This window comes from Chelonia mydas, chromosome 1, assembly GCF_015237465.2.
Source record: "Chelonia mydas isolate rCheMyd1 chromosome 1, rCheMyd1.pri.v2, whole genome shotgun sequence".
NCBI classification, from domain to species: domain Eukaryota; kingdom Metazoa; phylum Chordata; order Testudines; family Cheloniidae; genus Chelonia; species Chelonia mydas.
Genome location: NC_057849.1, coordinates 157,535,781 through 157,679,959, shown reverse-complemented (window position 1 = coordinate 157,679,959; position 144,179 = coordinate 157,535,781). Strand labels below are relative to the sequence as shown.

The 144,179-nt window shown below is 43.0% G+C and overlaps 1 protein-coding gene and 1 long non-coding RNA gene across 5 annotated transcripts; both read right to left on the bottom strand.

The window, feature by feature from the left end:
* Positions 1–46,615: 46,615 nt before the first annotated feature.
* On the bottom strand, positions 46,616–112,275 carry LOC122464082. Of its 4 annotated transcripts, XR_006287947.1 has the most exons (6): positions 110,765–112,275; positions 74,750–74,939; positions 52,608–52,730; positions 52,108–52,241; positions 49,440–49,488; positions 46,616–47,610 (listed from the first exon to the last, which is right to left on the bottom strand). It is a non-coding gene; the product is annotated as an uncharacterized LOC122464082 (long non-coding RNA). The 4 variants fall into 4 exon arrangements; XR_006287944.1 differs by having other exon boundaries at positions 46,616–49,488; XR_006287945.1 differs by lacking the exon at positions 52,608–52,730 and having other exon boundaries at positions 46,616–49,488.
* A 7,518-nt stretch (positions 112,276–119,793) lies between these two features.
* Positions 119,794–142,271, bottom strand: PSMG1 (proteasome assembly chaperone 1). The gene is made up of 7 exons (XM_037903876.2): positions 141,857–142,271; positions 139,402–139,511; positions 136,078–136,229; positions 135,418–135,480; positions 131,250–131,448; positions 130,489–130,625; positions 119,794–120,331 (listed from the first exon to the last, which is right to left on the bottom strand). Exons 1-7 carry the CDS (start codon positions 141,988–141,990, stop codon positions 120,257–120,259), a joined length of 870 nt encoding a protein of 289 aa, XP_037759804.1. The 5' UTR covers positions 141,991–142,271; the 3' UTR covers positions 119,794–120,256.
* Between the last annotated feature and the right edge of the window lie 1,908 nt (positions 142,272–144,179).

Genomic DNA, 144,179 nt, shown 5'->3' with positions numbered 1-144,179 from the left:
TGAATAGTACAATATGGACAAATAAAGAAATATAGGCTATAGGAGGAGAGAGAAGGACTTATTACACAAGGAGAAGACTCAGTCTAACGAGCTCGTAGTAGTAGCAGCAATGGTGATGGACAAGCTTCCCAGAAGGGAATGCTGCATATCTGTGTTTACATATTGATTGTTTTAACCATCGTTCAGTTCCAGGAATCACAGACTATAAAAATGATCTATCTTTGTGGTTTGGCACCCATTGCGGGCTTCAGTGCAGGCACCACTGCTAATTGCCAACATCTGCAAATTATTATGTGGGTTTTTTTTAAAAAAAAAAAAAGCCTCAGGCTGCAATACCTACGTCACTAGCTGGTTGCACCTACTACTGAGTAACAGGGTGGAATTTGGAAGCTGGTGCTTAGCCAACGCAGGTCACTGGGTTTACCAGTAAACATATTTTTTATAATATTTCTTCTCATAGCTACTGTGTTGTACAACAAATTGTAGCTAAATAAAACTCAGAGAAAACAACTTGTAGTTTCATGTTAAGGGTTAACATTACCCTAAAAAGACTGTCATCGCTTCAGAACATATTGGTGAATGAAGAGCATCCAGATCATTTAAAAAATAAAACTTTCCGTGATAATGTACAGAGCCAGAGACAATTAATACAGTGGTATCGTTATTGAATCTGTCCAAGAAGGAAAACACTCCATACAGGTAGTTTTGTGATCATATGTAGAAGCAATACAGAACAGTTTGTCAAAGGACAGTGTCCTCCTTGCTGAAACGTTTGGCAATAATCTGTATGTAGCAAGTCAGCCACAAGGGCTTACCACATGCTTGCATAAGTTAGGCAGATCTCATGACTGACACACAATAGAGCAAATGTTTTACAAGGGAACCATCCTTACCCAACATCTGTCTGGTAAATGAGTGAGAAACCATCATCTTGAACAATTAAGCCACAGCTGCTAGGCAACTAAGACAAGTAGCTGGAAATGCATCACATGACATTAAGTCATAGGAGAAAACAGGTCAAAGCCTAGCAGCTCTAGAATACTCTCTTTCTTGCTTCTAAAAGGCAAAAGCTTGTAGTTAAGCTGGGTTGTGATGAAGCTCTCAGCCATGGCTCTAACTTGTACCCACTATTTGCCAATCAATTTACAAGGTAAGTAGTACAAGTTTCATTGAAAGGGCTCCTGCATGAGTGTCAGTAACCAACAGTTACACAAAAGTAAAGGTCATTGGTATACTTCATCTGTGTGTGGATTTGGCCTGGAAAACACTCAGGCTCTAATATGAAATGTGTTAGAGGTATGGAAATCAGAGTATTAGACACCATTCCTTTTTAATTTTCCAACTATATTAAAAAGGCAGTGAGACAATATTTATTCTGTGTTACTTTGCTGTGGACGAAGGTAGATAAGGCTGAAATACATTATTCATTCTCAACACACTGCCATGTTCAAGAAAATCATTATCACTTAAGGCAAGACTGATTGTTAAATGCATTTGTATCAAGCTGCACAAGATAAATTGCCTTGCATTTGTTGTATAGCCAGTACAGGACCAGCTATGAGAAAACAGACATATAAGCCCAGATTTTCAGGCCGGCCTCAACCCAACCTTCCTCTTTGTACCTTGTATACAATTTACACACACATCAGTTTATTGAAATACAGGAAGGCAGCTGGCAGAGAGAGACAAACATTCCCAAAATCATGGAAGTCTGTGAATTAAAGATTTGCTTACTCCTTCTAGGATTAAGTTAACAGGCAGTTAAGAAGATGAACAATGTCAACTAGCAGTAATTCCTCTATATATTTAAGCTTGCCATTTGTTAGTACAATTAGCCATATCCTAAAGTTTCTCATTCTTGGACTCTGTGGTCTCCATTGACAAAGAGCTAAGACATCAATCTGAAGCAGGGAAATTGTTCACTGTGTTACTGAAAGTCTTTCAAATAAAATACGCTACTCTTGGCTGCTGCGGCACGGGCGGGGGTGATCTTTCATTTCTCTGTGAATTCCGTTCACCCTTGATGAGTAAGAACAGGGCTTGGGCAAGGCAACAGACGACAAACTGAGGTAAATGTGGGAAAAGTGATAAAAAGTAGCTTCATAGTCAGAATTTACTGGCCATAATCATGTGTCAAGGGTCTTTTTTTCATCAGGCTGTAAGCAGGATTTCACTACAGGTGGGGGCAACAATGTGACCATTCTAGCCTTGTTTATTTTACTAAGGAGTGGCTACTAGCTGGAAACAGACAACTAAAAGAACCCTGTACAGCAGTGGTTCTCAAACTAGGGCCGCCGCTTGTTCAGGGAAAGCCCCTGGCGGGCCGGCCTGGTTTGTTTACCTGCCGCGTCCGCAGGTTCGGCCGATCGCGGCTCCCACTGGCCGCGGTTCACTGCTCCAGGCCAAAAGGGGGCTGTGGGAAGTGACGCGGGCCAAGGGACGTGCTGACCGCCCTTCCCGCAGCCCCCATTGGCTTGGAGAGGCGAACCGCGGCCAGTGGGAGCCACGATCGGCCGAACCTGCGGACGCGGCAGGTAAACAAACCAGCCCGGCCCGCCAGGGGCTTTCCCTGAACAAGCGGCGGCCCTAGTTTGAGAACCACTGCTGTACACAGAAGGAAGAGGTCAAAGGTTAATTATACCCCCTAAAGGGGTATGAGTAATGGAATTTGTGCCTGAACACCTAGATAGTTTAAAGAAAAGCTGCCTAGAGAAGCGTGAACATAAAATATCACTTTGTCCATTACTCAGGGTGTCCTTCTTGGAAACAGATGACATCATCTTCCTTACATCAAGGATGGGATCTCTTTGCCTGGCAGTCTTTCACCCCAGCCCTCAGGATAAAAGTTGAAAGGACTTGGGAAATCCCATTTGCCCTAATGCCACAACTTGCTTTTCTTGGAACAAAAGTCAAATGCTCACCAAAAGTTGGACAAGCTAGAAAGAAATTAATGGAGAGAAGAAAAACAAAAACAAAAAGCAGGAATACAAAACTATGCACCTACATGGAAATGTTCCCTGTTCTGTATCAGGTGCAGTAATAATTGACATGTATATTACAAACAGGCCAGGCCTGCAAAATATTTTGCTACCAGTTTCCCTCCATACAAATTCAAAATAAATTACTGACTCCTGGTGACCCACTTTTCCTCTCCCCACACTCCCATTCCAAAAAGAAAATAACAGGCTCATGTGAATGATCCACAAAATTTCAGGTTTGATAACTAAATAGGATGATCATGTGTCTCTGAAAACTGGAATGGTCCTGTTTTCAGGGCCTGTCCCTGTTGGTCTTACCAAAAGAAGAGTTTATTTTGGCTTTTGCCAATCTCACCTGACTGTCCACCTGAAAGAGCCAGAGGCTGGCAGAGCTGGCAAAACTGATACCATGCTGGGTGAGCATGCATGCACTAGGGTTGCCAGACATCCGGTTTTCGACCCGGGTGCCTCTAGTCAGCACTGCTGACTGGGCCATCAAAAGTCCAGTCGACAGCACAGCAGGGCTCAGGCTGGCTTCCTGCGCACCCTGGCTACACACAGCTCCCCAGAAGCAGCTGGCATGTCCGGTCCTTAGGCACAGGGGCAATCAGGGACGCTCCATGTGCTGCCCCCACCCCTAGCGCCGGCTCCACAGCTCCCATTGGCCAGGAACCACAGCCAATGGAAGCTACAGGGGTGGTGCCTGGGGGCGCAGGCAGCACACACCATGCAAAGCCACTTGGCCTCCCCTGCACCAAGGGGCTTCTTGGAGCGGCACGGAGCCAGGGCAGGCAGAGAGTCTGCCTTAGCTCTGCTGTGCCTCTGACCGGGAGTCACCTGAGGTAAGCACTGCCCAGCTGAAGCCCAAACCCCCACATGCATCCCACTCCCCTGCCCTGCTCAGAACCCCCTCCTGCACCCAAACTCCCTCCCAGAGCCTGCACCCCAGAGCCCAACACCTTGCCCCAGCCCTGAGCCCCTTCCAGCACCTCAAACACCACATCCCTGGCCACACCTGAGAGCCCACATCCCCAGCCAGAGCCTGAACCCCCCCCCCCCCGCATCCAACCCCCTGCCCCACCCCGAGCCTGCTCCCTCACTCCTAACCCCTTGGTCCCAGCCAAGAGCCCCCTCATGCACTCCTCATCCCCAGCCACACCCCAGAGCCTACACCCCCATCTGGAGCCCTCACCCCAACCCCCTGCCCCAGCCCAGATTCACATCCCAAACCCTGAACCCCTCATTTTTGGCCCCACTCTGGAGTCCACATGCCCAGCTGGAGCCCTTACCCCATTCTGCACCCCAACCCCCTGCCCCAGCCCAGTGAAAGTGAGTGAGGGTGGGGGAGAGAGAGTGACAGAGGGATGGAGGCTGGAGTGAGTGTGGGGAGGGACCTCAGAGAAGGGGTGGGGCAGGTCCTCAGAGAAGGGCCAGGGTAGGGGGCAGGGCAGGGTGTTCAGTTTTGTGCAATTAGAAAGTGGGCAACCCTAGCACACACTACAGATCTGTCATACACTAATGTTGCTACCCTACCCCTATGAAAGCTTGCAGTAAGCAATCCCTCCCTCTCACAGAGTCAGATCTGGGGGCCTGATTCACCTCTAATGTAGACCTGTATAAATCAGGAGTACATCCACTGAAGTCTGGTATAAAACTGGTGTCAGTGAGTGGAGACTCAGGCCTGAGACTCTGGGCACAGAGACAAGCAGTTCAGCTGGCCTGCTACAATATGTGGGCAGCTACTGACCCAGATAAAGAGGAAGCACCCAGGCTTCTGCACTCCTCCTCTGCAACATTGCTGATGACTGAGCGGTAACCTCAGCAGATCTGTGTTTTCCTATCAGCCCAGAACGCTAGACGCGTTCCGTGAGTGAGCTCACAACACCTGTGCCCTGGCATCATCTCAGTAAACTAAAGGTGCTGAGTCTGTGTTTGGATGACACCCAACGAAGCTAGAGGTGCTGAATCAGTGACATCACAGAGCCCTGTCTCTTGGCATCACACCACCAAGCTAGAGGTGCTGCGCAGGGGTTAACGTGAGGAGCACGTGTAAGCACAGTGCACTCTCCACAGCTAGTAGCAGGAGGAGACTTCCCCCTCCTCTCCCTCTACTGAACTTGGGGGAGTGGATGGATTTGTGATGGCTTCAGACTTTCCACCCAAAAGAACAACTCAGAGGATAATGTTCTTTGGCTTTTTAAGTAGGGTACCACATAATTCAACTGTCAGCCCTCCTGGTCAGTGTGTCTATGAAGCCTTTAGGATGAGTGTGCAGCTTGAACATAGCGAAGGAGACAAGGAGACAGGCAGCAGCTAATCTGTATAGGACCCTCAAGGTGAGGATGGGTACATAGATAAATGGACAGACAGATTTAACCTGGTAGTGAAAAAAATGTATGAGCACACAAATAGCTAGGGAACGCATATACACGTTCAGTAGAGGATCATGACTCTTAAAAAACAAAAAAAAAATAAGCTCAGAATGGCTTATCACGTTTTTGCCCATCTTCTAGAGACACCCCATCCCATCCTTTCAATTGGACACAAGTTTACTACATCCCTTATTATTGATTTCAGTAAATGTGACACAAAAATAGCTGTGCGGTCATCGTTTCCAGATCATACTGTATTTTTCTCCCCTTCACCAGTGTCATATTATAACAGACTAGCTAGTCAGGAAAAATGCCTTAAATGTGTGATCACATTGTCCTGTACCCTGACATCTTCTTTGGGTGACTATTCCTTCTGTATAATTGGTCACAGGTACCATAATTAAATGTAAAATACACAAGATCAAAAAGCTCTGAAAAATTCTCAGTGGGATTCATTCCATTTTGCTCTTCTCTTTTATCTTCCATTGAAGACTCCAGAGTGCAAGGAAAAAGGCACCTTTAAAAAGTACTCTTCACTCTTTTGGCTTCTCTTCTCTTCCTCCATCACTCTTACTGACCCGCAACTCTTGATTCCAACTCAACCACACCCACGCAGTCACATTATGAATTGCAGATAAAGATGCAGCAGACCTATTGTGAATGGGGCAGGCTTATTTGTTATGAACTCTGGTGATGTGGCAGTTCTTAGGTTTTCTTGGACCTTCCAAGTGAATTTAATGACTGAATGAAGCTTACGTGATTGGAGGGACGTCAATTGCAACTGAGAAAAAGTTCAGGTGGGATTGTATTTTTCCCTGAACAAGGCCTGTCTTGACCATGCTGAGCTAAATCAGGAGATTACAGGCTTGAATTCCATAGACTTGAGCTTTGCAATGTGATAACCTTTGTGCTTTGAAGTCACCTTAACACCCACATGCAGAAGAGTCCATGTTCTAGGTTCCTCATCTCAGTATTAACCACACATTGAATGCGAAGGCTGCTCACTCCTGCCATTTATTCTCCATCCCTGACAGAAGGGCTCTTGGACTGGGCGTACAATAAAATGTTTATAGGGTCACAACAGGTTACTATAATGTTTGCAGCTAAAATCATAGACTCAGACTTTCAGGCCAGAAGGGACCATCATGATCATCTAGTCTGACCTCCTGCGCATTGCAAGGCACAGAACCTCACCCACCCACTCCTGTAATAGGCCTATAACCTCTGGCTGAGTTACTGAAGGGGGCAAATCTTGATTTAAAAGATGTTAAGTTACAGAGAATCCACCAGTTACTCTAGTTCAAACAAGCAATTGACCTGTGACCCATATTGCGGAGGAAGGCAAAAAGCAAACAAACCCCAGTGTCTCTGCCAATCTGACCTGGGAAAAAATTCCTTCCCAACCCCAAATATGGTGATCAGTTAGACCCAGAGTATGTGGGCAAGACCCACCAGCCCGGCACCTGTAGGAACTCAGAGCCCTCCCCGTCTAGCGTCCCATCAGGACTAGATTTTCCTTCGCTTTTTTAATTTCTAGTTAGCAAATAGTTAAATCTCAGGCAAGCAGTTCACAGGAGGTGTCCTCTGGAATCACAGATAATTCCATCCACTGGGAGTGGTTCCCAAACAATCTAGTTTACCCAATATCTGTCACCTCACTTTAGGAGTTTAGTAGGACTGGATCATTTCCAAGCAGGAAGTTTTGTCCATAAGTGGGTTAAGAGGAGGGCGGGGTTGAGACGGGCCACTGCTGAACACAAAAACAGACATCACCTACCCAGCAGTTATAATAACTGGGCATTGTCACTGGCAGTCTACAACAGGAGAATTGCACTGTAATAAGGATTTAACCAGCACTTGGAATTGGGACCAGGTCACTCACTTCCAGCATGTAGCTGTTGCCTAGATACTGTGGTGAATGGCGTTCTGCACAACAGACAAAGACTAGACAGATCACGATAAACCCTTTTGTAATAAAAAAGGCCTGTCATCAATACTTTGGTAATCAGGGCATTTTTTTCCCCACTTAAATCCACGCAGCCTCACACTGATGTCTAGGGGCCTGCACAGCTGCAAAGCCAGGGCAGAATCTGGCCCATCGAGTGCCCATAAGAATGTTTTTTACCATGTAAAAAACGTTAAGGTCAGATCCTCTAGTGCCATACATCCATTGTGTGACATCCCGGACATATTCCGGCCAAAAGCCATTTTAACCTGCCCAAGGAGGATCACCACCACAGTGCAAGGAGAATCCTTTAGTCAGTGGCATAGACCAGACAAAAAGGGTTTTACACCCCTCAACGTCTCTGCCACAAGCATTACAGTGGAAAGGAAACATAGCCAGAAGAAAATGAACCAGGCCAGGATGCCCTGAGCTATGCTGATCCTCAGCTGTAAATTTGGATCCCTGTGGCCATCGCAGCCAGGCATAAGTTAGATCAGCCCTCACACTGCTCCTTACACAGGGCAAGAGGACTGGCATGCATAGAGCAGTAACAGGACCAGGGGAGTGGAAAGAGGAGCTTTAAAAAAGCACACAACCTAGCTTGTACTCTGTGTAGTTTAGCTGCACTCCAGGATCTGGCCTTCTATCTGTGCTTACTTGCACATGCAAAGTTAACAGTCTAGGTAGATATTTGCATGCAGGTTACCTAAGAAGCACACATCTTGCAGGAACTCTGTGCACAGTTGTAGGCAAGTGTACACTTGTGCACTTTTTCTGCATGCAAGAAAGCCTTTGTTTTCAGAAATATGGCCCTTAATGGTCTCTGCAGTTTGGCGCTGCTATGCAATAACCACGCACACCAGTAGTAAACCAAATGAAAAAAGCAGTCTCACAGGAATCTAAAAACATTTGTTTCTAACCTTGGACAACGTAGGAAAAGAATGAGTCCGTAGCTCAGATTCAATTTGGTGAGTTTGGATCCACTCAGATGGATCAAAAACAAAGTGTCCGCTGCCAATATGGCATCAGCACTCCTAGCATCCTCTAGCTCCTTTCACATTCCTTACTGCTGTCTGGGCTGGCTGCCTCCTGTCTCTTCAACCCCAGCATTGGTTCTCCACCTACCTCTCCCACCTCATAGAGGCCTCAGAGTCCTTCCACTGATCCAACCTGCTGACTGGCTGTCTCCCTCCACCCCATTGCTAGTACCAGACTTCTTTCACCCAGTCCCTCCGCGCAATACAGCAACTTCCACCCTGCAGCCCTTTCCCTGCCCCAGAGGATCCCAGCGCTACCTGGCTCCCTTCCGCACCTGCTTTCCATCCCAGTGGTATGTGTCAGGATTGGTGTCTGTCACTAACACATGGCCATTCTCCATTATTGATGAATCCCACCCCAGAGTTTCATCAGATCCAGAATATCAAGTTATGGATAAGTTAACACGACTGGCGGGTTGCAAATTGGAGAATCACAGATCATTCACTTGGATTTCCTTAACCAGAACAGGCCTGATTCTCTCTCCTCCATTTCAGCCTGACAGCAACATAACACCATCACAGTCGACGGATGCAGGCAGTGCAATGGAGCAAATCTGCCGTGGGTGTCAATTGGCACAGCTCCATGGAGGTCAGTGAAGCCACTGACTTCAAAGGAGCTATGAGGACTTACACCAGCCAAGGTGTAAGTACAAACAAATGTTGGCAGACGGTCAGCGAGCATCACAACAGCCCAGTCAGCCCAGCGCTCACTAGCAGCTCTGCCAGCCAAGCCGCTGGAGGGTGGGAAGGAGCATCCCCCCACAGCAGTGTCCTCCAATAGCAGTGGAGACATTATGGCTACAAAGGCCAGGCACAGGTATAATGCCTGCAAACGTGCTACAGGGAGCATGACTGCGGGTTGCCCTTTCTACAGTTCCCCCCCCCCGCCCAAAAAAAAAAAAAAAAAGTACAGCTTGGTCTCTCACAAGCATGGTGATCTTTGCACATGTGAGTGTGGCAGGGACCATGACAATGCCACCCACTCAGGCAAGTCCCCTCTGGAGCACTGGATACTTTCAGCATCCCTAGCGGTCAGAGAGCACTGGTAGCTTTATTATAGCTGTCTCGTGTGTTGGACAATTACAGTTTGATCTTTAAAAGCACCTTCCCGCCTGACACAACTTGGTCTCATGATTAATTAGACAGGTGCAAGCCAGACATCAAGTACAGCAACATACCATCTCTGACAGGGACAGCCCTATGAATGTGCCAAGCACCTGGCTCAGTAGTTCTCAAACTTTTGTCCTAGCGACCCCTTTCACACAGCAAGCCTCTGAATGCGACCCCCCTTATAAATTAAAAACAACACTTTTTTTTATATATACACATTTAACACTATTATAAATGCTAGAGGTGAAGCGGGTTTGGGGTGGAGGCTGACAGCTCGTGACCCCCCACGTAATAACCTCACGACCCCCTGAGAGGTCACGACCCCCAGTTTGAGAACCCCTGGTCTAGCTGCAAAGGGCCTTCCCTTTGTGGGGCCCCTCTTTGTTAGCTTTGCTTTTCAACATGAGCTCTTCTGCCTCCACCGTGGGTGGCGGGAGGGAAGGGGTGAACTTGGGGCCTCTACTCTCTCGAGCTCCTGGGATACTCAGAGTATATCCAGAGCCAGGAGAATCAGGCTGGGAGACAACTGAAAATATATTAGAAAGCACACTGCTTGCTGGTGCAGTTAGCCAGTCAGAGGCTGCACGCTAGCTCCCCAATGTCAGTGTGCAGTGAAGAGGAGCAGTAGCACATTTCTCCTCAACTAGCACAAAGAGCAGTTACACCCTGGGGCTCCCAGTGCTGGGGCAGGGTGAATATGAGCATAAGTAGGCACAGGGGACAAAGTGTTGGACTTCTTTGAGGAAGATCAGTGCTGGGGTTCAAATACGTGGGCACTGTCATCTCAAACTTGTTTACTATTGCAATTTTCTCCTGCAGCTTTTCTCAAATGTCTTTTTCCTTTTACATTATGTGATTCCATTTTAACTGCTGCAGATTTTCCCAGAAACAACTATTAGTACAGGATGACTGCCAGTTTTTTATCACAGGTAGAATCATAGTAGATTAGGATTAGAAGAGACCTCAGGAGGCCATCTAGTTCAACCCCCGCTCAAAGCAGGACCAACCCCAACTAAATCACCCCAGCCAGGGCTTTGTCAAGCCAGGCCTTAAAAACCTCTATGAATGGAGATTCCACCACCACCCTAGGTAACCCATTCCAGTGCTTCACCACCCTCCTATTGAAATTGTTTTTCCTAATATCCAACCTAGACCTCCCCCACTGCAACTTGAGACTATTACTCCTCGTTCTGTCATCTGCCACCATTGAGAACAGCCTCTTTGGAACCCCCCTTCAGGTAGCTGAAGACTGCTATCAAATCCCCCCTCACTCTTCTTTTCTGCAGACTAAATAAGACCAGTTCCCTCACCCTCACCTCATAGGTCATGTGCCCCAGGCCCCTAATCATTTTCATTGCCCTCTGCCAGACTCTCTCCAATTTGTCCACATCCTTTCTGTAGTGAGGGGCCCAAAACTGGACGCAATACTCAAGATGCAGCCTCACCAGTGCTGAAGAGAGGGGAACAATCACTTCCCTCGATCTGCTGGCAATGCTGCTACTTATACAGCCCAATATGCCGTTAGCCTTCTTGGCAACAAGGGCACACTGCTGACTCATATCCAGCTTCTCGTCCAGTGAAATCCCCAGGTCCTTTTCCGCAGAACTGCTGCTTAGCCAGTCGGTCCCCAGCCTGTAGCAATGCATGGGATTCTTCCGTCCTAAGTTTGGGACTCCACACTCGTCCTTGTTGAACCTCATCAGATTTCTTTTGGCCCAATCCTCCAATTTGTCTAGGTCACTCTGGACCACACCCTCCAGCATATCTACCTCTCCCCCCAGCTTAGTGTCATCCCTTGCTAGCTGTAACTCCAATTGTGTTTTGGCCTTCCTGATTACACCCCTGCATGCTTGAGCAATATTTTTATACTCCTCCCTGGTCATCTGTCCAAGTTTCCATTTCTTGTAAACTTCGTTTTTGTGTTTAAGCTCATCGAAGATTTCTCTGTTAAGCAAAGCTGGTCGCTTGCCATGTTTGTTATTCTTTCTGCACATCGAGATGGTTTGTTCCTACGCTCTCAATAAGGCTTCTTTAAAATACAGCCAGCTCTCCTGGACTCCTTTCCCCCTCAAATTAGCCTCCCAGGGGATTTTGCCCAACAGTTCCCTCAGGGAGTCAAAAGTCTGCTTTTCTGAAGTCCAGGGTCCATACTCTGCTGCTCTCCTTTCTTCCTTTTGTCAGGATCCTGACCTCGCCCATCTCCCGATCACTGCTGCCCAAGTTGCCATACACTTCTACTTCCCCTACCAATTCTTCTCTGTTTGTGAACAGCAGGTCAAGAGGAACACAGCCCCTAGTTGGTTCTTTCAGCACTTGCACCAGGAAGTTGACCTAAACACTCTCCAAAAACTTCCTGGAACTTCCAGCAGATGTCAGGGTTATTGACGTCCCCCATGAAAACCAGGGCCTGTGATTTGGAAACTTCTGTTAGTTGTCCAAAGAAGGCCTCGTCTACCTCCTCCTCCTGGTCTGATGATCTATAGCAGATGCCCACCACAACATCACCCTTGTTGCTCTCGCCTCTAAACTTAACCCAAAGACTCTCAACAGGCTTTTCTCCAGTTTCATACTGGAGCTCTGAGCAATCATACTGCTCTCTTACATACAGTGCAACTCCTCCACCTTTTCTCCCTAGCCTGTCCTTCCTGAACAGTTTATACCCATCCATGACAGTGCTCCAGTCACGTGAGTTACCCCACCAAGTCTCTGTTATTCCAGTCACATCTTGCTAGCTAATGAGCAGGACCCACCACACCACACATGGAGAAGAGATATAAAACAGCAAAATCAATTCTTCGGAAATAAGGTGTTAGTTTTTATTTTCTTACATTGTGCGGCTCCGTGTCCAAAGCGATAAATGTTTATGGAAGAAGGTACTGGCTTTATAAATATCACTGCACCTTCCTTCTTGTTTCTATTTCAGGCATAAATAGTTATTGAAGGCAAATCACAGCTCTGTGTAGGTGTGTCAGAATTGATTCAGCAGAGAAATATGCATGGCTGAAGACACAACATCCCTACGGAAACAGAAGAAATGTTGTACCCTGTCTACCCAATTTATGGAAATCTCTCCTTTGATGTTTACATGACCGTATAACACAATCCAGCTAGTTGCTGTAACCGGTTTACCTCAAATCACTTGCCTAACATTAATCATGTACACTCAGTGTGCATGCGTGTGTGTGTATATGCATATGCATGCACATGTGCATACACCCCCCCACACACACACACACCATATAGATGATAATCATGCACATATCGATGATAATCATGCACATATCTATGCACACTCAATATTGGGGCAGATGCTCATCTGGTGTAAATTTTCACAGGTCCATTACTATCAATAGAGTTATGACAAATTACTCCAGAGGAGGGTCTACCCCATTACACACACACAGTGGAAATTCTGAATGTGCAGTCCTTAACTCTTCACAGACCATCAGCCGTTGAAAGTGATGATTTGTGGATTTCAGACTTAGAAAACCTATGTCCACAATATCACAAAATACTAACGATGTCCACATGGGTATTACACTACCAAATCAATGTATGATTTTTATAAATGTATATGATTAACTCAATAAAAACAAACCACATTCAGATTGCATATATTCACTCTTCTGCCACAGAGCTCTGATAGCATAAAATAAAATCTGAGTCAGTGTAGCATAGTATAATGCACATTTCTAGAATATGTTAAAAACCCTATTTTCAGTAGAATCTTATATAGCCAAATACTCATTATTTCCCCCAGCCTCCCAAAAAATAAAATCCCAGTATCTAAATCAGGGTTATGATTACCCTCAAATGGCATCATTTACATTAAAAAAGTATCCTGCAAATTCAAAACTCCATTTACACAAATAAATTATGAGTCTCCCATTCTATTCAGATAAACGTGGCTTTACATTATTGCTCAACATGTTTATGGCATTTAATGAATACTGGCCTTTATTTATAAAATATTATGCCTTGGAATGACATCCAAAGATTTAATAGCCATTTTAATTGCTGTTTTTGACTTCATAAGGAGCAATCTAGAAGAAACACTGGATTTTTACAGGGCAATGATCTAATGTGCTGTGTATACTGCACCAAAGTATTCCTATTGTTTATTTCTCTGTTTTTGGTTCTCTCTGCTCTTGCTTATGCAAAGACTCCAGGGGGAATATTACTAAATTATTCTTGAGTGAACATGGGCTTTTGTGAAAGGGCACTGTATAAAAAACACACACTTTTAGTTCAAACCTCATTAAGAAATGTGCACCGTAGACATTGTCAATTTTGGAATAGGGAGTTGCAAAAGAAAGGAAACATTTCTACTTTTCCCATTACCAGAATGAAATCCAGCAGGTCCATATATGAAAAGATTCAAAGCCCTTCACACTAGAGATTTGGCAGAAACTTACAGTTTGACATTATCTTAAAAGGTAGTAAATGCAGTTTCTAGCATTTCTAAGCTATCCTAATAGCAGTTGTATTATGAGGCCTCTCAAACATCTTATAAATATAATGGAAAATTTGGTTTTAGTCTTATTGGTCCTCCAGAAAAAATGTACATGGTACATAATGTGATATCTCTTATTTGGAGTAAAAGGTCTATTTGTCTATTATAGGTATTTATTTGCAAAAAGAAAAGGAGTACTTGTGGCACCTTAGAGACTAACCAATTTATCTGAGCATAAGCTTATGCTCACGAAAGCTAATGCTCAAATAAATTGGTTAGTCTCTAAGGTGCCACAAGTACTCCTTTTCTTTTTGCGAATACAGACTAACACGGCTGTTACTCTGAAACCAGGTATTTATTTGTGCATATCAAGGAGAGAATACATCTTCTTAGACCGTTACTAAAGACAAAACAGAGCTGTAAAGGTCAAAATTTGTATACAATCACTACTAAATGGTTTGTCCAGCTGCAAATTTTGGATTGGGTCTGACCACCCCCAAGATTTGAGGGATGTTTGAATCTGGGGATTTGATTGGGATCCATCTCCAATATTTACATCTTTTGGTAAATGTGCTTAACACATTAAAGCCTGGATGGGTGGAGCATGAGGACACTGCAACTGGGACATGCTTCCCAGATCAGGTAGACAGAGATGCACTAGCTCTGCTTAAGATAGCACACTTATGGAGGGGATGGTATGCTGAGATGGCCTTCAATGGCAGGTGGCCCATCTGCCACTGCTAGCAGCAAATATCCCCAATGGCTGGTGATGGGACACTAGAGGAGGAGGGTTCTGAGTTACTATAGAGAATTCTTTTCCCACTTGTCTGGCTGGCGGGTCTTGCCCACATGCTCAGGGTCCAACTAACTGCCATATTTGGGGTTGGGAAGGAATTTTCCCCCAGGTCAGATTGGCAGAGACCCTGGGGGTTTTCGCCTTCTTCTGCAGCATAGGGCACAGTTAATTGCTTGTTTGAACTAGAGTAAATGGTGGATTCCCTGCAACTCGAAGTCTTCAAATCAAGATTTGCCCCCTTCAGTAACTCAGCCAGAGACTAGGGGGGTCTATTACAGGAGTGGGTGGATGAGGCTCTGTGGCCTGCAATGTGCAGGAGGTCAGACTAGGTGATCATGATGGTTCCTTCTGGCCTGAAAGTTTAGGAGTCTAAAAATAGCAGAGGAGCCAGGGGTAGCATGGGTGGCAGCTTGTGCTAGCCACCTGAGTACATACCCAGGGATCCAGCCAGATTTGTACTCAGGCAGCTGGCCCCAGCTGCTCCCTGTGCTACCCCTGGCTACATGGCTACTTTTAGCGTGCATGTGTCTGTCGACCTGTGCTGGGCACAGGGTGATCAGATGTCCCGATTTCATAGGGACAGTCCTGATTTTGGGGGCTTTTTCTTATATAGGCACCTCCCCACCCCCGTCCCGATTTTTTACACTTGCTATCTGGTCACCCTAGCTGGAAAGCACACTGCAGTGTAGACATACCCAGAGAGTCATTTCAAATCAAAACAAAATGGACAAATTACATAAAGGAGTACAACAAAGAGAAACACAGTCCAGATGTTAGATAAACCGTCACTTTAAAAAAAAAAAAAAAACACACAACTTTTTTCAAGGAACATTTTGTAGGCAACCTTGTTGGGTGTCCCAACAGAGAGGCCAAACGCTGAATGGGCCTTGGGGACTGAACTGCCATTAATGGCCATCAGAGGCCAAGGCTCAGGCAAACTAATGGTTTTACTAGACCACACACTCACACTTTATGCTTTGGAAGACCCATCACAAGCCAAAAATGTTAACTGCTTCAAGATTCAGCAAGGACTATAACCCATCTATACTCAACCCTTCCCCTTATTTAAAATTCCAGATTAATAAGCACCTCCGAAGAATGGGGGGAATTTTACTTTGACTCACAGGGCGATTATTATTGTTTATAAGACACACCTACTAATTTTATACTGAATACAGGCACACATGAATCACGGGCATGTGACAAACTTGGACACAATGAATGTAGCACATAGCGAATCTTGAAAATTGCAAAGAAATTTATTGTTAATTATTCATTTCCACCCCTGGGTATGTGATTAAACTGTTATTCAAAACTAAAAGAGGATACTGGAAAGGTTTACAATAGTTCCCTTTTTAAAGGGGTAACCTATAAAGAAGTGGAATGTTTTGAAGCCACTGAATACAGTAACTCCTCACTTAACAATGTAGTTACGTTCCTGAAAAATGCAACTTTAAGTGAAACGATGTTAAATGAATCCAATTTTCCCATAAGATTTAATGTAAATGCGGGGGGTTAGGTTCCAAGGAAATTTTTGGGGGGCAGACAAAAGGCATTATATACTGTACTGTACTGTGGTTGCGAAGTGTCCCTGGCTTACCCCACACAGGCACAGCCTGCTGCAGGCAAGGACACTAGGAAGCACCTTCGCAACAGCAGTGGCAGCTTATCCAGAGAAGAACAGGCGCTGACTTTGCCAGGGGATGCTCCAGGCCCGCCTCTTCCCGTCCCTGCTCCACTCCAGGCCCACCTCTTCCCACCCCCACTCCACCTCCTCTCCGGAGACACGGTGCTTCCCTGCTCCGCCCCTCCCTACCAGAAAGTGCTAAGTGCTGCCAAACAGCTGTTTGGCAGTGGGGGAAGCACTGGGAGGGAGGGGGAGGAGGCGGAGAAGAGGAACTTGTGCAATGCTCCCTTGTAAAGTCGCTGCTCTTCCACATGCAGTGGACAGAGCAGGCAGCCAAAACGACGTTATAAGGGAACATTGCACAACTTTAAACGAGCATGTTCCCTAATTGAGCAGCAACGTAACTTTGAAACAACATTAAGCGGGAGGACATTAAGTAGGAGGAGTTACTGTACTTAGGATCCAGACACTGCCCTCAATCAATGCATGCAAATACTTATGAAATCAGTAGGAGTTTGACAGCAGATGAAAACATATAAGGGCCTTACGCTGTTAAAAAAAAAAAAAAAAAAAAAAGCAAAAAACAAACCAACCAAGCAGTAAAAGTAAGCTTCACCTGACATTTTGTATCATGTTTTTCATCCAGCATGATCTCAGTGCACACTTCAAGCTGCTTCAGAACTACACAAACATGCACAGGAATCCCTGAAAATGCAGCCACATATGATGTGAAATATAATAGAATCATAGAATCATAGAATATCAGGGTTGGAAGGGATCTCAGGAGGTCATCTAGTCCAACCCCCTGCTCAAAGCAGGACCAATCCCCAATCAAATCATCCCAGCCAGGGCTTTGTCAAGCCTGACCTTAAAAACTTCCAAGGCAGGAGATTCTACCACCTCCCTAGGTAACGCATTCCAGTGCTTCACCACCCTCCTAGTGAAAAAGTTTTTCCTAATATCCAACCTAAACCTCCCCCACTGCAACTTGAGACCATTACTCCTTGTCCTGTCCTCTTCTACCACTGAGAATAGTCTAGAACCATCCTCTCTGGAACCACCTCTCAGGTAGTTGAAAGCAGCTATCAAATCCCCCCTCATTCTTCTCTTCCGCAGACTAAACAATCCCAGTTCCCTCAGCCTCTCCTCATAAGTCATGTGTTCCAGACCCCTCATCATTTTTGTTGCCCTTCGCTGGACTCTCTCCAATTTATCCACATCCTTCTTGTAGTGTGGGGTCCAAAACTGGACACAGTACTCCAGATGAGGCCTCACCAATGTCGAATAGAGGGGAACGATCACGTCCCTCGATCTGCTCGCTATGCCCCTACTTATACATCCCAAAATGCCATTGGCCTTCTTGGCAACAAGGGCACACTGCTGACTCATATCCAGCTTCTTGTCCACTATCACCCCTAGGTCCTTTTCCGCAGAACTGCTGCCTAGCCATTCGGTCCCTAGTCTGTAGCTGTGAATTGGGTTCTTCCGTCCTAAGTGCAGGACCCTGCACTTATCCTTATTGAACCGCATCAGGTTTCTTTTGGCCCAATCCTCCAATTTATCTAGGTCCCTCTGTATCCTATCCCTGCCCTCCAGCGTATCTACCACTCCTCCCAGTTTAGTATCATCCGCAAATTTGCTGAGAGTGCAATCCACACCATCCTCCAGATCATTTATGAAGATATTGAACAAAACCAGCCCCAGGACTGACCCCTGGGGCACTCCACTTGACACCGGCTGCCAACTAGACATGGAGCCATTGATCACTACCCGTTGAGCCCGACAATCTAGCCAACTTTCTACCCGCCTTATAGTGCATTCATCCAACCCATACTTCTTTAACTTGCTGACAAGAATACTGTGGGAGACCATGTCAAAAGCTTTGCTAAAGTCAAGAAACAGACCTGATTCTCATTCTTACTCACCACTCTGGCAGCGTAAAGGTGCCTTAAAGTGTGTGTGAATGCTTACCCTAACTGTAGGAGGTAGATAACCAAAAAGTTGAAAGCAGAAAGCCAATGGGAATTTGGCCAGGACATCAGGGCTAATACTAACAATACTGTCAACTCCCAGCACTCAACAATCATGAGATTTTTATTTTATTTTTTTAAATAAAAGAGGGTGTTTTTCTTTGCCTTCTGGATGCACCTGGCCACAATTCTGAGCTTTTCTTTGCAACCGTGAGATCTAGAAATTTACTTATTCTTCTTAATGAAAGCCAAGATTCTCCCATAATCACTTGACTCTAGGAGCCGGGGCTACAAGGAAAACATTAAATATCATGAGACTTACAATAGAATTGTGAGAGTTGGCAACACTTATTCCCTTGCCAGAAATAGCACAAGAATACAATTGGCCTCTCTTATTTTTCCTCCAAAAGATGGGCACTCCCCACAGCAGCTCCGCTCTCTCCGCTACGACACTGGTTCAGCATTGCCTCAAATGGAACAGTGTCTCCAGCACTATTTGCAGCACCCTGAATTTTCCTTGAAGGTGCATCTTCGAGGTATTCACCAGGCCTTTCCCTGCTTAGCCTATGAAAGCCAGTGAGATCACAGCCCACAGTAGTATGGTCACCTGCAAATTATGATTATCGTAGTACCTAAAGACAGACCAAGAATGAGGCCCCATTGTATTAGGCACTGTACAGACACAGTAGTAGATGGTCCCTGCCCTGAAGAGCTGACAAGCTAAATAGACACGACAGACACAGGGGAGGGTGCCAGGCTATAACGTACAAGCAGAGAGAACAATGTGATGTTAGGGCTATGTCTATTTAATTTTTGGGGTGAGATTTTGTTGAGAGGGAATGGCCTAAACAGTGAGACAAAGGAAGGGAGAGGCAACATTGAAGGGATGGGGTGAGGAGACAAGGCAGAGGACAAAAAGAAGGGAGGAGAAATGGGGAGCATAGAAGGCAGATGGAGTTGAGGTGAAGAAACTATCGGGGGGTTGGAGCAAACAGCCAATCAGCATAGAGCAGAGAAAATCCAGAGTCAGAACTAGGATGTCATCTGTCTTGGGTCCTTGCTGAAGCTGCTCCTCTGTCTGCTCCCACCAGCTCCAGTATCTTTGGTCCTTGGTGTTGGCTCATCCCTAGAATTTCTTTCTTCCAAGCCCATGTGGCTCAGGGGAGAGGGCGTCCCAGTGTCCCTGAAGGGGAAGAGGGTTATTCCTGCACACTTCTAGGCCCTGCACATTCCTAGGAAGTGCATGGGAAGGGGGGAGTGGTAGTCCTAGCTTGGACCCATCTAATGAAACTGTTATCCTCAATAAGGGAATTGCTTTTACAAATGGTGAATGACTAATATTTAAAAGGAAGAAAATAAGGGGGATAACGTATGGTTAAGTACAATGGAACCTGTCACCGCCCAGTGGCGACACTTCATCTCAAGCAATGTAAAACAGTTTATTTGTTGCTTTATCTCCATTAAATGTCCACTCGTTGGCCACTGAGTGGCCTGAGGAGGGGTTCATTTCAAGCAGATTTCTGTTATTTGGAACTCATCAGCATGGAGGTGGCAATGCTGTTTGTCCCCCATGGGGAACAGAGGCAGTGGCAGTTAGCTCTAGTACAACCAGTCACTATTTTTCAAATAAAGCAGGTTTTTCATCAAAAAGAGGTGTCCTTTCTTCAGATATCTTTTCTTTTCAACAAAAAAGTCGATTGTCAAAAACTGAAAAATGGCATGCTCTTTTTTAAAAAATTATTTTTTAAACCCAGTTTTTTTGAGAAAAAAGAATCCATTCCAATAACCATTTTGATAACGCTTTTGATCAAATTAAGAATATTAGCGATATGAAAAAATGGGTCCGTTCTGAACACTCCAGAAACACAAAAACATTGAAAAATTTTCCCATGAAAATAATGGTTTCCACCCACTCTAATGACCAGCCATTCTTTGTTTATGGAGCAAGAAAGAAAGAAAAGCTACCAATACTGGATCTGTCTAATTCTGTGGGTTGGAGGGCTAGAGAAAGAAGGTATTGCTGCCAGATGCTCTTCTCATGGTCCCCACGCTATCCTGCTTCTCTGGGGGTAGGAAGGAGAAGGAATAAGCAGTGGCTGCCTGATTTTCCTAACTCCAAATTCACCACCAGTCAATTTTCTTCTTAAATCTTTAGTAAAAAGATATCGATGTTTGTTGAGGCACTGGATGAGGATGAAGTATCGGGTTCACTGTATTTTATAACTGGTATTTTAAAGAGAAATGTTTTAATTTGGCTTTATTTTAAAGTCAGTTTGTTGGTATGGAAAAGGGCCCATTGAATTAGAAGCAGGTTTATTTCTATAGAAGCAAAGAACATCCCTGCTGAAAATGCCTCCTTTAACACACCTGAAAACAAACATCCGATCACCAGCCATTCGACCCTCTCTATTCTCTGGCATCTGGCAACAGGAGCAGGAGACAACACAGTTAATGGCATACAGGCAGACTCAGAACAGCATGTAATGCATATTGACTGGGTATGATTCATTTTACAGGCTATGAACCACGCTAGACAGAAGGAGGAACCGGATTGGTTCACCAGATTTTGGAGTCATGAGGACAGCCAAAACAACAGGTCATGGGTCAACCAGACACGCTCCTCTTGTTTTTATAAAAACAGTGACACATACCACACATTACTTTGGTAATTACAGGCACCTGGCCATCACACAATGCATCCATGATAACCACACACCTCGGCCAGTGTTGTGTTAGTCAATTTATCCCCCCACCAGTAGATTGTCCAACTGCAGGATTAAAAGATTAACGTTTTAAAGAGCTAAATACTGAACTGGATTCTGATCTCTGAGTGACTCCAAATGCAGAGCCCCTGGATGTTTGAGGGGGAGAGCAGGAGGGACATACTACTCTAACAAATATCTGAAGGGTGTAACCACACAGGATTGACAGCAATTAGTTAGAGTTGTAGGAGGCGTAAATTTAAGAGCAGTAGGATGGCATTAAGAACAGGAAAATTTGAGATGAACATCAGGGAAAACATTCTGAAAGGGAGCTTGAATTAATAGTAGAACAGTCTCCTAGGAAAAACAGTGGAAGTCCCCATGCTTGGGATATTTAACATTAGACAGGACGAATGTACAATAGGGAACTCACAGTGGCAGGAATGTAGAGTGTATGAGTCTTTTCCATCCCTAATTTCTAGGAGGCAGGTTCTCAGTAAATCAGCAGCACTCCACTTACATCAATTGATATACACCAGCTGAGGATCTGCCCTATGATTCGCTATATTGCGACTGCCTGAGGGGCGGGGGGGGCAAAATACCATGTTCAGCTGTGCCAAATCAGAATGGCAGGAAACAGATTTTTTTTAATTCCATGCCAGGCTGAGTAATTAAATAAATAAATAATAAATAAATAGAGCGGACATCAGTTCCTCAACAGACATTCAGCTACCTCTGCATGTAAATATATATTGTCAAAACATTTCTTATAAGGCATTCCCTACTTGTATGCCTTTTATTCTGAGATACCCTCCCCTTCTCCTTCCCCTGGGCTCTTATCTCCTTGCACATGTTCTGCCTCACAAGAAATAACCATAACAAACTGTGATTTATAGCCAACTTGGAAAATGTGATGACGTCCAGGGTTCCATTTGAATTCCTTTATGCTTGCAAAGTTTAGACACTGTCCTAAAAGCTGCCAAAGCATTCTTAGCAGGAAGTCAGCAGAAGAGGAAAGATAAGGGTATTGCTGGGGCTTGGATACATTCCTTGCCATATGTTTTGTTTTCTTCCCTTTCATGCTTTAATATTCAACTAGAAAAGAATCTTCCCTAACTTAAGCTTCCTGTTCTTCCCCTCCACTTCCCCCAAAACAAAAAACAAAACCAAGCAGTCTCAAATATGTTTTCTTAACCAAAGCTAGGCCAGGGGTAGGTAGGTGTTCAGGGAGCACCAGGAGTGATGATTCAATATAGAATTTTTTAAATAGTCATTTAAAGAAAACTTGTACATGATTTGGAACTATTAAGCTGCACACACGGTTAGGTTATACCATCATGTGATACTGCTACCATTAATCTCGTGCTCAGTTCCCCCCACCTTTCTCTCCTACTTGCTGTTCTGCTGACTCGTTATATCATGTCTTGAATTAGATTGTAAGGTTTTTGGGGTAGGGACTAAAACTGTTTGGGAATTTTTTTGTCAAATCCTTATTTCAGCCAAACCAAAACTGTAAAACAGAGTCTGCTTTGACAAATTTCCCCGAGTGGAACAGGTCAAGAAAAAAATTTGATACTTTGAAACAAAAAGTTATTGTGAACTGGACATTTGCACATTTTGTTTTGAAAATGTAAACTAAATTGACTGGGGGAAAAAAGTGGTTTTTTGGGGAAAAAAAAGGTTGAAACTGGAATGAAACATTTCATTTTAGAAATTGCAAAATGTTTTGATTGACCAGAAACCAAAAGGGTTTTCAGTTGGTGACTATTTTTGAGATTTCGGCCTTTTGTCCCAACTCATGATGGAAAAACATTTTCAACTCTCAGAACTATTCCCAGGATGTGAAAACTATTTCCTGACCAGCTCTAGAAGATCCACCAATGAACTTGTACTGCACAGTGGGGCCCCTCTCCTGGTTGTGTGCCACTGTAGTTATAAAATACTTGAGACACAAGGTGGGTGAGGTCATATCTTTTACTGGACCAACTTCTGTTGGTGAAAGAGATGCTTTTGAGCTACACAGAGCTCTTCTTCAGGATCTCATCTCTTTCACCAACAGAAGTAGGTCCAATAACAGATATTACCTCAGCCACCTTGTCTCCCTAATATCCTGGGATCAACACAGCTACACCACCACTGCAAAATAAAATATTTATCTAAGAATCATCTTGGGCCAGATAGCCCCGTGCAGTGAGGCTTCTTTCCACTGCACCACTTGCCTAAATTGGCCCAGAAGCTGGTATAACTAGACCAGGAAGAATCTCCCAAGCAAGAGAGTGATCTTCCAATGGCACAGAGATGATATATGGGGCGCATATGCCACATCCCCTTCTTTATTACAGGCTTGGCAAGGGAAAAGGGCATGATCAGAGGAAAGACGACGTGGACAGGATGCCCCTGTGCATCATAGGGGCATAGGACTGGAATGGACATCCTAGCTCATATAGTCCATCCCCCATTATCGCAGACAACCCCGTCATATAATCCCCTCATAAACATATCATGTTCGTTCTTAAAGCTAATTAAGTTGTTTGCCCCCCCAATACTCATATTTAGATGCTGTTCTAGACCCTCATCCCTCTGATGGTTAGAAGCCTTTTCATTGCCAGTCTCAATATATATTATTCTTGTGCCAACATTTTCCTTTGACTTAATTAGCTCTTCTCCCTCCATGGTAGTTACATCTCTGCTGTATTTAGAGAGGGCAATCATGTCCCCTCTCAACCGTCCTTTTGCTAGGGTAACCAAGCCACACTCTTTTAGACTCCTCTTTTAGACCCCAGTCCCACAACCTGCGCAGTGCGGAGTTCAGCCGTAGCCATGGATTTGGACCATTGAGAACAACAAAGTCAGCCACCAGCGAAGGGAAAGTTTTAATGTCTTAAATTTGCTCTTTTCCCCGTTGCCAGCTGAATAAAACTTGCAAAACCTGACTCTGGTTACCACTAAAGTTGCCTTTCCTTTTCACACCTACATTTGGTGGCACAAATAATTTCTGTCACTCTCTTGTGCCCTAGTATGTGTGGCCTCATTTTTGTTCCTGCCATGATTCCTGGATGCAATCTAGGCCATTTAGATGTCCAAATACCTTACTGAGAAACCCAAGTGACAGTAAACTCACCTGCAATTATCTAAGCTCACAATTGTGTAGGTACAAAAAGGGAGGCTCAGTGAAGATCTTACTGATAATTTGGCCTACAGAAACTAGTGCACTCAGGCTGCTAACTTATACTTACACTTGTACATATTGTGCAAAGCATGTTGATATGTTCCTCTCACTTACATAACAATCTTTCTGCCCCCACACAGCCATCAAGTACAGTAGGTTACTTGTAGAGCACGGTCAATACTGCCAAAAGAGATGAGGAGTATCCACTCAAACAAACAGCCCTAATTTGCCACAACCCTTTAATTAACTTTCCACAAACTGTTGCATGAGCACATTTGTCTTCATAAAACTGTCTGCAGAAACTGAAAGCATTGCAAACGCCCACCACAAATATGTATTTGTACAAATGTCATTGGTGGAAGTGTTCACATAGCTGTCCTTAAAGTTTGTTGCAGGTGTGACAAAATCACACCACAGGAACCATGAATACTCAGACAATAGTCATGCTGCAGAGCAGAGCTGAGCAAATACTTGATCTTTTGGTTCAGCGGCTGAAATGATTCCCCCCCCCCCCCCGCCCCAAATGGTTAATTTTAAACTGAAACTAGTTTTTGTGTGTGTTTTTCCTCACAGAATTTGTTCAGGTCACATGATATTTTCAAACAAAACAGTTTGTTTCCAAATGAAATGTCAAAACGATTCATGTAGAAAATGTCAAAATGAAATATTTTGACTTTGACAAAAGAATTTCACATTTTATTTTCAAGCAAAATTAGTCGCCAAATTCAACCTGACTTCAAGAATAGTTTCAGTCACCCCAAACCAGCAACTTACTCGTTCTTTGAAAAAGTTTCACCCAGATATTTTGAATAATGGGGTCAGCAACCCATACGCTGAAATGCATTCACAAATATATTCAGCTAACAAATAAATTGGTCCGAACTGAAGCCTGCTCCTGGATAATTTGTGAACAAGAAAGGGGTTAAATATGTCACATAAATTACTTGCTAAAAATAGACCCCCCAGCTTTAGTCATTTGCATTTGTCTCTGTGCTGCTAGTAACATTGGCACGAAAGACAGCAGAAGCTTTTGTTTATTCTTCCTGCTTCTAGTCCTCCAGATGTTCAAGTCAAGCTCATTTTCTTTAAAGTTTTATTTACATATTTGATGAAATCTCAGCCGAATGCCTAAACTGACTAGAGTTACTGTCATACTGTAAGATGACCATCTAGGTCCTGAGAGTTCTAAACATGCCCAGCACATCTTTCCAGCCATCAAGTACATAAATAACTCATTCTATTCAGTAATGTTTTGCCAAAGAAGAGGCTCCCACAAAAATGTCCTCCCACTCCCAACCAGTGGTAACCACCACCTACCAGAATACAACTGCTTGCAGAGGAGGATCTAAATCATTTGTTTTCCTAGTTAAACAGTGCTTAAATCAGAACCAACAAGGAAGGCAGCACCATTTAGCAAACAAGCTTATCTTAAATGGATTTGCTGGAAACGCTTTTACTTGATTTCTGAAAAAAACAGATGGAGTATATATCACGAATAGCACATGGTTCAACTTGTGTCATTGGAATTGGGGCTGGGGTTCGACATTTGCAGGGAGAAGCAGAGTTCTATCCTCCCGTGTGATTTGCTTTTAAATACCTTCTCTTTTGTGCAATCCAGTTTATTCCAAAGATGAAAATGAGCCCTTCAAATATATTGTCAGAGCCCCAGGAATAAGACAGTTCAGGGGAGGAGGGGATGATTTAACAGTTCCCAAAGAGTGAGTGATCTCCATTAGCTCCATAAGAAACAGAGATTTCACCCCAACATTTTCTATGAAAGCAAGCACCAGCACAATGCAATCCTGTCACGTTAACCCTTGAGTTTCTAGCAAATCAGTGGAAATTGCATCAGCTGTAGACTTCTTCCCAACAGGAGAGAGTTGAGGCTTTTTCTGTGGGTGAGAGATGGGAATGGAGAGTAGACGTTTACAGATTGCAGGTGGAATGGATAGCAGAAAAAGGACAGCCCGAGAACTGGAACCCTGGATCAAAGACTTAATAGGTTATTACTATACAGCATTCAACCCTGCTTGATGGACATATGTGTCATCACCACAATACATTGTGCTTTTGAATGGCTCTCAGCTGCCACTAGTTCTCTCTTCTATAGTTCCCTTAAATAGAAATATATTAGTCCCCAGCTCTATGGTACAATGATTATACCCCAGTGGCAGGGCCGGATTAACTCTCCTGTGGGCTGGGGCTATTAGATTTTGTGGGAGCCCTGTATACAAGTCTTTTTTCTGGGAGGGAGTTTGGTGCAGGAGGGGGCTGCGGCAGGGGATTGCGGTGCAGGAGCAGGTGTGGGGTCTGGGAGGGAGTTTCGGTGCAGGGGATTGGAGTGGAGGAGGGGGTGCAAGGCGCAGGCTCCGGGTGGGAGGCGCTTACCATAGTCAGCTCCCAGCCGGTGGCACAGCAGGGCTCAAGCTGCCTGCCAGCCTGCCATATTCCCATGCTGGTCCCGGAAGCGGCTGGCTGCTAGCACGTCTGTGCAGCCCCTGAGGGGAGGGAGGCAGCAGGTCTCCATGCACTGCCTGTGCCCACAAGTGCCACCCCCATTGCTCCCATTGGCCGGGAACTGGCCAATGGGAGCTGTGGGGACAGTGCTTGGGGCGAGGGCAGCGCGCAGAGCCACCTCCCCCCTGTCAGGGGCCCCAGAGACATGCTAGCAGCCAGCTGCTTCTGGGAGCAGCATTGGGCCACAGCATGCAGGCAGCCTGCCTGAGCGCCCCTTTCAGCGGCCCAGAGATTGCTGCTTGGGATTTATTTTTGCAGGGTCCCGGGCTGCAGCCCCTAAAGCCTGTGCCTTAATCCGGCCCTGCCCAGTGGAATGGTAGGGAAAATTAACTGTGCATTTCAAGCCTGTTAGGAACATGTTGAAATGTTTCCAGTGAGGGAAAGGGTAACTTTCACTGGAAATCTGAAGGAAATTATTCTTTATTAGTAGTATGACAATAGAGCCTAGAGGTTTCAACCAAGAGAGGCAACGCTGAAGCCTCCCTCCCCCAGGCCCGCAGAGTTAATGACTGCTGGTCTGCCATTACCTTTGCTGTTACCAAGTGCTTTCTACTGCCCACTTCTGTAGCACCTCGCAAGCTAATGGAGTCCTCCACAGTTGTCCCATGATTTCCTACAGGGTGTTGTCCACTTAGTGTGGTTAATAAACAAGGTGTCAATAGCGGCTGCAATTCAAACAGCTGAATCTTACATGCTGTTTACTGGGCTTGTGAAATGGAAATAATACTTCTTTTGTCTGTTCTTCAGAATGGAAGCCCTTTGGAGCAGCGACTGCCTGTTGCTACATACCTGTGCAATGCCAAGCACAAGGACCCCTTGAGCGCCGCGGGATTGCGGGACACAGCTCACGGTTGATGTGAGCACTACACGATCATTGCTTAACCAGGCACTTCCATGACATTCTCCCACTGGATGTGGAGCCATGCTCATTTTACATCTAGTGGCCCTGCACTAGTGAGGACTTTGTGACTGTAGGAATGGCCTGCTTATCTGTGTGCTCTCTTTTAGTTTAATTAGATCTGTTCCCTGCAATTCATTTGCAGCCTGTTACACAAAAACATCACAGGCTGAGGACTGCCCCAGATGGTTTTCACACTGGTCCACAGTTTATCTTGCTGGAGGATGGCCGGTTTCTCAGTTCTAGAATGCTACCACATCGCCCTTTCATCGGGGCAGCAACAGAGCAGCTGAACGGTTTAAAAGAATTGGGGGCATATTTTGTCTCAGGGGTCTCAATGCTGCTGAGTGAACTCTATTTCAGCACTCCAGGGTAGTTTCTGAATCAATGCCTGACACCTTGCCAACATCGCAAATGACTGGCCAGAAGTTTCCTTTAGCAGTGACTCAATTAGCAGTCTCAGAGCTAGGATGAGATGGGCAGCTCCTGGTGTAAGCCACACATCCATCGCCAACAAGAGTTTGTCGCAAGATATGCTGATGTTCATCCCCATCTCAGACCCTTTAAATCCAAGGCCATATGGGGGCCCTTGGCAGAGCCCCAGTCTGGGGCTTGTGTTGTCCACAGCTTTTCAGATTGGAAAAAGTGTGAAAACCTTACGACATTCTGTCTGTTTCTAATAATTTTTAATTGAATCTCATCAAAATGTTTCTGCAATGTCAGATCACATTTTGTCTGGTGAGTCAGACTGATATGCCGGCTAGCTGCTACGCTGGGTGGGGACAGAACGACTAGCTACCCTCAGAACTTTGTATTTATGGGGCCTGATTCTCTCCTGCCTTTCACCTCACATCATCACCACCACCTGTGCAAAGCAGTTGTAAAATATTACCTTTCCGACATGGGAGCATCTACACCAACTACATAGAGGTGCAAGAGCCTATACAAGGTGCAGAGTAGAGGAGAAGCAGGTTCATGATTGATAAAGGTGCAGCCTCCTGCAATTTGTTTGAATATATTTGTCGGATATTCACTCTGAAATTCCAGTGCAGTATACGAGGGAGCCAGAGCCAACTCCCATTGAAGTCAGTGTGAGCTGACCTCAAGGGGGGCTAGATCAGGCTTGTATTGCTATATTTCTATTGACACGTGCATGTATTTGGACCTTAATAGGAACTTAAAATACATTCTAGAATGTACTTAAAATGAAGCCATTGGTGTTAAGAAGAATTCTTGCTGGATCTCACTGAAACTTTCATAGCACCATATCTAAAAATAAAGAACAGTCCTCAAGGGAAAGTTCTTTTCTCGAAAAGAAAAGATCAAATAAACCACACTTACTTACCAGCTACTACATAGAGTGATTCTCACTTCTTAAAATACCAGAGTACATGCCTAATTAGATAATAAATGACATCAATAATTATTCCAGATAATGAGACAGAGGAAGGGAGAACAGAGAATTCCACACACGAACATGGCTTGATTTCTCTGGAAAGTTTACTACATTCTTCCACTTATGTCATGTCCTAGTAGAAAGTAAACATGACTATACGTAGCCCTAAGGCAATATAAAAAGACTGGATTCTTTTTAAATAGACTTACAGTTAACTTACTCTACCAAGAAGCATTTTCCATAAAGTGCTTTGAAGGTTGTTACTTATGATTTGTCTATAATACAGCAAACTGAAAGAAGCAAAAATACAGTGTTTACTTCCTGCTTCCCCCAGAAGAAACTATTGATAACCACACACTTCATTAACATAAGCAACTTTTCCTGCCTCTTCTCAACAAATTTCCTCAGTGCTTTGAGGCTTCTGGAAGTTTGTTTGGCTTATATCTTTGTAAACACAACTAGACCAAATATTCTTCTCTTACGCAATTCACTTTTCCTTTTCTTCTACTTATGGCATGTGGAACACACTTGGGCTGATATTCACGCCTGGGCAGAGGGCCTGAACAGGCCTATGTCCCACTTAATTCCTCCAAACTGGGCTTGCTTGGGACTGAAGTGAAACTTAATGGTGCATAGACTTTGTTTTGGCCCTTTGCCCAGGGGTGAATAGAACCCTTTGTGAGTATATACAAAGAAAGCACCCTGAGGTCCTGTCTACACTAGGAAATGGTTTGCCACTGTAACTAGCAGAAACACAGTTTATACCAGCAAAGACTTCTTTGGCAGCATAGCTTACACCAGGTCCCCAAACAAGATAAGTAATACCAGTAAAAGCACTGTTTTGGCTGTCATAACTGCATCTACAGTCAGGATTTTGCTAGCATAGCTTTGATGGTTACACATATGATATTTTTCTCACACACACATATCTATGCTGGCAAAACTTTTAAGTGTAGATCAGGCCTTAGTAATACTAATTTTTGCTACGTGGTAAATATATGTACACCTTTATCTAGCCCAAAAGGTGAACAAAGCTTCCACTTAGTCAACCTTCCTCAAAGTTAAAGGGAGGCCCATCAATGCCAATATTGTCAGCCCCCAAAATTGACCTAGTCTGAAAGTTGCCCCATAGGGCAGTTACTAACCTAAAGATTCTAGTTGCGTGTGTGTACATGTATGCATATATGAGAACGCTCTGGGTGGGAATGTTAAGCCCATCTTTGCATCAGCACAAAAGAAAACAAGAGCAAATGAACATCTGAGTTACTATGCTATTCAGTGAAAGAAAATTGATGCACATGTTGTGATAAAAGATAACACAATGTACTTTGATTTTGTTCCAATGAGATGCACGAGTTTGTTCTTTGTCTTTGGATTTCATGCCGCAGCAAAGACTTGTTTAAAAAAAAAACAACTGAAATTCTTAAAGGTAGATCTGATGAGATGCATCAGTTGTTGGATTGTGTGCAGTAAATGAGAAAAAACAGATATGTCACTACTTGGGATGCTCTCTACTACAGCAGGGGAAATACAGAATCTGGAGGTCAGATATGGCAAGTAAGAAGGAAATAATTTGCAACTATTGTTTTCAAATGTATTAAAATATAGACATTACAAATACAAAAATATTCTGCTGGTCATTTGTAATCAATTTTTCTGTCTTTCCAATTTTTCCATTCTGCATTAAAGTGGGATCTACGGGGCCACATCTTGAAACAGCATTATAAACTGTCCTTTACTTGGGCTGTTTACTTTTTCACATGCAATATACTGAGTTGCATCGTTTGTGTGGGCTACCACCTGTGCATGCCACTGCTAGCATTTGTGCCCACAAAACCCATTTCCTCTGCATTTGGCATGTGCAAGTGGGTTTGCAAATTCTGTTAATTCCTAGTGATTGCTTTAAAAACAGCAAACCACAAAACAGGGAAGACAAGACTTTCTGACATTTTTAAAGATAAAAGACAACAAACAAGTTTTGTTTGTTTTTTTAAAACCCACAATAGTACACAACCCAAGCAGAAACCAGCTAAGGCCTTCTTTATACCTCAAAGAAGCATAAAAAAGGGCACAGATCCAGTTCTTCCTCCCCCCACAAAATGAAGGCCATGTTCTGAAGATTTGGTCGCCAAAGGCCACATCTTTATACCTTCCCATAAAAATGGAACTCTGCTGAAAGATCCTTTAAAAAACCAGTTTGAAATAAGAGCTAGGAGTGGCGAGCACTTCTAATCCTATTCTCATACATTGTTGCTATCTATCATTTTCCTTAACACCAGATAAATAAATGCCATTTTGAGCCCAATAGTGTTCCTTTCACCCCCTCAGTGGAACGCCTGCATCAGGCTCAGATAAAGCAATTCTCTGTGTTTTGCATAGCTTCAGTCACTCTTGTACTACAAAGCTCTAATTATATGTAGCAATAATCATAAAATATGTAATAATAAGAAGGATGTTGGTAAATTGGAGAGGGCTCAGAAAGGAGCCACAAGAATGATTTAAGGATTAGAAATCATGCCTTATAGTGATAGACAGACTCAAAGAGCTCAATCTAGGTTACCGAATGAGCAGGGGCAGGAGTGAGTTGATTACAGTCTATAGGTATCTACATGGAGAACAAATATTTAATAATTGGCTCTTCAATCTATCAGAGAAAGGTACAGCATGATCCAACGGCTGGAAGTTGAAGCTAGAAAAAAATAGACTGGAAATAAGGCACAATTTTTTTTTTATGGTGACAGTAATTAACCATTAGAACAATTTACCAAGGGTCATGGTGGAGTCTCCATCACTAACAATTCTTAAACCAAAACTGGATGTTTTTTCTAAAAGATCTGTGCGAGGAATTATTTTGGGGAAGTTCTATGGCCTGTGTTGTACAGGAGGTCAGACTAGATGACCACGATGATCCCTTCCGGCCTTGGAATCTAGTAATCCATCTGGTTTTAAGATTATTTCCCCCTTCCTCCTCACTCCCCTCCCCCGAGTCAGCAAAAACTAAAATTCCTGAGGTGCTAGGATTACTTGTAAGGGATTCTTCTCCCACAGTATTCCTTTCTGTCCTTGTGACATCTATCAGATGAAACCATGGTCTGCTAGGAGGACATTACATGACATTCTAAAGCATCGTATCATTCCTTCTTTGAGTTTTGGACAATATTTCTGTTACATAATAATGTAAAAAAAATCCCCTTGAATCATTTCACTTTATCTACTAGGATTTTCTGCTCTGTTTGTTCTTCTTTCATGATTAATTGCTCTTTACTGTTCAGACAACCCAGTTCACAGGAATTGACCCCTATGTTCTACTGAACTCACCTCTGCCCACTCTTTCCTGCCCTGTTACTGAAGTAAGGCACAGAAGATGCACTTGGCTTGATATACTGTCCACCTGTCCGTCTCTTTTTCCTGTTTTCACTCTGCCTTACTACAGGACTCCACATTGCACCCCTGACCTCAAAATCAAAGAGGCGAGGCAAGGCCAGCAGGTGAGTGATGCATTGGTTTCAGCAAAGGGGCACTTTCCAGGCTAAACTTCAACAATAAGTTAAGCAGGGGAGGGTTATATGTCCCTCTCCATCAAGTCATCTCTCATTCACATATTGCATGCTAATCATAGACACACCCTCTCTGCATCCCTACCCCTACTAAACTATCCCCTCTTCCAGCTATCTCTAGTCAATGCGTTCCCTCCTCCCCCATCCCAAGGACAATTTCCCACACCTCAAGTTTGTTAGCCTAACAGTTTGGTATTCAAATCATTGTATTCAAAAGCTGAAGTCTTTGAATGGTAATGTCAATGAGTTCTTGAAGCCCTACATGTGTACTTATGAACACACTTCACCTCAGGTCCCATGGAAACAGTTCCTTACAGCATCGGAATGAATCCTCCTATGTGAGTTTATAGCAGGGAACAACAAACAATTTAACTCTCCTGTACATTCAGAATGTATTCTTACTCCACATCTCACATATATATCATGTCATGTCTAGACACAGTCCCAAGGCACAAAGCTTGGATCCAAATTCAGATCCAAACTCAACAAGAAATGGATTCAGACTAAAACCCTTGCCGTGTCCCACCTCAGAGACAACATGAAGTCCACTAGGGACTTGGCTATTGGTGTTGATTTTACGTGGAAGGCATTCAGCTACTACGGTGACGGGCAGTAGTATAAAAGAGAGAGAGAGACCGAGGCAGATATGCATCTATTTCCAGGTATGAGATAAGAAGTATGTGTGGCGGTGTCCTATACCTGGATGCTTCAGAGCAAGGCAGATATGACCTCCTTAATTCCCCTCCCCAAAAAATGTGCCTGGAGAATTCTGAAATACATTATATGGTCTGCTAGGGGCCTTCCTTCCTGGCCCCAATTTACAGCTAGGCACCCTCTGGCTGTGCATAAAGACTGTACTTCAAATACTGTTTAAATATGAATATACCTAGAGCAGTAAATACCAGTTATTCCACCTATTTTGTTCCTTTGCACTGCTCACTACTGCATCTTGGAAATGCCACCTTGAATTTCACTGCAATAACATTTGGGTGGGGCCTGGGGAGGGGAGGGGAGGGGAGGCTCTTCTAGTATGATACTTCAACCAACCACTGTCTTATGTGGACAGAACACAGCAGCCTCCAGAAAAAAACAGCTTTTCCTATTCTATAGAAAAAAATTTACACTCTGTCCTACATTGCTTTAGGATGTCTGGCATATTTCTGGCCTCTCTCTGTAGTTCCAATTCGACACTTAAGTATGAGCATAAAATGTAAGCACTTTGATAGGATGACTCTTTTGACCTCAATGGGACTACTCTCAGCTTAAAGTAATTCACATGCTTAAGACAACGCAGAACTGGGGCCTATATTTGCAGAGCTACATGTCCTAACTGTTCCTTTAAAATAATGTATGTGTGATACTGGGCAGGCTGACTGACAGAAGAATGGTCTGCAGCAGAGTGTGTTAGCACACAAATATTGAGTTTTCTTATATCTGATTGACACACCACCTCTTCACATCTTCTGTCGGTTGAGATCATGGTCATGTAAATTTTAAAAAAAACCAACAACAAAACCTAGAATGCTTTCAAAAAAATGTCCTGATTCAAAATCAGTGGAAACAATTAATATACCAGTGTTGTCACTGGATGTTTCCCTTTGAAATAAACCAAAACCATCTAAATCACAAAGCCAGGTCTAGGATAGAAAAGTCGTAGTGATCATTAAAATACTTGAGAATTCCTGCCTTCCTCTGTAAGTGACAACCTTCCTTTAGAACATCCAGGAAGAAAACAAAGATTCAAAGAAAGGTAGCAGTGTTTCATCTCATACAAACACCCACCCAAATGGAAACAAGTAGCTGTCATAACGTGTCTCATTACACACTCACTGTGACCACTTCAGCTGATATGTTGCTGCCATAGAAAACAGGTATGCAAAGTACTTTACAAGATTGCACAACCTGGACTGAGCAAGTAGCTATAAACCTCAGAGAAACAGCTGGGGGGACTTTTAATATCAAATTTGCATACAGGTCAGAAAGAACCAACTGTAACTTGTCCCTAATTTTGAAATCTCATTAGTATCTCCGCTGATTCATTTGTTCTGTTACTTATTTAGAAAGTAACAAGCTGCATGCTGAAACTTTGCATCCAAACATTATAAGCACAGAGAAGTACTGTTTTGATTAACAGCATTATAAATATTTTCCAGCAAGAAGAAAACTTTCACAACACGACATATTCTGCAAGATGATCACAGCAGAATATGTATTATATTAATCACATGTTCCTATGATGGCTTCATGGCTTACGGGGTTAGTAACTGGATACAGAGCTTTTCAACTACTAAGTCACTGCTTAAAACTCAGCCCAGATGACTATTTACAGATATGAGTTGATGATCTCCATCTAGTTTCCAGCAGAAAGAAAACATTCAAACCACAAAAATCACCAACAGCTTCTCGTTCCTCTGTGGTCAGTTACAATGAGCTCTTTGAAGAGGGACTGTCTTTTAGTCCTCTTTGTACCGCACCTAGTACCATGCGGTCCTGGCACGTGCTTGGGGCTCCTATGCAAACAGCTATACTAATGATACTCATAAAGTATGGACATGGAAATGATTTCTTATTATAATAGGTCTGAGTTTCAGCCCATAGTTCAAAGGTCTCAGAAAGTTATGAGCAATTGGAAACAGTTAGCTCTGTCATGTAAGTACACGAACATGGAGACGTTTCTATAACGACGTTAGCAAGAGCTCTGCAAGGTATTCTGTTTATCTGGCTGGAACTACATGTTGATTGAATAAAACTAATATTTTGATAAAAGAAGTTAGTTCAGATTCTGTAACCTCTGTGTAACCCCCAGACCTTTGTAGGACATAATAGGCCTCGTTGTCAAAAAGTCAGACATGCCCCTGTATTCCTAACTTATACCTGTAAATATTGCCATTGTACGTGCAACTCTAGTACAGGTGTGCACACATCACAAGTTAGACACATAATTGCTCTTGGCGTGGAAAAGTGCAGTAAGTGCACAGTTTTGCGCATACAATTGGGCACAAAGGGAGCAGATCAGATGATACGGATCTTCAGCGTGTGTCATATGTCCCCCTCCAGGCCCAAGCCACAGAGGTGGTGACAGTCTGTCACAGGCTCGAGCTAGAGACTTTGTCTCTTTCACTCAAGCTATAGAGAGTCTCATGCTTTCAGGTCTGGAGACTCTGGCCCTGTCCAAAGTGGCAACCACTACAGAGGCAACACATTCTCGCATCCTTTGCTGGCCAGTACAGCTAATCAGCACACAGGGAAGGCAGAACGATGGCTCAGCCTCATTAACAGTGACTAACACCCAAGGGGGTACTAGAGTGGAGGAATCCTCAGGGTCAAACAAATGCAAAGACTGCAGGTGTGTCCAGGCTGCACAGGGGAAGCCTGGCGGATGTGGGCATAGGAAATCTGCCATGAATAAGGAAAATTATTAGACACAGAGACAGACAGACAGCCCACCCTCAGGAAAATGGGCAATTATTGACAGACATGTAGGATGAGAAGGGACCTTGAGTCATCAAGCCCAGCCCCCTGATCTCAGGCAGGACCAAGTAACCCTCCACCTTCCCTGGCCAGTGTTTAACATTCTCTTAAAAACCTCCAGTGAGGGGGACTCCTCAGCCTCCCAGAGAATCCTATTCCAGAGCTTAACGATGCTTATAGTCAAGAAGTTTGTCCTAACATCCAACTTAACTCTCCCTTGCAGCAAGTTAAGCCCATTACTGCTTGTCCTACCTCCAGTGGACAGAGAGAACAAGGGATCACAGTCTTCTTTATAACAGCCCTTTATCTCTCTGAAGAGGTGTCAGGTCCTCCCTCAGTCTTCTCAAGTCTAAACATGTCCAGTTTGTTTCGATTTGCCTCCTAGGTTAGGTTTTCTAACCCTACCATTTCTGTTGCTCTCCTCTGGACTTTCTCCAATTTGTCCCCACCTTTTCTGAAGCGTGGCACCCAGAAATGGCCATAGTCCTCCAGCTGAGGCCTCATCAGTGCCGAGTAGAGCAAGACAGTTACCTCCCGTGTCTTATGTATGACACTCCTGTTAATGCCCCCCCAAATGATATTAGCCTTTTTCACAACTGCATCACATCCCTGACTCATTCAATTTGTGACCCACTATAAACTCCAGGTCCTGGTCAGCAGTACTACCACCTAGCCAGTTATTCAGGAAAGAGGAAGAGATTTCAGATACGACAGATCTACAGGCTAGCGGTGGGATTTGTCCCAGCGAATGAATCTAAGACAATACATTTATAATGAGATTAGCATTGCACAAGTAAAAATCACTGTTGCATAGTTAAGAACTTTAAAGGTTGCTTTTCCTGTTCCCCATAGGTTCTACTTCCAGTCACCACTTCTTTTTAGACCTTCAGTTTGTTTGCGTTGGTTGTCATGGAGAGATAGAATTACAAAGACTTACTGGAGAAAAGTCATTTCAGCGACCAATAGAGCAAAGATAAACAGAGCCCAGTAGGAAAATTAATTCTTTTTCTTGCAATCCAAAGACAGAGAGACCGATTGCTATAGGATTTCTGAATTAATTTATCTGTGCACAATGTATTTACAACATCATGGTAACCCCACTCCTTATAAATTTGTTGCTGTTTTAAATTAAATGTTATGGTTAGATGGAGTGCAAACACGTAACATTAACAAATTAATAAAGCACCCAGTGTACCAGGTGACATTTACCTAATAAAGTAGTTGTCTCCATTAAATTACACTGAGCAGAAGAAGAATGCGACTACGTGAGGAGGCTGGATGCATACATTGGAAAAGAAAAAGTGGGCCAATTTCTGGTTTTAGCTCTTCTGAAAGCACAATTGGGCCCAGCATGTTTAACATGGAAGCCAGGCGAGGAGAACTTTTCCATAATGAGTACAGAGAAAGAGGATCTAGAGAATGCCCGGCAGCTGGACCTGGTTTTGGGAAGGAGCTACTGAGCCTGGTGAACTGTAGAATCTGGGAAATGGGGGCTTTAATTTGAGTTAACATTGAACTATTATTTCAATACACCAGAACCCCAAGGAGGGGATGACTCAAAGGACAAATCTATATGCTACTATTGGGGACCCCAGGAGAGGGAAACTGAAGCAGCTGCAAGGTATGATACTGGATTAGGCTAGGGCCTGCCATGACAACCACTAAAGAATTCCCCTGGTGTAAAGCTGCGGGGAGGGACTACTGCACCAGTCTCTCCCAACCCCAAGCTAAGAAGAAGCAAAAGGGCGTGACACAGTGGTGCTTCTCTGCACCAGTCTTCCTTCCATGGGCGTAAGATGGAACAGTCAAGGGCTGCACCAACTCTCACCAGGCTGAGGCAGACCAACCCTCAGGATTGGGGATCTTTAACCCACACCCTCCCCTCTCTCCTGTGCAAACAAAGGCTGAGGCCCAATGTGTCTGAGATGCCTTTTCACCCCAGTAATTAAAAAATGACTTTGGCAATGCTCTAGGTAGTCTGGCTTTCTATTATATCTTGTACATTAACATTATGTTGTTGTTTAAATCAAGGCACACTCTCGCCCACCTGAATTTCCTTTTTCACAATAGCAATAGAAACCTGGACTTCCCAAATCCAACTCTTCCCACAACATACTTTTGGATTTCCCATAAACCAGAATGAGAATAGGATGTTTGACACCTTTTGGATGTTAACAAAAACGGAGCTGCTCACATGGTGATAGGGCCCCATCCCACTGAAACCAATAGTAATTTGTCCTTTAACTCCAGTGGCAATTGGATTGAGTGTTCAAAGTGCACCAGAAGTGTCTGGAAAGTGTTCTTTGTTTTCCATAATACTATCCTGTCTTACCATGGAAAAGTTCTGATGTGTCAGTTATTTGCTCTCTTTTTTAATCTTCCCTTTTGAGTCATTCATTTTCAATAGTTTAAAAGAAAACACGTTACATATTCCTAAAGATACCGTATGGAAAAACACATTTCCCCATTTCAAAGTGACATTCTGAAAGTGAGCAATATGCCCTGTGAGAACTAACAGGAACTTCCTACTCTTTTCAGTTATGAAAACATACTAATTATGGGTACCACTGAGCAAAATGCTGGGACTTTCTCATTTTTTAAGCTTGAAAACCATAGGGTCTGAGTTTGCTATCAGAATCAAGCTTTCATCCACTACTCAGAAGTTTTACACAGCTGTAACTCCATTGTCATCAGTGGATTTACTCCTGATTTATAACTGGGTGAGATCCAAATTAGGCCCAGAATGAATCTTGACACTTCAACCCTGGGAACCTTCTTCTACAGGCTTCAGTAGCAGTTCCTAACATGAAACCTAACATGAATAAAGAAACTAGTTACCTGATTGTGAGATGGGGAATCAGATGTATTGAATTCATATGGACTGCACTAAGCATGCTCAGAAAGAACTGGGGCATCCTCAGAGTCTAGGGGTAGGGCTTTCAGAGGTAAACTGGTCACACTTCCATCCTTTACCACACTTAAAGGGAAACAAATGTTTCTTGCATACGCCTGATAAGAGCGTTGACAGTTATTTGCAGGCTCTTGACAGTCACTCACTTTTGTCACTCTAATTCTATTCATAGCCTGTTTGTGGATACAGGTTAACCTTCTGGGATCTCTCCTTCACCTCTGTGCTGCATCATCAGCATTTGGTGCCTAAATACTATGGTTATGCATTACAGATGCAATAGATTACACAGATTAGCTTTATGTTTGTCTGTCACTTGGTGTCTTTGGTTAGCAGGGTCATACTTTTATAGATTATAGACTGCATACAACCTCCTAATAAATACATTGTGGAAGGCCATTTGTTCATGAGTTTAAAAATTCTTCTTGGCAATAAACCTGTCTTGTTAGACTCAATACTGTCCAAGCACCATAATTCCCTTTTCTTCAGTGCTCAGATAAATTTTCTTGGCACATAAATGAAATACTTAACATTTCTGTTGGACTTTGTGTATTCAGAAGTACTGTAGAGCAAAGCTGGGGAAACAGGATTTTTCTGTTTATTGGCAATTTTAAAATCATTTCAAGTAAAACCAAAAATGAACATTTTAAGTGAATCAAAGAGTCAAAAAAAAACAAACAACAAAACACATTTTAGGTCAAATTAAGAGTCTCATTTCCCTTTTGAATAATTTATAGTTCTGAATTTTTTAAATAAAATTAAAGAAAATTTTAAAGTGAAAAGTCATTTCAAACCAAAAATCAAAATCAAAACATTGCAAAAGTGTCTAAATGAAACATTTTGTGAATTCACATCAGTTTCACTGAATCGTTCATATTGAATAAATAAACACAAAATTTGGAAAAATCAAAATGTTTCAGTGTCAACAAATCTTCACTTTTTGCTGAAAAAAAAACTTTTGGTTGAAAAACATCACCCAGCTCTACTGTACAGATAGACATTTATTAAATTCTCCCCACACTCCTAGCAGGTAAGTGAGTAAACAATATTCCAATTTTTCTGATGTGAAAACTGATACCAAACGTTAAGTGACATGTTTAAGGCCACAAAGTGCATCAGTAGCAGAACTGAGATTAGAACTCAGGGCCTCCCAACTCCCCCCCGCCACCCTTTTTTCATTCAGCTGCTTTTCAAATCAGTGGATGTGACAAAGCCCAAGGAAAGCCAATTTTTTTTTTTAATCATACAGGAAATATGAGATGCAGATGAGATTGTATTTTGTAGTGCTGTTTTCCTGCCCATATAACTCTTGATTCCTATTTAGATCAGATTCTTTCAATGAGGTCTATTTGTGAATAAACACAATGAGAACCCAGCCAGGAGAGTACCAACTGCTGCACTTACGTTTAATAATGAACTATATCATCAATAATTTACAGGGCCAGCTCCTAAGCTGCTGTGAATTGATGCATCTCCATTTACTCCAATGGTGTATGATGATATACACCAGCTGACAATGTGGCCATCAAAGACAAACAACTGGATAAGTAGTAGTTTTAGCCTGTCTAATTGCATGGGAGTGGTAGGAATGAGGACACTCTAATCCCCTTTTGTCTGAGTCAACCTTTATGCAAACTGGCAAAAAGCAGGGTTCCATTTCCAGTCAACTTCATCATACTGCTAGATTTTGCAATCCTTCTGCAGCAGGTGAGTACAGAATATTTGAGGCAAGTAAAATATGCCTAAGAGCCATGAAAAAAAGTTTCATACAGAGTGCAATACAAATGTTTTCTAGCTCTCTTGAGCTCTGAACACCAAGCAGTTTGGAAAGCCTGAACAGACCACGCTTTGACAGGCTTCTGATTTTCTCTTTGTGTGAGCTTTGACTCGCCAGCGTAGCATACCCAGAGCTCATATTTAATTCAGAAACTTAGACGTAAACTCAAGAGAGAGTCATTTTTCTTCATAGAGTCAAACAAGAAATAACCACGCCTCTTCCTCTCCCCCTCCTCATTCAAGAGAAAACAAACCTGCCTACAGGTCAGATGCAAATCCAGGACAAGTTGCTGCAGCACATGTGAAAAGAGGGCAAAGCTACAGAGATTAATCCAAGTACAATGCGAGGCTTTTAAGGAACATGGCAAGAATTTTGGTGTTTCAACACATAGCGGTTAGTGCTGCTCTGCCAGCTACAAATTTACCGGCACTAGGTTTATTGCATCAGGCGCTGAAGTGTGTTCTTTAGGGCATTGGTTCAAACTGTTACTTTTCTAATCTACACATTACTCCACAAAGTGATCACATCACTTGCCCCCAAAGTATTTAACACCTAATTCAGACTAATCCAACAAAGTAGGCAAAAAAATCAGGAATGAGAAAGTGCAGAGAAGACCTGGGCAAAGTTTTTGGGACCAGCACTTTATTCAGCAAAATATAAAGTGTCTGTCAACCTGAAACTAGTCACAAATTTAACAGCCAGAGGAGGAGGAGGAGGAGGAGGAGATAATGGTGCAGCTTTCTCCTCATCCTCTGCCCCAATAACCTTTAGCCCAGTAGGAGGGCACTCACCAGAGATATAGAACACCCAGGTTCAAATCCTCGCTCTGGAACAGACCTTTCGATTTCACCAAAAATTCACAACAGTTTCAGACTCAGTTCAACCCAAATCAAATTGTTTCTCCAATTTTTCAGAACTGCCAACACAAAAAGCACACACAAAAATCCAACAAGTAACCCCACCTAGCTCTAGCACAGAGACATTGTGAGGAAAAGATCAGCCTGGGAACGGGGCCTAGGTCAGAAGTGACTAAAAGTCTTCTTCACTGGATAATTGTTCGGTGGCTTTTATTAAATGGGCAGATGGTCTCATCCAGTTCCAAGTAGGCAACTATCCACCCCAGAAGATGGGACTACGTGGCCATCCGAGCAGAGAGGTAGAGGACTGAATGGGCACAGAAAAACTGTTCTCGTCTCCCTGGAGGTACTCTCTCCAGGTCAGGTTTGACATACATTAGCAGTACAGAATGGGGAAACTTGCACTGCTGTGCAGTGATTAAAGCAAGTGAATGGAAATGGGGCTCTATTCCCGACTCCGGTGTTGATTCGCTGTGTGACCACAGACAAGTCCTTTAAACTAGCTGGGCGAGAGCATTGTTCCCTCACCTCTGAGAGAGGGATAACCACCACCACTTCCATTAAGCACTTTGAGATTCTCAGGAAAAGGAGCTATAAGCACACTGCCTGTTCTTTACCAGTTGCAGGAATAAATAGTGGGCATCAGTCTCCAGGGGTGTGAATCCAGCACCTTCCACAAGCATTATATTCAGTCAGTAAAATGGGGGAGGGGGATACAGAGCAGTGGCAGAGGAGAGAGAGACAGAGACAGAGACAGAGAATGATTCTCTCTACAAAAGAAAACTAGGAAAGTTACAGAATACAATGCGGATGCACTTAGGACTGAAGACACTGAGCAGGAAAAGAGGAAATTTACAATAAAAGGGAGAAACTATAAGGGATGAGTTTGTCTTGGCAGTAAAGAACTATAGGGGTAAAGGGCCAAATTGTGGTTGGTCCCTGTAGGCTGTGCTGGGAGAGAGGGAGTAAAGAGTACAGTCCCTCACCCACCCCATCCTCTCAACACAGGTAGGGCATAGTCACCTGAACACAAGCATCACTTTTGGTTAGCACATCTAAATGCCCTACGAGCGATGGGGAGGGGAGGGAGCAAGCAGGGCTGCAGCCCACCCTCATGCACATCCACCAGCTGAGCTCCAGCAGCAGAGGGGACCCTCTCTGAAAGTGACGCTTTGGCTACGCTCTCCAGGAGAAGCATTGTGCACAATTGCTCCTGGAACTCTCCCTGGAGCAATGAGCTCCGCACTACCTCCAAAGCAGGGCTGTGGCTTAATGCTACCATTTAGCTCAGAAGGAAAGTGAAACATAAATTATTAACTAAGGGATTTTTTTAAATGGTTTATAAAACTAGCTATATATAGTGTGGGTAAAAGGACTATGAAGGAACGTGTAGGACCCTGATGAAGGAGGTAAGAGTTCAGATAGCAGAAGGTAGGGGAACAACTGAAATATTCAACAATTGTTGCAGTCTTCAGCACACAGGTAGAGGAAGCAGCAGGAGACCTGGTGAGATAAATGCTAGAGTGGATCTGGGAATAGCAGGAATCAGAATGAAATAAGATACAAGTGAAAACATACTTTGCTGATTTACAAACATTAAAATCAGTGGAGTCAGATGACAGGTTATTAAGGAATGGGATGAGGAGGATCACAACCATTTGTCAGCAGTTACCTTTGAGAAGTTATGGAGAGCAGGTGAGGTAATAGAGTTGGAGAAGGATAAATTTAATATAAGCCCAGAGACCAGAGGGGAGAAAGTATGATATGAGAAATCACAGGCCAATTATCCTAAAATTAATACGAGCTAAATAGTAAGAAGCATTTTGAAGAAAACAAACAGCATGTTCAGCACCCTGGTGCTTATCTTTATCTGATCCCTTACTTCTCTAGCTTCCACACACCCGCCCCCCCTTCCCCCCCGCCTCCCCCCCCACTCCGTTTTGCCTTCACATTAATTTTAAGATTCTGGTTCTCATTCTAAATCTTTCCATGCTACTGGCCCACCCCATCTGCAATCCCTAATAATTGAAGATGAGCATATATTACACAACAAATTTAGCCAATGATACCATCTGTTTCTGATAATTAAATATTCAGCGGCACATCAGTTTCCAAACATGATTTCATTATTCAAAAGTTACACATTTTTTATTTGCCAATTTTTGTGCGTGGTTGTTCATAAACGGTTCTGTATGAGTATTTTTATTTGCTAGATCAGTTGTGTTAGTCAGAATTGGTCACATAAGTCACATTGTATTGTTTCTATTTCCTGATTGGATGAAAGTGCAAACAATTTGGGTGCAAATATTCACATGTGAAATACATTCTTGTTTCTACAAATACTTGTACCTGCAACTTTGAAATACTCTTTCCATGAATGTTCATGCCAGTAAAAGGTGATTGTACTAATGTTCACAGGGAGCAAATGTAAAAGGGATGCAAGCATGGCTAAGCAAATTCAGTGAAACATTTGTGCAAATACTCATGGATTTTTTTTCCCCCCAGTATTTACCCAGCTCTATCATCATCCCTTATCTTTCTTCCTCTCTGCTCTGAAACCAGTTTTCTTCCAGCATTTTCTTTCCTGAGCGGTTTCTTTCTATGTTGGTTTTCTTTTTTCCCCCCCTTTGCCCATAAACAGTTTCCACTTTCAATTCATTCCTCTAATTTATTTTTTCTTGACAATCGTTTAGCCAAAACTTTCTTTGTTCCTTACCCTACTCTTACTTATAGCTTAATCTTTTCCTTAGAATGTTTGTTCAAGATTGAAAAGAAAAAAAGACCAAACTTTTTTATTGTAACATTTTAAAATAATATTTATAAAAGATGTTGACCAAATCCTCTCTAAAATGTAACCCCAACAATACATAGTAGAGAGCAGGGGTTATTAAAAAGCAAAATCATATCAACACAACAACTTTTTAAAATGTAATCTACCACATTTATTAAACAGGCGAGTATAATGGATATACAGTAACATACCTAGACTTCCATAAGGAATTCAACATGGTTGTACATGAGTTCCTCAGACTGAAATTAAAATGAGATATGAGAGAGGGAGAGAATACACTATCTGAAAACAAACCGCGTAGTTGTTAAATGGTACTATGTAGATCTGTAGAGAGGTATTGAGCAGAGTTCTCTAAGAGTCAGTGGTGGGTCCAAAATTATTTAATCCCTTATCTATAGGAAAAAATGAGAGAGTACATTGAGAAAATCTGCCCACTATGCAAGGTAGGAAGAGTAGCTAGCAACATACTGTAGGAGGCAGACTTAAAATACAGCAAAATAGAGAAAAATTGGAGAAAGGAGCAGAAAAACTCCCGTGTCAGGACTTGGTTTACTTGCTTAGTCTAAATAAGACAAGTCATTTTAGAGGAGAAAATGTGTCTTATGTAGGCTTGTTAGTCTGCAGGTAAATTCACACTATATAAATATTTACTAACAGAAAAAAACAACTAAAATGGAGGTTAGTCCAGATGAGATTTGATCCAGATCAATGCAGAGGTAGTTCACACTAATGAAAGAATCCAGCGTGCATATGTATTAAATGAGGGAGGATGCTGGTCAGAAACACTACCACCTTAAGAGAGGTATGGATAGAATAGCGGGCAATAAATTGAACACAGACATATATTATAATACTGCTGCACAACACAAAATGTGACCCTAGAATGCATAAACACAGGCATTTGTACCTAGAAGCAGGGGGTTCTTTATTCTGTTATGCAACATTAGTGGGTTGCAGCTGGAGTACAGCCTTCAGTTTGGACACCCTACTATAAAAATGTCAATACACTGAAAACAATCCAGTAAAGGACACCCAGAAATGATAAAATACAACATGAGAAGTTAACAGAACAGAATTTGTACCGCCGGGAAAAAGAGAACTAAGAAAAAAGGAGGCCACATTATGCAGTCCTCAAATCAAGCAAAATCCCCATTGCTCAGTTAAGGAGCAGAGAAGTTGGTTCAGTGGCAGTGCAGAGACCAGAAGTACTAATGGTCTAAACTGAAGAAAGGAAACCTTTAGGATAAGTGCTATGACGAGGCTCTTCATAAACAGTGAAGTCAATTAGACAAGGGAAGAAGCTGCTAAGAGAGGCTGTGGAATAAGCATCACTGGAGATATTTCGTTGTGATGGGCAAACCCCCAAAAGTTCAGTTCAGATAAGCCATTAAGACCGAATGCTTATCCAAATCTCTTCACAGTCAGATTTCATTTCTCCCTCTCTACTTTTCTACTTTCAACCTTTCTTCCTCCCTCCTTTCATTCCTAGCCCCACAGCACCCTTCTGCAGAATTTAAGACATGCTGAGACTCCAAAGACAAATTTCAGATCAAGTAGAAAGCCTTTCGGGATTGAGGATAAGAGGTGTATTTTTCAGATTATTTTCAACTCTAAAAATAGATTCAGGTACATACAGGCTAATACTCTGTTGGCTATTAGGTTACAGCACCTGCACCTACCTAGCTTGTGTTGTAAACTCACTACATCTTTAAGAGTTCAATCTTCCTAGAATTAACCTGGGGAAGAGATCTTCAACTAACCCGTTAGCAAAATTCACTGAGCCAAAGCAAATTCCTCAAGTAAAGCATCCACTCTCCACCAATTGAGAAGCAGAGATTTTGCCCAGATATCGTTTTTTCTCTAGGGTAGCAGAGATTGCTGTGAGCTAAGACACCCTTTTAAAACGTTGCTGTTAAGCTTTACAATCTGACAAAGAAAGTGATTCTTAAGTTGTAAAGCTCATCACATTCTCCTATTAAATAGTGAGAAATGTCCTACATACCCACCTCCTTTGCACTATAGCCCTTTGTGGTATTGGAAGTAATGAAAACAAACAGCTCATATTTTCACTGGTTCTGAACTTTTCATTTTGTAGTAATTTTTTTTTTAAACAAGATGTAAACACAACGAAATACCATTCATTTAGGGTATAGATTCTAACTCTTAAATAAAATTGGAGAATCATGACAAACATTGGACAATTTTTTGAAACTGTTTATTAAGGCAATGTTATGTTAAATGTTAACGTACTACAATGTATATTACTTATTCAGGATCAGTTTAATATACAAAGAACCTGGCTAAAGATTCTGGCTTGCTGGCTGAGGAGCCCTCGTCCTCTGAGGACACTCAAAAGGGTGGCCAAACTCCTAAATATCTATTGTCTTTTTGGTGCTTTTCTTGTGTACAGACTTGGTATGAAAACTTTTCAGTTACAAGAACACTCCAGATTTTACTATACCACCAAGAACATTCCATATTTTATTACTATTTCATAGGCAGAAGTGACATTTTCCCCAGTAATGTGTAATAAAGAGTCTAGCTGCTAACAATAAAAAATAAATTAGTCATTCTGTTTAAAACATAGATCTTTTACTGGAGCATTGAGTAAGCAGATCAGGAGATCTCTAGACATCTGGCATTTTGTAATATGATGAATTTCTTTAACACTTTCCTCCTAAAACCGTCCAATTCTTGGACACTACCACCACATGTGCAAGTATGTTCCCCTCTCCTCTCAACCCCATTAATAGAGCACCCCCCTAGTAGCAAATATATGATGGATCTTAACTGGAGTCAAATGCAATCTGTACAATAAATTAACAAAAAAAAAAATTATGAGCTACACAAATTGAAGATGAACTTCCCCCTTCCCATAACCAGACCCACTCATTCAGATCTTTTTTCCTCCCCAAATCTCTCCCCCATCATTTCACCTGGATTATTTTCTTGTCAACATCTTTTTCGAACAAAATTTGTATTTATATATAATCTTAGAAATTAAGTCTTTTGTTCCAGCTGGCTCTTGGGTAAGGACAATACCATAGGCTTACAGAACTCATATAAAGTTAGTTATTAGATGTGTTTTTAATGTATTGTTCCTGTTTACTGTTCTCTGTAGAGATGCCTGGTTTGGAATCAGCTGTGTGATTAGCTAGTTGAATGAAAGAATATATCCAGCTAGGTCATATATGTGCCTTTGTGCAGTTCACTCAAATTGCGAGACAGATTTTCCATTGTATCTACCTCTATATGTGTGGTCAGGTCATCTAGCAGTCTCTGGACAGAGAGGGAGTAAGAGGCAGGAATGAATATGGTCTTTAACTTCAGCATTAGTCTCCCTTCTCTTCGAATATCCAACTATTTTTCTAAAACCAGAAAAGTACTGACAAATCCAGAATAGTTTACATAATATTCAAAGAGTGTAAAATAACCATCTTCCACCACAATGACTTTTTATTTTCAAAATTAAAACAGATGCCATTTAAAAAAAAATTTAAAGAACAAAACCACAAATAAATCTTCAGGTCTGATCACTCTCCCGGTTACACTGGTTTAACAGTGCAGTCAATGGAATTATACTGGTGCAAAGCCTGTAACAGAGTGAAGAATCAGGCCCTTTATTTCAAAGGGAAAAGAAGAGGGTGGGGAGGACTTTCCAAGTTATATGTTATATAAAGGGAATGTCTGCTTTGCTAATGAAAGGTGTGAGCTGCAGAACGAATGCCCTTCAGATAAAATGTATGATGAGTCTTCCTGGAATGCCCCACCCTGGTGTTATACTGTCAGAAAACTGAATGGCAAGTGAGAGCATGCATGATATAGTCTTTTTCATTCATGTGAAACACCATCAAGGTAACTTTATGAGCCAAGTAGTACTCTGGTAGCCCCACTGAAGCAGAAAATATAGCTACTCATGCACAAGAAAAAAAAAAAAACTTCATTGTGAAATAGCTCAGGTTGCCACACACCTGACACAACTGACAACCAAAAAAGCAAGGAAAAGAAAGTTAAGCTAACAGTCCATATCCTCTACTACTTCACTCACAGGCGTGCACCTTACTTCAGCTACTGACCACTACTCACCACAAGCTTGACTCTTCCCTCCCAGGAATGCTAGCCCACACGCCTCATATTTTGCAATACGTGTCACTTTACAGAGAGCACTGTCTGTCAGACGAGAGTAAAATAAAAGGTAGTGAAGTATTCACAGGAAAATAGCATGCCTCACTTTCGTGGCATCTGCATGTATAAGAAACTTTTTCATAATTTTGAGGCTCTGAGGACCATGCTAAATGAATTGTGTGTGAACACGGTGTGAAATTTCACTCCCCACCCCACTCTAAAAAAACATTTTGCCAATTTTGACCAGCCCTAATTAAAATGTACATATTCTGAGTTTCTCGTATTTAGGGGCTTAAGTGGAGGGTGTCTTTTAATTATATTTTAAAGACAACATATTTTTATCTGTACTTGAACATTCTTACTGAAATCATGTTTGTGAATCTAATACCATCTATATTTACAGCACATTTCTCTCATACACCAATATTCAGATGTAAGCTAATAAGAGTGTACACACACACACACAGTTGCTTGGATTTACCTAAATCGGTTTAAAATAATACTGTTAAATTGGTGTGACTTCTGTGTTTAAAGAAGGCCTTGCGTTAATGCATTCAGTTATCTCAAAGATGACATACTGTGATGTCTCCCCCCAAAAGTTTAACTTCTCATCCACAAGTGTGTCTGCGGTGACCACATCTATTGAGTACCAGTAGCACCTGTCATGGACTTAATCTCATCAAGTACTTTTACAGAGTTAAAATTTAACCAAGCTTCTTCTATCAACAGCAGCAAATATCCGTAAGATTCTGTATTTCTCTCTTACAGTCAGATAAACAAACTGCTTAGTCAATAAAAAGAAAAGTCCAGTTTATAGTTCTTAGCAGAACTGTTAAGTAGTTGTGGATTTAACAGCTTTCAGGATCAGCTAGTACAGTACTTAAAAGAGAGACCACAAAAAGCCTCATTTTCCTAATCCACCATCACTTTTACCACTTGCATTTAAAAGTAATACCACTTCCGTGCAGTATTTGGAAACTTACCAAGTGTCAATCCATTCACCTTTCTGTACTTTTCATTGTCTGTTTCCTTCTGAAAAAAAAAAAATCAATAAAAATTAGTCACCAAAAAAAGCAATACGGCTTCATGTTATTTCCTGAAAGGTCAGTAATGAGACTTTGGACAGTCCAGCATTTTTATTTTGTATTCTATCACTTTTTATTTCTCCTCTTTTATTCTCTGGCAGGTGCCGGGGGCTCTAGTCAGTGCTCAGGCACAACTAGGACCACTGTATGGTTAGCTCTGGAGTTCACCAGGCCTGGGGATGGTCCCCAGGGTCTTATCCACAGAAGTAAATTCTGTCCTCCCTGCTTGTGAGTGCCTCTCTTTACACATGCAGTGTCATTTACAGGCACAAATCACGTGAACACGAAGCGAATGATTCACATATACAAGTTTCCCTATTTGCACACACTAAGACCTGTTTGTTTCAGGCCAGTGGAGGACTCTGCATGTGCTCAGAAGCACTTAAATACTGTTAATGCCATTATTTATTGTTATTCCCCTATGAGAATCTACACAGAACAATTTAGGTACCACAGTGCCTAGCACAATGAGATCCTGGTCCCTCACTGGGGCTCCTAAATACTACAGTAATACAAATAATATTAGTAACCATAGCGCTTTCCCTTTGCTTCTATTCTTTCAGCACTTTGCGTTTTTCATTCTTACAAATGAGGAAACCCACCCTATTACGCTGTGATGCTGTATGGTGATATCATACCATAGGGTTGTACATGGTGACCTCGCTTATGATACTGCATCAAGTCACCATCATTCCCTATATGTCACCTTATGCATGGTGACATCAATGCATTTCTTGAGCATAGTGACAAAATGAACAGAGAACAAAGAATGACATTTCCTTTATTTTATTTACCATTCTTTTAACCAGGTAATCTCCAGCTCAGACTACTAGCATCCACCCCTCTCCCCCACACACCTCCCCCCCAAAAAAATCACTATTCTCCTGCCTTATTCCTAGCAGCATATATCTCAGTTCCCAGCCATCTTTACCTTTGAGTTAGTTATCCTTTATTCTTCCTTTAGTAAAGCTCACCACACATCCACAAAAGTCCTAATTAACAGTTAATCTGTGGAACTCATTGCCAGAGGATGTTGTGATAGTCAAAAGTATAACTAGGTTAAAAAAAAAAAACTAGTAAAATGCAAGGAGGATACATCCAGCAATGGCTATTAGCCAAGATGGCCAGGGATACAGCCCCATGGTCAGGATGACCCTAAACCTCTGACTGCCAGACGGGGAAGAGCAGGGTGGATCTCTCCAAAGGCCCTGTTCTGTACACTCCTGCTGAAGCTCTGGTATGGGCCACCATTGGAGACAGGATACTGGGCCAGATGAACCATTGGTCTGACCCAGCATTGCAGTTCTTATGTTCTAATACACAAAAGTACACAGCAGACATGGCTGTACAGTGGCTGGCTTTTTGTTTACTGCCCCCATGATTTAAAGAAAGCTGGTGAGTTTTAGGATTCAGCTCTCTGAATAAGCTTACCCCACCAAGAAATCATTCTGACACCTGTATGATCAGGTCTCCCAGATCTAGAATAGAGACCATAGTCCTCAAGGTTATGGCATTCTACGTGTTATGACCACAGTCTTTAATGGCACTGAAGATCCTCTAGCCACAAACAGCATTACATCTCTTCAGCACCTCACAGCAAGGAACCCTATACACCAGCAGACTAGCATCAGGTGGGGGAGCCTTTAAAAGCTGCTTCGCAATTGAGTGCCAGCTACTGCCAAGCTCCTTCCCTCACTTTCACAAAATTTAACAGGGACAAGAGCCAGAGACTCTATGGAGTCCACTAAGGCCTTTGGCCCAGATCCTCAACAGGTGTTAGGCACCTAACTCCCATTGAAACCAAGCTACTTTACGTGAAAAGTGCTCAGATGGGCAACAGTACAAATCCCTAGGAAACACAATGTATAAGCACAACATGCCTCCCTGATGTAAGGAGTTCCACACTGCTAGTGCAAGTGATGTCTCTGAAATAAAAGCTACAGATATAAATAAATCAGCAATTCTGGGGGGAAATTTTAAAGGCACAAAGGGCAGCTAGGCACCCAGATCCCATTGGCTTTCAACTCTATTCCTTACCGAAATGTAGCATATTTCAAGTATATACCGACAGGCTTGCAATGTACTAGCATGTTAATTCTTTGCTCTTATGGAAAAAGTTTGATTCAGGATTCATAACAGAATGTACTCAAAAGCAACAAATCCAAGGATGCAAGAAAGATACACAAGCTGCTTATGAAAATCATTTTATTGTGAAAAGTGTTAAAGGCATCTTTAAATTGCTCCTTCCTGGCAGGGTGCACTAGTAATTTGCTTCCAACCACCACATTTCAGGTCAGGCTACTGTAATTTTTGCAATCACTTTTTAAACATTTTTTTTTATTTACATGGTGTCTCACACTTTGTTTTGAATTCTGTGCGCACCCGTAAGTGGCTGTCTGGATCCTTTTCCAACTTGGCTTCTGCAGCAAAGTGTGGAACATACAGTATTTAACTTCATGAGACTGCAATTATTAAAGGACCACTGCCACACGCTGGCAAACTCTGAAATATATGTTCTCCTGAAGCCTTACTAACCTCTATTTCTTTGCCCCTCTTTACTGCTTACCAAAGTATTTGTGTGGAAACAGAAGGTCTCTGTTTTCAAAGCTGATTTCTCTTTCTGCCTGATTCATTCAGCAACGTTGTACTAGCCCGTTTGTGACGTCAGCATTCATCATCCCAAAAGCAGCTGTAGTGTCACTAAAACGAGAGTGACTAAGTCAGGCAAAAAGAGGGCTGGTTATGTAAAACCAAACCTAAATGGTTATACCATGAATATCTTCATAATAAGTCAGCAGTGAGCAGAAAAATAATACAGAACAACTGTGAATGTAATGGGATTTGGATGTTATAAAGATCCACTGGTGTGCAGCTGTGGTTCTTCAATGACTCATTAGCTTCTGAAAAAGTTCCCTTGCCATTTCATGAGGACGGTAAAAGTTCAGGGATAGTTAGCTACAGAAACCTCCTCAAGGAGCTTCACTTTGTCTCAGTGGTACCCTTTCTGATTAGGTGATTAAACGGGTCTTGAAGAAATAGGTGATTAAACGGGTCTTGCAGTCTCACCTTTGTTAGTATGAGAAATGTCATCTGACTAACTCCAGCTTGGATTTACACCACTCGGACGTTGGAGCAGAGCACCCTCTGTGTTCTCTGTCATCAGTGACACTCTGGCATAAAATTTCTTATCTAAAGAGAAAGGTCTCATCTCAGTCATTCTGCTCTCCTACTAGACTCTGAATGACCAGTGATATCAAGGTTCAAGCCATAGATGTGAAAGTGAATTTTGGTATCAGCTTTAACAGCTTTTGGGCAGATTTTTACACTCATGGTTTATATAATTTGTTTTACTTGATTACAGGACCTCAAGGGTCCTTCTTCAATGGCATTACTTTGCTTTTCTATCTTTCCCTGCTACCTACTAGCTCCCCCCAGTGCTCCCCCCACACACACCCCACTTTTTTTTTTTTAAGTGTAAATACTCATTAGCCTTTGTCTTGATTACACACTCCCCCAGAGCTATCTTTTGGGTTTCCTCCATGCTGCAGTAAGGGCCTGATCCAAAGCTAATTGATGTCAATGGGAAGGCTAGTGACCTGGATCCGGTTTTAACTATGCTTGTTTGGCACCTACTTTTGAACAGTATTAAATTCATTTTTAGTTTTTTTGAGGTAACCAAGAATAATTTCATTCTCAGATCTAGGTTTGAAGTAGCCATCATTCTTTATCATGTTTGGGTCCTGTTTAGGTCAGAAGTCAAAAAAACTTCATCAACTCCAGGCTGTATCTTATTGTGAAACACCAACCCTACAAATGGGGGTGAGGGGTTAAATACTGATGAAAAAGCAGTGTGGAAGATTGCTTCCCCAAATCCTCTAAAATCTGCCACTGATCTCAAAGTTTTAGTTAGTGGTATAATTAGCATCTCTTCTACTACCACCATGTATTTAAGAATGTTAACAACAGATGACAAATGGTGCAAAAGTGTCAGAATTTTTAAATGAATTAATTTCAGCTGTTCATGATCACTTTGTCCTCACTGTCTGCAAATACAGTAAAATAGTTTACAAACAGGAATGTTCACCAAGACAGCTAATTACAAGCAGGAAATGAAAAATACGTGGAAAATAATTTTTTATAAATTTATAGTCAGGAGTGCTGGCACCAGAAACCTGGTTGTGAGAGTTGTGCTCATCCAATCAGGTAAAAGAATCAGACCATGGGTCCTGGATACCTAAGCAAAACAGTTCAACTCTTTGAAATTCAAACATCCACAATGAAGTCCTTCCAAATAAGCTACAGCCCAAAACTTTATATGGTGCATAATTCTGAACAAATGAATTAGAGAAAACAGTGATCTGTTTGAGGACGACTTACAAATAATTCATTTGGTTCCACCTCATCTCAGTTACGTTCTCTGCAGTAGGGTTGGAACAAAACCATAAATTGTGCCCAAGAGGGCTCATAAACATACAAATGCTGCTGCTGTTGTAGAAGTACCTGAACACATTAGGTTTTTTCCAGCATATTCCTCCCCCTCTGCATCCATTTCCCTAGTTTTCTGTTTAGTGCAATATGGCCTTTTCTGACTAACCCTCTTAAGGCTTGCTTGTTCTTGTTCCTGGTTCATATGCAAACCCATGAAATAACGTCCACAAAGTCAGAGTCCTCCTGTTCACAAAAGATGTCACTTTCAAAGCAAAAGGAAATTGCTGCCCGCCTCTAGTTGTTCTTGGAGACTGAAGAATGCTTTATTTATAAACCCTGCAGATATATCTCAACATTTATCATCCCTGAATATTACCTGAAACCATAGGATTTGAGTGCCTTTAGGCACTGATTTTCTCATGGGTAACACATTTACCTAAATAAGAAATGCAACATATTTAGAAAGTTGCAAATCTAGACTCAGTGGACCGATTCTTTGGCACCTGGCACTTTGTGGAGACATTACACCTGTGCAAAGTGAGTCCAAAGTGCTACCATATCAGAATGATTGGATTCTACATGCACTGTGCGGAGGTGAGAAGGAAGGATGGTGAGAGCGTTAGGGAAAAAGCTTAGGATTTGGGAGGCAAGGTGCAATTTCCTACTCAATGGCCAGCTTCCTGTGTGACTTTGGGCAAGCCACAGTCTTGGTGCCTCAATTCCCTGTCTGTATAAGGGGAATAACAGCACTACCTTACCCCAGAGGGTGTTGTGAGGATAACTACACTAATGATTGTGAGGTGTTCAGATACTATGGTGACGAAGGCCTATGAGTGTAAGTTGCTACACGAGCTGCAAGACAGTGGAAAACTGGGGCCTCAAAAATATTGTGTTTTGCATCTGTGCTTATTTTAAAAGCTGCTGTTAAAAAGGATCCTGTAGTACCTGGCAAATTACAAGCTTGCATTTTTATTCAAGGAGTCAGAACACCAAAGATCCACTCCTCAATAGAGACCCTCTCATGAGCTTGTGTCTCGCTGGGTTTGTTGGTAAGTCTCCCTGGGTTCAAGCCAGGACATGGTGTATCATGGATGGGGAAGTGCCTGCCAAAGCTAGAAGGAGCAGGATTTTTACTGTTAATCTCTAAAGCCTTGTGATGGAGCGTTCCTTGCAGCTGAGAACCTGGTGCTTGTGCTGTCATTCCAAGCTCTCCTTTCATTTGTGTTTTTCACCCAATATTTACAGCAACTCGCCCTCCACAGTTCTTCCCTGAACACAACCCATCAAGTCACTGCTCATGCGCTCTTTGGGCAGGACTTTTAGGCCAGAGCTCCACTAGAAACATATGGATAGCAGTGTGTCAGTTAGGGCTACGACTTTCTCCAACATTTCTCCACTGGCAAAAGCCTATTATGCAGTTATACTGGCATAAAAGTGCTTTTGGCATTATTTCACTTGCCGGAATGGTAGAAGCTATACCCCCAGAAGCACATTTTTGCCAGTCTAAGCTGCATACACAAGGATGGTATTGGTGATGTAGCTACAGTAGTGAAACTTAAATATAGACAAGGCCTAAGAACTTCAGCTCCCACTAGGAGTTGGTAGAAATCAATGGAATTTGTGCTCCTAAATCTTGTAAGCATTTCTGAAAGTCCCTCCTGGAAGCATTATAGAAATTACATTTCTCTCTCTCTGCCACATTTATAAAAGCCATCAAGCAATTCCTCGCTGAAGATTAAAAAAAAAATCAAAAAGGGAAAAATGGTAATTTGTGGGAAGAGTAGGACAGGTTCCTTTTTTCTTCTGTGTCAGGCTGAAGTCCTACAGCGCACAGCCTGCTGTATGTTTTGTTAAATCCAGTTTTACTTTTATTGTAACTTCTGGAAGATTGCAGACCTCTTATACTAAGCAGCTACTATTTTGAGAAGCTTAAATTATTTTTGAAAGGATTTTACGAGATGATATTTTCTTTTTTCCATGTCAATGGCACAGCCGCTCTTTACGGAGCTTGGCGTATGCACCAATGAGTTCTTCGATGGCTGCCGAGTCCAACGCGCAAGTGACAGTCCCATCCACTGGGAGGGCACACCTATGCACTAGCAATGCTCTGAATCCAAGCAGCAGACTCTGTCCTCCTCGGACACCGGCCATCACAAAGCTCGATCCAGTCCGCCTTGCAATGCCTTGCTCCATCTACAAGCGGACTCCGCCAACCAGAGCAGCATTCTGTACTCCTTTCCCAAGCATCCACAGAGATTCTAAACAGGGTACTAAGTCATCCTTGCAAGCATCCCAAAACCTGCGCAGCAGCCTGCCTCTTTCTAGACCATTCATGAGCTTCAGAGTACAGCAAACTCTTAGGGATCCTGTAATCTGGCATTCGCTTGACATGTCCAAGCCACCTGAGTCTCTTATTAATCAACGTTCCCATGAAACACATACTAGCGCAATTTAAACATTTCCACATTTGTCACCCTGTCTTGCCATCTTATTGGAAGAATTTTACACAAGCATCGGCTATGCAAGCAGTTTAGTCTTTTGATATGTTTGAGGCAAGTGGTTCATGTTTCTGAACCATATAGAAAAGAGTGGATAAAAATCACATCTCATAAATACGGATTTTCACTTTAGTTGACAAATTTATTATTGTTCCAGGCTCTGTCTTGCAAAAGAGCCAAGTTCCTGGCTGCTTTACTGACTGTACTTGCTAGTTCAGCATCAAGATCTACATTGCTGATAACAGAGCCAAGGTAGAAAAATTGGTCAACAACATCCAGTTGAATACTCTAAGGTGATATCTGGAATTGGTTCCGAAGAGCCTTGGTGCATGGTAACAGTCTTCAAGCTTATTGCTAGCCCAAAGATTTTGCATGAATCAGAACTGGCTAATATGTTGTAGGGCATCAAGACAGTGAGCCACAAGGGCCACATCATCCGCAAACAGATCCCTTATGATGATCTCCTTCACCTTTGTCTTAGCTCTGAACCTTGCAATGTGAAGCAAACCACCATGATGTCTAGTGCTAAGATAGACACCATCTTGAACATCACAGAACACATATTGAAGCAGGAATGAGAAATTTTAAACAATGTAGGATCCAGTACACAACCCTGCTTCACTCTATTGTTGATGTTAAAGGAATCAGAGACTCTTGGTTCTCATACGTTGCAGTTGCGTTCATGCTGTCGTGTAAAGATTTCACTGGGTTTAGCAATATGGGTGAACACCTAGCTTCTTCAGAACAATGTAAAGCCCTGTCAATTGTGTCAAAGCTTTTGTGAAATCTATAAAAGCCACATACAATGAAATGTTTCCCTCTGCACTGCAATTTTCTTACAGAAAGGACCATATCTAAGGTGGACCTTCCCAAGCAGAAGCCACACTGGCTCTCAGGATAGATTCTCCCAGCTAGAGTTTGAAGTCTAGGTAAAAATACAGTTTAAGATTTTTCCCCCCCACAACATTAAGAAATCTCTCTCTGTGGTTATTACAATCACTTCTGTCTTTGTTTTTATAGAGTTAGATGAAACAAGCATCCTTAAAATCTTGCGGAACAGTTTTTGTTCCAACAGAATAGCAATACCTCGTGCAATCTTTGCATCAAGTCTTTGCATATTTTGTAGAGTTCAGCCGGTAAACAGTCAGATCCTGAATCTTTGTTGTTGGGAAACTTTTTGATGCGTTGTTCAAGTTCCTCTAGTGTAGGTTCACTGGAGTGATAACTTCAAACCCAGGCAATTTGCCTAACATACTTGGTCTACTACAGATTCCCCTGAGTGTATCATTCCATAGTGTTCAATCCACCTCTCCAGTTGCTTTCCTTTATCAGTTATGATATTGCCATCCTAGAGCTTTCAGCAGAGCTGTCTTGTTCTTTAATCAGCCCAATGGCCTTTCTAATGCCCCCATACAACCTTCTACTGTCACCTGCACCATCCACCCGCTGGATGCGGTCAGATACCCAGCCAAAAATTCTTCACCGCACCTCCTGGAAACTATTTGAACAATCTTACAAGCTTCTCTTAGGTTATTGATGGAATCGGTAGTAGGTGATCAGGGCAGATCTTTTCCTCTCAATGAGTGACAGCAGTATGTCCAAACGGTCTATGAACGGTCGTCAACATTTTTTCCTAGTACTCTTTCCAAAAAAAGAACCTCTCGATTGACATATTGTAGATACTTGTCTTCAAGACTTCCCATGCATCTGAAGCAGTTTAATTCATTCCAGCTGTCTTTGCTACTTCATTAAAAAGCCGTTTCTTAACAGGATCATTGATTTGGCACAAGACAATATGAGGTTGTACAGCAGGTTTATTACATTGGATCTTCTTTGCTGCAAAATGAAATTTCAAGCTGACAAGAGTGTCGTCTGTGTCACAGTCTGCCCTTTGGAAGGATCATGTATTCAAGAGATCTTTCAAGTATGTATGTCTTGTCTGTGCCAAGTCCAGCTAATGCCAGTGCTTGGACCTCAGATGTCTCCACAATGTTTTTCTGATGTTACCAGTAAAGAATGCATTGGTCACCAATAAGCCTTGCCTGGCACAGAGCTCAAGAACTCTCACCCTTCCCAGGTCAGATCTCAGCATTGGACCCCATTCTTGCATTGAAGTCTCCAAGTACTAGGATGGGTTCTTTCTGTGGAATCCGGACAATCAGTTCTTCCAGCTGTTGGTAAAAGCTATCCTTCTCTTCGTCACTAGCCTGCAGAGTTGGAGCACAGACACTGACAAGGTTGATGAATCCCTTCTGTAGACTAACTCAAAGTGTCATGATACGCATGAACACTGCAATTGGAGCTTCACACGATGACATACAATTATTTCTGATAGCAAAACCTATAATCGTACTCTCCCCTTACGCCTTCAGGTTTCTCATGCCAGTAAATAGTGTAGTCTGTCCCCCTTACAAAGCCTGTGTCTGAGAGGCAAGTTTCCGAAAGAGCATGCAATCTGAAGCATGCAAGCTCGTTACTCACCACAGCCATTTTCCTCAAATCCAAATTCAGATCAAAGTCGTATCCAAGGGTCCAAATATTCCACAAGCAATTCTGTTTATTAAAAACAGTTGAGCCAGGATGTAAAACAATGAGGCAGGGCTTGTTTGACCTACCTTTTCTAGGGCCACCCTCACATGAGGTAATCAGGCCATCCCGAAACAGGGCTGCTTGGAAATCTCGGTACCTGCCCCAGGGCCCTTATGCCTCTCATAGATCCCTACGACCATCTTGCCAAGACCTGCAGCGCACACAGCTAGACAAAGTTATGGAGGAGCAGACGCTGCCATAGACCTGTCATCGTCCCCCTTTAGACCACTGAGCCAGAATCCAAAGGCCAGAGTGAGTCTGAATGTTCAATGGCACAGAGGTCGTAGCTTCTGCCAGAGAGCAACTTAGATATGTAGGTGAGACATAATTAGGCCTCTTAAATAAGCTTTTAGAGCTTCTCAGCAAAATTAATGGGTGTGCGTATGCACGCACACACTTCATTTATTTCAGAGTGCCATTTAATCTTCTATGCCAATTTATTGATAAAGTATTTATCATGTAGCATCTGGTTGATAAAGGTCCAATTTCCTCTATTAGCGCAGACTGAATTCATAATACAATTGCAGTCCAGGTGCTAATGAATGATGCTCGTAAGCATCCATTGCTCAAGCCAGTGAAATATTCATTCAACGAAGGTACTGCATACTTGCTGATCCCTTTAATTTCATTAAGAGCTACAGGGGCTCAGCACCTCTGTAAATCAGCCTAAAAGTGTATTGGTTCTATAACCAGTTCATTCTCTTAAGCATTTTCTTCACGATGAAGAAAACAGTAATATACTTGAGAAGAGTTGGGTTTTTGATTATTTGGATGATGCTAGTGGAAGAGAATTCTTCAGATGCATTAATGCTCCAATTATGTAAGATTTAAGTATCTGCTGAAATCTTTAGACTTTGTCACAAATCAAAACGATCTGATTCGAGCTTATCCTAGAGAATTTCAGTTTTCTTGTTTCCTAACATCCATAAATTTGTGAACCCTGTTGATTCCAGAATAGTTTTTCCAAAGCAGAATCTAATAAAGCATGTTAATGTAATGATCCTTAACCTAGGTCATCAGCAGGATATGAACCTCAGAGCTTTAGCACTGAAGCACAGACCTTTACTAGCTTAGATAAAGGAGTTACTCCCTTAACAGCCAGCTAATAGGCAGTTATCTCCCTGTAGTGGCAGGTCCACATAGAGGATATGACATACACTGTCGAAGCATATTACATGATTGTTATTATTTGAATATTAAATTCTAGGTTAGTTTATCCCGATACTATATTTAATGATAAATACTCCATCGTTTGATAGGACACCTCAATTTGAGATGACCCACTATCCTAGGCTGTTGTAGTTTCGACTCGTTACCTGAAAAGTTTCAGCTTGCTAACTATGAAAATTCATAAACTTTAAAGCAACTGATGTTCTTACAGTTTGACTCATTTCATTCATCATATTGAGACTAAAAAGGAAAAGCCAAATCTGAAGACCATAGCTGCATTGTTCCTTACTGTATGTACGACTGTGTAAGAAATTATTCCCCAAATTGCGCTATTACATTGAATTGCTTGACAAATGTATAGTAATAGCAAGACACTAAAATAAAACATAATTGGACAAATTTAGCATTTGCTTTCCAGCTCCATTCTGTGTGCTTCATTCCTTATACTTAATGTTGCAGTCACACTATTTTTACATAGCATTGCCCTCTTTAAATAACAGTAAGTGAAGGGCCAATGGAGCTTTTAAGTTTTATGATCTGGATCCGTTTGGCTCGATGCTCTCAACCTAGAACTCAGCTGCCCTAATTTGTGGATGAAAATTTAATTCCAAAGCTTCAGAGTCCCATTCCTTCTCTCTAACTTCAGAGATCAATCAATTTTTTTTTTTAAACAAGAGGAGCAAATTCTACTCAGCTTGCACAAAAGAATTAAATGCTCAGACATTTCAAATGACTATTGTTTTACTTAAAACTTGGCTTACTCCTTAGCTCTCAATGAGATCTAGAAAACAAGCAGATTGAACAAAATCACAGCCATTACTGAGTCTGCCAGAGCAAAATTTCTCACTGGAATATGGGTGGGGGAAGAGGTTTTTTAGGCTCATTCACCTGCCAAAGCAAACATTTTCTTCACACAATGCCAGTTTAGCCTGCGGAAGCCACACTACAAGATGCACTTGAGGCCAAGAGCTTAGCAAGATTCAATAAAAGGGTTACCTAGTTATTTAGATGGATAAGATCATCCCCAGTTACAATACTAAAATTTTGAAAAGCTTTAGAGGGGACACAAACTGTAAAGCTTCAGCTCATAAGCCAGCCTCTAATTCTTAGGGGTGAGGAGGAAAAACTTCCCCTGGGGGCAGGCTATCCCATAACTGCCTGAAGCAGGATTCCTCTTTCTGAATCATCTGGTACTGGCCAGTCACCCTGGTCTGACTCAGTGTGGCAATTCCTATTGTGTGCAGATGTAACAACGAACACAGCTGAACTATCCGTCTTCAGTCTTTCAACAAACAAGTTGCCTCTGGGCCAAGACGAAGGTTGTGGGGGGGAGGAAAAGAAGATAATTGGTTTCAGAAAAAGCTCTGAGCAATGGAAAAGGGGGCATTGCAGTGGAACTTTGCCTCACCTGTTGTGTGTTACCTGTGCCCACTAAAATAGTGAGAAAAATTTTCCTAGCTGAAAGAAATGAAAACGTAAACAAGCTTCAGCTGAAATAATCTTCCTTGCCTGTCTTGGCTGGCTGCATCATATCGCCCTGTAAATCCCTCCACCAGCTTCATCGCATCTTCCACAGGGAGTTTAAGTGGCTCAGCCTTTCGTTCTGGGCTCTGTTCAGCATCACCCTTGCCTAGGCCTCTGCCTTCATTTCATTCCTTTCTATTATGAGGTTTCTTGGTCCATCCTTGGAAGTGTCAAACTGGCCAGTGTCAGAGCAGAATGCTGGAATAAAGGGACCCCTGGTCTGACTTGGCAGTTCCTATGGTAGTCAGGCAATGAATCCTGCTCAGCTCTTCCACGGTGCAGGTCTCATTTCCATCTTCCCACCATGCTGTCTCCTACACCTTTCTACATTCACATCCTTCTTTAATACCCACTTCTTCTACAAAGCTAACACTAATACCTATCTATTATTAAAATACAAAAAAAAAAACACAAAAACACAAGGCCTTACATTAGCACCATTCTCGGAGTTTCCCAGTGCATGTGTGCGTCTGATCTTTGCCTACGCATTCAGGATTGCAAGTTCCTTGGAGCAGGGACCATTTTTCCCCTTATTTGTACAACACCAAACAAACACAGTGTCATCACTTACTGAAATAAAAGCAAGAAAAAAATGTATTTGCTTAAACAGCTCATCCTCTCATTGTGCATGATGGGTTTTTCACCCTGTCCATCTGTCATAAATATAAAAGGAAGGGAAACCACCTTTCTGTATACAGTGCTATAAAATCCCTCCTGGCCAGAGGCAAAACCCTTTCACCTGTAAAGGGTTAAGAAGCTAAGATAACCTCTCTGGCACCTGACCCAAAATGACCAATGAGGGGACAAGATACTTTCAAACCTGGAGGGGTGGGAACAAAGGGTTCTGGCTGTCTGTGTGATGCTTTTTCCAGGAGCAGATCAGGAATGCAGCCTTACAACTCCTGTTAAGTTAGTAAGTAATCTAGCTAAAATTCGTTAGATTTCCTTTTGTTTAATGGCTGGTAAAATAGCTGTGCTGGATATGAATGTATATTCCCGCTTTTGTGTCTTTTTGTAACTTAAGGTTTTGCCTAGAGGGATTCTCTATGTTTTGAATCTGATTACCCTGTAAGGTATTTACCATCCTGATTTTACAGAGGTGATTCTCTTACCTTTTCTTTAATTAAAATTCTTCTTTTAAGAACCTGATTGATTTTTCATTGTTCTTAAGATCCAAGGGTTTGGGTCTGTGTTCACCTGTACAAATTGGTGAGGATTCTTATCAAGCCTTCCCCAGGAAAGGGGGTGTAGGGCTTGGGGGGATATTTTGGGGGAAGACGTCTGCAAGTGGGCTTTTTCCCTGTTCTTTGTTTAAAATGCTTGGTGGTGGCAGCATACAGTTCAAGGACAAGGCAAAATTTGTACCTTGGGGAAGGTTTTAACCTAAGCTGGTAAATATAAGCTTAGGGGGTCTTTCATGAAGGTCCCCACATCTGTACCCTAGAGTACAGAGTGGGGAAGGAACCTTGACACCATCTAAGAGCTCTAAGAAGAGATATCCCCATAGCTGGTCTCAGCTCAGATTACTTTGCCATAGACGGTCAGACTCTCTCTTCTAATCTCATCAAAAAAGTCTATCTTGTCCCTGGCCTATACTTCTTAATTTCTCTCATTTACTTCTGCAAAGCATTTTGCAATGCCATTTGTGTGAAAGTCATGAAAGTATGCAAAGTAAAGTCGTATTGCATATAGTTTCCCCCTCCCCCAAGCATTAAAATTTCATTGAGAACAACAGGAGCCCTGTGCATGCAGGAAAGGTAGATACTGGAGCTGAAATCCAGATCCAAATGCAGAATTTTCCTCAAGACTCCCCAGATCTTCTGGGAGGAGGCAGGGGGGAAGAGACATTTACATGTGATTGTTTCCTTCTGGGCTTTATTTCATTAGTAACTTTTAATTTCTGTGTGCTATAAAGTAGCAGAAGATCCCTAGATGAATTCAGTCAGGCTGCCTCTCTTTCCATCTCAAAATGTTGTTATACAATATCCTGATGGTCCTTCTGTTTTTACTAGAGCGTACATGATTCACAATTCATCTAGGAATAGATCACTTGGCTTTACTTCTCAGTCTGAATTCCATAGCAGACCTCCTCCAACGCAAATAGAGATACTCGCACAGATCTGTATTTATGAAACCATAAGTATGCATAAACCAAAATAAGCAGAGAGACATAAGTGTATTAACCCACCAGCAGTATTTGCACATTATATGTTTAATATGGCTGTTGCTTATATTTGGAAGTTTTCAGTAGAAAAGATTACTGCACACTGCTACAAGTCTAACCTTTGCAAATCAAATAAAAAATATGGTGGAATTTAGAGAGGTTTGGCAGACTGGAAAAAAAACATCTAAAGTTTTGACTTGTTCCCTGGTATGAGAACTTGGCATTTTGAAGAGACAAAAAAAAAAAAAATCAAGAAAATCCTGGAATAGAACTGAGGGTTTAAAGAAAGCACAGCTGAAAGTTTTAAGATTTAAATGCTGTGAATAGGAAATTAGTCTCCAAAAGGAGCTATACGCTTTTTTTTAAAGTCATGTAAACTTATTTTCTGATTATAAAGTCCTGAACTGAAAAGCCATGGATCCTGGTTGGAGAATCATCAATGAATGCCTTTTAACGTTCTCCCTCATTACTAACTGAAGCAACACTGCAAGAGTTTACGAAGTAGTTGAACTCACACAGCTATGTGCCAGCAGTGCTTCAACATGCTTAGCTGCAGCCCACACGCTAAATGGAAACCAGACTGGAAGCTCTCCAGCCCCACAGGGCTTGCCTTCCAGAGGGTCTGCAATTAATTAAGACCGAAGGGGAGCTCTGAATAACCCTCTTGTGGAGCAAAATACACACAGTCAAAACCCAACTGACAAACACAACAAAACTGACTTCATGGTTTCTTATGAGAAAACCATTAAATGGTTTGAGAAATGAAGAAACACTTTGTTCAAGTCACTAGTGTGAATGCAATATATTCAGATTACAAAGCTGTATCACCCGGTTATAAATATCATATTGCTTTATCCCTGGGTAACCAGGTGTATAAAAGCCAGTAATAACACATTAGGTTTTAAGTTAGCATACAGTACCTACTATTATATTTTCACAGAGTTCACTTATTCTTTTTTGTAAGGGCTCAGATATTAGAAAATCTTTCCAATTCAGCAGGCACCAAGGAAAATCTCATCACCTGATACACTGCTATGGTGCGCTGAGTTCTTTACTCATGTTATTCTGTTACGTAAATGGGTATTTTTAAATGAATGCAAAAGTTTAACAAAGGAACGTGTCCCCTTTGCACTGATGAAATGCCCTCTCTCTTCCAGAGTCAGAAGAGCACGCTGAAGGGGGAAATAAATCAAATCACAGGTTGGTTAAACATTCCAGCATCAAGACAGAAAATGTGCCACATTTGGGGTTTAAGAAGAGTGAAATTTAAAAATCTTCCCTCAAGCTAGAAAAATCTAGCTAGGAGAATCTCAGTCCTAACTCGGAGTGAAATTCTATGGCCTGTGTTACACAGGAAATCAGACTACATGGTCTTAATGGTCTCTTCTGGCCTTCAAGTCTTCAACGTATAACATACTTACTGTGACACGGCATTTTAGATTGCTTCTCAGTCAGAGCTTGCAAGAGGGTCAGATGAATGTAAGCCTGTCTATTATGCACAGTCCATGCCTGTTGATAAAGGACTCTGAAAAGGCTGATTTGAGAGTTACTATGGTGCTCATGAAAGTGATACTGTTAATGCTGGCTGGAGCAAACAGGATGCAAGCAGCACATAAAGGCCTGGCCCAAAGTCCATGACAGTCAGTGAAAAGCCTTAGGAATCTCAGTGGGTTTGGGTCTCCTACTGTGTAACCTCTCTTAGATCCTGATCCAAAGCCCACTGAAGTCAGCTAGAGTTGTTTGGATCAGGCCCTCAGCTCTGTCAATGTGCTCTGACCCATTCTGCAGCTACCTTGAGATGAGACAATGAATTTAGTTGTTACTTGTGACCTAATGCAGGATTTGAACAGAGGACTCTACAGGGGAAAGACTGCCACTGACAAGAAATGTTGCTGGCCCAATCTAAGCAGCCTGAATTAGTACCATTGCTAACGTTCAACATGCAGGAAATGTAAAACTATATTATATGAAAGCATAAACAGCACAGTAATTTTCCATGCAGTTCTCAAACCAAATAAATTCTTGTGAACATACTGTACCTTCTTTGGGATCTCAAAACAACTGTACCTTATTTTCCTTCGTATTTGGACAGTAGCTATGATGGACTTTTCCATATTCAGCTCCATCCTCCTCGAAATCTGTGTGTCAGGCATATTAAATCTTTCACAAATTCTACCAAATAACTGCCTCACTTCCAGAACAAATAAATTAAAAAAAAAAAAAAAAAAAAAAAAAAAGGCTCTTGCAGCCTAAAGGAAAACTAAAGCCTTGTCTCACAGTTGCTATCCCTCCGCAACTCTGAGATCTAGCTTGCCTGGGAGATGAAAGTGCAAATTCAGTATTAGGTTCTGTGGGTTGCATGCAAAATAACCAGCCATAGCTTAACAAATATTGTATAAGCCACCCTGGGAAGGTTTGCACTTGTCTTCACTTTCAAAGGCTCTTCTTGGTCCATTACCACCATACCTATCATCTCTCATTTGGCATCGAGCTTTCAGTGCTCACCTCTGATCAGCCTAAGATGCCGGCCTCCACTGCCCACTTGTTAATTTTTTCAAGCTAGTACCTTCATGCTTCCTCCCGTCTTGCCCTTCACACTCGGGAGGCACTCCCCATAAACATCCACAAAGCTACCTCATTATCCCCCTTCAAATTCCCCCTTAAAAAAAAATCTCTCCTTCCCCATGACAAAATGTAACTCTTCTGTCAGCTGTTGTCAGCAGCTAAAAGAGCTGGCTTCAGTTTTCGAGGGGGTCACTGTAAAGACTAACACAGGCTCAAGCCTTCACCCAGAAACCTGGGAAATGATAGATGGCACCCTGGGTGGGCAGTACCGCCTCACTCACAAGCACAGAGTCCAGAGATTTAAAACAGAAGTTGACTGGAGGGGAGGGGGCAGATAGGACAAACAGAACAAACTTGGAAAAGCCAGCAACCAACAAATTAACGATATTAGGTAAGACTCCCACCCTATGAAAGTGTCTTAATTAACTATAGCCCCAACCTCAGTCCTACTGGTACTTGAGTGACTAACACATTCTAACCACTTCCTTGCTCCCCCAATCACAACTGGTTGTTCTGGGTTTCTGGAGTCCAAGGATTCTGGCAGGTCAAGTGGTGACTGGGGACTCTGCTGTCTGATCCAGCTGAAGTGATTTCAGCTTTAATTGCTGGGTAGGGAGGCCCACACCAAAATCCCTGCCATAGGTGCTGGAACTAGCGGTCTGGGGGTTGCTGCTGAAGTGGTTCCCATTATATACAGGGATTACAGTTTGGTTCAGTGGCTCTCAGCACCCCCATTGTACCAATTGTTCCAGCACCCCTGATCCCTGGTGCTGTCTCCACAGCTTCAGTCCAAGCCAACTCAGCTCCTCGCTGTCCATGGTTTTCATAGAATCAGTGAATATCAGGGTTGGAAGGGACCTCAGGAGGTCATCTAGTCCAACCCCCTGCTCAAAGCAGGACCAATCCCCAATTTTTGCCCCATATCCCTAAATGCCCCCCCTCAAGGATTGAACTCACAACCCTGGGTTTAGCAGGCCAAAGCTCAAACCACTGAGCTATCCCTCCCCCCCCAAAGCTGTCAGGAAGCTGTCCTTCCTGAACAGCTTATATCCATCCATGACAGTACTCCAGTCATGTGAGTTATCCTACCAAATCTCTGTTATTCCAATCACATCATAATTCCTTGACTGTGCCAGAACTTCCAGTTCTCCCTGCTTGCTTCCCAGGCTTCGTGCATTTGCATATAGGCACTTGAAGTAACCTGCTGATTGCCCCTCTTTCTCAGTATGAGGCAGGAGCCCTCCCCTCTCACGCGCTCCTGCTCGTGCCTCCTCCTGGTATCCCACTTCCGCACTTACCTCAGGGCTTTGGTCTCCTTCCCCCGGTGAACCTCATTTAAAGCCCTCCTCACTAGGTTAGCCAGCCTGCTTGCGAAGATGCTCTTCCCTCTCTTCGTTAGGTGGAACCCGTCTCTGCCTAGCACTCCTTCTTGGAACACCATCCCATGGTCAAAGAATCCAAAGCCTTCTCTCCGACACCACCTGCATAGCCATTCGTTGACTTCCATGATTCGACGGTCTCTACCCAGGCCATTTTATAGCTGGCTTGGCTGGGCTCAGCTACTTAGAGAGGGATCGGTGATGTTCAGGACCCTAAAGTGAATCTTTACCACCGGAATGGCACTCCCAGTGCCAGCAGTCTTCTTCCCCCCACCATCCTGCCCTTCTCTACTTTTAACTCTGTCCAGGCTCCCTTACCCAACCGGGCCGGACTGCAATCTCAGTCAGGGTGACCCCAGGCACATTAGGTGTTCCTTTCTTGTCCCTTCATTTCATTTCATTGCCCGCAAACTCAAAACGTAACTGTATTTTAACCAAGATGCCCACAGCATCGCAGAACAAATGCACATGAGGCCTGGTCCATTCAGGTTGTCTACACTAGAAGCACTACAGCTGTGCCACTGTAGTGTTTCCAAGGGAATCTTCCGACGCTGTAGTAAATCCACCCCCTTAGGAGGTGGTAGCCGAGTCACTGGAAGAATTCTTCCATCAACCTCGTGCTGTCTGCGCTGGGGCTCAAGTGGGCTTAACAATGTCTGAGGGGTGTGAATTTTTCATACCCCTGAATGATGTAGCTGGGTTGACCTGACTTTCCAGTATAGGCCAGCCCCTTGCTCTGCAACCAATGCCATCAGATAGCACTGTCCCCTGTGGAGTGCTCAAGCAACTCTGGGCTGCTCTTTTCCCATTTCACCAACGGATGTCCACAGTAAGGTCTACTCCCTATGGCTTCAGGCCATAGGATCCACACAAATCTTAGTAATGGTTAGGCTGCTGATGAGCTGCCTGTTGTGCTGACCAATTGTCTCATTGTTTCTTTGTACTCCCTGCCTGTATCCTTGGGACAGGGGCTATCCTTTTGTGTTGTGACTGTACAGCGCCTAGCACAATGGAGTCCTGTTTTGTGACGAGGGCTCCTAGATGTTATAATAATAATAATGGAGTAGTTAACCTCCAAGAAGAAAGGTAAGGCCTAACTCTTCACGATGCCCTGCCCACCTTACAAAACCACAACAATCTCCATCTATCTGTGTACTGAAAAGACAGTACGTTCTTAGCATCCCACATTGTCAGTCTATACAATGTGACCAGATGCTCAGATACCATAGTGATGAGTTAAGTGTCTCAGAGGGATTTGTTATTTTCCTTCCCAAATGTACATTTGGGGCAGGGTCTGGCTTAGCATCGGTCTCGTACAGTACTGAGTTCCCTGTTGATGTTTTACGAATACCGCTACTGATAATTATGCTTCTGCAAGTATCGACGAGTCACTAGTAAAGACGACTTTTTGCACATGTGAATACACGGGGCAAAATCCTCACTGGCAAGACACTGATTTCAATGATTACTCCTCCATTCCATGGGTGACTGCTAACTGACCTAATGCAACATCAATCGCTAAGTCAGAAAGTCAAAAGCAAAATATGTTGTATGTCAGCTTCTTCATTTCTTTACCACCTTTCCCCCCTCACATTGTCCAAGTGCATTGCATCAGTCTCCATCATCAGGACTGCTTCTTCCTAGTTGGCAGATACAAGTACGTGGAAAGCATCTTAACGTGAGCTTCTCCTCCTCACTACAATAAAGGTAGTGAAGAAATGTGCGCAAGCCTCTGGTCATTGAGAAGCCATGACTAAAAGGTTAACCAGAGCAGAAGTCCAAGCACCTCATAGCAGGAAGTTATTAGGATCCTCTCATATCAGAGGATTTCAAAACACTTTGCTCAGTACAATCAGCATCTCCTCCAGAGCTCATGTTCGCACCTTTTTCAATTTCCTCTGCTTTTACGCACTATTTCTACGGCATCGTCCTAACCTGGTGTCGCGGTGTATGCTTTTTACTAGATAGTTCCATCTGACTTTTGGCCTTCCATACGTTTACAGGCATGTATACTAAACATCAATGAAATTAATCTCACATTTCAGGTGGTGGAGCAATCATTTCTGGGATCAGGAAGTTTTTGCCTCCCCCCATTCAGCACTGTACTATGTGCAGGGTCAGAGCTAGTCTTTACAAAGCTCATAACCACAGGCCTCTCTTACTTTGGAACCCTTGAAATGTCAGAGTTAATTACAACTTTCATTTTTAAGAAATTAGATCCTAACACCACTCCTTGCAAAGAGATCCTTGAAAATCTAAAGTGATCAATTGCTAGGTTTGAAAAAGTTTGCCACCGATTTTCCTAAGGAACAGGGTTATTCATAGTCTCCACCCACCCTCCCTCCCTCTTCAGTCACTTGTGGGAAAGAGACTCAAACAGCCTGCTTTCCCTAGCATATCACTGTGATTGTGCAACGAGCTGCCTTAGATAACTCCCTCTACCCCCATCCAATCCTGCCCTAGCCAGCCTGGCTCTTGGTCACATGATTAGTCACAACCTCCCCCCATCCCAGGACAATATCCTCTATCAGTCCCTCTGGATTATATACCCTAGAATTCCCACCCTTAAAAGGCAGATGCCTCATAACTAGAGCTGGTTGAAAATAGTAAGCAATTTCCAAAAAGCAATTTGGAAAAAAAGTTGTACAGAATTTGTTTAGTGAAAAACTGAAAAAAATTTAGTTTGAGAATTTTAGATCCATTTTAGGACCTCTCATTTTCACTCCTTTTTGCAGGCGGATGTATCCCCTTCTGCAACACGTGAGCAAGTGGCACTACCACACTGCTCCCAATACTAAACACCTGCTATTCAAAGCCCCAAAGTGCCTTTTTTTCCCCTGGCTTTATAGGTAAATCAAACATGAATCTCATTCAAAGATTTCTCCCTAAACCTCACTGTTTGTAGGATTTCTCGCAGATCTCCCATGTCTCTGCCCCTGACTCCACCCAGCCAGAGGCTCATAACCACCTCGCTTATATGCTAGTGCATAAAAACTTACTCCGCATTTCTATGCGGTGATACAACTCTTACTTGCAGGGCGAGTTCAATAGGAGAGGTAGGATCACAACATCTGCCATACTTATGTGCTCATAACTTTAAAGAAAAAACTACTGACCTGATTTTCTTCCAACTTGGCTGCAGATCTCAATGATCTTTGCAAAATAAGCCAAGAGTGATATTTTTGCCTTTGGAGTCTCAACTATACATGTGCAAAGTTTCCTGACTGAATATTTCCCTCTGCCCTCCCCCATATAGAACAAGAACAACTGACCTGATTCCGCTCATGTTTTCCAGAACGCTTAACCTTTGGCCTGACACACAAGCAAGGAAAATTTCAGCCCAAAATGAACTAGTATGACAGAGTTATGAGCAACTGGAGGAAAAGAAAGGAAGATTAGAATGGAAGATAGATCTCATCCTTAATGATAATATGAATTAGCCACACTTTCTGTAACTCAGACTTTTGCTTATCAGATTCTTTACAGCAACTCCAGCCATCTGGCCTTCTTCAGGAAGACAAAAATATCAGTCTGTTTAAAAAGTATAATTGTGTTTTCACATGGAATACTATGCGGCTTACTGCAGCTCCTTGTCTCCATAGACCAAGTAAATGAAACTGAGAAAGAAAGAGAAAGTGAGAAATCTTGTAAGTGGAACAGCGAGGGAGGGGGAAGCCACCTGACTCTCCTCTGATGTTCTGACTCAATGCTTTGATGTTAGGCAGTTAGAGAGGGCAGCACTAGTCAAGAGACCTTTGGAAAAAGAACGGAATCACGCTCAGATGAGTAATTATACACACATTCATTAATGAAGGCTAAACCAACACAAGAATGGATTAGTACCTAAATAATTTTGTTGGAGAAAAGTGGGGCACATATTGGCCTCAAACTTTCAAAAGGCACGAGTGATTTTGGGTGCCCAATTTGAGACACTGTAAGGGGGCCCATTTTCAGGGGTGAGTGCTCAGCACTCTCTGGTAAATCAGGGTCTTTTAAAGGTGTCTCAAATTGGGCATCCAAAAGTCACTTGCAAACTTGGTATGGTGCACAGGCAAAGTTTTAGTAAACAGGTTCTCCCAATTGAGTTCTGCATGGTGCCTCCCTCAACTATTTTTAAAAATTAAAGACAGCGCACTCACCCACGCATCACTCTGTCCAAACTATGCCAAGTCCCTTAATGCCCGTGGTGAATAAATGCTGTTTATCGCTGTCTATGATGTAATGGTCTATTATAGAGATTTCAAAGCGATTACCACTTTGTGAAAGAATGTTTCCAACAACAAGACATTTATTGGAATTCTGGTTAAAGGGGATTTCCAGTGTTTATGGAGGATAGAAAGAAATCCGTCACGTCTCTTTAAACAAAAGCTCTAGCATTTTGTTAGCGTACGCTAAGGTCCACTCCTGAACTCACGAGAAAAGCAAAAGTAAGATGGCTTTGTTCATTTGAAATGAAGCTACAACACAGTAGCATTAAGGAAAGAAATCCTCAGCCCCAACTCATGTTAAAAGAGAGGAGGAAGTAATGGATGGGGCCAGCTGCTTCTGCCGTGGGCAATGAGACTTTGCACTGTAAAAGGATCCATTGCTCATGCTCCCATTCAAAGGGGACATTGGCTGCCCCTCTGCATAGACTCGTGCAATGGGTGTCACTTGCACAAAGTACAAAGGTGTAGACATTTCCCCTTATAGGGTTTTCCCACAGGTTAGTCCCCTTGTCATACATAAAACACATAGATCCTGCTACTTTGGGTCTTTGCAGATCATTCCAGAGAACTTTCGGATTTGCCCCTAAGATGCCTAGGAAACATTTAGTTAAGAATATATATAAATTGAAAGGCTTCCAGAAAAAAAAATCTGCCACGATTTCAGAATTCCCATTCAGTGTGTAGGGCTTTTACCCCGTCTCAGTACAGGCTGCCACTTGAACGATATTCCCCAAGAGAAACCCACTCAGATCACATATCACAGTACAACTGAAAGAACTAGCTTGGAAAATTTCAGATTCCCCATGCTTTCTAATAGCAAAACTGCCACAGAAGTTAGATGGGCAGTGGGGCTTGAGACTCAGGAAACCTGGGTTTGAATCCTGGCTCTGCCACTAATCGCAGACAAGTCATTTCATCACTCTGTGGCCTCCTTCCCCTCCCTTCGTCCATTTAGATTATAAAAACTCATCAGAACAGAAAGCACCTTTTGTACAGTGCCTGCTACAATGGCGCCCTGATCTCCATTAAGGGGGTTTCATTCATTTAACATAGGCCTGTTTTTATGAGAAAGAAAGGACCACTTGTAAAACTCAATATGTAACAATTTGATAATAAGACGGTATTGTAAGAAATCCAAGGGGAATCACTTATTTTCTAGGACATTGCATGTGATCAGAAAATGCAACCTGGACTATGGCATAAAAATGAATTCACTACATGTCCCCCTTTCTCTGTCAAGCATGCTTATACACAGTATAATCACAGCATTTAGGGCTGGATCTTACTGTGCTTCCATATACAAAACTCCCATCCACTTCAACAGGAGGGACGCATGCACAAGGACCAGAGATTATAAAGCGAGAGGAGCTTTCCCAGGTTAGATTGGCAAGCCTAGAACTCTTTCATCTTGCGAAAAGGAGGACTTGTGGCACCTTAGAGACTAGCAAATTTATTTGAGCATAAGCTTTCGTGAGCTACAGCTCACTTCATTGGATGCATTCAGTGGAAAATACAGTGGGGAGATTTATATACACAGAGAACATGAAACAATGGGTGTTACCATACACACTGTAACCAGAGTGATCACTTAAGGTGAGCTATTACCAGCAGGAGGGCTGGGGGGGGGGGGGGAATCCTTTTGTAGTGATAATCAAGGTGGGCCATTCCCAGCAGTTGACAAGAACATCTGAGGAACAGTGTGTGTGGGGGGGGGGGGAAATAAACATGGGGAAATAGTTTTACTTTGTGTAATGACCCATCCACTCCCAGTCTTTATTCAAGCCTATGTTAATTGTATCCAGTTTGCAAATTAATTCCAATTCAGCAGTCTCTCCTTGGAGTCTGTTTTTGAAGTTTTTTTGTTGAGGAATTGCCACTTTTAGGTCTGTAATCGAGTGACCAGAGAGATTGAAGTGTTCTCCGACTGGTTTTTGAATGTTATAATTCTTGACGTCTGATTTGTGTCCATTTATTCTTTTATGTAGAGACTGTCCAGTTTGGCCAATGTACACCCCCCCCCCCCCCGTTTCTCAGACGTTCTTGTCCACTGTTGGAAATGGCCCACCTTGATTATCACTACAAAAGGATTTCCCCCCCGCTCTCCTGCTGGTAATAGCTCACCTTAAGTGATCACTCTGGTTACAGTGAGTATGGTAACACCCATTGTTTCACGTTCTCTGTGTATATAAATCTCCCCACTGTATTTTCCACTGCATGCATCCGATGAAGTGAGCTGTAGCTCACGAAAGCTTATGCTCAAATAAATTGGTTAGTCTCTAAGGTGCCACAAGTACTCCTTTTCTTTTTGCGAATACAGACTAACACGGCTGCTCCTCTGAAACGTTTCATCTTGCGATTACTCATCACTGGGGGACAGTAACCTGTAGCATGGACTGCAGTGAATGTGCAGCTTACAAGCAAGAAAGAGATGGAAGTTAAAAGCAAAAGAAGTGTCCAACACTGTAGAAAAGTGCCTAGTAAAAGAACTCACAAGCCTACTTATTTTGGCCATAGTTTTGCATGGGAATTCAACACAATGTACTGATGTCTCTTTAGCAATAGGCTTTCGTGGAACATACATTCAGTTCTGCACATTGCATAACCTGTTCTAGTTAAAGTTAAACCCACATTTAGAGGGTGACAAATTAAAACGTTAATATGTAATTCTTTTAAAGCAACTGACCTCATTCTTCCTTTGTCTTCTGTTGTGCAATCAAGTTCTGATCAAAGTGCGCTGATGAACACAGTTCCTTCCAAGGAACAAAGCTTACAGATTCACATCCTATTTCTGAGGCTTCTAGATATCTCAACCACAGGGACTGTAGTGTTTTGTGGTCTGTCTGTAATTGGCTTTCACAAGAAGCATAAGCATCCTAAGAAAAGCAACCAGAAGACAGGTTGTAAACAACACTCAACAATTAATATACAGTAAGTGAGAATGGTGCCTACAGTATACATACAAGCATATCTATAGCATTCTTATTAAAACAGGAAGCAATGTGATCTAGTGATTAGAGCACGGAGCAGGATTCAGGAGACCTGGGTTCCTGGCTCTGACACTGGCCTGCTTGGCCTTGGGCAAGTCACTTCACCCAGACTCGGTTTCCCCATTTGTAAAATGGGGATGATGACACTGAAAAGCCATTTAAGCTCTACTGATGAAAAGCACCCTATAAGAGCCAGGTATAATCATCACCCGTGCCAGCCAGGGACAAACGAGGTTTGTATTTTACAGATTAAATCAAATCCATTTTGGTAATGCACCTAGAGCACAGAGTTTGAGTCTGGAGGTGAACTCTGTACAAGTTATCCTCTGAATAAAATATCTATTCCTTTTTCTTAATGATATAATCTAGGACACAAGATGTGAAAAAACTGGTTAAGCTACTATCAAAACTTCTCATTCCTTACTTTCTAAAAGGAAAAATATTTTTCCTATCTATACCACTATATATTTTAATTGACTCCTTCTAGCATCAAAAATCTGTTACTAAACGGAACATAGTATAAAAAGAATATAATGCTACTGGTTCAAATTCAGCTCAGGTCATATGACCGGTAGTTGTTGCCATCGGATGATTGGTTGATGACTTATGTGAAATGAGTTTGGTGGCCTCCATCAAGTTCCCAGTGGACGTGTGTACACATGACAAAAATAATCAACACTAATTAGCAACATCAGTGGCAAACTGAGCAGAGAAGCCAAGAAAACAGAGCTGGCTGCACATCTTCCATGGCCAGAGCTGGTCACGGGTAAAGTAGCAGAGACAAATTTGCAGTGCCATTGTCCAATGCTATCTTCATAGGCAGAGCACTGCAGTCTCCAGGGAGGTCAAGCTGGCACCTTTCAGGAGCGGGAAATTCACATAAAATATAATGGCAGCCAAGTTAGTCTTTTTATACGATTCAATCATCTGCTAATCCAAAATCAAATCTGCCTGCTCCAGCCTCCATCAAATAATACTGGTCATTTCCCAGAGCTACTACAGCCCCATAATTGAGATATCTGAGTTACCTCATCTCTCTCAATTCTAGAGCCAAATATTTGAAAACAAGTGAGAGGAAAGTTGTTGTCTGTAAATATTGCATAAGCCTATCAGTGGAGCTCATGTTTCTATTATCTGAATGCACCGCCTGCTTGTGCTGTGTGTGAACTGAACCACTGAAGTAGAAAAGGGACTATTGTATGTCAGTTAGCCCATAAGAAAAAAAAGTGAAGGATCAGAGGTTATCACAAGAGGAAATCTGGGCTAAGCACTCTAGGTTTTCCCCCTTTCTCTGCAGGAAGGAGCATGATCCCAGAGCTCCATGAAGTCTTGTTTAACCTTTGACCTTATCAACCAACACTCAACAAGCACTTAGATCAATTTTCTCCCATGTTACCGGAGGAAGAGAGGCAGAGAAGCTGCCTCCTCTAACTTCATGTAACATTCTAAGATCTAGGTAGTTTTTTTCACATTTCTTTTTGTTTTTCAGCCTGATTCTGTTTAAGAGAGACGTCTACATGTTTGTAGCTCAGATTTTTATTGTGATTCTATTAAATCAGCATCAATAAAATGAATTGCACTGAGCAAGCCCATAAACTCAAACTTAGAAATGCATGGTGAATCCGGTTCATCTACTCAGAAATACATGCTGTTTCTTTGTGCAGGGATAAAAAAGTGTCCAAATGATCAAACACATTCATTACAATTCTGTTATTTTGTAAGTTTGGGACCAAAGAATTCTCATTCCCTCCAGGAGAATATTCTGCCAGATGTTCTGCTGTGGATGGTATAATTCACAGGGTTTGATAATCATTACATTTACAGTAAGAAACTTGCTAAAAAAAAAGTTGCACCAGGGAGGGACTAGTGAACAGTGGCAGACTGTTTCATGCCTTCCTTTGCTTTATAGTGATGGGTAAATGCATTTTCTCCCACGTACCATCCTAATATTGTTCTGCAGATGGAAAAGAAATGTTTACCTTCTTTTTACTTATTACCTATAAAGAAAATACAGACCACAATGGAAAGATTTATATTACTGTAGAGATGGTGGGTGAAATCCCATCCCCATTAACTTTAAAATGGTGCCAGGATTTCACCCAGCATTTCAGAGCTAGCTCGCGTTGTGGGAGGCATAAGGATGGCCCATGCCGCTGTGGGAACTCACGAGGAATTCCAGCGGATTCAGCAGTTGCTCTTTATAGCATTTTCTGGTAGAGGGAATCCTGGAGAAGCAGCTCTGCACCCTTTCATGGCTATAACCTGCACCCTCCAACCCCACCTATGCCAGTACTGCTACAGTGGCCAAGGGTCCTCACCCTGTCTCCCTGCCCCCTTTGGATAGGCTAGTACTGTCTGCTAACACTAATATTCAGAAGAATGAGAGTAATCCTGAATAGCACTGACTTCCCTGCATTCAGCAGGGATTGTGATGGAAATAAAAATTAAATGCTTAAGCAATCAGAGGCTCATGAGCTAGTTTTCAGGTACGCTGGGGATTGGGACAAGGGAAGGGAATTAGCAGGAGATGTAGATCCAGTCAAGAAATTCGTTCACCAGTCCTTTAGTCTCTGAAGCAAAAGCCTTAGCCTACTCCGGTTCAAATCACTGGACGTTTCCCCGTTCACTTCAATAGGAGCGGAATCCGGTCCAGATGATTAAGTGGCTGAGATGGAGAAGTTATTTTCATTGTGCACTAGCCATACTCATCAACAGGCTACTTTTGCCCACAGGAATAGCAAGACTAACTGCAGCAAGCGACAGGTACAAATAGAAATGTTTGTTTCACACATGGGAGCATTCCTGGGACATCACTCAACTCAGAGGCAGCAGCTAATTGATTGTTACAGATACACTCATGAAGAGAATCTAAAGATGCCTTGACAGTTGTCTGGCTTTTAAAAGCCTTGGAAATTAAAGAGGTGGTTATTGTATTAGACTCATTTTCCTAGACATGCACAAGAGAAACAATGTACCCTGCTCTTGATACATGGTGTCTAGAGAAAGCTTGCTGACTGCAGTTTTCCATAGTCTGTAATTGGATAACACGAACAGGTGAATGGGATCCATGACTAACCTATATACATCAATGGTTTGGGCGTCAAAATGAAGGTTATACAAGGCAAGCCGAGAGAGGCAAGCCAGAAAAAAAAAAATTGGAAACCAAGGGTCAAATTCTGCTTGCAGTCACACCAGTGAAAGGTGTAACTGGCAGCAAGAGCTAGCCAAAAGTGAGTGTTAAGAATTAAAGAAACAAAAACATATATGATTCAAAGGTCTGAATAAAAATAAGCTTGCCATAAAGGAGGTTGACCAATATATTCTGGCTAGCATAATATGTTATTAATATGTATTATGTACATCATATGTACATTAGTATGCATTAAGCACAAATAGTATGGCAGTTATACAGGCTAAATTGGGCTATCCCTTTACTATAATATTGCTCTCTTATGTTAAGTATCCCATAACACCTTACATTAGCTGAAGCAAGCATTTGGCATAAGCAAATAGGAAACTTGTAAAAAAAAAAAAAAAAAAAAAAATTAAGATCTATTCCTTCTACGTCTTAGTACAAGCTAGGGGAGGTACCTTAATGGACCAGTACCTGGAATGCTAGTATCCAAGACAAAGACAAGGAAGGAAGAGAACAATGAGTTAGGAAATTGGGACAAAACTGATGTGTTCGATTTTAGTGACGTGTAAATAGACATGTAACTTGCAAAATCATCATGTAAATACCACCACATGAAACGTGCAACTTCGGGAGCGCATTTTCGGTGTAAGGCAAGTGTAACATCACTGCATGAGATGGCTTCCCAGAGACTGGTATCATATAGTACAGGAAAGAAGGTTACTGCAATAAACCTGACTGACATTGATGGTTCATTATACTCAAATAACCAATGTATCAGCAACAAGGACAATGGTTAAAAATACAGCTCTGCACTTTTTAAGATACATATGGTTTGATTCTGTGAGTAACACAGACAATGGTAAAAAGAAAAGGAGTACTTGTGGCACCTTAGAGACTAACCAATTTATTTGAGCATAAGCTTTCGTGAGCTACAGCTCACTTCATCGGATGCATACTATGGAAAGTGTAGAAGATCTTTTATATACACACAAAGCATGAAAAAATACCTCCTCCCACCCCACTCTCCTGCAGGTAATAGCTTATCTAAAGTGACCACTCTCCTTACAATGTGTATGATAATCAAGGTGGGCCATTTCCAGCACAAATCCAGGGTTTAACAAGAACGTCCGGAGGTGGGGGGGTAGGTTACCTTGCATAATGACTTAGCCACTCCCAGTCTCTATTCAAGCCTAAGTTAATTGTCTCCAATTTGCAAATGAATTCCAATTCAACAGTTTCTCGCTGGAGTCTGGATTTGAAGTTTTTTTGTTGTAATATAGCAACTTTCATGTCTATAATCGCGTGACCAGAGAGATTGAAGTGTTCTCCGACTGATTTATGAATGTTATAATTCTTGACATCTGATTTGTGTCCATTTATTCTTTTACGTAGAGACTGTCCAGTTTGACCAATGTACATGGCAGAGGGGCATTGCTGGCACATGATGGCATATATCACATTGGTGGATGTGCAGGTGAACGAGCCTCTGATAGTGTGGCTGATGTTATTAGGCCCTGTGATGGTGTCCCCGAATAGATATGTGGGCACAGTTGGCGACGGGCTTTGTTGCAAGGATAGGTTCCTGGGTTAGTGGTTCTGTTGTGTGGCATGTGGTTGCTGGTGAGTATTTGCTTCAGGTTGGGGGGCTGTCTGTAGGCAAGGACTGGCCTGTCTCCCGAGATTTGTGAGAGTGTTGGGTCATCCTTCAGGATAGGTTGTAGATCCTTAATAATGCGTTGGAGGGGTTTTAGTTGGGGGCTGAAGGTGACGGCTAGTGGCGTTCTGTTATTTTCTTTGTTAGGCCTGTCCTGTAGTAGGTGACTTCTGGGAACTCTTCTGGCTCTATCAATCTGTTTCTTCACTTCCGCAGGTGGGTATTGTAGTTGTAAGAATGCTTGATAGAGACCTTGTAGGTGTTTGTCTCTGTCTGAGGGGTTGGAGCAAATGCGGTTGTATTGCAGAGCTGGGCTGTAGACGATGGATCGTGTGGTGTGGTCAGGGTGAAAGCTGGAGGCATGTAGGTAGGAATAGCGGTCAGTAGGTTTCCGGTATAGGGTGGTGTTTATGTGACCATTGTTTATTAGCACTGTAGTGTCCAGGAAGTGGATCTCTTGTGTGGACTGGACCAGGCTGAGGTTGATGGTGGGATGGAAATTGTTGAAATCATGGTGGAATTCCTCAAGGGCTTCTTTTCCATGGGTCCAGATGATGAAGATGTCATCAATATAGCGCAAGTAGAGTAGGGGCGTTAGAACAACGCTTCCTCAGCTCTCGTCCCCTAACGCCCCTACTCTACTTGCGCTATATTGATGACATCTTCATCATCTGGACCCATGGAAAAGAAGCCCTTGAAGAATTCCACCATGATTCCCCCCCCTCCCCCCCGACGTTCTTGTTAAACCCTGGATTTGTGCTGGAAATGGCCCACCTTGATTATCACACACATTGTAAGGAGAGTGATCACTTTAGATAAGCTATTACCTGCAGGAGAGTGGGATAGGAGGAGGTATTTTTTCATCCTTTGTGTGTATATAAAAAGATCTTCTACACTTTCCACAGTATGCATCCGATGAAGTGAGCTGTAGCTCACGAAAGCTTATGCTCAAATAAATTGGTTAGTCTCTAAGGTGCCACAAGTACTCCTTTTCTTTTTGTGAATACAGACTAACACAGCTGTTACTCTGAAACAGACAATGGTGTGAAGTTTAAAATTTGTCAGGATCAAGACCCTGATCCTGCAACCACTTACACAAGTCCTTTACTGAAGTGGGTAGTCTCATTCACGCTACACTTTTCTTCTCAATCACTTTGCCTCTCATCACACATCCAATGCCTATACAGCTTGAGATCCCCTCAGGGCAGGGATTTTGTCTTCTCATCTTTATATAGAGTGCCTAGAACACTTCGGATGGAATCCGAAGACCCATCACCCAGCATGAGTAGAGAGCTGTGCATTGCACTTCCCTGTAAGGAACTTGGAAGGAAGTGGGAGAAGGAAGCTGCCCCAAAACAACATTGCCTTGAGAGAGAGAACTGGAGAATGCATGTAGCACTGGAACCCCTGCCCTTTCCATGGTTTACTTCCATTCATCTCTGCAGAGGTGGCACTCAACCCCTGCATACCCAGGGATGCTGGAACAATTTTTTTAGCAGGGGTGTTGAAAGCCATTGCATAAAACTGTATACCTTCTATATGGTTGAAGCCATGCATTCGGCTCCTATTGTTACATGAAACCAGGGGTGCTGCCATACCTCCAGCACCCCTAGGTCAAGCACCCCTGTGCATACCCCTCCCATCACTGATTTAACAGAACTATGCTGGTTTCACTCCTACGGGGTGCGGGGAAAGAAGGGGGAGCTCTGTCACTAAGTGCTGGATTTACCCCTTTCAGAGTTATATCACTAAAACAATAAGAAATTTTATGAAAGGTTGTACAGTTACACTTTAGCCATTTGTAAAGACAAACCACTTCAGAAATCAGTCCACAAAACCAAAGGCAAGGTGGTTTCATCTTTCAAGACCAGCATTTCACAGATATGTTGCCAAATAGTCCTGGAGAAGCATCTTACCTGCCCCAGCATCAGAATGCATCCATTACCTCAGTTTCCCTTTGAAAGCCGGTAGCATGATTTGCAATTTAGCCCTCTGGACAAGCCAAAAAGAGTACTCACCTCCTGGGGTAAATAGAGTGTGGGGGGGGGGGGAAGAACCCCCACCCTACAATTCATTCTTGGCACTATACAGGCTATAGCCTTCACCCTGCAGTGCAGCGCTCCAGGAGTCACTGTTGACCCTCTTCAGGGCAAACAGATCAATATTGCTTTGCCCCTCAGCGCAGGGATCACAAGATTCTTCACCCAAGTTTCACAGGGATTTCCAAAACCACCTCTGTAGGTGGCACTGTAGGGGGGCCCTCCCTCTATGGCAGCTGTCCCTGGTACTCTAAGCTATGTCAGTCCTCCACCCAAAAAGGAATATTACCCTTATAGTAACTGGAGTTCTTGGAGATGTGGGGTCTCTACGGGTATGCACTCTGCATGTGCTCCATGTGCCTAGGACCAGAAATTCTTCTATAGCAGTGTGCATTGGTCTGCACCTGTGCCCTTACACCTCCTTGTGCTGCAAACCAAGGGCATCACTAGCGACACAGACCAACCACCTTTCCAGTTCCTACTCTACCACAAATCACGTGAGGGTCCAAGCAGTGTGGAAGGAGGATGAGTCACATAACATCTACAGGACCACACATCTCAAAGAACCTCCTTGGACTATGAAGGAAGGAAGGTTACTTACCTTTAAGTGCTGGTCCCAATGGGCAATGGGTTTAATAGGCAGCAGGTTTAAAAACAAACCAAAGGAAATATTTCTTTGCACAATGCACAGTCAGCCTGTGGAACTCTTTGCCAGAGGATGTTGTGAAGGTCAAGACTAACAGGGTACAAAAAAGTAGTAGATAAATTCATGGAGGATAGGTCCATCAATGGCTATTAGCCAGGATGGACAGGGATGGTGTCCCTAGCCTCTGTTTGCCAGAAGCTGGGAATGGGCAACAGGGGATGGATCACTTGATGATTGCTTGTTCTGTTCATTCCCTCTGAGGCACCTGGCACTGGCCACTGTGGGAAGACAGGATACTGGGCTAGATGGACCTTTGGTCTGACCCAATGGGGCCATTGTTATGATGTTCTTCTTGCGGGTATTATAAGGAGGTGGGTGGGAAAGAGCTCTGTACTACAGTTTGGAGGATTGCTGACCTGAAAGAAGCATCCTGCACAGAGGTTTGAATCAACAAATAGTGCCTGGTACATGTGTGGATGGAACTCCAGGTTGCTACTATACATATCTCAGGAGTAGGACCCCTGCAGGAATGCCATTGGGGCCACCTGTGTGCTTGTCAAATGAGCCCCGAAGGATGAGCTCCAACCCTTTTATAAAACGGTGTAGGATGCAACTAGAAATCCATTTGAAAGTCTCTGGAGGATACTGCCTCCCTGCTATGGAGGTGAAGCCTTCAACTCCATGTTCCATCAGGGGATGGAAGAGACACGGCAACTTTCTAAAGGCCTGTGTCCTACCTGGCTAGAAAACCAGAGCGCTATGCACATCTAGGGAGTGGAACTTCACGTCTTCCTTAGTCTTGTGAGCCGTCGGGTAAAATGCAGATAAGAAGACGGTCTGATTTAAATAAAAAACCAATATCAGAGAACACCTTGGGAATGAATTTGGGATGCAGTCTCAGGGATACTTTGTCTCTGTGAAAGATGGATCTGCCCTACGGCCCAAGTTTGCCTTACAGCCAAGGTACTATCAATGTAGATATCCTTCCTCATGGCTAAGTGCAATAGGGAGCAGGAGGCCAAGGGCTTAAGTGGTGGTTTCAGTAAGGCAGAGAGCACCAGGTTGAGATCCCAGGCTGGCACCAGCCTTGACACACATGGGAAGGTTCTCACTATGACCTTTAAAGAATTTTACTGCTGTGGCGTGGACGAAAATTGAGCCAGTTGTCCATCAGGCAATGGAATGTATTAGCTGCTAAACACACTCACAATTAACTGAGAGGCTTGAAAATTTCAACAAGAGGAAATAGTCCAGGATCAAGGGAATTCTAGCCCCCTCTGGATGCTCATGACATCACAGGGAAAAGTGCTTCTATCTGGCAGCATAACTCCTCCTTGTAGAGGGCTTCCTGCAATTAAGGATGGCTTGGACCGCCTTCAAGCAGGATTTCACTAAGTCTAATGCCCATCCAAAAAACCAGGCTCTCAGATTGAGGGTGCCAGGTTGGGATATTTGATTATGCCTGTTCTGTGACAGTAGGTTTGGAGATGTCTGGTAGCAAATGCATGGATGGGCGGCCATCTGTAGAGCCAGCAGGAACCAGAACTGTGTTGGTCATCAAGGAACCATTGATATTATTGTCACCTAACCCATCTTGATCTTTGAGGATGCGCGGTAGGAGGGAAGCCATACATCAAAAAGTCTGACCATTTCACTAGGAAGCCACCCACTCTGGAGCAGCATCCGTGCGTGTCCCAAGAGCAGCGTGCCAGGTGCTTGCTGTTTGCATGAGTGACAGAGGAGGTCCCAAGATGGGAATCCCCACTGATAAATATCTTCTGGATCACTGACAAATGGCGCTTCCATTCACAGCCCTTGTGAAAATGCTTGCTGAGGCTGTTTGCTTGAGAGTTAAATTAGCCCCAGTATGTGCACTGCAAAGAGGGTGATCTGATGTTGGATGCACCAATTGCAAAGTTTTATCATCTCCTTGCAGAGAGGTGCAGACCTTGCTCCCCTCTATTTGTTTAGATAAACAGTGGACATGTTATGTGACCTGACCTGGACAGGAGGGATCAGTTGAAAGGCAAGAATTGTTCGCATGTTCTGTGTATGGCTCGAAACTCAAGGAGATGGATGTGGAGCATAGACTGCTGTGGAGTCCAGGAAACCTGAGTTACGTGTTTATTCAGTGTGCTCCCCAGCCTAGAAGGGATCTGTGACAAGGGTTCTTGTGGGCATGATGGGTACAAAGGGAACCCCACACAAACTTTGTCTCTCTTCTCCCATCAGGGGAGAGATGCCCAGATGTTAGGTGGAAGTGAGACTCTCTTGTCCAAAGAGTCCATGTTTAGGATGAAGGCCTTCCTCAGCCAGGCCTGGAGGCTGCTCAGGTTAAGTCTGGTGAAGGAGGGGGGTCACATACGTGCACAATACCATGTGGCCTAGGACCACCAAGCAGGACCAGAATGTCATTTGAGGCTGAGTCTAAGGTGGATGCCGAGTTCTTTCATCGCTAGGAATCTGTGCTGTGGCAACCGGGCCCTGGCCACCCTTGAGTCCAGGACTGCTCCTGTAAACTGTATAGTCACTGGGAGGAAGGGGGAGGGGTAAAGTGGACTTTCCTGGGTTTACTTGAAGACTTAAGGAGCGGCAAAGGTTGAGCAGCATGGTGAATGTATCAAGAAGTGTAGGGAGCAATTGACCAGAAAAGGTAAACAGTAGTTCTGATGGCACAGGAGTGTTGTGACTATAACAATGACCCCTCTGTAAAAGGCCTTGGCGCTATGGAAAGACTAGAGGGGAGCACTCTGTACTGGAAGTGCTCTAAACAAACCCACCATAAAATGCAGAGATGTCCTATGCACCAGGTGGATCTCTGTATGAAAATAAACATCCTCTAAATCAAGAGCTGCAAACCAGTCATTGACATTCAGGGAGGGGATTAGAACTAGGGGTCACCAAATGAAATTAATAGGCAGCAGATTTAAAAAACAAAAGAAAGTATTTTTTCCACACAATGCACAGACAACGTGTGGAACTCCTTGTCAGATGATGTTGAAGGCCGACACTATAACAGGGTTCAAAAAAAGAACTAGATAAGTTCCTGGAGACCAATGGCTATTAGCCAACATGGACAGGGATGGTCCCCTAGCCTCTGTTTGCCAGAAGCAGGGAATGGGTGAGGGGATGGATCACTTGATGATTGCCTGTTCTGTTCATTCCCTCTGGGGCACCTGACATTGGCCACTGTCGGAAGACAGGATACTGGTCTGACCCAATATGGCCGTTCTTATGTTATTATAGAGGCTACAGTAATCATCCTGAATCTTGAGTGGCAGAAGACGACATTCAACTACCTGAGATCCAGGATGGGTCTCCAGTCCATCTTTTTGTGGGGATTAGGAAATATTTGGAGTAAAATGCCTTCTCCCTGTGTTGAGGAGGTACCTGCTCTTAATCCCCCAAGCCAAATCAGGGAGTCTACTTCCTGTTCGAGAATCTTGTGAGAGGGGTCCCTAGGGAAAAAGAGGGACATGGAAGGGCTTGGGGGAAGAGAGAGACAGGAACTCTGTCATGTAGCCAATGACGTGCAAGACTCAGTCTGAAGTTAGACCTTGCTGCATTGGAAGGAAAAAGACCAGGCAGCCATGAAGGGGGACTGGTTGTACTGGGACTGGTTGACAGCTCTTCAACATCCCATCAAAATGCCTTCTTGTTAGGCAGTTGGGTCTAGAGAGGGGGATGATGGTGGGACAGGGTATCTGCCACATTGTACCCTCTAGCACTTTTTGTGGGGTTCATAGGGTCTCTGATGGTAGAATGGCTGTGGGGCTGACCAATACTCTGAGACACCACAACATAGGTATTTTCTGTGAGATGAGACACCAGGATGCATATTTCCAAGGATAAGAGGGTGGCACGAGTGTGAGAACTGACTTGGTCTTTTAACTGAAATGGTTGTTACCCTTGATGACGAGATCCTCTATCGTCACCCAGACTTCCTTGGGAAACCTCATTGACTGCATCCAGGAAGCCCATCTCATGACCATCGAGGTCACCATAGAGTGAAATGCCATGTCCGCAGCATCAAGTGATGCCTGAAGGGATGACCTGACTATTCATTTCCCTTTGTCAAGGACAGCCTGGGATTTGGGCCTACATTCCTAGGGTAATTTATTGGTGATCTCCAACAGCTTGCTCTAGTTAATAAAGTCATACTTTGAGAGCAAATGCCTGTTAGTTTGCAATACAAAATACAGCTGAGGAAATTCTTTCTGCCAGAGATTCAATCTCATGACATCCTTGTTTGAGGGATTAGATCTCAGTTGGTGTAGTCTGTTCTCTTCCATGATCACTTGTACCACCAGACATTTTGGGTTTGGGTGAGAATAAATATTTTGCCTCCTTAGGGATAATGAAATCTTTCTTTCCAGCCTTCTTGGGGGTGGGGTAAGGTCACAGATAGTGGGTGTGCAACATATGTCCTGAGCAGCTTCCAAAACAGCCTCATTAATAGGGAGCAGCTGACTGGAGAACATCCAGGAGCTTGTGTAGGATCTTGAACCTCCTCCAGCAGGATCTGGAGGGTGTCAGCCATCCCTCTTAGCAGACTTGGTACTGGCTGTAATCATCCAGAGGGGTAGGGGAAGCTGGCACCACTGCCTCATCTGTGTCAGTGGCTCCAGTAGTACCAGGTGTCTGGTGGCTCCTGACTGACTTGTTCCTTTTCAGACCCTCTCCCTATCTAGTTCAGCATAGTCCCACAGACTCCTTGTCATCCATGCTCTCTTCTCTGTTCTCAAACAAACCCTCCCTTCACCCAGAAAGATCGTTAATAGCCACAGCTCCTTCCCTGGCTCACTTAATAGGTCTACACTGCAGCAGGGAGGTGCTTCCCTTCTCGAGCAGGCAGATGGGTTAACTCTGCTCGAGCTAGCATGTTAAAAACATCAGGGTAGCCAGGGGTAGCAGCTCAGGCCAGCTGCCCGAGTACAAATTCACCTGGATATTTTTGTAACGTATTTTAGCAGCTAGCTCAAGCCACCACCTGTGCTACCATAACTACACTGCTATTTTTAGCTTGCTGGGTCAAGCAGAGCTGGGGCACATCTGTCTACTCAGACTGGGAAATGTGCTACCAGACGCAATGTAGTCATACCCTTAGTGGTAAGCGCCACACCAGATCTTGCCTCAGTACTTGTCTCCCCCACACGGAATATGGAACTTGCCTTATATAGTCAGTGTTGCAGATTCTTGACATTTTAATCACAAGTTCCATGATATTTTGGGGTTTTTCTTAAGGCCCCAGCTCCTGGTGTCATAAGATCACTTGACACACCAATTTCTTTTAAATGCATTTCTATCCCTCATGCTTACAGGAAAAAAGCTTAAAAATATGACCACAAAAGCCTGAAAGCAAATAAAAAGAACTCATAATGATCTACTTAATGTAGTATGTTACTGCAGTTTGTTGGATCATTTCAGAGGAATAAGCTTTTTTAAAAAAATATGATTACTACTTTTTTTTCCCCCCAGTGCTGTAAGACTGATGAAAGGCTGCATATAAATACAAAATATTTGTCTAAACTACTACCACAAAGCAATAACTGTATTATCAGGCGCTAGGTTAATTAAGCACGATTCAAAAAAAATACTGAAAAGCACATTTTAGATCATCCTAACAACGAAACCCTAAGCAATTTTCTGTATGTATGTGAGCACTAGCACGCAATGTGCACAGTAGCAGCATTCTATAAAATAAGAATTGTTTTATTGTGCCAGTCGTTACTCCCCATAGAGGGGGCTATAATGAAATTATGTACAGTAATTTAGGGAACTATTTTCAGCAAGTGCTTGATGAGAAAAGGCATATGTGGAGAAAGGAATATAGCCTAAATGTTGTGCTGTCTTGGAGATTTCCCCCCACCCTTCTCTCTGCTCATACCCAGACGACCAGTAAAGAGCTTGTTCATTATTTAGCCCTGGACAGACACATCAGTTTAGAAATACCATGATGTTGCATAACAAAGCAATATGTGACTTGTGTATTGATGACATACAAAGGATTCAGCCATTCAACAATGAACTGAGAATGGAATACTATGTGCCTTCGTTTTGATGTTTATCCGGTAACTGAACAAAGGAGTACAGAGTAACAACACACCTGAATAGCTGTTTCTATTAACATGTGATTTTTTAATTTTTTTTTTTAAAAAAAGGCTGTCCAGCTGTGTATAGCATAAAGCTTTCCAGGAAGCCATTCCATTACAGAGGAATACTGTACCCTCATTTACTGCATTTAGGGTCTCTGACTTGCTGTCCAAATAATACATGTAATATTTTCATGCTGGTTAAAAGGTCTTAAGTGAAAAAAGAAGAGGGGAAAAAGCCCAAACACACCCCCGGATGAAACTTTTGCAGACAAGCCAGGACTCTAAAACATGTGTGTCTCTTTGTATGAGTTGAAACCCATTTTTGCTGGGTTCTATGGGTTATTCTTGCACCCAAGGTTTTCCAAAAATGTCAGGCAAGTTTACCACAGCAGTTAAGCTGTCTACCATCTGTAAAAGATTTAGCCAAGAGTTTTCTTAAATATATTTCAGGGAGAAAAAAAAAAAAAAAGTTAAAATTCTTTCAACATTTTGCCTAGCATTCACGTCCATATACACTAGGTACTGCAGAGTTGTCTAGTTTTTTTTTTAGGACAACTTTTTCTTCTAAAGATTAGTTTTGCACTGTAGTTTTATACCGTGAGTAACATGTTGAATATGAATTATTTCTTAAGAATAAGTGTAGTGTTTCCTAGGAATGGAGAAGTAAAAACTTTATAGGAAATGCAGGCAAGGATCTGAGATTAACACTGTTCATTCTCCTTCCAAGTGGAGAGTTATTTTCAGAAAAATAGTCTTGAATTTGCCACACTGTATTTAAAAGCTCCCTCCATGTAAATAAGGGCACTCAAACAACAATAAAAAATAAAGTCCAGAATTCTAAAGAACATTGGGAAAATCTTATGCTTTCTCAGCAAAAGTTTAGAATACCTCATGGCCCAACTAGCCCTGTCATGGGGAAGGTTGAAGGGTATATTTCACTCCTTCTGCCCATCTTGGCTGCAAACCTGCTGATTGTTTCCAGTTGCTTGTCTATTGCTGGTGTTATTTTTTCCACTCTTCTTTATGAAAATTATTTCAAAAGGCACCAGATCAGTAACTTAACTCTCCCTTTTAAATACAGATTGCATAAGACAAATGACCAGCCAACCTCCTTTACATACGTCTTTTCCTAAGCACGTATACATTGATTATGTTACAGCACTTCAAGAACTGCTGGCTGGTGGGTTAGAGACATTTTATAAATCAAAATCATTATCCCCAATGTATTGGGCAACACAAAGTTCACCCACCTGTGAACATTAATTGCCTGAATTTTCAGAAGTGATTTTGGGAGGCTTAGTGTTTGAGACACCTTAAAGGGGTTTGGATTTGTTGGAAAGTGCTGAGCGCCCAACCTCTGAAAAATCAGATGCCTCCTAAAAGTGCCTCAAGTGGGGCATTAGCCCCAAATCAGTACTTTTGAAAATTCAGACCTGATTCGCACTTGAGCCTTGTCTTCATGAGGGAAGAGGGGAGTTTTTACACATGCTAACATTGCCAGTGCAGTGGAAGGCATGGGAGAGGGGATTTTAGGGTAAATGAGAATCAGGTCTGATAGCAACACTTAAGTGCTTCACACAGGGTTTGAAAGAATATTTAATTAACATATGTAGGGGCTTTGAGATCCGAGGCCAAAAAGCGCTATTTTTATATATAAAAGGGCAAAATATTATTTCTTTCAAATGCATATGCTGAATTTTGGGAGAGTGAGGTGGCAGTACTGAAACATAAAAACCAAAGTGATTCTGGGGCTTATGTTACACATTTCTAAAATAATGCAACAGTCCAGGGTTTTTATTCAAAAGTTTCTTACTCTGCAATTTTTCTGTTTCTTATATTACATTTCAACTAAAAAACAATTAGGTCTGTTGGACACATTTCTCCCTAAAGTATCAGAAATCCAAACAAACTGAGGCCCTGATCCTGCATGTACTTATGCACAAGTGTCTGTACACAGAAGTGGTCCCATTGCATTCAGTGAGAATACTCATGTGCATAAAGTTGCACATCTCCAGAACCGTAGCCTAAGTCTCAAGCACTATGAAATAATCCTTGTAGGGCACTTTGAAATCTATAGATTTCAGAGAGCTTTGCAGAAGCAGGAAAATACATAATCCTTAATTTACAGATGGGGAATTGAGGCACACAGAGAACTGAAATGACTTGCCTATGGTTACACACCAGGTCAGTGGCAGAGCTGGGTTTAGAACTCAGGTCTCCTAACTCCCAGCTCAGTGCCTTATTCACTGATGCTTCTTTAGTTCTAATATATTAGAACAATTCACATTTTAAAAAAAACTTAGTGGAAAAGCTCTGTTATATCTACCCTGCCTAAACTAAAATAGCACAACTTGAACCCTTGCAGTAGCACAGTGGTCAGTCTCCCTTCACCACATGCAGTTTTGTTTCTGATGGAATATATTTCTTTTCTATTCTCCTATGTTCCTTAGTCTGGGTACATGACATAACATTATAGCCTATTCACAATACACACTGTTCTCTTCCTATGCCACAGCCATCCCATCAGCCAAACTCTTGGTACCCTGCAGGGTGAGGGCCGTGCCAGCGATCCTTCTGTCATCAGGCAGACTGATTTTGTTTGCCACAGTTGGCCCGTATATGTTGGCAAAGATGTGATACTTTTAGCCAACTCTGTTTACTGCTGTCATTCCCAGCACCATCACTCACAGGTTCTTTGTGAGATTCATTATCACTGACCAATGACTGAGGCAGTGTCTCTGACTTGTATAGCTGTGATCTTCAACCTACAATACCATGAATACCATTTTTATGGGATATATTTCAATGCAGTTAAGAGTGAAGCATGATTGAAATTTATTTTGAGTTGAGATGTTGAAAGCCACCCAAACACCACATTGTGAATTAGTCTGCTAAGCATTTATGTTCTGTGAATACTGTATCTGCTGTATTCTATGCCTGCACTAGCATGCTGCATTTATTAGCCTGATATATTAATATGAACTGTGACCAAAGAGGAATTAATAGACATTGAAGCCAAAAGAACTATCCCAGTTTACACTGGGCAAGAATCCAGCCCTAAGTATTAGTTTCTATAGAAAAAGGCACCATTATAGCACTAGAAGGACTCATTTCTCCCCTAGGTAGCCACGCATACACAAAATATTACAATTACTACAGGTTATTTGTGGCAGCATTGTAAATGCACATAGCATTTAACAAGCAGAAAGACAGACATTTCTGCCCTCACAGGCTTAACAAGCCACAGGCCCAGTCTTGCTCCCATTGAAGTCAGGCCCAAAGCAATACCAGGCAAACACAAACTAGAGGACACCAGTTCAGGGAAGGGATAATGAGCAGAGATCAGGATTTGAAGGAGGAGACGACCCAGGAGAGGAAGTGGGATCCTGTACCAAGCACAGGGCATGGCAAAGGAGGAGCGGAGAAGCAAGTACAAAGAGGGTAAATAGAAACAATAAGGTAAGAGTGTTGGGGTTAAGGAATGGGAAGAGGAAGTGAGATCAGGGAAAGAACATGAAGAATTTAAACAGGATGATGGAGAGTTTAATTTGAAGTGGTAGGAGACAGGAGGACAATGAAGCAACTCAAGTGAGGGCAGGAAAGGCATGGAGGTGGTGGGATCTGAGTGACCAGTAAGACAGATTACTTTAGACAGGCATTTGGGATAAAGTGGAGGAGGTAGGGGCTGGCAAGGAAAGAGGTGTATTTTCCTCTCAGAGAAAGTCACATCCCTCCAAGACAGCCTCTCAGGACACCAAGAACCATACCTCAGACACAGGCACAGTAATAGAACATCTTCCCCCTTGCTAAGTTCACCTCACTCCCACAACAGGAAGTCCCTAGTCCTAGAAGCACTGCAGGGAAAACAAGTCATCCCCCCACAATTCTGATCCATTCTTTTGTTGGGTAGAAGAGAATGAAGAGCCCCTTCCTTGAGGAGGGAAAGCTACGTCCTCATTTCCTCTTCCTCACAAATCATTGTATTGCCCGACTGGTACTTCAAACACCATCACCACAACACTTCATGGATGGTAGGTTTCAGGACAGGAGAGGCTGTGCAGGGAGTGTGCCCCCTATATAGAGACCAGCTCTGTGGTGGTTGCCTGCACCACAGCATGCAGGGTGAATATGTGAGCCAAAGGCCAAAGAATCCCTCCATTGCATGTATGCTTAGTCTTGTCCGTTCCCTCAGCAGAGTGGGTGCAGTAGGGCCCCAGAGGCAAGAGTTCTCTCCTCTGCCACCTGAAGGCAGGGAGAAGATTTCTGCTCCACTTCACCTGTAGTTTTCCCCCATTCCCAGCTGAGATATTCAGGCAAGGAACCAGTGACTGGAGTTGCCCTTAGTGATATAAAGCAGGATAATTCAGACTAATGCCTCAGCCGTGCCAACCAATGTCCACCCTCCCGATTCACCTGGGCCTTCTCTAACTTGCACTGGAGCCAGGCTCGGGGTTGGAGCACACAGATTCCACCTGGAGTCAGAGCATATGTAGTAAATGGGACTCAGCCAGCCAAGCCTCACCAGCACTTGTCATTAAGATTAGCCACTGATACTGTAGGCGATGTCTGGTCCACAAAGCTCCATCCTTTCCTAAAAGTCCCCCCTTAAAACTCACTGTGACGTTGCACTCCATAATGCTTTATAGAAATATGCTTATGAATGTAAATATGACATAACTGGAATATGTTTTATGCTACATATGCCATGTAACATATCTCTGCAAACGTTATGATCTATGGCAGTGGTTCCCAAACTTGTTCCACCGCTTGTGCAGGAAAAGCCCCTGGCGGGCTGGGCCAGTTTGTTTACCTGCCGTGTCCGCAGGTTCGGCCGATCACGGTTCCCAGTGGCCGCAGTTCGCTGCTCCAGGCCAATGTGAGCTGCTAGAAGCAGTGGCCAGTACGTCCCTTGGCCCGCACCACTTCCAACGGCTCCCATTGGCCTGGAGCAGCGAACCAAGGCCAGTGGGAGCCGCGATCAGCCAAACCTGCGGACATGGCAGGTAAACAACCGGCCTGGCCCACCAGGGGCTTTCCCTGCACAAGCAGCAGAACAAGTTTGGGAACCACTGATCTACTGAATATATTAATCCTATTTGTATGCATGTATCATTTTTGTATTCAAAGTTATGAATATAGGCTGTGTACCTGTTTGATTTTAAGTAGCCTCAGTGAAGCATTTGGTCAGCTTCTTGAGAAAAAACTATTCTCAGTAAGTGCTCAATCAAGAAACACTTAAGCTAACAAACTTTGATAGACGCCAATCCACATCTGAGCTTTCCTGGGAACATTCCTGTAGATAACGAAGTCATGCATGGACATGTGACTTGCCCAGGTGACTCCAAAACTCCATCTTGTAGAGGGAATTCTACACAGGGGGAGGAGGGGTTTCCACCCTCAAGAAACTGGGAGACCCCTCCATTTGGTCTTCAGCTACCTCAAGAGGTAACCTCTCCACCCCCAAAGGATACCTGAAAAAACCTGGAACAAAGGACAGTAACTGAGGGGTGTGAGTGATTGCTAGACCCACACTAGAAGGAGGCTAGTCTGTAAAAGAAGCTTATTGGAACATCTCGGAGGGTGAGATTTCATCTGTAATCACTTTCTTACTGTATTAAGGTTAGACTTGCATATTTTAATCTTATCTTGCTTGGTAATTCACTTTGTTCTATTACTTGGAACCACTTAAATCCTACTTTTTGTATTTAATAAAATCACTTTTTACTTGTTAACCAAGAGTATGTATTAATACCTGGGGGCAGGGGGAGAAAAAGAGCTCTCTCTCTCTATCAGCATCATAGAGGGTGAACAATTTATGAGTTTACTCTGTATAAAGCTTATACAGCATAAAACTGATTTATTTGGGGTTTGGACCCCATTGGGAGTTGGGTATCTGAGTGCTGGAGACAGGATCACTTCTTACGCTGTTTTCAGTTAAGCCTGCGGCTTTTAGGGGACATGGTTCAGACCTGGATCTGTGTTTGTAGCAGGCTAGCGTGTCTGGCACGTGCAAAAGGAAGTGTTTATTTACACAACGCAGAATCAACCTGTGAAACTCTTTGCCAGAGGATGTTGTGAAGGCCAAGACTATAACAGGGTTCAAAAAAGAACTAGATAAATTCATGGAGGCTAGATCCATCACTGGCTATTGCCAGGATGGGCAGGGATGGTAACCCTAGCCTCTGTTTTCCAGAAGCTGGGAAATGAGCAACAGGGAATGGATCACTTGATGATTACCTGTTCATTCTCTGGGGCATCTGGCATTGTCCACTGTCAGAAGACAGGATACGGGGCTAGATGGACCTTTGGACTGACCCAGTATGGCCATTCTTATGTTATGTTCTAGGTAATACCCACAACCTGTTTTGGTCTCTTAAAAAAAAAAAAAAAAAAAAAAAAAAAAGACACACTTGCACCCCAGACAGGTGCTAAAGGGCCATCAGCTACTTAAGCAGTCATCCTCCAGAAAGGGGGGGGAGGGGGAAAGGAGGAAGAAGAAAGGTGTAAACAAGAAATTTACATTTCATCACAGGGACAATTCAAACCTCTCATCCACAATGGAGTGTGTCTCACCATGACTCAGCAAGGATGTTTCTAGCACAAGAAAAATTAAATTATACAGAGGGAGAAGATACTTCACCTCTTCTCCCCCATCTCTCTGCTTACGAGATCAGTGACTCTCACAGAAGCGGAGCTAAGAGGGAGGGGTTCCAGACTGAAAGGAGACCCAGTCTGTGAAATTTACAACAGCATATGGTGAGACAAACCCTTGGCTTTTATGTTCACTTAGTTTGTGAAGTTAAGAGTAATATGCAAGCGAATATCTATTTTCTTTTGTAACCAATTCTGACTTTTATGCATCACTTGTAATCACTTCAAATCCATCTTTCTATAGTTAAGTTACATATCTTATTGTTTTATCTTTATTGTGTTTGGATTAAAGTGTGTAGGAAACTCCATTTGGGATACCAAGGCTAGTGCATATATCATTTTCCTTTGATGAAATTACAGGCTTTCTATGAGCTTGCATTGTTCAGTAGTGTGCTGGACAGTACAAGATGCACATTTCTCAGGGAACACGATTGGGACTAGAGAGCTTATGGGTGTTGCCCTGTATGTAATTCACGAGTGACTGGTCTGAACACTCCTGTATTTAGCTGGGAATGAATTTTCATGCTGCAGGCTGCATGAGCAGGCCAGCTGTGGCTGTTCTGACAGCAAAGCAGTGTAAAAGGCACCCCAGGCTACAGCCTTAAGGGGACACAGCGGTTCAACATTCCAGATTGTACCCTGGAGATTGTCTCACCTCCATTGCCTCCCCAATACCTGGGAATAGGGGTGGCACAACAACCTGCAAAAACACATCCCAGGAGCGTTCAGCACGGTCAGTTTGAATACCTACTGCCCATGCCTCACCGACCCTCTGATCTCATCTTTATACATCTTCTGCAGCTGTTAATGGCCCTTGATAACAACACTTAGTTCCCAGGTGTTGAATATAGTCATCCAAGACTACAAACTAAACCCTGGTGGAAGAGGGAGAAGAAAGCAACCCAAACAGAAATCCAGGCAGCCTCCTAAAGTGCTCAGCCACAGCTTAGCACCCCTTCGATTGGTAAAGCTAAAAGAATGTTGAAACTCTAGTTTACCTTTTCCACTTACACTATTGTTTAGTCTTTTCTCCCTATAGACAGTGAAAACTGACTAATCCATTTCTCTTTTGTTTGGTCAGTTTCCAATAAGTAACTCACCAGTTCTCATGCATTTGAACAGGCCCAATTGCAGGACTGGGTCCCAAGAATTTTTTTTTAAAATCTCAATTTTTAAAACCAATGTACATCCTACATATGTATATTGTAGGAAATTAGCTATAAGTGTTTCCCAGTCTTATCACAGCGTATATGCACAGTTTTGCTATGTATTTTCTAGGGGCTGTAAGGGTTAATAATTCAGTAAATTGTTGATCTGAAAAGGGAAAATACCCTGTAGAACAGGGATACTAAGACCTCATTGGTTCAGGAGCCAAATTAGTGATCAACATTATCCAAGAGTCACAGTAGTGTGACTTGTTTCAGAGTTTCATTTACTATAGTATTATATAGTCATACATAAACAGTATAACAGGGGAAATTATATATATTAGTCTCAACAAAATGACTGACCAAGTATTTTATCAACTACAATTGGTTAACATAGTAAAAGCATCCCAATTGGTTAATAATTAAAATTAATATTGTGCTGCAAATCACTGCAAGGGTCACATTAAGAGCCACTTGTGGCTTGCTAGCCTCAGTTGGAGTATCACTGAGGTAGAGCCAGAGGGGACATAGGTGCAAAAATATAATGAGGTATAGGAATATGGGACCTACACAATTTAGCAATATTTGGACAAACAAAACTCCCCTTGATTTCAACGGAGCAGGATTGGACTCAAGCAGAGGATTTTTAAGAGACAGCAGTAATACTTTTAAACATTGGCTTTGTGATTTACCTGGATGTGCTTCTTTGTAAGACTGACGTTTTGAAGCAGCAGTGGGAAATAAAAAAGTTTAGAGCTGGTTGGAAATTGTACAAACAGATTTTCTGGTGGAAAATGAAAAGCCATTGAACCCAAAAGGGTCCAGGATGGAATTTCCAGTCAAAGTGAGAGAGAGGGAAATGCCAAAACAGTCAATAACCTAGCAGGTGACAGCACTCACCCTGGATGCAGAAGACACGGGTTCAAGTTCCAGCAAAAACCATTTCCTGCCCAACTCTAAGATCTATAAACCAGTGCTAATGCATGGTACTTTTTATTGCTGTAGATATACACAAATAAGTTTAGGTCAGTGTGAGTTTTATAAGAGGTTGTTTAAGTCCCTTATTGCAAAGATCATTTTTAAGAGTTAGTCAAAAATTCATACTAAGTTGCTTTGTTGTTGAAACATGGCCTCAAAAAAAAAAAAAAAAAGTTTCACAAAAAGAAATATTTCCCCCTGCTCTGCCCACCCTCCCCCCAATGAAATTTTCACCAAGTATCACAGAAAAATCATAACTGAAATGAGGATTTTTGGTAAATTAACAAAGTATTCAAAAACCAATATTAGTGAAGATTTTGGTAAAAATTTATAACTATAGTGGAAAATGAAGAATGGGTTCATTTTGAATGCTGCAACACAAGCTTCAAACTGGATTTCTTTTCAAAAAATGGAAGTGATTTTTGGCAGCTCAGCTCTTTTTCAAGAAGAGCAAAACAAACAAAAGCCACACATCAATAGATGCCTAAAGCTAGACCTACAATAAGGAGTAGAGAGTCAATTTTAAGGCTTCTTTTAACAGTGCAGTTTTTAATTTGCAGCTCATTCAAATCTATATAGCGCAGCGCCATCTGATGGTAGTTACAAGCAGTCACTTTTGGCTGGAATATTATCCTGCCTAGCTAACAGAGCATCATGATGCACATATCGCAGTATAAATTACATATGGACAGTTTACACTGGGCACAGACTAAGCAGCTGCTCAGCCTTTCTATACTTCTAATCAGGGTCAAATTAAGGTAATCCAAGGCCCTATGCATACCACTATACAGGCCCTCCTGGTCACTTCCCCTGAATCCTATTTGGCATGACCATTGTAGAGGGGCATCTGTCCCAGAGAGCCTTCCCCACTGCTTACCTCAGAAAATGGAGTATATCCAGACCCATTGCACTCTTCTCCTCCAGGGCAGATGGAGGGTCTGGGGCAGGTCTTACCACAGCCCGTCTCTGGTTTCTGGCCCAGGCAGGGCTCCTGCATGTATCCTGCTTTTGCTTTTTGAAAAGGTGGTCACCCTACCAACAGGGCATTCTGAAAGCTTGTCGAGATCAAGACTCTCTGAGGCAAGCCAACCTATTTGATCTAACATCCATGTTGGAGGAAGCAAAATCCATGCAAATAGCTTGAAGGTGGTATTAATACCTCTGAAGTACTGGACCTAGCTGCTTTCTGAATCAGTCTAATGATCTGTGAAATGGGCTTTGTCCTTTTCTATGAAGGACAAGCTGATTTGTACTAGCACAAGCTGCTGAGTTAAACAGAAGAGGCACAAAGACCAACCAGAATGTGTTGGTGGAAACTCCTAGTGCTAGCTACTTATAAAGCACTATTGTAAAAATGTTAGTGCGTCAAACTTGCTTAAAATCTGAGGCTTAGACGCAGAGGACTCTACCATACTTACAACATGTCAGACTAATTGTAATTTACATTTATATCACTCTGTATTAGTGGTGCTCTGCTTTTCAGGAAAGTTAATTGGATGTGTAATATTTGGCTGACCACAGTTTTCTACATGAAACCTGAGTGGCTCTGTTCTACTGAATGGGGCTTTTGCTTTTATATATCACACATACACACACAGTCAATGGAAAACGTGTAAAGAGATCTGTGGCATGTCATCCTAACATTGTTATATATCGAAAATAGTTTCAGCTTCCTCTCTATAGCATAGGCTGGAAATAAAACATATGGAGTTTGCACGACTGCTGATTGGATTTTGATTGCTCTGAAATGTGGCCAAGTTTCAAGTGGAGAGTGCAGCCTGAAAGGAAATACAGTAGACACTAGACAATTTATTTGTTTCTGAGTGGGGAACCTGGCTGACAGGCTGCTTCTAAGGTGGCTAACAAGAGCAACATGTTCCCATATGGAAGCCATATGGTGAAATCAGCCAGTATCTAAAAACATGGCACAATATATGTACCATGGCAGCGGGAAAAGCAAAGTCCTGTAAAATTGGTGCCAATCAAAAACAGCAAAACATTGATGGAGAACACTGATAACTAAAATAGTTAACATACCAGCAGGTTTTAGATTAAATGCTTTTCAGAGCCATACAGTGAAAATGCAAATATGAGAGGCCCACTTTAAAAAGTAATGGTGAAGCACGGCCTTAATAATTATCTAGATTTTCACAGATACCATTAAGGTCTAGATTGTAGCTAGTCCCAGATAAATTATGACATCTGTAAACATTTGGTGTGAAAAAAAATAATGAGTTTCAAAATATATGCATTTATAAAAATCTGAACATACACCGGGAAGTGTAAATGAGTGAATAAGCCCTTCCCCCGCCAAAAGTACTTAAGTGACTATAATGTTAACAGAAGACATGCTACTCCCTGAGAAAATTCAGAGATTAGTAGAGTTTATAGCCTCACAAGCAGAATCCTTGTAAACAACTGTAAGGAAGGATGAAAGATTCAGCCAAAGTCTAAATTTAAAATGCCATTGCAGTCTCACAGGTCATATTATAAATATTTGTAAAGGCCTCTAAATACAAAATTACTGTTGGGTTTCTAATTGCATGGGATTGTCATACAGGCAAACAGCACAATATTATGTGTTAGGCTTACCACTGAAGTATGCTGCGCTCATTTTACTAAAGGATACACTCCTCAATAGGCAAAACATGTACTAAACAATACTACCCTCTTGTGGTGAAACTGTAACCTAACATTTCAATAGAATAAACCTTCAGATTCACTTAGCCTCGAACTGTGGGTTGGGACCCCAAAGTGGGCCACGACCACATTTTAATGGGGTCGCTAAGGCTGGTGTTTGGCTTTGGTCCTGGGCCCCAGAAAGTCTAAGCACAGCGGCTTCAGCTCTGGGTGGCAGGGCTCAGGTTACAGGCCCCCCTCCTGGGGCTGAAGCACTGGGATTTTGGCTTTGGTCCCCCTGCCTAGGGCAATGGGGCTCAGGCTTTGCCCCCCCCCCCCACCACCAGGGTGGTGGGGCTTGGATTTTGGCCCCCCATGGCAGGGCTCAGGTGGGTGCAGGCTTTGGTCCCCCCTCTTGGGGTCATGTAGTAATTTTTGTTGTCAAAATGGGGGTGATGGTGCAATGAAGTTTGAGAACCCGACTGTCAATAGCTCACACTATTAGTTCACTAAAACAAACTCCATAGGTATGTATTCTCAATTTTAAAGCTGTAAATATTGTATAATCTTCCCTTCAGATTAAGCTGTCATACAGCGAAGACTCATCTTTAAATTTGTGCCTTAAAAAAAACTGCTAAAAAACAAAGTAAGTAGACATTAAGGCATTTAAAGAAGGTGAAAATTCTAACACCAAAAGAAGGAAAGAAGAAGAATTCAAGAGGAGGGAACATGGATATTTTACTCAGCCAGCAACCTGGGGAAGGGGCGGGGGGGGGGGGGGGGGGGGGAAGAGGGAGAGAAATCATATAGTTACATAACATTTTGAACTGCTAACACACACTGAAGTGTTTCAGAAAGTACCTTTAAAGTACCTTGCAATTGGTGTTTCTGAGCTGACCACAGCTTGTACCCGTCTACACTGACTGCAAAGTTGCAATTAGCATCACAGTAGCCCATTTGACTCTTCAGTCATGTTTTAGGACAGTAAGATTTTGTAGTGGAGAAAAAGCCTTAGAGAAATAAAATACAAGGAAATGCTATTATGTTATTTTAAGGATAGGATCCTATTTTCCCCATTACATTTTTAAAGTGTTCTCATAACTGAATATTTTACGAGCCTAAAGCTAGACAGAGGACTGAAATGGCCATTAAAACAGATCTTCATAGTTCTTAGTGGTAGACCAATAAATAAAAAAATAAATAAATAAATCTATTACCACACATCAAAACTTTTTCCCTAAATACAAGATTAAGCTGGTTTGTTTTTGGTAAACTAAGGTTTGAGAATTATTCCATATGCAACCATATGTTGTTTTGTATATTAAGCTGGTGACATCTGCAATACATTAATGGCAGCTGGAAGTAAAACATCTTCCATGATTAAAGATTAAAAAGGTAAGTCAAGTATGATTTAGGTACTAAGAGGCTGATCCAGAGCCTATTGAAATCAATAGCTTAGACATTTACTTTAGTGAACTTTGCAACAGGTGCTCTCCGGACAATAGATTTAATTACCCTTATTATAGATGATACATATAAAGCATTGGGCTTTACATTGTGGCAACATTTCTGGAGATTTGTTTGTCAGAAAAACATGTTTGTTACTCTCACCCCCAGGTGTCATTTGCAATGTAGTGGAGAATCTGAAACCGTTACATAGAACTATACAGAAGATTTGTCTCATTATGCAGCTGGAAAATACAGTGCTTTTGCTAACCCCTGAGCCATTTTGCCTTGGCCATATGTATATATGGCCAACTGCTTAGCTTGAGAAGAGGTAGGCTGCATAAAATTTAGTGCAGCATGTGGCCATAATTAAAAACACATGAAAGCCTAAAGACCAGATCCAATGTTAGTTAAACATTTTACAGAAGAATTTTAAGAAACCAGAGAGGGTTTTTAGAGCAGATTGTCAAAGTGCTCTGGATCTTACCTGACAGGGAAGCTTGGAATGTTGAACAGTGTTTCCTGGACCTGGAAAGGTGATTGTGGAGAGCTGAGCCCCAGCTGTAAATCATTAGCTGAGGAATCCTTACACACAAGTGATGCCATTGAAGCCAATGCAAACTTTTTCATTCAGAAATAAGTAGGTGCAGCTTGGGGCCCTTCATCTGCAGGGATAGTTTGCTCTTATTGATTTACATTTCAGAGATCAAGATCAACAATGGCTGAATTCTATTACACTGAACAAGAATCTGGGGAGGACAACTGAGATGCTTTCTTGGCAAACTAAAGCACATGTGTGGCACAGAGTCAACACTAATAGTCTTTAGATGGTGGCAATTAACGTTCTGAACAAAAGTCTCTTCCCAACATGCCATTTAATTCTTTCTTCATGATTCTGGATTCAGCCAAACCTCAGGACGGTTTCCTCTAATGAAGGCATAATTAATTAATGGAGTTCTGTGATCCTAGGAGTCCCTTCATACCAACTGGCAAAAGGCACAACCAATACACTGTTAAGGTATTTAGTCAAACAATGTCTTGTAAGATGTCGTATAAAAACTGGTGACATGCTGATCATGAATATCATTGTGCGAGGTATACTTATGTATGCTGGAAATACATTTTTAAAATAAAAGTTTTGGAAGTACAGTTTTTGATAAACAAGCCTGCCCTAGAAAAAGGCATGGGGATTTACCAATCTGCGTTGATTACAAGCAAAGGACAATTAAAGTACATTTGCATCTAAGGTAAACAATGTGATAAGCCAATCCAAAAATCAAATTTTCCAGAGGATGCAGGAGAGGGCATGGCATCTGCCCATCAATTGGGGAGAACTCCTCTCTGGTGTATACACTTCAAAGGAATGCATAGCAAAGGTTTATGGACTATATAAAGAAAGAATCCCTTAGAGCAGCAGTTTTCAACTGGGGTTCCGTGAGCCCTTTCAGGGGTGCCATGGGACTCTGTGCCTGAAACCCAGAGCCCAAGCCCCAGCACCTCCTGCCATAGGGCTGAAACTTCAAGCCCCAGTGTCCCTCCCCATGGGGCTGAAACCCACAAGCACTGGTTGTGCAGTGCCAGAGCAGGGCAGTCCCAAAGAGAGCCCTACACACACCTCCTTCCTCCTCTCCCCACCCCCGAGGCCCCACAACCTGGACATGTCGGAGGCAGGAAGCTGGAGTCGGGCAGTGCAGGGCAGCTGCTGCTCTGGCTGGTGTCACGGAGCAGGCAGCCATGGCATTCCCCATCTGCTGCTGGTGCCTGGGGTTGCAGCTGTTCCTCAGCTCATGCAGCCAGTAAGAGCATCCCAGGCAGGGGGACCCAGCTCTGTGGCTCGCAGAGCCCTTGGGAAGCAGTGACCACAGGGGAGCCCTCCTGATGCACAGCTCCTAGCTACCCCCTGCTGCACCCTGAGCAGTTTTCAAACTTTTTGAGCTGAATTCCCACCACACACAACCCAGACAGGCTGGGTGGTCTGCTGAGGTGAGTCGGGGGTAGAGGTGGTGCTGTCTCCCTGGACTCTGCTGTGCAGAGCCGGCCCAAGCCCTGCCAGCCTCTGCCCACCTCCCTCCAAATAGAAGTCAAACTACATCTATGCCTGAGCCCCTCCCCAACCACCACTGGGCCCTGGAGTTTTTAATAGCATGTTGAAGGGAGCCGCAGACAGAAAAAGGTTGAGAACCCAACTTAGAGGGCAAATGGTCAGCACCCTTTGATTCTGCGAACAATGGATTCTGCTACCTCATGAGATGAAGGTGCAGAGTTTGATGTAAAAAAGCTACTGAGACAGACTGTAAATTGCTAAAATTAAGTTGTAGACACTAGAAAGATTGTTTTGTTTGTAACCATACTGGTCCCATTTTCTCTTGCTTAGTATCACTTAAATCTATGTCCTTCAAGTGATTGCTCATGTGTATTCCACAATAGGTGTGCGTGCTTGCCACGTGCACTTATGCCGGAAGTTTTTCCCCTAGCACTACCTGTAGGGGAGCGCCCTAGTGACCCCTGGAGTGGCGCCTGCCTGGCGCAGTATAAGGGGAGCTGCGTGCTCCCCCCACCCTCAATTCCTTCTTGCCGGTGAAGGTGCGTTGGAACTACTCTGCTCCAGCTTTGCTGTAGCTCATCCCTAGAACCGTTTGTTCGGTGTTAGTACCTGTAGTTAGTTAGCTGTTTAGTTCGTCAGTGAGCCCGGGCCGGGGCATGCCCCACCCCCCGAGGTTTAAGTCGTGCAGCTCTTGTAGGTGTTCTATGCCAAGAAGTGACCCACACACAGACTGTTTGCGCTGTTTGGGAGAAACCCATATCAGCAAAAGGTGCAAGATTTGCAAGTCGTTTAAGCCTCGGACCAACAGAGAAAAGGACATTAGACTCCAGGCCATCCTGATGGAGTCGGCACTAACCCCGACTCCAGCACGCTGATCTGAACTGGGACTCAGCACCATGCCGTCGGTACACGGCGACCCTCCGGTGCCATCGACCAGTCAGCACTGCTCCCCATCCACAGGGCACGCTAAGAGGACTAGGAAGACTCCCTCTTCACAGTGGCACCAAGGGAAGTCTGGGACAGAGACTAGGCCCATGTCAGGCCCCAGGCCTCCGACTCACATTGAGCGGAGTAGCCCAGCCCCTTTGGAACAGGCTTCTCCGGATGTGATCCACGCCTGAAGCCCTCCAGGCAGCCTGGGACGTTATGTCCATGCCGGTGCCCGAAGCGCCGCCAATGTTGGTCCCACGCTCCAGAGGCAAGCTGCCGCTGGGATCTCTGCGGTCACCTCTGGCCTGGTACCGGTCTCGGTCGAGGGAACGTTCCCAACACCGTTCACTGCGCAGCTACTGTTTGGGGCAGAGTCCATGTGGATCGCCCTCGATGCCAACTGTCGGGCTGGGTTCTGGCCGGCCGGGACTCTCGGCACCACTTGTCCTCAAGGAGCAAATATCGATGGGACCGCGGCAGGTGTCACCAATGGTCCTAGTCTTGGAGGGGGTACCACAGTCTGTCACGGCCCAGTCATCAACGCCGTTCCCAATTGGACTCCTGCTCCAGGTCTCTGCCAAGACATCGCAGCCCCAGGCGTCAGTTGCTGGTGTCTCACTGTCGCGGGTCCACCCGTCCAGGCCATTCGTGGATCAGCTGTTACTGTCGGTACTGGTCCTCCATGTCGAGATCACAGTCTCATGGCTGATGTAGATCCCGGCACCGCCACTCCTCCTGGTCCAGAAACAGCAGCAGATCTTACCCCAGCCTGGCCTCCATTCATAGCCATCCTTCGATGGGCCAGGCCAGCCAACCTGAACAGCCGGCTCCGCCAGTGCCACAGCAGGTGCAATGGCACCGAGCGTTGTGGCTGGCCCAATGGTACCAGCGGACACCATGGCCTCTGGCGCAGCCCCCGGTGGGAGTTCTCTCTGTGGCCGGAGCTTCGGAAACACCATCGGCCTCCCTCTCCAGACCCCCGAGAAAGGAGTCAGTGGGACGTACGTCCTCTGCACCGTGCCCAGAGTCCAACCAGGTGGTGGACCCTCTGGTGCCAACCAATACCCAGAGCACCACACTGGCTCCCTCGCCCCGCCCTCCCCCCCCCACCCCACAGGAGGACTTCAGGGCCCATCAAGAACTCTTTAAGAGGATGGCAGCAAGCCTCCACCTCCAGGCAGAGGAGGTGGAGGAGCCCTCAGATTCCCTGTTTAATGTGATGTCCCTGTCAGCACCGGGTAAGGTGGCCTTGCCTCTCCATGAAGGGGTGGCTAAGATTTCAAATGCCCTGTGGCAAACACCAGCCTCGTTGGCCCCCATCCCTAAGAAGGTGGAACACAAGTACTGGTCCACTAAGACGGAACACTAAGGGGCATGAGTACTTGTATAACCACCAGGGAGTTGGGCACCAGGTGGGTGAGTCGGTCAACCACAGGGAACAGCAGGTCAGCCAGCCCCAACCCCACAGCAAAGACTCTCGGAGACCGAACTCTTTCAGAAGGAAAATGTATTAGTCTTCAAGCTTCCAGTTATGAGTGGCAAACCATCAGGCTCTCCTGGGCTGGTACAAATTCAATCTGTGGGGCTCCCTGCCCAAGTTTGAGGACTCCCTCCAGGAGTGCAATAGGAAGGATTTCAAGGTGCTAGTGGAAGGAAGGGGCAGTGGCTGCGAGGGCATCCCTGCAGGCAGCCTTGGATGCTATGGACACGGCTGCACGATCCATGGCCTCCGCGGTGTCCCTGAGACGTGCGTCATGGCTCCTGCTCTCTGGGCTGTCCAGTGAGGCGCAGTCTTCCATGCAGGATCTTCTGTTTGACGGGAAAGCTCTGTTTGCAGCGGAAACAGATACAAGGCTGCATGGCATGAAAGACTCCCACACAACCCTCCAGACTCTGGGCCTCTATGTCCAGGCTCTGGCAAAACCTAAGTTCAAGCCGCAGCAGACTCCCACCCAGGCCACCCTCCCAAAGTATGAGGCCGCCCATAAGAAGCAGTGGGACTATAAGAGACGCCCTCAAAGGCAGTCTCAGCCTGCCCCCCCAGTGGCAAGCTGGCAGGGAAAAGGCGCTTTTGAAGGGATGCTTGGGGGCACCCCACCAGTCCTCATCAGGGATCCACCCCCAATAAAGCTCCCTTTCTCCAACTGGTTGTGTGCTTTCCTCCCGGAATGGTCACGGCTAACCTTGGACCGATGGGTCCTCAACACCATCTCCCAGGGTTACGCCCTCCAGTTGACTTCCTCCCTGCCCAACCACCCCCCGCCCCAGTCCCCCTTGGGGGACCACTCGCACAAAGCTCTGCTCAAGCAGGAGGTGGGGCGGCTCCTAGGAGCGATAGAGGCAGTGCCCGAGGAGTTCGTGGGCAAAGGATATTACTCCCATTATTTACTTATCCCAAAGGCCAAACGGGGGGGGGGGGGGGGGGGGGGGGCGCTCAGGCCCATCCTGGACCTGCAAAATCTAAACCACTACATGGTGAAACTCAAGTTCCGCATGGTTTCACCTGGCCTCCATCATCCCCTCCCTGGTACGCTGCCCTTGATCTACAGGACACGTACTTTAACATTGTCTGGCTTATAAGGTTATTAGACTTGTTCTGGGGTGTTAAAAACCACCACACCCTGGCCAATATAGCCATGACAACGTAGCCCCACGTGTACATGCCACCATGTCAATGGAAGAATGCTTTTGTTGATATAGCTACCATCATTCAGGGACTGGTGTCCTACACTGATTGAAAGACCCATTCCATTGGCGTAGGCAACATCTCTACAACAGGGTTATGCCAGCATAGCTATTCTGATGTAGCCATGCCAGTACAGTCTCTCTATCAGAGACATTCCTTAGTCAAGACAGGAATTAGTCCTGGACTCAAAGTTGTTGTTTTTTAAAATGAAGAAAAGTACAACTGTTATAAAGGAAATAAATCTGCAAATACACCAAGAAAAAGCTTTGAAATGTAGTTTTCTTGAGCTTGTTTTCTTTCAGAAAGATATTTTGCAATGTTCATTTCAGGTTTACCAAGTACCAGTGTATTCAAAGGAGCCTTTTAAAAACACAGAGAAACAAACAAAAAATAAAACAGCACTCTCTCTCCCTTAGCCCCAGTTCAACAAAGCACATAAGCATGTGCTTAACAGAGACCTATGTACTCGAGAACCCCTAATGGATATTTTGGCGACATTCATGATGATGCAAATGATTTATCTCAGAGGCCAGAATGACTGGTCCTGGCAATACATATCCTGGCAATTTTAAATTAATGCTTATATGTTAGAAAACAAAAAAGCCTAGTCTACACCAAACAACATTAAAACAAAACCAAACTTTTTCCTATGCTGGATCCTTGTAAGTTGAGTTTCAGTCCAGAGAAATTTTTACTTAATATTTTTTTTTTTTTTTTTTTTTAAATACAGGTGACCCATAATTAGAGCTAAGTCAGACATCTTCATGCCCCCTTTTCATTTGCTTGTTGCACATGCGTGAATGGATAGGTCTGATAGAATATTTGGAAATAAAATGGAACTACTGTAGTAACCTTTTATTATTACACTGTGCACAAGGATGCTATGAACACAGTAGATTTCTAAATGATCATGGGAAAGTTCTGCATGCACAGGTAATTACAGGGAAGGCAAGTCCACCCCATCCTTGCCAGAACTGTGAAAACCACACCCCCCACTCAGTGTAGTGCTCTTTGCCCCTCTGTATGTGCCCTATCATCGCTAGAAACTGATGAGCCTGCTGTAATATTGGCTAGCGGACCTGGGTGTTTTAGATCAGGCAACAGAAATTCATGCCAGGTACAATTCTCACTGCAAACAAACTAGCCCTGTGTACACTGTTAGAGTGGCTAATAGCCTCATTAGAGTTGAGAGCCCACAATGTTTAATGCATATAGTAGCTCACTCCATGTGGGCCTCTCCTTTAGAGGGCACAAGCAGCACTGTGATTTACGTCAACATTGGCCACTGATTCTGAACACTGGAGACACCTTGGCCTCAATTTTCAGAGGTGGTAAGTACCTGCAACTACTATAGACTTCAACTTGAGCTGCAAGTGTAAAAATCAGGGGCAAGGTGGGCACCCAAAACTGGGGTGCTCAAAATCAGTAGCCTGTATTGAAAACTTGGGCTTGGATGTCAAACTTTTGTCATAACGAAGAGTGTTTGTACAATGACTTCAACAATAGGGCCAAATCCATAACTGGGGATCCATAGCCCTTACCACAGTACATATAGGACATCCCTGCTCTCTTCCAACATGTGGCCCACAGCCTGGATATGGTCCCAGGACTCCCATGACCATTCTCTCCAGTCCATAGCTTGCCCAGTCCACTTCAAAAAGGGACCTGCTGTACAACTCAAGGGGTTGGAGAGAGCTCACACATAAGATTCTGGTGTCTGGGCCCAATCACCCTACCACAGCCAACCAGTGGCTTTTTGAGAAATCATCACTATCACCATGGCTCAGAGGGGACTATGCTCCAGTCCTCTTTCTGCTGCACTCCCTGCTTCTACAAGTGCTGTTCTCACAGAACTGGGTTCTCCCACCAACTTTGCGGCTACGGCTGAACTCCACAGCATTCCCCACCTATGCCCACAAAAATGCCCAAAATGAATAAAGGAAAGGGATTCTGCAAAATGGGGCCAAGGTGGAGGTGAGTGATAGGGAAAAGGCGGCATTTACCTCAGAATGGGGATAGAGGGAGACAAATGTGAGGGGGGAGAAAAGAGAAAGTGGGTAGTGAGATTTTCCCCAAAGGGATGGGGAAAGCGTGTGGGGAGTATATTTCCTAACAGAGGGAGGAAGGAAGGAAAGAAGATAAAATGCATTGGGGTGGCGGGGAGAGGCAGAGCAATTCATGATTTTATTGCAAGCCTTGTGATGTTTGGAGATTTTCTTAAAGCCCCCACTCCTAAAGTCATGTGATTACATGAGAATGTCAATTTTCATAAACAAAGGTTCAATTCATCTTCATTTAAGGAAAAAGCTTGAAAAGGAGATCCATGTATATCACAACCGCTAAAAAAAAAAACCCAACAAGGTTTTTTTTTGTTTGTTTGTTTTTTTGGCAGCTGACTCATGAATTTTGAGGCACTTGAGGTTAGGAAGGCTGCATAAATGCATTTACTTTTTAACAGTATCTTTAATTGTAGCATTTAGCTTTGCTCGCTAAAAAGCTACATTCTCCAGTCAAATAAGAGTGCAAAATGTGCTTCTTGCCAGCAAACTTTTCATTCTCAACTCCCAGACTGAATGAAAGGGTAACGTATCCCTTACTTCAGAAAGGATTTGACACCCCCAATCTAGCGCATCAGGGTCATTTCTTTAATGTCAGAGAGGGGACTAGCATAGAAAAAAATATCTGGGCTAGAAATAACAGCTGAGAAAAATTACTAAAACAAAATAAAGAGGCTTTTATCTTTTAAACCCTGAAATACTTCTGTCCAACCACAGTAATGATTCAAACATCTCATCCCATTGTGAGCACACCTCTAAAAACCAGCCACAACAATGGATACAGTTTCCTGTATCCACTTCCTCATACAAAGAATTCTAATTCTTTGAAACAAATATGCTTTGAGTTATTTTTGTAAGGGTCATGTTTAATATAGGTTGCCTAGTACATAAAACACACCAAAGATTTAACATCTGCTACAAATAAATGTACAGAGGATCTCAGATTCTTTATTTTTAGAATTAGGATAGAGTGCAGGTGGTCAAATTATTAAAATATGGTTTATATTCAACACTCCTGCATTTTCATAATGTGCATCAGATTTTAAAGTAATTATAGACACTATTAAACAGTCTGGCAACCACATGTCAACACCAGAGACTATCAGGCTGGTTTGCTGTAAATTCTAATATTAAAGGCCACTTTTCAAGACAGGCACATGCATTACTCAATCTCACAGCTGTGGAAGCAGGCTGCCCTGCAGAGCCATCTTTCAGCAGAAGATTGTGGCTGGAATAGGGTAGACTCAATGTTAAGGCACTTACTTCTCTTCTGATAGTCCTATGAATGTTATTTTCCTAGGAGCCGCAGAAGAACATTAATTAGGAAAGAACCATCAGATTGATCTTACTTAAGCAGTAAGATTTTACTTGAAACACACAGTATGTGGACAAAAAGATAAGCTGTAAATACACTGAAGACCTCATTTGATTCAGATTCTTGGTTCCAGGAAAAAAAAAAAAAATTCAGAACAAAACTAAAAACTCAGTCACAGCTGAATTAAATTAAATTTAACATTAAAGCATCAAGATTACCATTTTTACTTATGCTGAGTAGTACCTTAGCATGAGTACCCACTCTCACCTCTAGAGCACTCCTTTGTGCCTAGACATGGAGTCTTCATCTTTGGTACCCCTTATTGGGGTCTCCCTCAGACCCATATCCTCTTTCAACTCCCTCTCTGAGTGCTCTGTGGTCTGGCCCTCCAGCCAGGTTAAATAAAAAAAGCTTAAGTTACCCTTTTGGAGTAATCCAGTAATTCAGATAAAGTCCCATCAAATCTTCAATCTGATCGCCCTTCTCAGACTGGTCCCTTGATGGCTCTACCTCAGGACCTCCCCTACTACCCTTGTACCAATCTTTCTGTTACCTGTTTGATTAACCCCTACCCCAGGGCTTCTCTCCCCCACAGCAACTTATCTCTACAAAAGCGTGCTCTCTCAGTCTACTTATAAGACTTAGCTCCACCTCCTCTGGCCAGAAGGCAATTAGTTCCTCACCCTCCAGGTGCAGAGCACAATTAATAACTACAATTCTTTCCCTTGCCTTGCAGGTGATGAGGGTTAAGCCCCACCATACTTACTAATTATTCCTATTTTTAGTAAGGTATTACTTAACGTGACTAAGGATTGACAGACTCTGACCAAAACCAAATAATACAGGAAATACTATACCAATTGTATTATTTGCTTTTATATTTAATCCAATAAATACTTCCATTTTTTTAGTTTACTTAAACAGGCAGATAAATCCCTTGTCTGCTGTACTAGAATGTTGCAGAATTCAGGGGGCTTTGCAGGAGAGTTGAGGTCAAGCTTGCCACATAGTACATGGGGCCTTGCCACTAGCTTATTTTTTTATATAGCACCCAGAACCTCAGACAATTTGAAAGGTGTCAAAACTAAAAAAAGAACTTAAGTGATTTGCCCAAGGACACACAGCAAGTCAATAGCAGAGGCAGGTGATGTCAGGAGTTGACAGATCCCAGCCTCCTTCTCAAGCCACTTAATTCACCATCTCGCTCTCTCTCTCTACACACACACACACACACCCTCTTTGTGTCCGAGGGCAGCATGCTGACTATAGCACCTTTGGGGATCTGCAGGACATATTTTAGAACTTCAGTGCTACACCGTACAAGTACTGAGCAGAATGGTTCCCATTTATCAGTGGCTATGGGCTTCAGCCACTACAATCATTTTCTGGACTTAAGTGGGTACAGATAACTCTGACAATAAACTGCATACGGTATGTCATAAATATAAAGGGAAGGGTAAACCCCTTTAAAATCCCTCCTGGCCAGAGGAAAAATCCTCTCACCTGTAAAGGGTTAAGAAGCTAAAGGTAACCTCCCTGGCACCTGCCCAAAATGACCAATAAGGAGACAAGATACTTTCAAAAGCTGGGAGGAGGGAGAAAAACAAAGGGTCTGTATGATGCTTTTGTTGGGAACAAAACAGGAATGGATTCTTAGAATTTAGTAAGTAATCTAGCTAGGTATGTGTTAGATTATGATTTCTTTAAATGGCTGAGAAAATAGCTGTGCTGAATAGAATGAATATTCCTGTCTGTGTGTCTTTTTTGTAACCTAAGGTTTTGCCTAGAGGGATTCTCTGTGTTTGAATCTAATTACCCTGTAAGGTATCTACCATCCTGATTTTACAGAGGTGAGTCCTTTACTTCTATTAAAAGTCTTCTTGTAAGGAAACTGAATGCTTTTTCATTGCCCTAAGATCCAAGGGTTTGGGTCTGTGGTCACCTATGCAAATTGGTGAGGATTTTTACCAAACCTTCCCTAGGAAGTGGTGTGTAAGGGTTGGGAGGATTTTGGGGGGAAAGACATGTCCAAACTCTGTTTTTTCAGGAACCCAGATAAAGTTTGGTGGTGGCAGTGGAAATCTAAGGGCAAAGGGTAAAATAATTTGTACCTTGGGGAAGTTTTAACCTAAGCTGGTAAAAGTAAGCTTAGGAGGTTTTCATGCAGGTCCCCACATCTTTACCCTAGAGTTCAGAGTAGGGAAGGAACCTTGACAGGGTAAATATAGTTACACAGGCTTCATCTACATTTTTGGCAGTGTGTAGATTACAGACCCTGCATGCCCAGTTACCATGGATATAAATAGCAGTGTAGGCGGTGAGGCATGTCTTAGATGAGTAGTGTAGAACAGCGCCATGGAAGGTAGCATAGGCAGGGAAAAGCTGTGCCTCCCCAAACAGCCCTATGTGGCCCTGCCCATACTCTACCCCAAGGCCCCCACCTGCTTGCAGCTTGGCCCCAGCCCATGCAGACTGCTCCTCTTCCGGGAACCCTGCTGGGGCTGTGCCACCCAATGCTCCAGGGCTGGGGGAGGGTCCACACACTACCTGCCCACCCAGTGCTCTGGGTCAGCGGGGTGCCTACCTCTGGGGCAGCGGGGGGCACTTGCTGCCTGCCCACACAACGCTCTGGGGCTGGGAGGGGCATTGGCAATATTCATTCTGGCATTTCCTAACTTATGAGTCCTCAATTTTGCAACATTTTTGTCCTTTTTAATCCTTAACTTTGTGTTTCCTAATTTTTATGATTTATTGACCAGGGTGATCTTTAACTAAACATTTTTTGTTGGTGAATTTTCTATTTTTAACTGAAATTTTTATAAATGTGCCATTTCGTTAATAAAGCACACACATTCATTGTCTTCAATGTTGATTTTGTGCTGTTATCTTTTGTGAACCTTTTTTATAAATGGAACTCCAGTTTTCCTGCAACTGCTCAATGATATTTTTATTTGTGTGTAACAGAGAACTGGAGAGGGACTCGGAGCTACAATTCCCCACTTTGTAAGACACAGATACAAAATTGCAGCTCCCCTTCCTGTGTATTGTTTATCTTCTTTTCATGTAACCCTTTTAAGGAAGGTAAACAATTGATCTTTGAAAGGAAACCGTGCAACTTACCGCAGTTCAAATACAATCTCCTTTGCTTTCATTACAGCTCCCTCCTGTGATCCTTCTTGGTAATGTTATGTTAGTCTAAGGTAAATCAGTTATGGAAGGCAGCTGTTGCCATGTTTCCAGGACAACCAACGCAATAGTGACTCTCCCTTAGTATGCAAATAAACTGGAAGGAAGGTGAGCGGCTGATTTGTCTATGATGTTACAAGATTACTGCTCAAGCAGCTGCAAATGTGCATGGGAGTGAAGGGCGAGGAGAGAGAAACAGGCCTTTCCAAAGTTGTGATTTTCCCAAATTTCCTAAAAACCCAAGAACTTTCAAACACCAAATAAAACACTGGCCATCACTCCACATGCTAATTAGTGGGTAAAATTTGGTTCAAGTCCCCCAAGGTGTGTTTATAAAATGGGTTCCAAAAAAAGGGGAGATACAGAGGTACATACCCTATAGAACAGAAAATTCTGATGCAACCTTAACTATGGTGTTGTTAGCGGGAGACTATAATTCTTAAAATCAGAGCATTATATGGCCCACCTCTGGCTAATGAAAACATTTTTAGAGACAGTGTTTTTATTTCTGTACATTTAAGGGCCCAATCTCTTCAGGTCGTTCATGCTAAAATGAACACGAGCACATTAGAAATAAAAATGAGTGAGTCAAAGAAAGATTGCATGTTTTCTTACATGCCTTTTTTACTGTTATTCTCAGAACAGTGAAACAATCGAATGAGTGCTTGGTAAGACACAGTGAAGAGTATTCACACACAAAAAGCTGTGGTGAACACAAACGCACACACAAACTCAGGAAACTCGCTCCTGCAGTTTTTTCAAGAGACCCTGCTATTCCTGACAGTGACCATTACCCAAGAGGTACCTGTTCAATACAGTGGTGTGTGTTTGTTTTAATCTGCAGGAGGGGTTGTTAGGAAAAAAAAAATAGGGATTTATCTTTTTTAAAATGCCTACACATGCCTAGAGAGTGTAGGAGGTGTAATATACGTTAATGAATAAATATACCTATTACACTAGCTTGGAATAAGGCTAAAAAAGCCAACTACATGTACAATTTGATTTTAAAAAAGGAGAGTCTGCTATATTTCAGTACTTATCAAAGTAAATATTCTTTGCATAAATTCTCACACAGCTGATGCCAAAGAGGAAGAAAATATGGGGAAAAAGTGTTAGAGAGGGTGTTGAGCAGGCTTTTGGGCTGAATCCACATCCCCTGTGCACATCTCTTCACCTACGCTACAGCAAAGTCAAGTCATATTTGCTGCTTCCTGGTGCTTAATACAAACTGTGCAAACACACTGCTGAAGAGAAATAGCCAAATTGGGCACTATTTAAATTGTATGTTTAACTGTTTTATAGCCGCTCTTTGTAAACCACAAACCAAAGAACTGCCTGTACCTATTGCCCTAGAAGGCCGACAGTGGCACATCATGGTCCTGTCGAGTATGCTTCTTACCCTATTGTGTGACCAGCTCTGAGCTCTTCCCACTGTGGTCCCTTTTCCTACATAGTGGCTGACTTTATCCTGTGACAACCTCGCAATAGCCGCACAGGCCCCGGGGTCAGCAAACTTTATTTTTGTTATTCCTTTGCAGGACTGGTCATTCACCTACAACTTGGTGAGAAAGGAGCAGAACAATTGCTCACTGGGTTCAGCAGCTATCATGAGACTATTCTGCCCGCCCCTCTGTTCTTTGTATTAGCTCTCTATGAAGTAATGGGTTAATTTTAAAGTCTATGAGGTGATGATGAAATAACCCAGTTTTGTCAACAATATGAGTATGAAATAGCCCTTCCCTTGAAATGGTCTAGGAGATAGTCAGACCAGAACAATTTCAATATCTGAATTATCCTAATCAGCCTCAAATGCAAGGTGGACAATATGACTGACTGTGGAAGCTCTCTGCAATCCCTTGGCTGAAACCCAAATAGCTATGCATGTTCTTTTTAGCAACTGTTTAAGGTAGGAATCTGTTTTTAGAAATGTACACATTTAAAAGCCTGTACGATATAGCTTTTTTAAAAACACCTCAACAAACACTGTATTCTATATTGTCATATACAAAAACTGTTACAAAGACTATGTTTAAACATTTATTAAGGTTGCAAAGTCAAGCAATTGAAAGTTAGGAAATGCCAGAATCTAGGTTGCCTGTGCAACCTCAATTTGGCCCCCTTGTACACGTAATTATAACAGTCTAATTACATGGTATTTTTTTTCCCCCTCAGGACTCCTTCCTCACTTGGTATCTAGGATAGGCAATGTTCTGGATCTGAAACTGCTGTTCATAATGTTTTTATCCTGATCATTCAATTAGTGCATTATTTACCACACATCATCCAAAACCTGCAATACAGGCAAGAAAAGAGAAGCATTTAGTTCCTCAGTCTTTTTTAGGGTATTCATCATGATAGTAACTGAGCGCTTCCCCATAAGAGACCATTATTATAAAGGTAAAATTAAGGTAAAAAGACTTGCCTGAGCAAGACACGGTGAAACAAAGCCATGACTGGAACTCATTCCTGCTGACACTACTACCTTATTACAGAGGGACTGATCACCCATGCCTCCTATCAACTTAAGTTGCAGTTGTAAGTACTCAGCACTTCTGCTCATCAGGCCCAGCTATCTTATTTTATGTTTCATCCAGAAAACAAGGAACACACAATTAGTGGCCACATGCCAAAATTGTGTCTTCCATTGTGATGCTAAGCAAGTTATGCAAGACTGTGACAGAAGTAGGGTTAGAAATGAGTTCTCCTATGTGGGATTCACCTGCCTTAACCATAAGACCATCATCTCATTTCCCGCAGTCTCCTACCTTGTTTGCTAACACATCTTCCAACTTCTAGAGCAAATGAAGCTGGAATCCTACAAACAACTTCCTTAACAGCATAATTCTGATTCATTCCTTGGGCATTCTCCATCCTGTTCTTAATGAGGCAAGGGTCCTAGGGAAAAAAATAGTATCCAAATACGTAATTCAAGACTATCCTCATGCATATGGCACAAGGGGGCTGAATTAAGGTTGCATGGGCCGTTCGTTACTTTTGAGCTCCTGACTTTGCAACCTTAATATATGTTTTTAAGCAGTTTTTGCTGTGTAATATCCCATAGGTTTTTTGTTGTTTTTTAAAGGAAAAAGGTAAAAAAAAATCTGTAATTGTAATAACCCCTCATCGTGGATCACTGATAGTGCTTGAACTCTGACCGTCCAGCACTCCAGGGCAACTCAAGGTACAGGACTTAACTGCATTAGCTGGGAGCATGACAAGGCTGGGGTGTGGGAAAGGTAGAATGGCCTGCTGGAGACATGCATGGTGATCAGGGAGAGCTTGCACCCAAAAGAGGGGGTAGGCATGGTGGATCCAACGTGGAGTGGGCTGTTGAAGGAACCCTAGGCTGGCTCTTTTTCTCTTCCCTACCCCAAGAGATTTAGGGAGTTCCTTATCCATGTGATGTCCAGGTGGAAAGGGAGAGAGGTGCAGGGGCCACATACTGGGTCGGAGGGGTGGAGTTAGTGGAGGGAGCCTCGCCCAGCTGTTTGTTCCAGGGAGTCCCAGTGCAGCGTGAGCTACTATGGCCACAGCTTTGGTGGGAACGTCAGCCCAGTCCTACATTAGAATGTTCATGTTACTGTTATTTTGGTATGACGGAACAAAAGCAGAGAAACGGTGATTTTCTAAAGTTTACGTCTCAACCAAACTTGAATTTCATGGGACAAAAAAAAGCTCTGGAGCCAGACAAGTGCCTTTCTCCCTGCTGAATTTCAAAGGCTGGCTGCAAGCAACATAGAGAGATGTTATAGCTTCTCAAACCAGATTGCAAGTATCTTATAAAAACATGTCAGGCAACTTGTATCCAGGGGTGGCTGCCAGGTCCCCCTATAATAAGACTTGTAAAAAGAAAGCTCTTCCAAGTTGAGGAAGGTGTTTGGGGTGGGGGGGGCACGGAGGCATGGAATTGTGGTTGCAAGTTTTGTGGGGGGAAGGGAGTTTGTTAAGCTGCTGCTTCTGGAATCCATGTTGAAAAAGATTACAGGATTTTTTAAAAAGCAAATCACTGTTCTGTGTTCTCATAGTGGAGATGGCGGATATTTCGGATCCACAGAATGAGCTGATGCCAATTGAAGCTAATGGAAAGAGGCTTACGAACTTCAGTTGTCACTGGATCAGACCCATATATTTTCAGGCCATTAGATTTAATCTGATCTCCTGCATAGTCAAGACCACACAACTTCACTCAGTAATTCATTCAGTGAGATGTATTTGAACTAGAGCACATTTTATAAAACATTCAGTCCTGATTTGAAGATTTCAAGTTATGAAGACCCTATCACATCCCCTGATAAGTTACTCCCAAAGATAAGTCACTCCTTGTTAGAAATACAGTATACACTTTTTTCCCAGTTCTAATTTTTCTAGCTTTGATTTCCAGACTTTGAATTTATCAGTTTTTTTTTTTTAAAAACACCTTCATAATAAATACATAATTTTTCCTTTTTGCTTAGTATAATCTGGGAGTAAATTCAGCTGTATTTGAGGAACTATTTTGAAAAGTTGCAAACTGCAGTGGTAACTAAGACAAACACTACAAATATACTTTCTATTTCTGTAAAACGGTGGTTTTCAATCTGTGGTCTGCAGAACCCTGGGGGTCCGCACACGCTGTCTAACAGCAACCTTTTGCAGACCTCTTACCATACACTACAGTGGTTTTCAACCAGGGGTCCGCAGACTATGTCTAAAATTTCCAAAGGGGCCCACACCTCCATTTGAAATTTTTAGGGGTCCGCAAATGAAAAAAAGGTTGAAAACCACTGCTGTAAAAGTTTACAAGTATTGTTATTTGTTCAAGGTTTTCCTCTGCAATCTTCAATTTACAATAAATAAACATTCACATTTGAAATGTATAAGCAAGCACGTGGGGTAGCCAATGAACAATTCTTTCATGGCAAAAATATTTTCATCTCAGGTCATACCTACAAAGCAACCCTAGAAACAGGTTTTCTTCAAATTAAGTAAAATTTGTTTTAGAAGTAAAAAAAGAAAAAAGGTCTCCTCCCTTGTATATTTCAAAATATACCACTTATATAGTGGTGGCCACTTGTTTTCCTGAGCTCTAAACTCTTACTATATTAACACAAATGAAATGTGATGCACCCAATGAAAGCACACAATGATGAGAGGCTTTACACTAATAAAATTTGCTGAAGACTTGGTCTTACCTTCATCAATTATCACACTATAAGGCCAAATATAGCAGGGGCAGTTGAGATTCTAGCACAATATAAAGTGAGTCAGAAATTTCAGAACCAGGCAAAGTAATGCAGTTAAGACACAAAACTGTACTGTTACAAGTATTCCAGTGAGCTTTCACCATAAAAAAAAAAAATCAAACTGACTATGCTGAGAACGATCTAAGCCACAGCAAATTCAAAGTAATCTCTTTCCTGTAAAATGACCCAAATATATTTTAAAGTTCTCATTGTAGCACCAGCACTCTGATGCAGTTGGCTGCAACAAAATATTAACTCTTCATGCCACATTTGCAATTATGATTTTGAATACACAGGCAGGGACAATATACAGTTAATGTACCACCACTTTATGCCAATTCCAAAATTTAATTTTAAAAACACAGTCGAACAACGTTATAAGTGACAGGTTTTTAAAATATTAACCTCTAAAATCATTTTAACTTTAAAAATTGAACATTTAAACTATTTGCTTCTCTTTGAAAATTTCCTATTCAGCATAAAAGGTGACTGTTGTTCTTATTACTCCTTTGTCAACTCAGTTAAAATGGCTGAAGCAAATTTTTATTGTATGGATGTAGACAGACTTTTAATATTAAAGTCAGTTTTGATTACCATTTGTATTACTGCAGTACCTAAGAATCACCTAAGAAAAGTTTTGGCCTGCAAAATTTATGACTACCATGAAGTATAATTTCTCTTTATGTAAGAGAAGGGTGGCTAAAATATTGAGGCAAATTCCAAAGGGAAGTAAAAATGGAGTCATGTATTTCACCTGCGTCCAGATAGCTGATAATTCCATGTTTCCACCACTTCTACTTAGGTGTAAAAATACAATTCAGGATTCCACCATTTGCATTAGTAAATTTCCAATATGTCTTTAAGATATAAATATTCTGTTTATAACACTTGAGAACTTCTGAGTATCTTTATTCAGATCACCCACATAGATTTTTTAAGACAACGCAACTTTTATAACTCAAAATAAATTTTACAAAGTATGACATCATTAGATATCAAACCTACTTTTCTGTTTTGAATATAGCATGTCTATATTTAAAACAAGTCATTCGATCCACTTAGAGGATGAAATGCACATTTTTCCCAAAGTCGTCTTCTTTGGGTTAATAAACTGTTAAAAATATACTCCCATCTAGTGAAGCAAGAAAATCTGACATGTGTAAAGCCACTCTAGGCATTGAACAATGCTCAAATAAAGAGTACCTCAAAATATAAAAAAAATCTATTAGGATTTATTCCACTTTTAAAGAAGCAGCTATAATTCCAAAATATCTTCAAATAAGCAACTGGAGTTACAAAAATGCACATCAGACTTGAATGTCCTGATTGGTGATAAATGTCCACTTTATCTTTACGTATAGATGTTGTTATGAATTTCATTGGTTGTCACTAATTTCTTCAGTATCTCTGTGCTTTTGGACATATCCTATTAAAATAAAGAAATAGTCATCACTAGTAGGTTACACAACAGTTAAATCATACCCACTCAAAACTTTATTACAGTGAACAGCAATATGATTAAAACACGAACTACAGTAACTCCTCACTTAACATTGTAGTTATCTTCCTGAAAAATGCAACTAAGCGAAACGATGTTAAACGAATCGAATTTCCCCCTAAGAATGAATGGAAATGGGGGGTAGGTACACAGCAATGACGACTGTGAAGTTTGGTTGAGGTGGTGAAGTCAGAGAGTGGAAGAGGGTGGGATATTTCCCAGGGAATGCCTTGCTGCTAAATGATGAACTAGCACTCGGCTGAGCCCTCAACAGTTAAAAGAAAAGGAAGATTTGCGGCACCTTAGAGACTAACAAATTTATTTGAGCATAAGCTTTCGTGAGCTACAGCTCACTTCACTGGATGCATACAGTGGAAAATACAGTGGGGAGATTTTATATACACAGAGAACGTGAAACAATGGGTGTTACCATACAGACTCTAACAAGAGTGATCAGGAAAGGTAAGCTATTACCAGCAGGAGAGCCGGGGGGCGAAAGAGAACCTTTTGTCGTGATAATCAAGGTGGGCCATTTCCAGCAGTTGACAAGAACGTCTGAGGAACAGTGGGGTGGTGGGCGTGGAGGGGGGGCGGGAATAAACATGGGGAAATAGTTTTACTTTGTGTAATGACCCATCCACTCCCAGTCTCTATTCAAGCCTATGTTAACTGTATCCAGTTTGCAAATTAATTCCAATTCAGCAGTCTCTCCTTGGAGTCTGTTTTTGAAGTTTTTTTGTTGAAGAATTGCCACTTTCATGTCTGTAATCGCGTGACCAGAGAGATTGAAGTGTTCTCCGACTGGTTTTTGAATGTTCTAATTCTTGACATCTGATTTGTGTCCATTTATTTTTTTACGTAGAGACTGTCCAGTTTGGCTAATGTACATGACAGAGGGGCATTGCTGGCACATGATGGCATATATCACATTGGTAGATGTGCAAGTGAACAAGCCTCTGATAGTGTGGCTGATGTGATTAGGCCCTGTGATGGTGTCCCCTGAATAGATAGGTGGACACAGTTGGTAACGGGCTTCTTTGCAAGGATAGGTTCCTGGGTTAGTGTTTTTGTTGTGTGGTTGCTGGTGAGTATTTGCTTCAGGTTGGGGGCCTGTCTGTAAGCAAGGACTGGCCTGTCTCCCAAGATCTGTGAGAGTGATGCGTTGTCCTTTAGGATCGGTTATAGATCCTTGATGATGCACTGGAGAGGTTTTAGTTGGGGGCTGAAGGTGATGGCTAGTGGCATTCTGTTATTTTCTTTGTTGAGCCTGTCCTGTAGTAGATGACTTCTGGGTACTCTTCTGGCTCTGTCAATCTGTTTCTTCACTTCAGCAGGTGGGTATTGTAGTTGTAAGAACGCTCGATAGAGATCTTGTAGGTATTTGTCTCTGTCTGAGGGGTTGGAGCCAATGCGGTTGTATCATAGAGGTTGGCTGTAGACAATGGATCGTGTGGTGTGGTCTCGATGAAAGCTGGAGGCATGTAGGTAAGTACAGCGGTCAGTAGGTTTCCGGTATAGGGTGGTGTTTATGTGACCATTGCTTATTAGCACCGTAGTGTCCAGGAAGTGGATCTCTTGCGTGGACTGGTCCAGGCTGAGGTTGATGGTGGGATGGAAATTGTTGAAACGAGGGTGGAATTCCTCAAGGGTTTCTTTTCCATGGGTCCAGATGATGAAGACATCAATGTAGCGCAAGTAGAGTAGGGGCATTAGGGGACAAGAGCTGAGGAAGCGTTGTTCTAAGTCAGCCATAAAAATGTTGACATGCTGTGGGGCCATGCGGGTACCCATAGCAGTGCTGCTGATTTGAAGGTATACATTGTCCCCAAACGTGAAATAGTTGTGGGTGAGGACAAAGTCACAAAGTTCAGCCACCAGGTGTGCCGTGGCATTATCGGGGATACTGTTCCTGACGGCTTGTAGTCCATCTTTGTGTGGAATGTTGGTGTAGAGGGCTTCTACATCCATAGTGGCTAGGATGGTGTTTTCAGGGAGATCACCAATGGACTGTAGTTTCCTCAGGAAGTCAGTGGTGTCTCGAAGATAGCTGGGAGTGCTGGTAGCGTAGGGCCTGAGGAGGGAGTCTACATAGCCAGACAATCCTGCTGTCAGGGTGCCAATGCCTGAGATGATGAGGTGTCCAGGATTTTCAGGTTTCTGGATCTTGGGTAGCAGATAGAATACACCTGGTCAGGGTTCTAGGGGTGTGTCTGTGCGGCTTTGTTAACACATTGTTGTTAATGTAGCCTCACACTCAACAAGGCAGCACGAATGGAGGGAGGGGAGACAGCATGGCAGAGACAGACAGACACGAGCATTGCCCCTTTAAGCGCGCCGACCCCACTGTAAGTACATTACCTTTTTAAGTAGATCAGCAAGTTGAGATAGCAGCTGCTGCTAGCAAGCTCCCTCTGGAGCCCTGTTGTGTCCCCCGCACTGCTCTGTGGAGCAGGGTGGGGGTGGCAGGAGCGGGGGACATTCTGACATTAGCGCCCCTCTTCCGCCCCACCCTTTGGACAGCAAGCAGTAGGCTCCTGGGAGCAGCTCCAAGGCAGAGGACAGGAGCAGCACACAGCAGTGGGGGGAGGGACAGCTCAACTGCTCGGCAATCAGGGCTGTCCCTAGACATTTTGGTGCCCTACGCAGCTCCCCAGCGGGTGCAGGAGCAGGCTTGAGGGGCAGGAGAGAAACCGACCCCCAGCACGAGCCGACGGAGCAGAGCGGCCTGGGGCTGGGTTGCTCCACTTCCCGCTGCCGGGTGATTGTAGGGTAGGCCCAACCCCACACTCATGGGGCAGCAGGAAGTGGAGCGACCTGGCCCCAGCCTGCTCCGCTCTGCTCACCTGGCTCCCAGCCTTGGGACTTGGCGGGGGGCAGGGGGGAACTGTCCCCCAGCACTCACCGGCAGCATGGCTGGGAGATGGTGGAGCGGAGCGGGCTGGGTCGCTCCACTTCCTGCCATCTGGTGAGTGCAGGGTGTGCTTGACTCCTGCTGCAGTCCCCCGTGGATGTAGCTCAGGGGAAGGGGTTGAGTGGGGACAGGGCTGCAGCAGGAGTGGGGGCAGGGTTGGGGCAGAGCAGGGGTGGGAGGAGGTGGGGTGGGTGCACAGCAAGGGCGGGGGCTTTGGGAAAGAGGCGGGGCAGGAGCAGCTTTCCTGGCTGGTTTAGCCGGCCGGGGGATCAGGCTGGCTGCTGGAGCAGAACGCAGCTGCACAGCGCACCAAGAAATTTGCATACGAGTAAGGATGGCCCTGCTGGGCAGCTGCCGCACAGGAAATTTAGGCGGCTGATGGTCCACCCTGGTTCCAAGCCTCCATGACTAGCTCCAATGGGCTGCTCTTTCTGCAAGCAGTGGACAAAGCAGGCGGCTGCCAAACAACTTATAAGGGAGCATTGCACAACTTTAAACGAGCATGTTCTCTAATTGATCAGCAACGTAACTGGGATGACTTTAAGCGAGGAGTTACTGTATAAATAAGAGTCAGGTGTTATGAAAGAAGGTATCTAGAGAGCGAGTGAAAGCTCCAAAGCTCTCCAGTTGAATCACACACCGGGACTTGTTAACCTGTATTCCCCCCTCAAATAGTAACACCCACAAAAAGGAGGAGGAAGGAGGCTGTATTTTTATTTCCCCTCAACAAAGTTCTAATATCAATTTAGAAGCCTTGTTGTATCCTAAAATTCATAGGTGGTGTCTGAAAGCTGGAATTTGCATCTCAGTCACAGCTGAAACCTGAGCATTTCAAAGATTCTCCTACCAATCACTTTTTCCATTTAAACTCACGTTCAACTGGCAAAAGCAGGGCAAGTACTTTACAGAAGCCATTCTGTAAACAAACATTTTTTTTAAAAAAAGGAAAATACTCAACTTTTTGCTTGCTGATGGAGACAGTGTGGCCCAGTGGATAGAGCACTGAACTAGGACTCAGAAGACCTGACCGTTTAGGGGACTTTGGTCCTAAATTTCTTTTGAAAATGAGATTTTGGCTCCTAAATCAGTTAGGTGTTGCAATACTGAGCATACCAAGGCCAAAATACCTTTAAAAATCTGGCCCTTTATGATTAATATGTCCCTGAAGTTTGTACTCTTTCAGCTTTAAGAGAAGTTGATACAACTAAAAAAAATTGTTTTCAAAATAATGTTTAAATGAGATCTAGAATGGCTCTCATCTGATACACAGCTAATAGAATAGCGCCATTTTGACTATGGATGCACAGTTGTAAGATATTAGCTCACGGATCAGTAAGCAACAGGAGTAGCTTAGAGGCTTTTAATACGATCTATAGGAAGTTCTAGTTACAATAGTCACTTGAAGTTATTCCTTTAAATACCTGATTATAATAAATTCAAAAATGAAATGATTCTTGTGAATCTAGAGCTTCTATCACAGAAGGAAGCAGCTTAAGGAATTTAAGTGTTCCAATTTCTAAGGTTTACATTTAGGAAGGTCTGTTAATCCAAGTTTGTCTCTTTCTCAAATACAGACGCTCCCCGACTTACGCAATCGTTCCGTTCCAAATAGCCTTGTGTAACCCGAATTTTACGTAAGTCGGAAACGTATGTTGTGCAAGCATAAAAAAACCCAAACAATTACAACAAAAATATTGCATTTACATAAGAATGGCTATACTGGGTCAGAGCAAAGGTGCATCCAGCCCAGTATCCTGTCTGCTGACACTGGCCAATGCCAGGTGCCCCAGAGGGAATGAACTTAACAGGTAATGATCTAGTGATCTCTCTCCTGCCATCCATCTCCATCCTCTGACAAACAGAGGCTAGGGACACCATTCCTTACCCATCCTGGCTAATAGCCATTAATGGACTTAACCTCCATGAATGTATCCAGTTCTCTTTTAAACCCTGTTATAGTCCTAGCCTTCACAACCTCCTCAGGCAAGGAGTTCCACAGGTTGACTGTGCGATGAGTGAAGAAGAACTTCCTTTTATTTGTTTTAAACCTGCAACCCATTAATTTCATTTGGTGGCCCCTAGTTCTTATATTATGGGAGCAAGTAAATAACTTTTCCTTATTCACTTTCTCCACACCACTCATGATTTTATACACCTCTATCATATCCCCCTTAGTCTCCTCTTTTCCAAGCTGAAAAGTCCTAGCCTCTTTAATCTCTCCTCATATGGGACCTGTTCCAAAACCGTAATCATTTTAGCTGCCCTTTTCTTAACCTTTTCTAATGCCAGTATATCTTTTTTGAGATGAGGGGACCACATCTGTATGCAGTATTCAAGATGTGGGCGTACCATGGATTTATATAAGGGCAATAAAATATTCTCTGTCTTATTCTCTATCCTGTTTGCTTTTTTGACTGCCGCTGCACACTGTGCGGACGTCTTCAGAGAACTATCCACGATGACTCCAAGATTGTTCTCTTGATTAGTTGTAGCTAAATTAGCCCCCATCATATTGTATGTACAGTTGGGGTTATTTTTTCCAATGTGCATTACTTTACATTTATCCACATTACATTTCATTTGTCAGTTTGTTGCCCAATCACTTAGTTTTGTGAGATCATTTTGAAGTGCTTCACAGTCTGCTTTGGTCTTAACTACCTTGAGCAGTTTAGTAACGTCTGCAAACTTTGCCACCTCACTGTTTACCCCTTTCTCCAGATCGTTTATGAGTAAGTTGAATAGGATTGGTCCTAGGACTGACCCTTGGGGAACACCACTAGTTACCCCTCTCCATTCTGAAAATTTACCATTTATTCCAACCCTTTGTTCTCTGTCTTTTAACCAGTTCTCAATCCATGAAAGGATCTTCCCTCGTATCCCATGAGAGCTTAATTTATGTAAGAGCCTTTGGTGAGGGACCTTCTCAAAGGCTTTCTGGAAATCTAAGTACACTATGTCCACTGGATCCCCCCGTCCACATGCTTGCTGACCTCCTCAAAGAACTCTAATAGATTAGTAAGACATGATTTCCCTTTACACAAACCATGTTGACTTTTGCGCAACAATTTATGTTCTATGTGTCTGACAATTTTATTCTTTACTATTGTTTCAACTAATTTGCCCGATACGGACGTTAGAACGGTCTGTAATTGCCAGGATCACCTCTAGAGCCCTTCTTAAATACTGGCGTTACATTAGCTATCTTCCAGTCATTGGGTACAGTAGCTGATTTAAAGGACAGGTTACAAACCATAGTTAATAGTTCCGCAATTTCACATTTGAGTTCTTTCAGAACTCTTGGGTGAATGCCATCTGGTCCCGGTGACTTGTTACTGTTAAGTTTCTCAATTAATTCCAAAACCTCCTCTAGTGATACTTCAATCTGTGACCATTCCTCAGATTTGTCACCTACAAAAGATGGCTCAGGTTTAGGAATCTCCTTAACATCCTCAGCCATGAAGACTGAAGCAAAGAATTCATTTAGTTTCTCTACGATGACTTTATCGTCTTTAAGTGCTCCTTCTGTATCTCTATCGTCCAGGGGCCCCACTGGTTGTTTAGCAGGCTTCCTGCTTCTGATGTACGTAAAGAACATTTTGTTATTATCTTTTGAGTTTTTGGCTAGCTGTTCTTCTAACTCCTTTTTGGCTTTTCTTATTACATTTTTACATTTAATTTGGCAGTGTTTATGCTCCTTTCTATTTACCTTACTAGGGTCTGACTTCCACTTTTTAAAAGATGGCTTTTTATCTCTCTTCTTTTACATGGTTGTTAAGCCACGGTGGCTCTTTTTTAGTTCTTTTACTGTGTTTTTTAATCTGGGGTATACATTTAAGTTGAGCCTCTATTACGGTGTCTTTGAAAAGTGTCCACACAGCTTGCAGGGATTTCACTCTAGTCACTGTACCTTTTAATTTCTGTTTGACTAACCTCCTCATTTTTGCATAGTTCCCCTTTCTGAAATTAAATGCCACAGTGTTGGGCTGTTGAGATGTTCTTCCCACCACAGGAATGTTAAATGTTATTATATTATGGTCACTATTTCCAAGCAGTCCTGTTATAGTTACCTCTTGGACCAGATCCTGCGCTCCACTCAGGACTAGATTGAGAGTTGCCTCTCCCCTTGTGGGTTCCTGTACCAGCTGCTCCAAGAAGCAGTCATTTAAAGTATCTTACCTTAATCCTATTGTTATCCTGGCACACTGAAGACTGCATTTTGGTGGTGGATGACAATGGGCTCAATTTGTAGATGAGGAAGGAGAGGAGGAGATAGACATTACATCATTGGGGTTGCCAGAGGGGGCTTTGGAAGTGGAAGGCTGTGGAGATGTGGACGTTGCAGGCCTTTACAAACTTATTGAGAGATGACTGGATAGCGGCCTTTTTCTTCTCTTCATATATCTGTCTATAACAGGCCAGCGTTTCGTCAATGCCTCTGTTCACTTTCAAGAATCGTGAGGAATTGGGGTCCAACTTCTCAAACCTTGCCATTGCAGAGTCAATCTCACGAAATGCAAGTGCCATCTCCTTGGTGTTGAAGTGTCGTGGCTCTTCTACTTCAACTTCATCCTCAGCTTCAGTCTGCTCTTTTACTTTTGCTGCTTCTAAATTCCATGAGATCCTCATTTGATAATTCAGCTTCATGGGATTCGATAATCTCATCCACATCATCAACATCAACCTCCAGCTGAAGCTGCTCGGCAAGCTTCACAATTTCATCTGCCACCTCCTCATATGTTTCATCTTTTTTGAAACCTTTAAAGCTGTGTACAAACTGTGGGCACACTTTCTTCCATATGGCATTCAAACAAACTTGGGTAACCTCTGCCCAGGCCTGAGCAATGTTTATGATGGCTTGGTAAATGTTACGCGATTTTTGGAAATCATATAAAGTCTTGCCAGTCTCTCCGTCAGTTGCTACTACTGCCTGTGCAAATGTGCTTCGTAGAGAATAGGCTTTAAAATTAGCAATGATACCCTGATCCATGGGCTGTAGGATCGAAGTCGTGTTAAGAGGCAGAAACACGACTTTTACATTAGGATGAAAACTGTCTAAATGTGCGGGATCTCCAGGAGCATTATCGACGATAAGCGTAATCTTGAATGGGATGTCATTTTCTCTGCAGAATTCTTCCACTTCGGGGATAAACAAATTTATAAAACCAGTCTTCGAAAAGTGCCATTGTGACAAAAGTCTTTTGATTTGAATAGAAATGAACTGGAAGGGTAGCCTTGATAATGCCTTTAAACGCACGGGGATTTTCTGAATGATAAACAAGCAACGGTTTCAATTTGCAATCTCCAGCTGCATTACCCTGAAGCAAAAGTGCCAGCCTATCTTTTGCAGCCCTAAACCCTGGCATTGTCTTTTCCTCTTTTGAAATGTATGTTCTGTCTGGCATTTTTTCCCAAAACAATCCAGTCTCATCGACATTAAAGATTTGCTGTGCTGTATAACCACATTCTTCTATAAGTTTTCATAACACTTCGGGATACTTTTCAGCTGCTTTTGTATCAGCACTAGCAGCCTCACCACTCTCTTTTACACTGTGAAAATTTGCACATTGTTTAAATCTATTAAACCACCCATGACTAGCCACAAGCTGTGTGTTAGGATCACTGTATTTTCCCTTTATGTCTTCGAAAATACTTTTAGCCTTAGCTTGAATAATCATTAGGCTAAGGCACACACGTTTTTGAATCCGATCTTCTATCCACATTGTTAATAACTTTTCCATTTCATAGATGGAACCAGAACGCTGCTTCATTAGGACTGTTGATTTTAAAGGAGCAGAGCCTTTCACATGCTCTTTTATGCGTGCACTATCATTCAAAATACTTTTCACTGCTGAGGTACCCAATTCAAGTTCACGAGCAATTGACGACAGGCTTTGTCCGCCTTTGTACTTTTTCACTATTTTCATTTTCTGTTCTAAATCAATCTTTTCGCTTACGAACTGGTCCTGCAGAATTGCTATCACTTGGTCGCTTTCCAGGCATAATTTGAATGAAATAATAGGGTGAAACAACAGAAATACAAAAAGAAAAGGAGGACTTGTGGCACCTTAGAGACTAACAAATCTATTTGAGCATAAGCTTTCGTGAGCTACATCACGAAAGCTTATGCTCAAATAAATTGGTTAGTCTCTAAGGTGCCACAAGTCCTCCTTTTCTTTTTGCGGATACAGACTAACACAGCTGCTACTCTGAAACAGAAATACAGTATCACTGAAATAACACGAGACTGAGAGGCTGTGAGAGTGCAAAGCCTTCCCTTGTAGGAGATGTTACTGCTGTATTCCTCCGCACATTGCACTACAGTACTTTACCTTTCCATATGCTACACAATATTTTCCGCAACTCGAAAATTTTATTTATGCCTTATGGAACTTTTTGCGTAAGGTTGAATTTGCGTAACCCGGGTCTTGCGTAACCCAGGGAGCGTCTGTACTATACATCTAAGTCTCATTAGTCTACAACGGGGTCGGCAACCTTTGAGAAGTGGTGTGCCAAGTCTTCATTTATTTACTGTAATTTAAGGTTGTGTGTGCCAGGGGCTGGTGGCTGGAACTCCAAACCGGCAGCGGACTGATCTGCTCAACCCGCTGCTGGCCTGGGGTCCTGGCCGCCAGCCCCGCTCGGCCTGGGGTCCCGGCCATCCAGGCCAGCAGCAGGCTGAGCCACGCAGGGGTTCCGTCCACCAGCCCGTCAGGCGGGGTCGCAGCTGCCTGCTCCGCTCAGACTGCTGCCGGCCCGGGGTTCCGTCCATCCAGGCTGGCAGGGGGCTGAGTGGGGCTGGCGGCCAGGACCCCAGCTGGCAAGGGGCCAAGCGGCCGGAACCCCAGGCCAGCAGCGGGCTGCGTTGCTCAGCCTGCTGCCGGTCTGGAGTTCCGTCCGCCAGCTCCTGCCAGCCAGGGTCCCGGCCACCGGCCCCGCTTAGCCCACTGCCGGCCTGGGGTTCTGTTCATCCAGGCAGGCAGCGGGCTGAGTGGGGGCGGCGGCGGCCGGAACCCCAGCTGGCAGCAGAGTGGCACTAAAAATCAGCTTGCGTGCCGCCTTTGGCACGCACGCCGCAGGTTGCCGACCCCGGTCTACAACCTCAGACACTCCAATACTACAGTGATGGAGGCCAAAGTGATAGAACTTTCCACTAATCTTAAAAATTAAACTTTACCTTGACTAGACTCTTCAGGTTCTTAGAAGAAAGCACAGGCTTGAATGCTTCAATTGTAACAGTGTCCAGTTTGATGACATCCGTGTAACACTGATACAGCACTGCAGGAATCTGCCATACTTGACAATAACTCAGAACTAAATATAACCAAAAAGAAAAAAGACTGTTACATCAAAGTAATCTAATCCACACTGCATAACATCTCTTTCAAGTTAAGTAATATATCATTTTGCTCTGGGGTTGCATCTCTGACCATTTTGGCTAACAGCCATTGAGGGACTATCCTCCAAGAACGTATCTAATTATTTTTGAACTCAGTTATGCTTTTGGCAGTCACAACATTCCCCAGCAAAGGGTTCCAGAGGATGACTGTGCATTGCGTGAAGAAGTACCTCCTTATGCCTGCTAATTTCATTGGGTGCCTCCTGGTTCAAGATATACTGCGTAACATTACATTTTACAGTATAAGCTGTTAATTACAGAACATAATTTTTGTATATCTCAGCAGTTTTACATACCGATGTGGAAAATGCCAAAGTGCTGTGAAATAATTTTCACAATGTTATCTTCTTGGCTCATTCACTAAATTATATACTGGAGGATAAACTTAAGAGTAGGATCATCTGTTAAACGTTATGCTGTTCAAAATTAACATTCACCAATAAATGTCAATGGTTAGCATAGGACACAAGCATGACCCCCCAATGCAGCAAAAAAAATAAATGGATGAATGCAAGAGTATAAATGAAGTTGCATAATACCAGCAGCAGGGAGACCCTGTACAATATTTGGCTGCTCCAGCAGTGGACAACAGACTATCTCTTTGAATTCTTTTGTCTTTAAAGCTTTCAGAAAAGGAGAAGGAAGCGTTAAAGTGGATTCAGGAGTTTTATAATCAGTTACAGGACATGTCGAAAGAATGGTTACTTGCAGATCCTCCTCCCGCATACAGCCAAAAACCTGGAATGAAAATATTAATTCCAGCATAAGTGAGGTTTATGGTAATACAGAAATGGAGTCCAATTACAGAAGACTGGGTTCATTTTAGTTTAGATGGCAAAAAGTAGTTTCTCTCAGATTTACCAAGTTAATTGACAGTTTTACCAAACCCTCAAAAACAGGAATTACTGTGTCCTATAGCTTCAATCAAAACAAACTACTAAACAGGAGGAGGTAACAATTACACATCTGTCAAGTCTACTGACTTGCTCTGTAGGCTTCAGATTTTTGGCCCTTTCTGCAGAGAAACTTGAACGATTACTTTTCCTAATGTGAGAGTGGATAGGGAAAGGAATCCATATGAAATCAGAATGATTGTGTAAATTAAGAAAGAGCCTTCAGATTACATTTCCAAGTTTATCTATTCGCTAGATACTCCATAATAGCTAATTCTTTTTTTTTTTGCTTGTTTTCACATTTTAGATTTCTCATTTCCTCCTATCTGAAGTTAAAATTTGCTGAGAACTTCTAGGGACAGCCTGGGAATTTTTAAGGTTATTTATTTTGACCTCAAGAAATAATGTTGCAGAAAAAATAGGAATTAGGACTGTCAAGCAAATAAAAAAAATTGCAATTAATCGACCAGTTAAACAATAGAATATCATTTATTTTAAATATTTTTGGATTTTTACTACATTTTCAAATATATTAATTTCAACTACAACACAGAATACAAAGTGTACAGTGCTCACTTTATTTTTATTACAAATATTTGCACTGTAAAAAAATACTATTTTTCAATTCACCTCATACAAGTACTGTAGTACAATCTCTTTATCATGAAAGTTGAACTTACAAATGTAAAAATTATGTAAAAAAAACTGCATTCAAAAATAAAACGACGTAAAACTTTAGAGCCTACAAGTCCACTCAGTCCTACTTCTTGGTCAGCCAATCACTCAGACAAACAAGGTTGGTTCCAACTTGCAGGAGATAATGCTGCCTGCTTGTTTACATCACCACTTGAAAGTGAGAACAGGCGTTCGCACGGCACTGTTGTAAGCTGGCGTTGCAAGATATTTATGTGCCAGATGTGCTAAAGATTCATATGTCCCTTCATGCTTTAACCACTATTCCAGAGAACATGCTTCCATGCTGATGATGGGTTCTGCTTGATAACGATCGAAAGCAGTGTGGACTGACGCATGTTCATTTTCATCATGAGTCAGATGCAACCAGCAGAAGGTTGATTTTCTTTTTTGGTGGTTCAGGTTCTGTAGTTTCCGCATCAAAATGTTGCTCTTAAGACTTCTAAAAGCATGTTCCACACCTTGTCCCTCTCAGATTTTGGACAGCGCTTCAGATTCTTAAACCTTGGGTCGAGTGCTGTAGCTAGTTTTAGAAGCCTCATATTGGTACCTTCTTTGCATTTTGTCAAATCTGCTGTGAAAATGTTCTTAACATGAACATGTGCTGGGTCATCAGCCGAGACTTCTAGAACATGAAATATATGCAGAATGTGGGTAAAACAGAGGAGGAGACATACAATTCTCCCCCCAAGGAGTACAGTCACAAATTTAATTGACACTTTTTTTTAATTAGCATCATCAGCATGGAAGCATATCCTCTGGAATGGTGTCCGAAGCACGAAGGGGCATATGAATGTTTAGCATACCTGGCATGTAAATACCTTGCAACGCCGGCTACAAAAGTGCCATGAGAACGCCTGTTCTCACCTTCAGGTGACACTGTAAATAAGAAACAGGCATCAGTATCTCCCGTTAATGCAAATGAAGTTGTTTGTCTTCGCGACTGGCAGAAGAAGTAGTAGGACTGAGTGGACTTGTAGGCTCTGAAGTTTTACACTGTTTTGTTTCTGAGTGCAGTTATGTAACCAAAAAAATCTTCATTTGTAAGTTACACTTTCATGATAAAGAGATTGCAATTCAGTACTTGCATGATGTAAACTAAAAAATACTATTGTTTATTGTTTTTACAGTGCATGTATTTGTAATAAAAAATAGTAACAAAGTAAACACTGTGCATTTTGTATACTGTGTTGTAACTGAAATCAATATTGAAAATGTAGAAAAACATCCAAAGATATTCAATAAATTTCAATTGGTAATCTATTGTTATAAGTGTGATTAAGCACGATTAATTTTTTTAATCACAATTAACATTTTTGAGTTAATCACAAGAGTTAAATGCGATTAATTGACAGCCCTAATAGGAATACATTTTTGGATCCCTGACTCTTCCACATACAGCCTTCAGATGTTACTACTTTCTACTCTAAGATCAGTACACACTTACCAAAAATGGCTTCATTTTCTACATGGTGTTGTGTCATTTTTACAACTGATTAGTTAGTAAAAATGTGCAGATATCCCTCCCACCACCTTCTTAGGATTCATCACCATGAAGAAGACAAGGAACAATATGGGAAATATGCTACAGAAGTTCTCTTATTTATGTATATGGTAGCCAAATACTAAATTCCTCCTAAAGATAGACAATCCCCCACTTTAATGTTTTGTTACCCTATAACTTGAAAACAAAAAGAGACTTGCTTCTGATGATTTATGCTTTCCTTGGGAGAGACTCTGTAGTGACTGAAGAACCAGCAAAATTATGACATTACAAGAGATTGAAGGCAGAGCATTGGGGGGAGAGAGCAGCAAAGGAAGAAAAGGGGGGTTTTTAGTCAAACTGCTAACCAAAAAAAGAAAGCTGAAGTTTCTATTAACATCTATTTAACTGCAATGCCTAATAGAATATAACACTTGTTACAGATTAGCATCTCTGCCCCATAGATTGTCACTTAAGAGCTCAGAACAACAAGGTTCCTAGAACCCCAAACTAGGGAAGACATGACATTGATGATATTTCTCAGGCAAGCAAACAAATTAATCTCCAGTCTTTACTTTTTTTAATATATATAAGGGTACAATTCAATTTTAAAATCTCTTTGCAGATCTATAAAGCACATTTTATTTTCCTTTCTGCCTCACCAAGACTGCTACGAACTTTTTACACAAGTAATTTGCATAATGTTACCAAACTCTTATGATTTTACCTAAGCCTCGCAACATCTGTTGTGTTTGTTAATACTTCAGCTCCTGAAGTTGTGATTATTTGAATCTGAACTTTCATTTAAAAAAAAAATTAAAAAAAAAATTGTAACCCATGAGGTTGCAGGAAAAAATATGAAAAATAGGATCTGAGTGTACACTACACTTCAAAAACTAGAAGGCAAACAAAAAGAACCCAATATTTATTTAAGAATATCATGATTTTGAAGTTGATTACATAATAGTTTCAGACCTGACTCATGTCTGTTGAGTGACTGGGGTTGACAATATTGCAAATTGTTCCAGCAGCAGCCTCTCTGTATGGCAGAATGGGCAGAGTTATAGTGATGGAACAAGAGAGGCAGGAACTGAGCCCTTCTCCCTCAAAGAAAGAAGAACACACACTCCTCAGTGAGGACTTTGTCCATGCTAAGTTTCAAACTAGTTATTTTTGGCAGCCATAGCCCTGTACAAGTGCTGTTATACTTTTCTTTCCTAAACAAAAAAACCCAACCAAAAACACAAACTTTTTCCATATTCCTGTAACCCAAACGCGGTTAGAATAATTCACCTCTGTTGAAATCAACCCCAGAAAATTTAAGCCTGAAAGGCAAATGTTTCGGAAAAGGAGTATGAGAAAACAGAGGCTCTCTCTATTGGAACTGTTTTAGAAAGTTTAATTACAGCAGATGCAATCAGTACCAGCCATAATGGGATTTGACAGAACTTCCTGGTACAAAATTCAAACAACATTTAGTTTTTTGAGTATTGGGGGGGGTGGGGGTGGCAGGGAATGGAAAGCGATATAGAAAATAACTGAGCATTATAAGAAGAGGTATTTTGTTTTTCTTATAAGAGGTCCCCCCCCCCGCCCCAAAAAAATTCTTTGCCTAATTCCTGTTAATCTAAATTTTACCTTTTCAAGCCATTGAAATTGCTGATCCTCAGCCACATAGCAATTGCACTGGCACAACAATACCTGAAAAGACAAAATTGTAAACAAGCGAGTCAGACAACTCACTTACAGTCCCTTTCAATATCTTTTTTAATATGAGACAGACTCTACATGAACATGATATTGATTACACTCACACTATATACTACTACCATTTCAATGAGGATTTTTCATCTGCAACTGGTATGAAGCACTCCATCTTGCCATGAATCTTCCTTGTATTGTACATAAAGGGCCAGATATTCATCCGATGTAAGTCAATGTAGCTTAATTACATCAGTTTATGCCAACTGAGGATATGACTCAAAATGTTCACAGAGAACACCTATTAGCACTAGACTTTGAGGGTGGGAGTTAACACCTAGAAGTAACCTTGAATTCCATAATTTAGTATAGCTACGTGGCAGAACTGAGTATCCTAAACTTCCTGAAATGCAGCGCATGTCTCAGCAACCTTGTCAAGTGAGCTGTCAAATCAATTTTTTTGATGTGGTAAGCTAAGAACACTGCAACCTTATTGGTTTTCTTTCCTGAAAAGACTCACTCTTACTCTCTTTCTCAACAGAAAATCAAATAGGGAGAGAGAATCATTTTTAAATGCATACATATTATGCCACTTACTGTTGGATCAGATATTAATTTGTAGAACAAACAGAAAGCATCTGTTGGAAGAACACTTGTTGTATTTGATGTTCTGCACCACTCATTCCACAATTTGACAGCTCCAACTGCTTCCCAGCATCCAGAATTCAGGACAAAAGAGGACAGGAAAGCTGTGAACAACATCAGTATTAGTTTATATAGTAATATCAGATATGTGAGACATTCCCATTAAAACAAAAATCACTGTTCTACACAAATCTCCTGAACTGGATTACTACAGTTTGTTTGTGGTTGGGATTTTTGGAGGAACTCATTATCAATTACATGCTAGTGGCTGCAACAAAACCATAAACTCTAGTGCCCTTTCACCTGGAAAGATCAAGAATGAAAGAAATCTTAAATATTAATGTCATTTAAAAAAAATCTCAGTTAATATTAATCAAATATATGTTATGTATATTCTAAATACCGTGTGCGTCACCTGGAAATATTTTGTTTTTCTCATCAGATACTACAAAATAAACAGAAAAAGCTTGACCCTTATTTGTCATTGAGGCAACAGACACTGTCCACTGTGACAAGTTCTGTACTGATCCTGACCTGTCTCCCTGTTTTCCTTAAGCCCTCACAATATCTTTGGTAGCAGTCTGGATGGCAGAGAGAACCATCTCCGTCCAAAATCAGTATCAAATCTACTGCATTCGTTAATTGGTTGAAACTACATGATAATATGTTCAGAATTGTTTCCCTTTCAGGCTCATCTCCCATTATTAGACACTCAAATAAAACACGCTAAAATGCAGCTATTTCCAACAGCCCAGGGAATGAGTGCTACAGTCATGCAATATAAGCCTCCATCACAGGGACCATGATGTGATTTTCAATTCTGAAACAAATCAAACCCAAGTAGCGGAAATAGCAGGAGTGCACTGTTCAAATACTACTTGCACTTTTGTCTTAATGAGTGAAGCAACTTTTCTTAGCTTGTTAATCCACATCATCATGGTTTTGGTACTAGCTTCTTCCTCAGCACCAAGGCTCTGCCTGCTTTTGCCAAAAGTGAACTTCACAATTTACAGGAACTGATCAAAAGTAGGGCTTGAAGAATTTACCAGACACCACCTAGCCAGAGACTAAGCATATTAATCAGACACCAATATTAAGAGAGGAATAAGGGGGGTCCACTCACAAGTCAAATCCAAGGGCAAATCCCTGGTGAGAAAGCCAGATTCCATCCCTAGTTGATAGGGAACGAAGGTGCTAGAATTCCTACCCTACTCTGCTCAATGCTCCATTCTCAGAGGCTTTGTTTAGACTAGGATTTAAAGGTTTCAGATCACATCAGCTAGCTCAAGCTAGCACACGTCTTCAAAAATTCTAGTTAAGACAAGGCAAGCTGTACATCAGCATATGCTAAACAGGTCAAGCTAAAGCCATGGGGGAAGCAAAAAGCCCAGGCTTTATCTTGACAGCTTAGCAAGTGCTAAAGTACAACTTGCCTTGTCTTAACTAGTTCTAGAATGTGAGAGTTAGATTATGTTAGCTAGTTCAAACTCACACTACATCTTTAAACCCTGGTCAAGACTAGATTTAAACAGGGTTTGGAAATTTGAAGTCCCAGTCCACCCTTGGGCTGCTGGAAGGAATTTTTCCTCTTTCCTACCAATTCATGGCTGTGGGGGACTCAGACTTCATTATTCTATTCCCCTCCCAGTTTCCTGGCTGTTATAAGGCAGGGCAAGCAAGTATACAGTAACTCCTTGCTTAATGTTGCAGTTATGTTCCTGAAAAAATACTACTTTAAGCGAAACGATGTTAAGTGAATCCAATTTCCCCATAAGAAATAATGTAAATGGGGGGGGGGGCGGCCTAGGTTACAGGGAAATTTTATTTGCCAGACAATCTATATCTATTATACACACATGGTATAAGTTTTAAACAAACAATTTAATACTGTACACAGCAATGATGATTGTGAAGCTTGGTTGAGGTGGTGGAGTCTGTGGGTGGAAGAGGGTAAGATATTTCCCAGGGAATGACTAACTGCTAAATGATGAACTCGCACTCGGCTGAGCCTTCAAGGGTTAACACATTGTTGTTAACATAGCCTCACACTCTACAAGGCAGCACGAATGGAGGGAGGAGACAGTGTGTGTGAGTGAGAGAGACGCGCATTGCCCCTTTAAGTACACTGACCCCACTCTAAGTACACTGCCTTTTTAAGCAAATAAGCAAGCTGAGACAGCAGCTGCTGCCAACAAGCTCCCTCCATCCTGAGCCCTGTCTTGCCCCACCCCGCTCTGTGGAGATGGGGTACAGGAGCGGGGAGAAGGGGGACACACTGACATTACCACCCCCTTCCCCTCCCCGCACAGCAAACAGGAGGCTCCCGGGAGCAGCTCCAAGGCAGAGGGCAGGAGCAGCACACGGCAGTGGTGGGAGGGACAGCTGAACTGCCTGGCAATTGACAGCCTGCTGGACGGCTGCCACACACAGGGAGCTGATAGGCGGCTGCCAGTCCACCCTGGTTCCAAGCCCCCACCAGCTAGCTCCAACGGGCTGCTCTTTCTGCAAGCAGTGGACAAAGCAGGCAGCTGCCAAACAACATTAAAAGGGAGCATTGCGCAGCTTTAAATGAGCATGCTCTCTAATTGATCAGCAACATAACAACATTAACCAGGATGACATTAAGTGAGAAGTTACTCTCTCTCTACTCATCCCAAAACAGATTATTTCCATTCCACTGAAAAAATTTTCAGGGCCTGCCTTTGCTCATACTCTTAGCTTCTGAGTGGCAGACTGAAATTGACATTATCGATGACGTCATCTTTATGGGATGATTTGCATTTTTAAAGAAGTGTCAGATAACCACATGGGATAGATGCTTTTTTAAAAATGTATTTTTAAATGCTACCTTCTGCAGGTATCAAAAGAAATAAAATAAAGACACTTTATGGCAAAGCAATGTACAACTGCAGAAATATTGGTGCTTACATTTGGAAAGTTCTCTTCACCAACATCAGGTCTAAAAAAGTTTATCTCCTGAATGAAAAACGGAAATAATTAAAATCCCTCCAGAGGACAGCCAGAATGCCTCCTGCAGGAGCACTGCAATTCTCTACCCATTCTTCCAGGCACCCAGATTGCTGCTACCCTTTGCATAAAAGGGAGTTTAACAGTCATGGTGAGACCCAAAGCAAAATGAAACATGTCTTCAAGTAGAAAAGTGCTATCTTAGCACACACACCTTCCCCACGTTCCTACTTGTTACTGCTCAGTATTCAAAAGTTACAATGGGAACAGGGCCATTCTAAAGCTTCTCTCTCAGTCTGGACCACTTACCTACAGCGTTATGTCCTATCGCCAATATAAACTTAGAGCAAGGAAACTGCTCATCTATAAAGCTTCCAGTAGATGCACTTAACTTCGAACTCCAAAGGATGTGGACCTCCCTAGCGTAAGAAACAGAAATAGGTTAAATACAAACAAAACAAACAGTGGATGAGAACACAGGTTGTGCAATAAGGTTAGATCCATTTACCTCTCTGTATGATCTAGAAAGACAATAAAAAAATAGTTCTTGTGAGAATCATCCTGTTTTACACAAAGGAAGGAACACAGGCCAAAATGGGGAAAAAAACAGGTGAAAGAATATTTAGCTAGAATAACTAGCTAGAGTAATCTCTGAACCATTAGCAATTATCTTTGAGAACTCATGGAGGACAGGTGAAGTCTCAGACAACTGGAGAAGAGCAAACACAGGACTGAGTTTTAAAAAGGGGAACAAAGGACTTGGAGAATTACAGACCTAACTTCAACACCTAGAAAAATACTAGAACAAATTATTAACTAATCAAATGGTAAGCATCTAGAGGATAATAGGGTTCTTAGGGCATGGCTACACTGGAAACTACAAAGTGCTCCCACGGAAACGCTCCCACGGCAGCGCTTTGAAGTGTGAGTGTGATGAACTCCGAGCGCTGGGAGCACGGCTCCCAGAGCTTGGAGCCTATCTACACAAGTGTTTTAAAGCACTCAGACTTGCTGCGCTCAGGGGGGCGATTTTGCACACCCCTGAGCCAGCAAGTTACAGCGCTATAAAATGTAAGCGTAGACAAGCCCAAACTAATCGTCAACACAGATTTCTCTAGAACAAATCATGTCAAGCCAACCTAGTAAGGCTTTTGACACAGTACAGACGCTCCTCAATTTATGCAATCGTTCCGTTCCAGAAAGCCTTGCGTAACTCAAATTTTGTGTAAGTCAGAAACGTATACTCAAACGTTACGCAAAAAAAAAAACAACAAAAAACCCGCCTCCTATTTCTAGCTTACAGAACTTTTTCCGTAAGTGCGAATTTGCGTAAGTCGGGTCTTGCGTAACTCAGGGAGCGTCTGTACCACATGACATTCTCATATGCAAACTGGGGAAATGTTGTCCTGAAGGAATTACTATAAGGTAGGTGCCAAACTGGTTGAAAGACCATAATCTAAGAGTAATAATCAATGGCTTGCAATCAAACTGGACAGATGTATATAGTGGAGTCCCACAGGGGTCTGTCCTGGGTCCAGTACTATTCAACATTTTCATTAATGACTTGGAAAATGGAGAGTATGCTTATAAAATCTGCAAGTGTCACCTGGCTGGGAGGGGCTGCAAGTACTTTGGAGGACAAGATTAGAATTCAAAACCACCTTGACAAATTGGAGACCTGCTCTGAAATCAACAAAATTCAGTAAAAATGAGTGCAAAGTACTATACGTAGGAAGAAAGACATCAAATGCACATCTACAAAATACTGCTGAAAAGAATCTGGGGGTCATAGTGGACCACAAATTGAATATGAGTCAACAATGTGATGCAGTTGTGAAAAAGGCTAATATCATTCCGGGGTGCATTAACAGGTACGTCAAATAGAAACAGAGAAAGTCTTGTCCCGCTTTATTTGCCTACTGGTGAGTCCTCAGTTGAAGTTGCGGGTGCAGTTCTGAGTATAGGAAAACGTTGACAAACTGGAGAGAGTCCCGAGTAAAAACATGAAAATGATAAAGTTTAGAAAACTAAGAGGTTAAAAAAAAAAAACAGGCATGTTTTAGTCTTGAGAAAGGAAGACTGAGGGGGCTTAGAAGCAGTGAGACTTGATAGTCTTCAAACACAGTTAAGGGCTGTTACAAAGCCTGCAGGTGTGGGCAGGTGAGCAACGTAATTATCTTAATCTGCAGCAAAGGAGATTTAGGTTCCATATTAGGAAAAAATCCCAGCTCTGAGGATAGTTAAGCACTTTAAAAAAGTCTCAAAAGAATCTTTGGAATACCCATCGTTGTCCAACCTGTTCTTAAACACCTCCAAACAGCTGCCAGGGATGTCCAGGTATACCCAGTCCTGCCTCAGCACCGGGGACTGGATTAGATGACCTCGAGGTCCCTTCCAGCCCTACACTGCTACGACTCCTGCCTGACACCCAGAGACACAAGAGGAGAGGAAAATAAGCTCAGACCAGAAACTGAGCTGAGCACAGGCCAGTCCGCACCTGCCTCCCACACGAGAGGGCTGCTCTCATCCGGCTGGCAGGGATCGCCCCCCTCCCGCCGGCGCAGCCGCCCCCTGGCTGCGCTTTATAAAGACAACGCGGCTCCCGGGCCCGATCCCGGGTGTTCACCACAAAGAGCGTCCGAGCGCCTCGTGGGCTTGCCTCAAGCTCGCGCCCCGCGCCCCCCGCCCGCTCCAGCGGGGGCTGGAAGGGGAGGGTGGGGCCCTGTCTGGCTGGGCTCGCGCCCCCGCGCGCTGCCCCCGCTACCTTTTCTTCTCCAGCCCCCGGCGGATCTCGCGGTCCTCGGGCGTCTCCTCGCGCTCCGCCGCCGCCGCCGCCTCCTCGTCGTCCACCCCGGCCCGGGATGGCGCCGCCACCACCTCCCCGAAAAACGTCGCCATCGGGCCGCCCAACCCCCCCACCGGCAACAGGGCCTCGCGGAACGGCTCCAAGTCCGCTCCCGACGGCTCGGTAGCGCTGGCCACACCCCCTCCCCGCGACTGCGCAGGCGCCAACGAACCTCAGACTAGATAGAGCGCTGCGCCCAAGAGGCCCCTCCTCGTGAGGTGGAGCCACGCTAGCCCAATCCGGGGGTGGGGGGAAACGGGCGCCGCTCTAGCCCCACTGTGCAGACCGAGCTGCGGAATGGGTGACACCCCCCCCCGCGCATACCATTGAGTGACCGCTCTGCGCGAGCCCCGCCCCTGCCCCGCAGAAACAGCGGCGGCGCACGTGCCAGCCGGGCTGGGAAGGGGGAGCATCGCCGGCCCTCGGAACTGCTGCCTCGCCTCGCCCCGCCCCCGCCTGCTGCAGAGCCGGCACGTGCCAGCCGGGGGGACGGTGTCAGACAGAGTGACGTTTATTCACCCCCGTCACGCGGCCCCCTGCTGCGCGTAAAAAACAGAAACGGGGGCAAGTCAGTCAGCGCCGCGGCGCCCCCTGCTGGCGCCTCGCAGCCCGCGGAGGCTCGCTCGACCCGGCTCTCTGGCCTGTCCCTATAAAATCAGGGCATGTGGTCGCCCTGCCAGCACCGTGTGTACAGACGCGCTCTGAGGGCGGGGCCTGTGGCCTAAGGTCTCTGTAAACTGCGCAGCCGCCTCTTTAGTCCCAGGCCGGTGCTCAGGGAACCCGGCCGGCTGAAATCTGCTGTGGCGAGGGTAGGGGCACCTATCCCAGAGCTGCCCTGGGGAAGAGGGTGCTGCCGGGAGTCCTCTTCTCTGCTCACCTCCAGGGGCCCAGAGCACCTTCTGCACCCCAAACCCCTCATCCCCAGCCCCACCCCAAGCTCTCAACCCTCTGCCCCAGCCCTAAACCCCTCATCCCCAGCCCCACCCCAAGCTCTCAACCCTCTGCCCTAGTAATGAACCCCTCATCCTCAGCCCCAGCCCAGAGCCCCCACAACCCAACCCTCTGCCCCAGCCCTGAACCCACCCCCACCACATGAATGTTATATGCGCTAATATGATGGTCATCTGTCACACACCACCTCCATATTGGTGTACATAACAAAATGTATTCCACACCCCTGTGGGAAAAATTAGAGGGAACACTGACTGTGGGTCTGGGTCTTGGCCCAAGCTGCCTCTTAGCCAAGAGAATAGTTTTTCACTTGAAGAAAATCTGGTCACCTTACTGGAAGCAGCAGCAACTAGGAGTAGTTTCAGCCTAGGAAAGATGTATTTCTTTAAAAAGGGAAGGGAAGGGAACGTAGCCTTGCTTTTGCTTTTCTAAATATATACATACAAAGAAAAAAACTCCTACATTAAAACATAACCTTTGAGGGGCTGACTTTTGAAACTAAACAAATACAAATACAATTTTGATGTGGCCCACTTGTGAGCATGCAGTATTACTGAAACAAGAGGAGTGAGGTAATATTTTGCATTGGACCAACGGTGGTTAGTGAGAGAAGCAATTTGAACTTTGCAACCTTAATGGTGTTGTAGTAAAGCTTTTTGTATGCAAGATCCTACAGTGGTAGTTTTATTTAAAATGGTCAGAGACATGTTGACTCTCTGCTTTGTTCAGTGTGCGTGTGTGTGCGCACGCGCGCACCTTGAACTTTAAGATCCACACCAGTCCTCTACCCTGTCATCTAAAGGATTAAAAGTCAACAATAAACTGTTAGCATACATAGGAAAGGAACAATTTGCTATGCTTTCCACTTACCTATTTTTTCTCTCATTTCTGGAAGCAATGGTGGAACTATTTTTGCTAACTTTTAAACACACCCATCTGAGGCTGAGGCTAAGAGCAAACATGGATAATTTCAGTCTGAGTCAAGTTTGGCAAAAAATAAGTGACTGAAAATGGACATAAGTATAGGCATTATCATCATCTACCTATCAAAGCATTTATTGTTCCAGAGTACAGTTTGACCAAAAAAAGTTAATTAAAATTAAAATGACAGTTTTAAATGAGAAAATGAAATAGGTTGTTTCCTGTGAAGCCCTTGAGGAGGAGGCTCAGATGAGTACTATGTTTAGAAATGGGTACAGATAATTTCAGAAACATCTGACCCTAGCTACAATCACAACCAACACTGTTATGAAGACCCTGTGGATGGTGGAGAAGCTGAAAGATAAAATTT

Coding starts and splice junctions, on each gene's coding strand:
- PSMG1 (XM_037903876.2), bottom strand. CDS start 141,990: ATGGCGACGTTTTTCGGGGAGGTGGTGGCGGCGCCATCCCGGGCCGGG. Junction 139,512..141,856: donor CGGGGGCTGGAGAAGAAAAG/GTAGCGGGGGCA, acceptor TTCTTACGCTAG/GGAGGTCCACATCCTTTGGA. Junction 120,332..130,488: donor ACCTGAAGAGTCTAGTCAAG/GTAAAGTTTAAT, acceptor TTATTTTAATAG/GATATGTCCAAAAGCACAGA.